We start from the raw sequence: 144,179 nt of genomic DNA, 5'->3' as shown, positions 1-144,179 counted from the left end.
TAACTCTCTGTAGTGCAAAACTATCTGGATTTTCCCGGACAAATGATTAGAAACTGACAAAAGACAAAACTGGACTTTTCCCCCATGTGGTGGCGTGTTCTTCAGTCCCGTTAACGCTAGCGAGCTAACTTAGCCGCCACAGAGGCTGCGGTGATGAAAAAGCATTAATATCGGTCAAAACTGCTGTTTAAGCCTTTTCAGTAAATGGGGTTGAAAGTTTACATATTTATTGTGAATTCACGCGTGTTCTCCCGGTAGCTAACACGTTTATTATATTATAAAAAGACACTCACTTGAGCTTGACGGCGAACGCGTGTTCACTTCGAGGTTAGCACGGACAGAAAGGAAGTTACGTCACAGGAGGAAGGCGGAAGAAACCTCGCTTCTTCTTCGCTTTTAATAAAAGACAGAAAACAGTGACGTCGCTGCCTGCTGTCCCGGAGGGTGTAATGTAAACTCTCTGAAACACCTTGAATTCAACTATCTTCTTAAGTCTCTCAGAAGTGTAAAAGGCAAAAAAATTAACAATTTCTTCAATATTATGACAGCCTAATGAATGCATAACCTTAATTTCTAATAACTATATTATTTTTTTAAATCATTATCAGTGAATGCACAGACTTTATGTACTTTGTATTTTCTGCGTAACCAATGTATGTACCTCTTTATTTTTATTATTATTATTATTATTATTATTATTATTTTACTACTATTTCTCCTTTTATTTCTATTTATTTGTGTCTTGAAATCACTTCTTGTCTGACCTCATGATTGTAATGTTCCTTAATTGTCAATAAAGATTTTTCTTTTTTTAAAAGTAAACTCTCTGCAATAAGTCTTATTTCTCCATTAACCTTTCAGAACTGCAAGTTTTTTCCTCAGTGTGTTTTACTGTAAAGTATATTAACATGAATCAATTCTTCATTGTCTGCTCCGACTGCTGATTTGGCTCCTGATCCAGTTTGGCCTCCTGCTTCGTCCTCGGCCCCTGCTGCTGCTGCTGCTGCTGCTGGGCTCGCTCTCTGGTGTGATTGACGTTGGTTGCCAGAGAAGACGAAGTGAGCCGTCCTCACGTGACTCTCTGCAGTGGATTGGGTCCACGCCATGAGATACCAGCAGCTGTGCTCTGGTTTCAAGCTGTAGTGTGAACAACCAGCTCTAATGAATCGCTGTCACGTGCGCTGTTTGGTTCCAGGCAACCAGCCACTGATCCACAACTGAGCTCCTCTCAGACAGGATGTATGGATGCACCTGGGTGTAACCGCGTTTTATACACAACTATATCCACATTGGGAACGCTTTAAGAACACTAGAACACCAAATGTTACAACCCAGCAAGACCAAAGGCAAAATATAAAATGTATCAAGGTAGCATACAGGTGCATCTCAATAAATTAGAATATCATGAAAAAGTTCAATATTTTTTGTCAATTATTTCAGAAAGTGAAACTCATACATTATATAGATTAATTACACATATAGTGAAATATTTCAAGCCTGTATTTCTTGTAATTTTGATGATTCTGGCTTACAGATAATGAAGACACAAAACTCAGGGTCTCAGAAAATTAGAATATTACATAAGATCAATAAAGTAAAAGGATATTTTAAACACAGATGTCAGGCTTCTGAAAAGTCTGTTCATTTATATACATCAATACTTGGCTGGGCTCCTTTTGCATGAATTAGTGCATTAATACTTGGTGGCATGGAGGAGATCAGCCTACAGCACCATGTTGCTTTTATAGCAGCCTTCAGCTCATCTGGTGTCTCTCACCTTCCTCTTGACAACAGCCCATAGACTCCTATGGGGTTGATGTCAGCCCAGTTTGCTGGCCAGTCCAGCCCAGTAACACCATGGTCACTGAAGCAGCTTTTGGTACCTTTGCCAGTGTGGGCAGGTGCAGGTAAATTTACAGTAGGGCTCCACGCTGCTTTGTTTTTATGTCTGGATGTGATGAAGAAGTCATGCTTTGATGCTTTTGGTGATTCCAGAGGGTTAATCAACAATAAAAACAATCATTAGCTGCAGCCCTACTGGTAAGGCTGCTCTCATTCATATTGGCAGGATTTATTTTGAACACAAAATTGCATGTAAAGTACAAGATTAAGAGATTTATGATGGGCGGAGAATCTAAAATATGAGGAAGGCTATTTGCTCTTCAGTTCATTGTCAATATAACAGGAAAACCTTTGTTCTTTGTAGTGTAAAAACTCTGGCAGTTTGGGTAAAATGTTTCCTGGATGATTCATTTGCAACTAGTGTGAATCATGCAGCACAGCATGACAGAAACAGTAACAAACCTTGTTCCATGCCTGGATATATGTATGTTTGCACTTACTCATCATGTATTATTTTTGATCATGAAAGAGAAACATCCATTATGTTTGAGCTGCTGTCACTAAGTTTCTGTTTCCTTTTTGATGCTTTTCATACAATTAAGGCGAGACAGCGAAAGAGGAGCATTGAAGTGGAAGGGAAAACATTTATTTGTTTGCCTGCTGCAGAGCACGTCAACAAGAGAGTGTCAGAAAATAACAAACTGATTCAATCATTGAGAAATCACATTCATTCTGGGTGTATCTCACAGCAAAAATGTTACATTCCCTCTACATCAAGAAGAGCATTTACTGTGTCGTGTGCAGCTCTTGATGCTGAATTTTCATAAAACATCTACTACGTGCAGTATGTGTCAGGCATGACAATTAATATGAGTGAAGACTCTATTCTGCAGCCTGAAAGCACATGTTCTAAAAGAAGGGACGAGTCTTACATGTTCGGAACAAAATTTGGCCTAAATGATCAGAGAAATGTCAGTAAACATCTTATTAGAGGTCCAAGCTGCAACACTGGCTGCTGGAGTCCTGTTGTTTTTGTTCTCATTATTCTTTCTCATTTTTCTCCACTTAAAGTGTTTGGGAAGCAAAAACAGTAACACAGAAAGTCACCAAAATCGGCAGGTGGGTTGTAAATTCCACCCACTGCTCACAAAATGATACTCATGTTGTAAAGTTTAAGTTTTTGCAGTTATCTCGAAAATATCTTGGCTTAGAGTTAGCTCACCCCGCCATAATATTAGTTTCAGTTCATCTGCATCCTTGCTCCAGTGCTGTTCTGTCCTAAAAATGTCCAACTTTGCAACCTTTTCTCCTTTTTTCCAAAATCCTGGTCTGAAATCTCTATCTTTAGTTATCAATGGCATTAAGATATGTCAATCTATTTTGATTCTATAAGCCACTCGTTAAAAAATTCAAAATAACTCATGAATGCATTGACATATCAACCTGAAATTTGAGACACATGTTCAGGAGTTCTCTCTAAGCTTATCACCTCTAGGAGGTGCTACAAATGCGATAAGTTTATAACTTGTAATTGGCTACATTGTATTTTATTGTAGTTATATACCGGACTACTGTGACAACCGAATTTTCCTTCGGGGATGAATAAAGTAATCTATCTATCTATCTATCTATCTATCTATCTGACCTACCTATCTATTCATTTTTTTCTTTCTTTATATATAAATGCTGCCCTTACTAGGGTTTGTCCTAATTAGTTCTTTTGTAATGTTTGTTATTGTTTTCTCATATAAATATATTTATTTCAGAATAAGATTGGCCTATTTTATTTCACAGGCTATTTTTGTTTAAGATATTTTTTTAATTAAATGTGCACTTTACGGAACTTTGATTTTAAAAAAGGTCCTCCGGTTGTTATACAGTTTTTATGTTCACTTAAATAAACGGTTTCAATAAAACTACTTGTGACATGTCTTTGCGATAAAAATATTGGGATATATATCGTATATCGATATTCAGCCTAAATATATCGGGATATGACTTTTGGTCCATATTGCCCATATCTGTCTGTCTGTCTGTCCATCTATCTATCTAGTATGGTAGTGGAATGGTGTGTTTTAAGTGTTCGTTGAGCTCAATCTGCACAGACTCTGATAATTGTCACTTGTGCCTGTATTTGTTTTGATCATTTAAGGATCTAACATGTCTTCTAACTACTCTTTGAATGCCTTGGGCGGTTGATTCTGATGTTATTGAGCCTAAAACTAAAATAAATCCTGACTGAGTGTAAAAAATATACAAGACAACCATCAAAAGTTACATTTAAGCAGTTTATTTAGCCTCTAATCCAACTATTATTTTGTTCTACATCACAACATTTTACATTCCACATCAATGTAACACATTAAATCAGGTAAGAAACCAGAGAACACAAAAGAACACAACACAGTCTACAGGTAATAATCCTAAACAAGCACCGACTAAAACATTTCAAAACATTATCAAAGTTGTCACAAATGTTGCAAGTTTGGTCTTGGTACTAGAAAGAAAAGAAGAATCAGTTCAGATCTGAGAAAAAGAAGAGCTGACGTAGGACAGCGTGGAGTTTGTACAGTCCTACGTCAGTGCTGCTGCTCAGAGGCGCTGTGCTGATATGGCCCTGGTACACAGTCAAAATGGAAGTACCAATCATTCCTGGTATTTGTTTTTAGGAAAAATCACTTATAAAAATTGAGAAAAATATCAAAAGAAAACTATTATAAAAAATACTCTATTGACCATTCCAATATATAGACAAGGAAAACGGGTAGAAAGTTGAATGGTACTTCACAAAATTTTGCAACTAAGTTTAGACAATGGTCAGTGACATTCAGTGGAGAGTGTGACTGTGCAATATCGATACCAAGTCTCATCACATTTTTTTTCCTGATTTACTATTCGTGTGTGTAAGCAGTGAGTCTAGCAAGCTAATGTGGGATAAAAACACAATCAAGGGACAAACTATACATTATATTAAGACATTTTGACTCTTATGTACACCCCGGCTCTAAATGTTCCGCCTTAAAACAAAAAGTACGCTCAAAGTAGCCTATGGAATGGTCTATTGCTAACCACACGCTCACATAAGCCTGTTCTTCTAAAAGACAATCATTCATTAGATAGCAAGAAAATTTCACTGCATCTACTCGATGGTGATCAGCACGAGGATGTTACAATAACATTGTAAACGTCTCGTAATATTCTGTAACTCCAATGTGTCCGAGTGCAGCGTTCCCAAACTTTTTTGTCCACTCAGCCTTAAAGCAGTAATTTCCAATAACATTCTGCGGTAAAATGACAACAATTTTGCACCATTACAGGACATTTCCAAAGTGTCTAAATGTCCTTGCATAGATAATTGGTTTTGCATTCAGTTTTTGCAGTACTGTGCGTTTTTGTTTTTGTAATTTGTCCCAAAAAAAATCAGCATTTTTCTGAAAGGGGTAATGGTTCACAGGGAGCACACCCACTGAAATACAACTGGGTCATGTGATCGTCACGTATCATGATTTTATTACTATATTCAAAGCATTATTAAAGACTGGAAAAAGATATCTTCCACTGACTTGACTGAATATAACCTGACATTTAAAGGAACAGCAGACGTCAAGTTGACAGTAATAACGGACATTATGTCGAGCTGTTACAAACAAAAGTATGAATCCAAAGATCATTTTATTTGCTCTAAATGTTACTTAAGCAAACGATAATTTCAGTTCCAATTATTTAAACAGGTAACTAATGATAACTCATTTTCTTTTGGAAAAATAATCCAATCTTTCTGCAACTTCTGATGCAATTTCTGAGCACTTTTTGTTCGGTATATTTAGTGATGCGCATCTCAAAGGCATATTTTGGAGAAAATAATACATCTTTTTATGCCAAAAAGTACAAATGGACTTCAATACTTTTGAATTAGCTGTTTATAATTTTCTGGAGCAATTGATGTCATCGGCAGCTGTCCTTATAGAACCGCACTGTATGATAAGAGATGGTGGATAAAATAACGAAATCACCAAATGAAAGAGTAACTGCAGCACAGAGGCAGCTACACAGGGATCTCATTTCAGGTGCTTTGGTCACAAAAACGGTTTAGATATTTGATTAGGCATTATGTCATGTCGGTCATGACTCGACTGGACTTCCATTCAACACTACGCTGCCACAAAAAGAAATTCAGTTCAAAATCAGAGAACAAACACCATTCAAAGAGACTGAAGGCAAAGCTTTCCTGCATTCACACAAGGCCGTGCGTTTCTGTTACTTTATCCACCATCCACCTAACTTTATACCAGTTAAATAAATCTTTTCATCATTACTACCTTCCTCTCTCAATGATGTGAGTTGTTGTTCCTGAGACCGGACAATAGTACGGCTCACATCATTCTATATACATCATACTGCATCTACTGTCTGAAACAAAACACGTTTGTGAATAAGTCTCTGGAATATAATTGATTTTGGGGGACATTTATGTCATTTTTATTGAAATTACTTCATTTTTTCCCCTTGCTGGGAAAGCAAAAAAAAAAAGTATACTCATGTTTAAATGGTTAAATATGCTAAATAAAGTCATGACTTGCAGACTTGTTTGAGTTACATGGTGCATGTAGCATGAGGTTAGGATTCAGGCTTCTAAATCAAGCATTAATATTCCACATCATAAGAAGAAATATCCATTGGTAGCTAAACATGCAGTCTGCAAACACTTTAAAACTATAAAAACATTGTTTAAAAGTGTTGTAATTGTGAGAGAAAAGCCTACATTTACAGTACGTTGCGGGGTTATTGACATGTTTTTTTACATTAACCTGCTTAAAACCGCATATCAGAACAAGCTTGACTGTTTGGCAGTATTTAGTAACAAAATGTTTGTCATCATCATTCTTATTTTAACATATTGTGCAGTTTGTATATTACATACAGTGTACATGGTTGCCAGTAAAATGTTGGCTATAATGGAGGAAAGAAGAGTGTTAAAGATGATAAAAAAGACAAAAAAGGGTATGATTGAAATGAATAGGGGTACTTGTCTTTGAATGGAGTGTAAGCATCATAAAAGTAAACTGTTATTCAAATTTCAAGACATTTTCTGTACATCTTATTGCAGCACTGGTGTCATTTGCTGTATTTCATTCAAAACATTTAAAGATGTAAGTGGAAAAAAAAGTTCAAATGAAGTGATTTTTTCATTGACAAACACTCCACACACAAAGAAAAAACAAAGTTAAAAACTTACAAAAAAAATAAATATGCCAATTAAACAGATTTACAGCATATTCCCCCAAAACACTGTGTAAAGTCTGGATATGGAGTAGCCATAAAACAGCCATGCTACTGAATGTATTTAACAATGATGGAAGCTCACATTAGGCATTTATGTGACCTAAAGAGATTGCTTGATATGAATGTCTTATTTTTCCTCCTTCTGAATTTTCACTGAATGATGCAAACAAGCAGTTTAAAAAAAAAAAAGAAGATCAAAGACAGATTTTAACTGACTTCTCATTAAGTACCGCATCTGGCAAAAAACATGACATACAGTACATTCGTGATTTATGTGAAGATGAATTAATCAGAAGCTGAACAGGTTTCGTCTCATGTCATTCTGACAGCGAGGTCTTTGCTTATTACTTCGATAAAAGTAGAAATGCGAGTCTCTGTGTTGGCAGGAATTTAGTTCAAAAGTTGCTGAGACCCCATTACATCACTTACAGTAGCTGCTGAGCTTTTTATAGTGTGCTATGACGTTAGAAGACTTAAAAAGGTAAGCCCGGAGAAAAATCTGAAAACATAATCCATCATTTTGTTTTGAAGTGTCCTTTCTGTGGTTTCCCTTATTATCCCACATATTACTATTTTTTTTAAATAATTCAAACTGTCATCTACTCCTCCAGACATGCCTGTAGAGTGGCAACAAAAATAAAACTGCATCTTTTTTCACCTTTGCACAGTTAAAGGGTTTTTTAAACATATGTCTACCATGTATTTACATCAAATCAAATGATCTTTTTCAGAAAAACAGATGCAAAGCATGGAGTAGTTCCTGCCACAAGCATTTAATTACCTGTACTTGACTCAAAACTGTTAAAAAGAAAAATATAATGGTGAACAGAGTACATAAGATAAACGTGTTTGCCCTGAGGCACTTGGTAGTGGTTGTGATAAAACAATTAAAAACACTACCTTTCCAGTCAAAGGAATCGTGTAGTTGGTCTCAAAAGCACTCAGAGTCGCATTCAAATTGTCAATTCAAAAATAATGCACACGTGTGAGCGACCGACTACACCGACAATCATGATCATCATAGTGTTTGTCTAGAGTTGTAGTGTCCCGTTTAACAATGGCGAATATTAAAAATGCTACAGAAAAGGGTAGAAGCACAATAAACAGCATGTGTGAGTGGGAACTAAAACTAAAGCTGTGTTTGTTTGTTTTTTTTGGGGGCAGGGAGATAAGAAAGAGACCAGAACATATGGCCAGAAGGCTAGAGGAGGAGAGACATGGGAGCTGGGCATCAATACAGAAAAATCCTACTGGGGGTAGTTGTTCTGTTGCCGGCGCTTCGCCGACCTCATTTTCTCAAAGCGTGACTCCATCTCCTCGAGGACTTTGGGGGTGTACCTTACTACCAGCTTCACTGTGCCCTGAGCTGCTTTGAGGAGCTCCACAGCTTTCTCGTGGTGCTCACCTTCCACACTCTGGAAAAACACACAAAAACATACTGTAAAATTTTATCGCAGAGAGGCAAAACAACTGTAATAAAGTCTACCGTTTTTATAGGTTTATAATCCAAAAACCAATATACTGAGGGCAATTGTTAAGCCACAAGGAATGTCATAACCTATGGAAGAAGCAATAACCTCAGTGCTTTATAGGTATGGGAGAACATAACTCCAGCATAAGGTTTGGCAGCCTGGCTCGACTTATATATAAAAGTTTTAAACTTGGACATTTTAGTGAGAGAACAAACCGAGCAATAAACAAAAATCAATTGGATGATCGTCTTTGGCTGATACTGGAATTTCACAATAACGAAGCACATCTGCTGACTTACACATAAATAAAAATATATTACATACGTTCACTTTTTCTCACCAATGTGTGTGTCCGTAAAGCCTAATAAAAATGTGTTGAATGCATTTTCCTTCCTCATAAAAGGTTATGACAGCCAATTTTCAGAAGAATTTTAAACCTTTATTGTTTACATCCACATTTGTTTACTCGCCGTCTCCTTGCAGCCGCTGTTGGTGCCTTGCTACATTTAATGGCTGCGATTCTTACAACCACCAACAGCCGATCAGTGAAACAGTGTAAAACTATTGGAAGGATTATGTGTTGCATACATGCACGAGGAAATGCTTGAGTGTCCTCACTGTCGAACTGAGGACAAACTACTAAAACATAAAAGTTGACAGGGTTAGTTTAAAACATAGTTCTTCCGATATCCACTTTGTGTTAGGTCAGTTTGAATGGAGGCTCTATAAAATCCTAATAACTGGCTATTGTTTATCAGCTTCTACTACTAATTCAGATGAAAATATTCCTTTGTTGCCTTATTTCTGGAGTCACATGTCTTCCTTGGAGTTGGACATACTAAACATAAAAAGCTACATTTCGCTGTTAACTCAGTTCTCTGCTAAGGAAGTTCAGGTGAGCTTCGGAGAGACAATCACAATAAAAATGTACCATGTGAGTGACAAAATTCATGGTAAAAACAGGCAAAGTGACATAAAAGTAAGTGTGTAAGTGACGCTGTTAAGACGGATGTTGAATTCACTTAAACATCAGCTTTGACTAAATGTATGGAAATGCATTGAGCCTTAAATGTGGACATGTCATCAGACTGAAGTTGGTGTCATGCTAAAGTCATGATGCTGTGAGTTGAACGTACCACCCCATTAACGGAGAGCAGCTGGTCGCCTCTCTTCAGGCCTCCATGTCGGTCAGCGATGCCTCCTGGGATGATCCGTGAGATGTATATAGGCGAGTTTTGTTCCTTTCCACCCATTATATTAAAACCCAGGCCTTCTTCTGTCTTGGGCAGTTCTACGACACGTGGATGTGAGTGTCCCTCACTTGCTGCAAAAGCTGCCACAGTAGCCTACAAATAAACAAAGGGTTTTTGTTCAACCTTTCCAAATGCACTGTGTTTATTTCTCTCAATATGAGGCGTTCAAATAAAGAGAAACAAATGGCCTGAAATTAAGATTAGAAAGAGATTCTCGTGTATTAGATGTTTTTGGACTTGTGTACCTTCGCTGTGGCGTTGGCCCTGACCTCAGGACTGCTGTTGATGTCCACAGTTTCATACACATGTTCATAAACCTGAAGAGAGATTTTGGACAATATTTAGTCACATCGGAGCAGCAGCTCTCCACATTTCCTGAAGATTAACAGAAAGTTGACAAACCAAATTCAGTTTTTAAACACGTTTAAATACACCAGAAGAGAAAAGGGAAAAGAGAAAAGCAAAATGAGTAGATTTTCCAAAAACACAATGAAAAGACTGATAAAAAAAGTAATCCTCAATCATCACTTATGATTAAGTGTATGGCTGTGTCTGTATCTGCAGAGACCCCACCCTCTTGCTGTATTTTCCCTTTTCTTTTCATTTTGATGTGTTCAGGACGTTTCTGGGCGTGGCTCGGCTGACACACTAATCCCGAGATGGAAGCTTCCCTAAACTCTCTTGTGTGGATACTATATCTATTAGCTAGCTGGGCTACAGATTGCTAAACTCACTGGCTAATTAATTGTTGTGAGTGTCGGAGAGGAGGGGCCAACCTTGAATGTTGTGTTTTACAAACCATGACATACAAATCCTACTCATTCTGCGTTTAAGTGTTTTCGGAATAGCACAGACAAAGGGTCTCACCTCTCTGACAGCGTTACAGAATTCACTCTGTAGGACCCTCTGCAGCGCCTGCAGCTTCTGGGGAGGCACTTCTCCTGTCCTCTGGAGCTTATCGAGCAGTTCAACAGCACGGTTAATATCTGTCAACAAGAACACACAAACCACCATCAAAGATATTTTTTACTCATGTCTGAAAATAGAATCCCAAAGGAAATGACAGCTTCCTAATGTCAGTACTCCAGCTGTACTAATGAAACTATAAATAAGTTCAGCAAAAACTCGGTGCTTTTGCCACATAATGAGGATCTAAAATAATGAATTAATAACTTATGTCAATTAACATGTCTTAAATTAGTCTGTGATTGAATTTGCCTTGACTTGCATAACATTTGTTTGATTATAAAAGAAAAACTCCCTGTGGGGAAGCTTGTTTTGGCTTGCAACACTGTTTGTCTACCATAAATAAAATTATCTGCGAAGCTCCATAACTTAAGCAACTTTCACAAATTGCACTCCAGAGCAAGTTGCAGTGCTTATTGATAAATAATGAAATAAACATAATGCACCTTCATTTAGTCCATTCAATGCCAGCAAAACATGAACATTGTGTTATACTACTGAGTAACTACTTCTGCTACCACAGAGGGGATGGGGTCAAACATTATCAGCTGCTCTGTCAAAATAAATCCAATTAGGAGTAAATTACACCAACATACAATGACAAAAACATGTGTGAGCTGTTTTCCTCCAATGTTTTGATAACATGTTTGCAAGTAGTTTATTTGTTCGATTTTAATAGCGAGGAGGAAGTGAATAATTGAAACCAGAAGCTACAACTTCCTACAACAATATATATATATATATATATATAAAATATAAAATAATATATATATATATATATACATTATATATATATATATATATATATAAATTATATATATATATATATATATATATATATATATATATATATATATAATTTTTACTCTCTCTTATCTTAACTTATCTTACCTTATGTGATTTTAATGCACATATCTCACAATTTAATACATCATACATATCAATTACATCACCCATGATGTGTTGTTGTTTATTCTTCCTGTAAGTCGCTTTGGATAAAAGCAACAACGTAGTGATTGTTTCACATATACTCAGTGCTTCTCTTCAGCTTAAGGGCACATTAGTTGGGTGGGGGCTTGTTAAAGTAAACCCACAGTGTCTTAGCAGACACAGCAGGAGCTAATGTCAGCATTTCCACTGAAATGTAAATATTTCTTCGCCCTTTCTGCTATTTATAATCAAGCTGGTGCAACAAAGTGTATACAACCTCACTTATGCTGGCATCCACTGAGCCTATATACTGTAAATACATAAGATTTATAAAAATCGTAATAAACAGGCAATGGTTGCTCCTTTAACACACCTAGGATGTCACTAATATTGGCTAGTTAGCTTGTGTGCTAAGTAAAACAATGTAGCCGTGAAAACTATCGTTACTTTCGCTCAGTGCCCTGAATATGCACAATTAGAGAAAGCCATAAATATTGGCTATCAGCAAGACATCGTTAACGCAAAGTTAGTCAACTAAAACAAGAAAGTATGCTGTCAAAAGCCATCACCACCTATATTCAGCTAATGCTACCTAAGCTAGTTTAAGCTAATGTCTCCCTGGATCACAACAAATATTTCTCAGCTAACGCTAGCTAGCCAATTAACTTTACCTCTTTCCAACCGCACGGGCTCCCCAAGCGATGCCATTCTGGACAATTAGTGTGTATTTGGTGTCAGGCAGATATTACGTTGAACTCCAGATATGGGAAAACTAAATATGGTAATCCTGGCTAACGTTACGTGCGCTTAACCGAGACGATAAATCAGATTAGCCAAGTTAGCCGGCTAGGCTAGCTGCCAGTGTCATGGTGCGTTCAGGTAACCACGGAAAAGTGGAAAACCTACCGAAATAATGCCGTTGTTTTTCATAGTAAGCGAATGTTCATGAGCCAACACTGAATGCCTCTTTCCTGAATAATATGAATGAGTCAGTATTTTATTTTCCAAACAATATATATATATATATATATATATATATATATATATATAAAATATAAAATTATATATATATATATATAAAATATAAAATTATATATATATATATAAATTATATATATATATATATATATATATATATATATATATATCATTTTTACTCTCTCTTATCTTAACTTATCTTGCCTTATGTGATTTTAATGCACATATCTCACAATTTAATACATCATACATATCAATTACATCACCCACGATGTGTTGTTGTTTATTCTTCCTGTAAGTCGCTTTGGATAAAAGCGTCTGCTAAATGACTAAATGTAAATGTTAATGTTGGACAAACAGTAATTTCTACACTCTTCAACTCTATGTTTTCCTTCATTTGTCTTACACCTCTTATGCCTTGGTGCCTATTTCATTACTGAAGTTTAATTCCACTCTAAATGTTGGTTACTAAATAGAGTCAAGTTTAACTTTGAGATGAGGTATTGGGTTAAGTTCTATGTGATGATGACATGAAATGAGGACAAGCACTCTTTTGGTGCCTTGTGTTTAGCCCACTGAAGGTGGTCTCATGTCACTACTGAAGGATCACACAATCAGCAGTGATCTGTGCGTCAATGCATTATTCATCAGCTGTGCTGCACCTTTACATGGATGCTCATAGCTCAAGACAGTGTTACATGACGTCCTGTGTATTATTGGTGACAATCTGAGACCAGCCAGAATCTTCTTTGGCTTTCTGCTGACACCTGGGAGGGAATGCTCTCTCTGCTGCCCTCTGCTGGTTGACTTGCAGCACATGTTGAGACTCCAGCACACTCAAGTCTGCAGAAAACTGCTGCTGCACTGCTCCCTGTGGGCTGTAACTTTCAAGCATGATTCACCTCTGACCACACCCCGGTTGGTGATGACACACAAAGTGCTTTGCCTCTGACAGCTGATGAAATACACCTGCTGTGACATCACTGACTGGGGTGTGGCCAGATGCACAGCACACTTGAATGCAGGACCCTCATTTAGTGGAGCAGCAGCATTTATTGTCCTTTTTTTAATCAATAGGCTCATTGTTTTTGTAATAAAGAAAAAAGGGTGCCACTTTTCTTTCTTCTCTGGGTCAAAATAATACGACATCACACTGCAAGATATATTCCCATGCATGATTTATGCACAACAGACAATACAATCTTTATTCTGACTCAAAGACAAATGGTAATTTCAGAGTCCATTACTTTAATAACTGTGTGATTAGCGAATGGCAGTTTTCTATTACTTAAGCCTTGTTAATTAAGCAAAAAACGCCCGAGGCTCCTACTTATGATAGATGGAGCAGCTCATACCTCGTCTAAAATATCTGGCTTAAGTTGTGATTAACTGTCTTGTATGCTGAGAATGTGTTAGTGCTCAGACAGGTTGTTTAAATGTTATTAAATCATTCTAATTCTGTGTTAAGGTGGATTTTCTGTGAAAAGCAAGGCAGAGAAACTGATTTTCTTCCTGTAGGATAACTGAATAACTTCTTACCTGGTTTGCCATTTTGAGAAACCTTAGTGTCTTTTACTTGGGGATTATTTGAGCGACACTACTGCATGCTTCCTCAGAGATGGCGTACAGACTCTCTATTTGTTCTAAGCTTTTGTATAAGAAAAGTAACTCACAGCATCTTCATCAGCCTCCTCTGGAGGATCCAAGACAAATAGAGAAGAAAGTGGAACATCTTTTCCTTGATTCATGAAAAAAGTTTTCTCTTTTCAGCCATCTGTTTTCCAAATCTCAAAATGCCAGATCCAGTTTCTCCTCAGAGGTCGCACTTACCTTGAGGTGGATGACGAAGAAGTAAAATGAGATGGTTGGGATCACATGTGGCACAAATATAAGACAAAAATAAAGCTTGCGATGAAGCTTTTTTTATGAGTGTCTTCTCTTTCTAAAATATGTCTTATTATTGGTAACTGTGGAAGTGTTTTGTGGTGTTAAGTTGAAAAGTTGAACACATTTTATTGTTATTCCACTACGACCTTAAACTGTGGCGTCTAGACTTGGCAAGCAGCGAGTTCCCACTATGTAATGCTCACTATGAGTTATAATCTGCTGGAGGGAATGTTGATACGAAGCTGCAGCGGTTTCTTTTTTAACCCAGATACCGACACAGGCTTCGTCTTCTGATCACAGTTAATGTACAGCTGCATAAAATCTGTGATGGTGTAAAGATGGGTTTACCATCTACTAATGAGGAACAGTTGGCCGTTTGGTTTTATTGTACACAAATGTTTGGATGAATGCATCACTGTCAAACCCAGAGTACTTGTGGTTGTCTAGACTTCTTGTTTGATTGTGAAATATTACATGTGCAGCTGGAGTAAAAACAATGTAAATCACTGAAAACTTGTGTATAAACACCAAAGTATGAAAGTCAGTTTGTGTTTCAGTAATGTGCTGGTGGGGAACAGGAACTCGTTTTTATGTCACTTTTTCCCTTCTCAAAATAACACGAAAGAGCTGCAAAATATACATTCTTTCCACCCGTAACGCTGCCATCATTGCTGTCACTATATGGATCGACTTCTTGCTGCTGAAAACACCTTATTTTCTCGCAGCCTGTAAAATTTATTGAGCATCCCGGTCATTCAGGGTTTTAATTTAGTCGTTCTTTGGCAGCATTTGTGAGCGTGCGTGTGTGTAAATGTGTGTGCCTGCCTTCCTCCCCGCCTGCCTGTCTGTATAATAAAGTTTATCCTGCCTGGAAATGCACTGTTGAAACTTTATCGACATTGATTTTGTTTTTCAGTTGCCTATAGTCATTTTTATTTCTTCAAATATTTCAGTTTAATATTGCAAACAACTTCACAACATACAAAATGAATAATATTAACCCAGAAACATGTCAATGAATAGATTTTCTATGTGTATATATATACGTATATGTATATATATGTATATATATATATATATATATACACATACATATATATACACACATAAATATATATATATATATAATTTTTTTTAAATATATCTTGTCCTCTGGTGGGGATAAAAAAATAAACAGCAAAGCTTTGACAACAGCACCTTGACATAGTATGTAAGTCCAACATTACCTTGAGAAGTTTAGAACAGTAAACAGATAAATTACTCGAGAGGAAAATTGTTTTCTGCTGAATATGTAAACGGAATGTTTTTTGGTCAGCATCGTATCCTTTTTTGTAAGTGGAGAATTTCTCAATTCACAATTGAAGCAGCATGCAAGCTTTTGAAGATGGAACTGTCCTCTCTCATTCCTTGCCTGTTTTTTTCCTTCATTTTCTAATTCTTGGCAACGTAAACAAATCACAATGTCTTGAGGGATGTGATATAGTAATTTAAACTGGGCGCAAATGACTGATCAGATTTTTTTTAATTGTTTACAAGGTCATGAATATGTTCAATAAATAGACTGTAGTATCACTTTTACTGTATAAACTTCATCTTTTTTTACATGCAGTCCATAAAATTTTCATTTGACGGAATAATTTACCCTGTTATGTATATATACAAATAGATATTTTCTCTGTATTCTCTTTTTTAAACTCTTCAATAAAATCTATACATTTTATACACTATCTCCCTCTTTTAATGGTCAATGTGCATACACATGAAGTGTCTATCCTTATAAACCGCCAGCCAATCTTCTTTTTGCTATCCATGGTAAGCGCTCGCACGTAGGACTGGGTTGTCCTGCATTGGGAATTATAATGCCGCTTGTCTATTCCTCTGCAGCCCTCCTTTGTGTACCCCATGGGGTTGCATTTGGTCTCATAAAAGTATTGCTTCAGTTGGCCATTGGGGACAGGGACCTTTTCCATGACGGTAACTGTCTGCCCAGACATGTCTATTGCCGTCTTTTTATCCACAGCTGTCACCCACTGGCTAATACTGTCACACACACTGAGCTCTCCACGCCGCGAGGGATCGGAGTGTCGCCGCACCCTCATGGACATATTAGCGGCATCCAGATAGTTTTTGTATTCCTCCAGAAGAAAGAGCAACGGCGGCTCCAAAGGCACTTGGTTGCTGATCATCACCCGCGAGTCGTACAGGTCGACATCCTTGGTCTCCGTGGTGACCACAGAGGACGGGCCCCCACCTCCCTGGCTCTTATCAGCCCCCTGTCCCAGCTGCGCCGCCTCTCCCTCCACCTCCAGCAGCTCCTCTATCACCTGCTCAAACGTGTCTGTGAGTGAGGGCAGTTCCCCGCGCTGGCCCGGCCCGCCGCCACTCTGTGGAGTCCCGTGGCCTCGCGCGGCCGTCGCAGCGGCGCCCAAGTAGCCTTCCGTCCGATGGCCCCGCATGCCCGGGGCGTCTCTCAGGGGCGCAGCTCTCATGCAACTGAAGTATGAAATAACCATAGTAAGGAACAGGATGGTCATCACTCTTCTAACCTGGTGGAACTGGAGGGGGAGAGAAAGACAGAAAACAAGAGGGGAGGAGGGGGGGAGAGAAGAAGACGGTTAGTCAAAGAGCATTTTCAATGAAGTTAGCTTATTCTTGATCCATAATGCACCATGGAAGCCTTTCTTATTATTTACACCCTCTACTCTTTCTTTGCAAGCCAAAAAGAGAGCCAGTAGCTTTTGGAATTATCACAAAATGTTTTTATTAAACTGATATTGGCGCCGTGTCATCAGTGTTTTCAAATTGTTTGCAAACTGTAATCACTCTGTTCCTATGTGAGGTCTGGCTTAGATTTTCATTTGTTGGCAGCCGTGCACAAAAGCTGTGCTGAGCATCAAAGAGATTGCTTATTACAAAAGATAAGATCACACAAATAGATGTCACTACATCCTTACAGGCTTGTTATTATTTATAAGGTTGTTGTTGTTGTTTTACTGGTGTGTTAAACTGTGCAGTGTGTGTGCAGTGTGTGTGCAGGGATGTGTAGTTTTATAATGGCCAAGCCTGTCACTCATCCCACACTGCCTGAATCATTGCTGTCAGTTTTGAAAGCTCATACCGTCACCATTTTTTTCAAACTTTATAAAAGACACGGTGGATTTCTACATTGTTAACCTTTATGTTTTTGGATTTTTTGATATGTCAGTAGTATAATGGATGCTTGTTCGGGCTCAAATTTTGATCTGGCACGAAATTTGGAAAAAAGCTGTGCACGTGTTGACATAAGGATACGGTTTTGTTCGCCTTGTTTGCTCATGTATTATCTCTTGACTATGACGTTGTCCCGCTAACATAACAACCATTATCAACTTCCAATATGGACAGCACTTACTGACTGACTGAGTGGGAACTGTTGTGTTTGTGTCAGCTCTGACAAACACCGCTGCTGCTGCAGTATTATTTATCTCTTTTTGAAAAACTGGTCTGCGCTGTAAGACAGGTCTGATACTAAACCTTCCAGTCGTGTACGGGAATCAGGAGTTTGTTGAGGGACACTGTTTGTTTTTGGCAGGTGGATGGCGAGAGCACTGCAGGATGAACTAACAGGATGTCATGAGGAAACTGAATGACAGAAAGATGTGTCATCCTCCCTGCACTGTGAAGTACCGATCCCGAGCAACTCACAAGATAAGCAAAGCGCTGCCAGGGGGAGGAGGAGGAGGAGGAGGGAGGAGGAGAAAAAAAAAGAGCCAGGTGTAGCGGTAATACTGTACATACATCGCCTGAGCACATATGCATCCCTTACCTTTGAGAAGCTCTAAGATTCACAGCAAATCAATGAATGGGTGGACATCCAACAGCCCGAGATATAAAAGCAACCATAATGAAAAGAAAATCTAGATCTTGCTTTCCACAGGGGCTCATTTAAAAATAGCCTGACCGAGGCTTTGACTGCACTCTGCATGTCCCAACTTGATACAGGAAAACACGGCGAGCAAACACACTCCTGAATGCACTCAGGACGGACACGAGGACCTTTACAGTAAGGGAGGAGCAAAAACCCCACCTTAAAAGCATTTGTTTCATTCTTAATTGGTATCAGGGGCCGTGGCTGCAATTAACCAACACCACGGTGACTGCCATAGAGATATCTCGTCTATAAATAGATGTGCTGGGAGTCTCACAGTCTCTATTCAGAATATCACATCCTTCTTCTTAATGAGCCACTCATTCCCCGAGCTCAGTGACGTGCACCTCCAGAGTGTGAGAGTGTGTGTGTTGGGGGGGGGGTGCATGGGGAGGGGCTGGCTTGTATGTGTTTGCAGGGAGATGAGGGTATTTTTCCTCTCACCAATTAAAACAACGAGGACAAAGCCAAGAATAAGAAGCTAATTATCAATTTTTCATTAAATACTGTTCGTAAAAGCCTGTTTGTGAAGCTTTTTTAACCCTCTAATATTGTTAAGCTTTTTGTTCCAGTAACAAGAAATCTCTGCGAGGCTTCCCAGCACAGAAAATCATGTAGGTTTTACGGGATCGAGGCCAGTCACGAGCTTTATGTGTAGGATGCATTTAGGCTGATATTATTATCAGCATCGCGCTCAAATGGTTCCACTTCCACATGACGGAAATGAAGGCAGAGGGCTGATTACTGTTAGGCGTCAAACTTCATGCTGGAAATGGTGCAGACGAAGAGTGCTGCATCTTCCGTAACAGACCACAGGGGTAATATTGCAGTAGCAGGGGGTGGAGAGAGTGCCAGCGTCATTTCGCAGCATAACAACCACAGATGACGTCTCTTCCAGGTCTCCATAGGGGAGAGAATGGAGGGGAGGAGGTTGCTGGGGGTAATGCCACTCAACAGTGTGCAATTGCATGCCGTTCCCCCGGGTATCCTCACACCGGGAACAACAAATGATTTTATTTCTATCTCTGTGATTTCCTGTTTCCATCAGGACAATCAATATGGCTTATGCTCTCAATCAACATCCTGTTAAAATGCGATAAAGCCAATGAATCATTTAATTGCTGTGGGACTGGCGGAGAATCTCTGGCTTATATCTACTAGAGGCTAAATGTGACAACTGATTGGTTTGCTCTTGTTTTATACATCCAGTGAAGGAACATTTTATGTGCACTGCTGGATTTCACAGTTAATGAAAAAGCGGCTTGCGAGTTAACACAATGAGCATGAATAATAAAGCGAGGGAGGGACTACATATGGAGGAATGTTTGGAATAAAATGTACTTTTTTGGAGCCTCTGGACCAGCTTTGTGACGACTGGTTATAAAAATATCTAACACAACGAGGTGGTTGGGCACGGTGCCATTTCTTTTATCTCATATCTTCTGTCTGTTTTGTGTCTTGTGCTATAGTTTCATCACTTTTAAATGAAATCCAGACAGATCACACCAATCCAGCTGTGTCACACAATAAACCAAGTGTCCCGGCTGTCCAAGTATGACACTTCTTTTGCCCAAACATCACTTGACGTGAGATAAGAGGGAGATAAAGCCCGCAAACACGCCTTTATTCAAGACAACACACCTAGAGCATGAAACACCCAGAACAATAGGAGCAGGTGAGTGTGTGGACTCTGTCTACTGTTTGGCTTTGTCGTCTCTAGATGACCACCTGTTCATCTGCTTTGAGAGCGCCGCTGTATGCTGGGGATATGTAACTTACCCTCGCATTTATTCTTTGTGCCAGGTGGGGATTAAAGTGATAAATGACTCCTTTGACAGATGTTGAAAAGTTTCTCTAAAGCATGAAAGGACTAGCACAGCTAGTATTATTACACGTTCTGTAATGCTCCCCAGCCTCCCTGCACATGTCAGCACACTTTATGGCTTCATCTTCACCAACGGCGTGCATGATATCTTAGGAACCGTTAGAAGGGAAAATAAACATCAAACAGGAGAGATGAAAGAGGGAAAATGTGCCCACTACATTTGAATAGAAATGCACGACCTATAGCAACATTTGTTCTCTGGCGCTACCGCTGCTCCCTTGTGGGCATCCGTCTTTGTTCAATTCCTCAACAACGTGCTGGGTTAGAGCCATTTACCTAGCAACATGTTTTGTCACGTTCAACATGTACAAAGCCAAATGTTGAGAAGAAAAAACATGCAGCACACGATATCAACATTTTTTTTTTTTTTACCCGAGGACCCCTTGTGTGCCACAATGCAGCACTTTACAAAAAAGGCAATTAGAGTTGTCTGCAGTAATGGCTGACACATGTGGAAGCTCGCTTCCTTGAGATCTGTTTTCAATCTGACACAGTTTCAGAGCATGTTTAGTAATAGATGAGCATCACTAAGGGATTATACCTGGCCTCCAGGCCAACCCCGGCCACTGCCACAGAAAGCCCGGCATTCAAATAGCTGCTGAGTGATCCGTGCTATCCAAATGAGTCGTTGCTTCCCTCCCACACTGTGTGCAACAGCGGACAATTGAAAGTAGCAACACATACAGTAAAATGGTAAAACCATAATTGAGGATATGTACCCATCCCTGAATGTGCAAAACTCTACTTTACCATGTGTTTATTAGCTCTTGAAATTATAATCTTCTCAGAAATGTGTTAATTTTAAACCCTTAATGAATCACCAATTCTGAAACATAACCACTAAAATAACCAACAGACTTACAGCTCCAAATGAAGTGCTGCAGTTCCACACTTTGTACACTAGAGGGCGTGTGAGACCGTGAAATAATAAGAGCTCCTTCTCTTTCTCCCTCCCATCTCTCTTTCCCTCCCTAATGTGAAACACGATAGATAGATAGATAGATAGATAGATAGATAGATAGATAGATAGATAGATAGATAGATAGATAGAAAAGGCAAAAACAAAGTATTTTTCCAGGACGCACAGCCAGTTTTGCTTGTGCATAATTGAAAATACACCGTAAAGTTCACTTATATGCCATTTAGTCACAAGTCTGACAGTAAATTTGGCCCTAATGTGCATTTTTTGGAAAGCACATCATTAATTCATCATTAAACCATCATCCGTGCAGCTCGTGCGTACTGCTATGATCCAGATATTTTTACACGAAGCTGTCAAAAATGAGCCAGCTTTCCACCACTCTATAAACAGGACTTTATTTTAATCATTCTGGCCAGTATTTTCTTAAGTTATTCAGTACGAGCACACAACACCAAGAAGTAGATCCAACCTTGTATGTTGGCCGCCGTGGAGCTGGGCGTTTAGGTCTCGGGTTTCCTATAAAGTCTTAATGAGTTCATCAAAGTTTTTTTCCCCTCCAAAACAACCGTGCAAAAAAAATGTCTGGAGTTTTGCGTTTGTGTGTGTGTGTTCACCGTGCAGGAGGGTCCGAGATTATAATAATATAGCCTCACACCCTGAACAAAGAGTTTATTGAGTTATTTATGAGCAGAAAGCTGCCGTTAAATGTTCAAACGTGGCTGGTTTCATATGAAGGCGCGCTGCTGGACTGTTTCCACTTTGTAACTTACGAGAAATAGCCTAATAATAACAAGTTGCTCAGGCTGCTCTAATAATGAAACAACAAGTCTTTTTCTTTTTTTTCTTTACTCGAGATTACATCTGCTGAGCTCGTGCTCTCCTCTGGAAACCCAATCAACATAATAACTCCGTTTTTTATTAATGAACGAGAGGATAAGGTTACACATATCCCCTCTCGGGCTGCGGCGCTGTCTGTTCGCAGGAGAACCGGACTTGATCGAGCTACTTTTAGACCCCCCTCCACCTCACCTCCTCCCCCTTCTACCCCCCCCCCCCCCCCCCCCCAACACACACACACACACACACACACGCACATACACACCTCTTGTCTTTTTCTCAAGCAGCATCAAACAAAGCCAAAGTGCTTCAAACAAACTTATCGAAAAACAAGCAGACACATACCTTTTACTGCCCAAGTCGTAAAACAGAGCATTCAACAGGACAGTAGTGTCATCTGTGGGATGTTTTGGACAACTCCCTGAGTAATTTTTTTTAACTTAAGCGATATTTTCCTTCTCTGTACTCTCCCGACACACGCTGCTTCAGGATATCTCTTCAGCTTTGGAGCAAATAGATTAAATTATTGATGGTGGAAATTGCATGGATGAGGTAATGCACTCCCATGGCTGCACGGCTCCTTTGGAGATCGTCTGAAAGTGAAGTTGTCGCATGCTGGAAACGCCGCAGCAGCAGCAGCGGCAGCAGCAGCAGCAGCAGCAGCACGGGATGAGAGACCTCTGGAGCTGAAATGAGGAGCCTCTTTGCAACTACAGTAACTTTACTACACAATGACGCTGCAACATGTGACCTGCCGCTGGCTGACTGGTCGCCGCCAAACTCCTGTTTAAACAGCCCCGAGGCGGAACTATTAATGCGCTTTCAACGTGCATTATGTGCTTTTGTTTGTCCGCATACCGTGCAGCCTGCATCCACACCATAATGTCTGGCAATTTATAAAGCACGAGCCAAGCCTCTCCTCTTCCGTATTTCGCTCACTGAGGCCAAATAGGTGGCTTCTTTTTTTTTTTTTTTTTTATAAAGGTTTTGCGTAACAGCGCGTCTCCACCAAGTCGTGATACACTGCGTGCCATTTAGAGATGGCCTATTTGTGTAAAATTAGATGTTCAGAGAATTAAAAATAAGCATTTCTTGTTCTGGTGTACAGATAGTGCGGAGGCATCGCACTTTATATCAAAACGTGCTTTAGGAGAGAATATATCTGTGCGTAAAGCATGTGTTTGTGACCAATTTTAGCCTTCCTACATCCTTAATATAGCCAAGAACATTCTCACAGTCTTCTCATATATAATGTTCTCTATATGAGGTGTAATCCTGAGTCATATCTATATGATATGTTATAAATAACCCCAGGATATGAGCTTAGAGGAGGCTCCTCATTTTGGTGCTGTAAAAACATTTGGATGGCAACAGGCACTGGAGGCTAACAAAGATGTGAACTTACTGAAAACAATTCTGCTTCTCCTTGCTTTTAAAGTGAGCCATCTCCACAACAGATGGATGACTCCCCTGCAAGTGCTCTGCAGTGTAGTAACCAGCTTTCACAGGTTATTATTACCAAATGTCAGCTAAACAAACGCATTTAAATTATATACACAGAGCTCACTCAGAGAATGCTTCTTGATACTCCGTTTCCCCTCATCAGGAACTAACTGGGAACAATTAATTCCCTTTATAATGCAGAATTCAAATAAAAGTGTCAGTGGAGCCACAACCTTTCAATGGGTGATGAACGTTTGGAAACTCCACCTCTGATGAATACAAGAGTGAGCATAATGGGGAAATAGCAGCTCATTATCCTTGTGACTTGGCCCCGGTCCAGTGCAAAGATTTATTGTGATGTGTTTGCTATATTGCCATCATGATTCTTCCCTGCACGAGCTTATGAGCTGGAGAGCTCTTGTTTGGCATGTAGCAGTATGGGAGTGGATGCTCACACCTGCTTAATGAGTCACTCCCACCTCCAACACACCCGGGGACATGCCAAGATAGATATAGCCCTCCCCGAAGGCTCACAGGAGGTGAGGGCAAACTCTGGATGACAAAGAATTGCATCAGCAATCACTGAGCGACATGACTCCAAAGAGGATAAAAAAAATGCACACTGCACAAGGGGGCTGTTCCAAACAAGTAATTCATAAATAAATCACTTGGCATCTCATTAGAGGAGCAAAAACAACAACATGGTCTCTCTCATTTCTGCTAATACAACACAACTGAAGGTGGCGTATCAAGAGAAGTCTTTTGGCTTGCATGCGGGGACTGGATTTCTGAATGAAATGAATAAAATATCTAATAGCTGGGAGCAAAAAAGGAGTTGTGAGCAGTGTTGAGGATGTTTTTGACTCATTGAGGGTCAAACAGAAGCATGGCAGCCTCTTAGAAGGCAACCAGGAGTCTGCTTAACCAATATTTCATCACAACTAAGGTGGGAGACTTCTTTAGGGTTACGACTTTTCAACCAACGATGATTCAAACTATCTGAGGAGTTGGGAAGATGTCATGTTTTTTGCACAGGTTTTAATCATCCCATTAATGGCCCAAACACACGTGACGTGCAGTAACAGTTGGGTAAGTCTCTCCTCACATCTTTGTGCAGCAGAAAGAAGAAACAACCACCAGGAGCTGACAACACGACACACTTGTATAACCTTTCAAGGCTTCTCTTGCCAAATGCAGCACGATGCTGACAGGTTCCGCACTGCCGAAAAAGCTTCACTTAACAAGTAGAATTATGCCCTCCTCGTGCGAGAGAGGAAAGCGTGTAAACGCGGACGAAATGACATTTTGTGAAATGTCATTTTCACTGGGGATAAAGGAAGGCGATGAGGGTATTTTGATCAAAGTGAAATTGCATTCCTCCTTCGAGAAGCAAACACGTCAGCTGAGAAAACATTTTCTATGAGGTTGGGATGACGTCAAACGAGACGAGGGGCGAGCTGGAGAACAGTTGGAGAAAACTCCAGACTGGTAAACAGGTAAACCCAGCACAGGCCTTTTATAATCACATACTGGAGTGTGGAGTTAATGTCATCCCTCCTGTGATGACAATAACCTTTATTGTAATCATCAGGCAGACACAGAGGACCAGGCTTCACTCCTCCCTCCACATCCTCATACAGCTGATACATTATTTCTATAGTGGCACAGACTGCAAATCACTCCACAGCCTATTAAGCCTCTCTGTCTCTGTCTGTCTGTCTCTTTTCTTGGCTTATGCCTCCCCCCCTCCCTTCCTCCTCCCTTCCTCCTCTTCCTCCCCCCCAATCCAATATCACCACAGCATCAATAACCTTTGCATGGTTCACTGCTGAATGAAAACACACTAATCATGCCACAAAATGACTTGGAAATGCAGAAATATTTGTTATGAGAACTCAGAAAAGCATTTTTCATTAGAGGACTAAATCAATGGCTTGAATATGTCTGTTTTAATGTGACAAATCCTACCACAATATGCAACTTACAGATACATTTTTTTCTTTTTTACAAAAAGGGAAATAAAAATGGACATTTTCTGTTATAAAAATGCAAAAAAATCAATCAAGAAGTTTGTCCAAATCTTACTTTAAGTCTATCTGACATGCAAAAAATACCAATAAACACATTTTAAATTATTCGGGGAAGTTGCTCGAATTCAGTGGTGTGCTGCATGTTCACATGCTGAGAGACACACTTGAATGGTTGATCGAACATTTCCTCACACACATACACATACACACACACACACACACACACACACACACACACACACGGATCCTTGTAGTCCCGCAGTGGTCCGACGTATATAAGATGCCTTTACAGTCAGAATAACTAGTGTATTAATAACTTATCGTGGGCTCCATCACTGTAAAAATCACAATCACGCCACTGTGACGAATAGCTGATAATTAAAGGTTCGGAATTAAAGGCTTCGTCTCCTGCCAGAACTTGTTTAAACAAGCCTGTTAATTGGATGAAGGTGTTGGTGATGAAGATGGTGGTGACTAAAGCATTAGCAGCAGCGGCGGCGGCGGCGGCGGGCGATGTAGCCTACATTTCCATAATGATTAAGATGATTAATTTTTCGCTCTAAATATATCGTGACGCCCGCCATAGCCGTGAGTCGAGATATCCGCCATATATAGCCCGAAATAATCAATAGCCTATTTATAATTTATCTCAGACATCAGCTTGGATAAAAACACAACTTGGTACATTTCATGAATGAAAACGTTTGTGGCCGATATTAAAGAGACACACCTATTATTATTAATAATATCAGATGAAAAATTCCCTTAATTGAAAAGCAGATTTCGCGTTTAGCTCCCAAAGTGCATGAATTGATCGCAACGGAGCAACAAAAAAAAAAAAAAAAAACGGCACACAAAGGCCAACATACATTCTGAAAACAGCAGCAAACACAATCCAGTATCACATTAGTGTTAATCCTTATTAATGCACAATGCATTTATTGATTTTTTCGTTAAATAAACAGGCCTACCGAAAGAATTTCATCTGATTTTTTTGCAATGAAACCTACCATCAGGTTTGTTATTGACGCCCACCCCAACTCTGCAGAGCTGAGAGTGCAGAGAGAGAGAGAGAGAGAGAGAGAGAGAGAGAGAGAGAGAGAGAGAGAGAGAGAGAGAGAGAGAGAGAGAGAGGGGAGATTCTCGGTAAAGATAACACACGCGGAGACGCACGCACACAGTGGCGAGCGCACGCAGGCGCACGCCCGCACACAAACACACGCAGCCCCATTTATGGACTGATCCGCTGACGTACATTGCAGAAAAGTGCTATAAAAAAACCTTCATACATACAAAGTGTGTCGTGCCACCCCACAGACCCCTCCTAACCCGCCTCCGCTCATCCCTCCTCCTCCACCCAACACGCCCACGCCCACACCATAATCCCACGTCTCAGTAGAAAAAAATAATAATATTAAAAATACTGCTACATGGCCAGAAAATAGGCGAAAAAAAAGATTATATTTATAAACAAAATACACCCGAAAAAGACGCTGCAATAAAAAGAACTCTCTCGTGGCTTGAATAAAAAGGCCACATATTTATTTAAAGTACCACAATTTCCCTGCTCTTATATAAACTAAAACGCGCATCGTTTCGTTAGATAAATTAATGACTGATCATAATTTGTGCAATAAACGCTTTTGTGGTCTTGATGAGCCGGAAACGTGGCGACGCAGCCTTTATTAAAGGAGCATCTTTATGAATGTCGGGCAGCCTAATAAGTAATATGATCTATTTTGGTTTCACTGTCATATAAAATGAGGAGTAATAGGCTGTAATGTGCAGAAAGCGATCTGCGCGCATTACTCTGGTGGGTCAGAATGAGCGAAAAGTCTCATAATTCAAATGCAATTATGAATTTACTGGATACATTTCGTTTTGGAGTATTTGTGTGGAAATGCAGCCTGCAAGAGGAGTGTTGATTAAAACAGGACTGCCAGTGGGCGTTGGGGGCTTTTCTCTCCTCTTGCAGTTGTTTTGCCATCATGCAATTGCTTCGTCTTGGATCAGAAATCTTAAATCTTTGACCAGAGGAAAAAAAAAAAGAAGACGAGAGAGAGAGGGAGAGAGGGCGAGAGAGGAAATAGACAATATCCACCGCTTCTGCATCGGTGCGAGACGAATTTTGAGGCTACAAGTCCTTCAGGAGAGCAGAGAAATAAAATCCCAGAGTGATAATCTAAATCTAACACGTGAGAGATTTTACGCGTGCCTTAATTTGGAATAAAAAAATAAAAAAAAGAGGAAGAGGAAGGGAAAAAAATCGATGCCTCCCGAACAATTGCATATCAAGCCATCTTATCTCTCTCCATCACATTCAGCCATAACATCTGTCAGTGGATGCACTCTGACCACGCCCATCTTTATTGTAATTTTACACAGGAAATAAATGGAACAATTTGTATACTGTAAAAAGCAGACTGGAGCAAATCACGCGAGTCGAAGCGATTAAGAATTAATTTTTATTTTTCTATTATTCATTCGGGTACAGCTATAAGGCAGCAGTTTGACAGGTCGACACAGAGCCGTGCACGGACAAAAGAGGGGGGTAGGGTAGCAGGTGAAGTGAAAAGCACCTTATGAATGAAACCGTGGAGCGGTCGTAGTAAAAACACAAGTGATTTGATGGCGATGACGGGAGGGGGGGCGATGGAGGGAGGGAGGGAGGGGGGGAGGAGGGGGGTAAAGAGTAGGGCTATTTTTGGTCGATAACAAAATCCAGAGGGTTTGACATCAAGACAAAACATGAATGCAGCAGACCAAACAAGAAAAATAAGCATAGATAGATAGATAGATAGATAGACAGAGAGATAGATGGATAGATAGACAGAGAAATAGATAGATAGACAGAGAGATAGATAGATAGATTTGATGATATGCACCAGCATCAGTACTCCAGTTCGTGCAGGCTGGAAGGATCACTGCAGCGTCTTAAGTCCCATATTGGGAGCATGATTAGGCACAACGCAACGATTACGCAAATTATGTTGCAGCAGGCAGTGTTCGGAAACTCCAAAAAAAAAAAAAAAAAGCTTCCAAAAGCACTGTTTTAAAAAATCCCAAGCACGAAAACGAGTCCCAGTTTCACCGCTTCACAAAGCCTCTCTGAATGTGCACGCACCAATCTTCTATAAATATAACTTCAATTTTAGAAGAAGAAAAAAAAAAGAAAAGAAAGAAGGAAGATGGGAGATATTGGTCACCTGGATCGGATTTCATTCCGGAGTTATTTCGGTCACTGATGCCCACAATGAACACACAGTGCCCAGGCTGCATGCTGTATAGTTTTAAAGCCGAAGTTGATTTGAGAAAAGCCAGCAGAAGAAGCCCGTAAAGACGACAGGAACAAAAGAGTGACATGAAAACAATGGATTGTGCTCTTACCTTTACAAGGGCTGACAACCACTATGTGCGTGGTTAGATCTCCGCGACCAAGACTTGCATGTCCCAAAGTTTAACGCAGTGTGGGGGGGCTTATAGGTACCGAGAATGTGCTGTGCAAAACACCAGACGACCTAACATTTCAACTTTCACAATGCTCTAGAAAAAAAACACATCTTAAAGCACAAGCTCTTTTAATGGCAAGCGCTTTTTTTCCTCTTTTCCTCCTTTTTTTTTTTTTTTTTTTTTAGCTTTCCCCCCTCTCTCTCCTCTCTCTCTCCTCTCTCTCTCTTTAGAATCCCGTTTAATTTCCGTTTACAGACCACAGGCTCCCTCAGAATAAGCTTACCAAAAGTTGAAAAAACAATCCCAGGTTTGGCAAAGGGGGGGCTGGGGAAAGAGAGAAAGAGAGTTGGCGTCCACTCGGCGGTTTAGTCCATGCACGACTCCGGTGCCTCTGTCCAACGTGCTGAAAGCATAACACAGCCAGGGGAACTATGAGGGGCCAAGAAAATATCTATATACTTTTGTTTGAGTGGCCACTTTAAACTGCTTTTTTTTTTTACTCTGCTGCTTCCCCGCGTTTTGTCACGTGTATTTCACCCCCCCTTTGCCAAACCAGTCCTGTTAATATTTGATCACATGTTGGTCGGACATTTCCTTCCAGATAACAGCACCTATATCACAAACGCCGGTTCAATTCAGTGTACAGTCGCCCTCACACAAAAAAAAAAAAGAAAAGAAAAAAAGACTCCACACTCACGCCAAATGACAACGCTGATACTGAGCCCTATTGTTCTTAATGTCATGCTTATGGGCACAAGTGTCACAGGTAAGTGGCACATGTTGCTTTTTTTAACCGCACAAAAAGAACATACATACATGCATAAAATATAAAGCCCTCACTGCCAACACACACAGCCCTCCAACACTATCCAGCCTACATCACCATCCACACATTGCGCGCAGACACAATGTAATATTTCCTTACCTCTCTCACTGTACCGGCATATCCTGAGCCGAAGAAATGCCACACAATCTTTTCTCACACAAGCTTTGTCAACATCAGCCTCATCAGACATGGGTCTCGATACTGACTTTCTCAAGTAGAGTCCAACCCTTCCAGCAATGCGTTGCCAGACTAAATAGCAAGCACGACTATTTACTGGTAATCATCCTTTATATGCTGTGTGTTTCCATTGCTACTTACCATTTTCCCCTACGCTGTCCTGGAGATAGAAGTGTCTTAATATCCACTCACTCCAAAAGATGCTGGTAGGTAATGTGTCTTGTTTGAAGTCATCATATGAGAACTTCTGCTGTGCTCAGTAGATCGCCCACCACTTCGCTGACTTATGAATCTAATAACCCTTTGCAATGTCGGCGTGCTTAAACTCTCTTAGGCAACACCTTGGTGGCTCTACAGTAAAGACAAATATCAACAAGCCTGGCTTGTCAGAAAAGCTTGTACAGATATACGTAACACCCTCGCCCGGACAACGCCATTAGGGGTCTTACGTGATTGAAATAAGCGACGGCAATCCAAGTTTATGGGGATACCAGTCCCTGACTGATCGCTCGTTCACTGCCTCAAATCTTTAAATCCGCATCGAGCAACAATGAGAAAAACTTCTGAGACATATCCATATTCACGTGTTTGTGTTATACACTGTTAACTCCCTCTTTGGCGAAGGGCCATAGGCCTATTACGCATACGCACAACTGGTCATTTAGATTTTTCTAACGCGGACGAAGCACAGCAGGTCGCTTTTTACAAAACAAATATCACATTAATAGCGCCCCTGTGTCTGCCTGTCAAGTTCTTGAGGAACTTGTTGCTGCTCAAAAAGAAACCCCCCCTCCGCTTTTTTTCTTTGTTGCTGGACCAACCACTCTCACAGATATATATATAGATATATATTTATATATTTATACTTACATTGTCAAATTCTGTTAAAGCGCTGCGTTATTTCCCCCCGGACTGATATAACAGAAAAAAAGTTAATCCACGTCCTGATTACACAGAGAGAAGCGACCAGAGCGTTAAAAGCCAGGAATGATAGCCTACTTTTCGATCAGAAATATCTGGAAGTTCAAAGATGAAATCTGTTTTCAGTAAAATTCCATCAGTTGCACTGCCAACACTCAGCCATCTGATTGTTATGCAGTGACGAAGCGCTGTGCTTGCAAGTGAAGCCCCAAATGTACTAAGTAACATGAGTAATAGGTGATATTTGCCTGACTCTTTGCCAGCATCCCAAACTTTCTCTAGAGTGTTTGTAAGAAAAGTGTCATTCTTGTGGTATAAATTACTTTTTTGTCATAGTTTATGGAAATCACGCCGCATGGGTGGCGCGTTATTGGAACCTGTAGGCGTGCGTCTGCAAGGAGACAATAGCACCAATCTGACACATCCTTGGACTTCTCCCACAAAACAACAGAAAAAAGCTGCTCATCAAAGTCTTCAAGGTAACTCGATGCCATTCAGGCGGCACACAGGGGGTTAAAGAGAGGGGGACACTATACACTTTTTCACCATATATGAGCTGAAAAACGCACAGATTTAACAATGAATCTGCAGCTTTGTGACTTTAAAGGAAAAATCGTGCATGTTTCTGTGTTGTCAGTGTCACTTGTCAATATTGTACTAAACTTCTGACACATTCAAAAGTATTTTCCTGGCAAACACAGTTGATTCTAATTTGGTCTTGACTACGCATGTAATCTGTCATCTTGCTTGTAGAGGCAGTGGCCAAAAAAAACACAAACTTATTTTCTTTTTCCAGTTTGTGTCAATACATTTCTGTCTTAAAGACACAAGATGGCATAATCAGATTAAATTAGAAACCTAATTATTATTTGTCAAGTAAAAAAAAAAGATTTTCATGTACCATACAGGCAACAAGTGCTGGACTTGAGATTCACACATAGCTTATTATCCTTGAACTCCCTCCTTTGTAAATGTAGGCTTTTCACACGGTGGCTACTCATTACAGGCTACTAATAAAAGGGAGTGACGTAAAGAGAGAGGCAACACATATCAGCTCGGCGTGGAAAGCCTGCTGCGGATGAACAATTCGCTTCGTTTCGCTTCACATGATTAAATGATCAGGATGTATGTGTCCCATCACCTCTCGGGCTCCTACCATCATCCTACTCCCAGTCCTTTTTGCTTCCTGACGTGGTAACTTGACTTGCTCCTACTTGTGATGTTGTTAACACTTCCTCTGCTCCCACAGCTTTTCGCAGACTCTGTTACTGACTCATGCTCGTCCCTTTTCCACTATCCATGCCCTCCCCCGCACTCTTCACCACAATATCTTATGGCTGAGTCCGGGGTCACAGATCAATCACTTCATCCCCTGGGCTGCATATGACTGCATGGCATTTTGCTCTATGGTCTGCCAAGATACTTCACCTCTTTTGAGCTTACTCTTGGAACTTTTAAGTGTTTGAGTGGAATATATTTTGGCAGAGGGAGTGTTATTAAAATGTGTAGCCAACGGGCTGCACCGTGGGATAACTATGGAGATGAATGTGCACCATTACAGATCTCTGTGGTCTGTAAAGAAATACTGAGATTGGTATAGATATTGATATTCATTAGGTACAGTAAACACAGTGAAGAAGATGTATGATGGAAGAATAATAGCAGGAATTGTCGCTGTTTAGCTGCTGGCTCATTACCACTTGTTGTTATTACTCTGCGGTTTGTGAAACTGTCTTTACTTTCGAAGCAGCAACACGCCTTTAAGACGCGATCGTATGCGATTTAATCCAACAATCTGTCTATAAAAGCCTGAAAATGAATCCCAGCTCTACCTTCTCAAATGACAACTGTACAAAATTAATCACCAAGAAGAAGAAGAAGAAAAAAAAAACTATTGTTAAAGCCATTTTAACACTGCAGTCATCATACTTCCCTGTTTACGTCTGCTAATTACATTTGGGGCTGTCTGGTCTCAGGAATCATTACTAAAATGTAGAGTGCCAGCCTAAAATTTTGAGTCTATCAGCACTTTCCTTCCCCGTCGCCGTAATGACAACTATTAAGCGAGGATGGATCCAGTCGGTGGCTATGTGTATCATTACTCTGTCTTAATCTTTGTTCCATAAATATTGATAACAAGAGCCCCACGTCATGTGTTACTAGTACCTGCGGTTAAAAATAGAAGGCCTGCTGATGGCAGGTTATCTCTTACTGTCAGATCCCAGTGTATCTCCCCCCCTCCCCTCTACCTCTTGTATCTACAGGATGTTGAGCTCTGGGACAAACAAAGAGCAGACCGAAAACAACAAATACTCTGATTACACACCAGTAAATCAAGCTACTGTACCTCATGTCTCCTGTACTCCGGTCAAACAAAGTGTAGCTTGTAATAAAATAGAAATAAATAAAAAAAAACCTGCCACGTGTGTATATATACAGTATATAAAGTCTTCATTCATATACATAAAAGCATAATTTGTGGCATAATGAAGCAGTCAAAATAGCCTAATCCAGTGTTGACAATGTGCTTCTTGCTGTACATCTGTCATTCTGTCGTGCAGCTTCATAATATTTCTGTGGAGTGAGGAATTAATTATCAGGCTCGGTCGGTGACTCAGAGCTCAGGTCTTCAGAAAGTAATGCAGCCCGTAAATAATCGCCCTACTGCCACCATACTTCACACTGATGGCGGGTGCTGCATTTGTGCTAATTTCGCCGTTCTATGTATAGTGTGACGGACAGTGTCAGGATGGATGATATTTGGGTTGCCCCAGTGGCTTGGCAGGCTGAAATTGGACTGAATGTGCTGGTGTGATATTGAGGGTTTCTATCTGGCTTTGCTGCGCACAGTACCATCCGTCTTCTCCCGACCATCTTTTACCAGTTAAACACCAGGTGACTATGTAAACTCGGTCTTTAGTGCCTGAGGGGAGAAATCTGGAGCTCTGGGTGTGAAATACAAGTGCATTGATCTCCTAACTCTGACTAACCTCCGTCTGCTCGACAGCCTGGAGTGGAGGATGCTGCCTGTCTGCCATTAGCTTTATGACTGCCTGGGTGAGACGGGTAATCTGGGCCTGCCACTGGACTGAGAGGCTGCCAACAACAGGAGGCAACAAGGAGGGAAAAAACAACAAATGGATTTAAATGATCTAGAATATCTTTGATAAGTTGGACAATAAACAATATAACCCAGAAATATGGATCCAAACTTGTCTGAGATCAAATATCGCCCCAGGACTGTGACTTATTCATGATCAACATGAATGCAATGTATTTCAATTCTGCAGCACTGAGACGAGGTTGTGTGCGAGTGTTTGTGTAAGCTCCAATGTGTATGGAGTGGTGCGAATTTGAATAGATGCATTTGCATCTTGTTGCTTAGCCAAAGGCATTATTGGTTCCCAATGGTGGTGACCTGAAATTTTGCATGCACGGCAACTCTGCAAATGGTAGCCCCATTATGATCAGCCAAATATTGCACAGTAGAAGTATGAGGCACTGACCTTCAATGCAGCACACATATGTAACACACGTCGACGGAGATGTTCACATTGCATGATTGTCTCTCCTTCCCAGTTTTTCTGCTGAACTCTACGAAGGAAAAGGAGAAACAATAACATTGAAATCTGTCTGCATTTGGAGTGAGATGGTTCAGATTGATTAGGTGACTCTGGCCATTAATAGTCCCATTTGCATGCCACAAAGCCTTTGAGAAGTCAGACATACCGTAGTGAAACAAAAAACGAGTGAAAAGACGACCACACTTGTAAAATACCAAGACTGTGGTGATTTTTTATAGCTTACAGATGTACAGAAGTCATTCCGCAGCAATACTGCATGCATACCGAGGAGGTAGGTGGTAGATTGGGAGTTCAGATATTCACTTTGTGTGACTCAGTCGGCCACCAGTGAGGTGGACTGAAGCAGCACACGGCTGTTGACCCTGTAATGGATTGCTGAACCGGACATCAAGTCCACAAACATCTTTTACCTCAGATTATGACACACAGGCGTTTTGAGTTTGTCAGACTAGTTAGTTGCTGTATAAGTTTCCAGTATAACCACTAACCGTTGTAAATACCGGGCTGTAAAATCCAGTGTAAGCCAACTTAAAAATACACAGTCAGACAAGGTCAGCAACCCTGCAGAACTCATATCAGCATTACCCAGGCTTTAAAACAAAACAGTTTTTTCAATGTTTTTATGTAAAAGCCCTATTTTCTGACCCCCATACTAAAATGCCTATGTGATGAATATAATCTTTATCTGCTTAAGCACTTGTGGGCGCCCAGGAACGGACGGGTCAAGAGTTTTAGCTCTTCTACTGGTCGTCTGATATAAAAGACAGTAGCAGCAGCCTGCAGAGGAGGTGGAGGCTCGTGACTTGGAGGCTGGCGGTTGAAATCCCTGGACTGACTGACGAAAGCTGCGTAGGGGAGTAACACTGTGCTCTGCCTCAACAGCAACTGTCAAAGTGCTGCTGCACAGAGTCAATGAACTCCCAACTGTTCAGTAACAGTGTAAGGCTGTGGCTGTATACTGGGCAGCTTCCAGGTGTGAGTGTGTGAACTTTCTCTTTCCCTTGTTAAATTACTGGTTTTAATAAAGTGCATGTTTATAGTTACACTCAAACAAAGTGGAAAATCATCATGTAACACCTACTTAAACTTCAAATCTCATTCTCTCGACCGTGGAAACAGCAACAATTTCAGCGCAAGGTCAATTTAGTAGCTGTTCTGGAGCTTTCAATCATATCACACGATCTTCATCAACTGATACAGTGTGCCCCATGGAGTTTGCCTCAGCGCAGCTACTATATATATTTCTGGTGAGACTTTTTTTGTTTTCTCAACTCCCAATTACTTGTTATTTTTAGTTTTACGTAATGTGACATACTTCAGAAATACAGATGAACCTTGCTCGATATTATTTAAGACAAATAAAACAAAATAATCAAAATAATTGTCCAGTTTTCTGACCGCAGTGTATAGTTTACTTTAAAAGGCCTCTGGGTCTGAAAAGTGGACCCAATGCAGCCTTCTCTTAATGGCCAGCAGGGGGCGACTCTATTGGTGACAAAAAGAAGTCTGGTTGTATAGAAGTCTATGAGAAAATGACCCTTCTTCTCACTAGATTTATTACATCAGTAAACACTTTCCTAATGAGTTTATAGCCTCAATTGTTACTTTTAAATCTTCTTCAAAACAGCATGATGTTCATTCTATAAATTATGGTCCCATTTAGAGTAAAATAGATGATAAAGCAGAATACGCTTCAGGGTGTGGCTACCCTGTGATTGACAAGTGAAGTGTAACATTTTCGTCGCCTAAAACCGTCTTGATTGGTGTTGCATATACTTGGCACTGTGTGCATTTAAATAGCCGTGGACTTGTTTTTGGGTGTTATGTGTGTTTGTTGTCACAGAACTTGTAACATTTTTGTTTCTTAAAAATGTCCGTACTTGTTGAGCATTTGATAATTTTCTTCTGGTAAGTACATTTTGTTTTATGCTTGTTTTTCACAAGCTAAATTTATCATCAATTAATATCACAGCTAACGTGAATTACGGATACATCTTGTTAACAAACCTGGCTAGCTAACACTAGCACTAGCTGATAACTTAGCATTTGCTATGCTAACGGTACCTGGTCCTGCTGGGCTGCTAACCGCTAACCTCTCATCTAAACATGTTCACTCTGACTCAAAAAAAACACGCTAGCGACAGCTATAATGCCAAACTCGAGGCTTCTAAACGGTATTCCCCAAACAAATGGGTGGCGTCATGATGACTACATACACTTCTCTTATATAGTCTAACAAACATCATGATGACACTACATTTCCTAAATTTGAGAATTTATAGTTCCTTGAAATTTGAAAGAGGAAAAATTCTGCACCAGTTTGAAATAAAGCTAGATTGATATACAGTAATGGAAAAAAAATATTAGACCACCCTTGTTTTCTTCAATTTGTTGTTAATTTTAATACCTGGTACATTTGTTTGGACAAATATAATGATAACAACAAAAATAGCTCATAAGAGTTTAATTTAAGAGCTGATGGTTTTCCTGATAATGATTTTGGTAATTATATATATAAAAGAAGATAATGAAAACTTTTTTTTTTTCCATGACGGTATTAGCCCGGACGATATAAGCTACTGTATATCAGCCACCAATCAACCAGAAATTGGGGCAAATATGACCATATTTTAAATTTAAATTTACACATTACAACTGTTGGCAAACTCCACCTGCTGAAGATGATTTTGTGATGCGTTTAAAAGCAGCGGTGAGTTGTACTGACTTTTGTTACTTTCATATATTTTCATATCTTTACACCTTCTCACTGTCTATCGTAAACACACAACTTTCTTGATAAACAATAACATATGGTCAGGTGATGTTTTTTCATATCTGAACTGCATGCCCCCAGCTCCCCGTCGACCCCCCTTCCCCCCTGTACAATAAAGCCAAACAAGATTCCCCATTACAGTTGACAGACAGACAGTAGGCACAAAGTTTAAAATAAAGGTCTTAAAGGGAATAAAAGCTTTGCAGTGAATGGTGAGGGAATTGTTAAGGATAATACAAAGGAGTGGGATTTCTCGTGCATTTGTCTGCGAGGGATATCCCAGCCAAAGTTTCTCTATACATCAAAGGGCCGCCGCAAATAAAAGCACACTTGTCAGGGGCGAACAAACTGCCTCCTTTGTGCCTTCTACCAGCCAAATTCAGGCACACAAAGCCTTTGGATGTACAACACTGCAAAGAAGACATACTATTCAGATGACATGCTTTGCTCTCTCTCTGGTGGTTTGCTGTGTGCTTTTGTCTGCCCTGACCAGGACAGATATATAATATCACTGGATCAAAATCCTTTCAGTCCCTTTTACTCCCTGTTAAAGACTCCCGTTACACTCCCTCCCCCATACACTCCACTATTCTTTCTTTTCTTAAACAAAGTAAACTTGATGCAGCCAGATAACACTTGCAGCCCTCAGGCCTAATGCCCAAAAATGAGTCTCAGGTTCATTCAGTTTTTTTAAGCACAGAGGCTTGTACAAACTGTGGTCAGACAGACTGGACACGTTTCACTGTTGCCTCAGGTAATCTTTGTCTGTTTTGGTTAAAACATCTGTTGCCTACATCTTTCACATTCCTGTGAAAAAAAAAATCGCTTCGAAAGTTTTTCCATGCCAAGAAAAAGAAAGAAAGAATAAAATCTTCTTACCACCCGCACACACTCTGACACGACTCGCAATTACGCACACATACACACATACACACACACACACACACACACCGAGAGACACAGGCACAAACCTAAATCATATAAATCTAAAATCTATATACAAACTAAAAACACTGAACAAACGTAAAAAAAATTTGGATTCCCACATAAAATCTTGATCTTGTGTAATTATTTTGTAATTATCATTTTGTAAAAAATATAGAAAATATTAAAAGAAAAAATTATCAAAGTGCAAGTTGCTGTATTCAGATCGCTTGTTTTGTCTAAACAACAGTTCGAAACCCTAATATTTAGTTTACCACGACAGAAAACAACAAAAAAGCAGCAAATCTTCACATTTGAAAGGCAAGAAGCAGTAAATTTTGATCAGTTAGACGGTTAATCAGTGAGGAGTGTTGCTGGTTAATTTTTTTTGTCAATCTAAGACTCATTGTTGAAGCTCTAACTATTATATTTTGATGTATAAATTATTGCAATTGTACAAATGTCTTGATCATGTAGATTTTGGGGGTATCTGCAAAAAAATCAAAATCAAAACCTGATGGCAGTGGTTCCTAACTTGTGGGTTGGATACCTTAAAAGGAATCACAAAGACTCGACAAGATTAACAAGAAGTTACATCTGCCACACAAAACTGTGTGGTCTACCGACTTTCCTCTGACCTCACTCTTAAGTGTAAACATCAACAACATGGTGACATCGTTAAATAGGCAGCTGTGGGGTCATTATTGTAGTAGAACTATTAGAGATATGTGTGGAGAGTTGTGTAACTGTATCCAAATCAATGTGTGTGTGTGTGTGTTTCCAGATTTGTAAATGTGTAAACTAATGTCTAAACGCGTGCTAAGATTTGTAAATGTCAACAGAAATCTGCAAACGCGCGTTTTGAATCCGTGTGTGCATACTGAGATTAAGTGTGTAAAATATGTGTAAATTACCATTTATATAACAGGTACTCACCCTGTGTGACCTTGAATTCTTACAGATAACGCATAACTTGAAGCCTGACAAGATGGATTTTCTTTGTGGTCTTGTGATACTGCGAGAATCCAGCTGCTATGCAAGGTAAGGAAATACAGAAAATCATCAGTTACAGGTCAGACAGGCCTCTCAATTGGCTGACTTTTTACTCTTAATTTTTCTACACTTCTGCTGTGGTAGAAATATGCAAATGTTAGATTAATGTTTACCGCTCTGCCTGACTTGTGCCTCAGTAGCTTTACAGTCACCGGTGGTACCAGGGAAGTTAAGCGTGGCGCTGCTGGGCTGGGTCGTGTTCGGTCAGCAGCTGTTGTAGCCCAGCGGAAATTATATACAAATTAGGAGAAGCATTGTTAGTACAATGTTAATAAGTCACCATCCCTGCAGTGGCATCTTCCTACATGTGTGTCTGAATGTGTGTCCGGATGTTTGGGCTGACTTTGGGTCTGACAGCTAGCCACGTTAGCTTGTAGCAGTAGCTCACACTAGCCTTCTTTTAACTGACAATAAAACTTTATTTCCATTTTTTGAGTGTGCACTCAGCTTAAGAAGTGTATACCTGTCAACTTTTACCTTTTGTTTCTATGTTACGTTACTTTTGACATTGATGTCTGTAATTGTTTCACCGGGTTAGTAGCCTAACACGGCAAAACCCGTAACGTTAGCTTACCTTACACTGCCTACCTAGCTAACGTTAGTGGGCTAACACTTAACTAGCTCTAGTGTTATTGTTAAATATGTATGTATGTAACTTATGAAATATAAGTTTAATTGCTCTAACTAGAGCTACTGACCATCTATCTATAAGCGTCTGAGTGTGTGTGTGTGTGTGTGTGTGTGTCTAGTTCATATCTCTGACCGTTAGTCAGACTGACCTCAGATTTCATATGTGGCTTGTGCATGGTACAAGTTGTGCATCCGCGATTTTGAAGATTTTTTAATTCATTTTTCAAAATATCATCATTACGTAGGAGGTGTTGCAGCATTGCACTGTTTCCGATTGGACACCTTTTAGTGGAGCTCCGCCCCATTGTGTGATAGGCCTACACCTGGTCAGTAACACAATTCACTCTGGATTTCCACCCTGACTCATCTCATCTGTAAGTCTATTTAGCCTACCTACCTTTAGGAGTTTTAAAGTGCACTACAAGGTTAATTTTTTTCCAGTAATATTCGAAAAGTTTCCAGCGAATATCAATGTTCAATGTGTATGTGCTGGATGGTGTGCATACCTTATGTGTAAGTGTTTTATGGAGTTGCAGACGTTGTAGTGGTCTGCATGTAATGTGCAAATTCTGTAATTCGCGATTAGCATGCTAAGCGGAAATTTAGCTTTATTCACTTCTTATGTTGCATTACTATGTAATTCAGGGATGACATTCATGTTTCTTAGTGTAATGCCCATAATCATTTGATATGAGATACTTACATGCAATATACTATACGAAAACATACTTCCTACGGGCACTGCACAAGTTAAATAAACATCAGAAAACATACAGTCGTGTCCGGTGCACATTTATTTAGTTATGAGAAAAAGAATAAATGCAGCACCTTCTTTTCATAATTTAACTAACTGTTCATGCAGTGAAATGCTAATTGAATAAAATACAGCTGCCACTGTTACCATTATTATCATCACAGCAGTTTTTAGTTACTTCACAGAGAACATTTATTATTCCTGCTAGTCTTGATTCTTCTCATTATAACGACACGTGTACCCAAGAAACTAATTTCCGAGGAACACCTAATTATTGATTGGCTGGAAATGTTATATAAAGCCTGGTATGATCGCAGGAGAAGGTGAGCCCTTCTTAATTGCAAGGTATGAGTGTATGTGTGTGTGGCTGGCGAATCATAGTGTGATTTCACAGGATTTTAATGACGTTATAGGCTATTTTTGCTTTACTTTTTTTTTCTTTCTTTTTTTTTTTACATTTGAGAAAAACGCCAAGGCACACCTGAGCTCACTCAGAGGCACAATGGCGAGAACCACTGCTTCACTCTGCCTTAAGAGATTTCAGCATGTTGAATAAAGCAAGTCTCTGAGTGAATGCAATGACTCATCACCAGGGTCATTTGCCTTTCACTGCAAATGAGTGTGGGTGTCTGACTAACTTGCAGTTATAAGCTGGATATTGTTTTTTAATCATTGGAGAGAGAGTGAAAGGGTGAAAAAGAGGGTCCTAGTTTTTGTGTTTGTGTGTAAAGTGCGTATGAAAGAGTGTGTGTGTGGTAGGTGTGTGTGTGTGTGTGTGGCCGTGTACAGTATGTGTGTCAGAGAGACAAAGACTGAGGGCCACATTTAAAGTCTCTGAGACGTATTGTGTGCCCAGAGCCACGCGTGTTATTTATCAAACAGCCGCTTCGGCCGGGAAGTGCAGCTTCCTGTCATCTGACGGAGAAGCCCGCTGTTTGTCAGCCTCCTTCCCTCCCACATTCGTTTGAGGGAGGAACACACAAAAGGTGGGAGGAGATATGGAAAGTGTGGTGGGTTGCGCATCCTGCCTGATTTCTCAAAGTTCACACTGAAGGCTGGTTTTTAAGTGGAACTTTTTTCATCTCCACAAAGCAGGTGCAATTTTTTTGAAGGTTTTTAAAATTAAAGGCTATGGTAGGCAGGAGAAAATTTAATTAAGCTCTATCTGCAGAAATGCAGCCCACATACAGCTACTATAATATCCATGGTAACTCTTAATTTAAAAGGGTGTGCATCAGGCTGGCAGTGTGTGTGTGTGTGTGTCATTATAAAATGACGTAAACCCCCCCCCTCCAAAAAAAAGAAATAGTATGTGATCATTTGATAAACCTTTGTGACATATATTCAATTGAAAACTGTACAAAGACAATATATTTTAGGTTCAAACTGATAAAATTCTGTTTTTGTAAATATACACTAAACTCTGAATTTGATGCATTCTGTTTTTATGAAATTTTATACAGCGTCGCAACTTTTTTGGAATCAGCATTGTTCATCAGAAGTGGTTTTGAGTACTTTAAAAGGTGTTTTGTAGGTCTGTCTTTTCTGCAGACAGATTTTAATCAACAAGATTGCTTCACAACAATGCGAGATGCAGTCACAAATCATTACAGGTGTGTAGTTACCATCAAAACAAAGACTTTGAGTTTGAAAATTGGTAGGGGGGTAGGAAGTAGAGAAGGGATCATTGATTCGGTGTTGTTGCTGGTGTGATCCCATTTCAAGATGGTGTCTAGTTTATTTATAAAACCTATAAACTCTACTACAGTACAAGGAAATGAGCAACAACAAAAACTGCAGTAAAGGAACCCTTTGCATGTTCTACTGACTGTAATGTAAACTCATCTGCAGCAATATCAGAGTAATTGATGTAATATAAAAAGTGCAAAGGAAGGCGAGGTAGATGGTGGTCGTGGGAGTCAATGTTGTGATTTGGACTCAACCTGCGTAACTTTATCAGGTAGTTTTTTTAAAGCCTAAAATGGTTATTTTAAACCTTAGTCAAGTGGTTTTATTTTGTAAAGTTAACCATTCCCTGTCAACACAGAAGTTTACTTTGAAAAGCCTCTATGTATGTAACGAGTGGAAAGTGACACACCAGCTCCAACATGTAAAAAACTGAAGCAAATGTGTTCCGTGTGTGTCGGTTTTCTGACGAGTTGGGATGATAATTCATTGGGGTCAAGTTTCAATCAATATTCATAATCAATGCTCACTCTTTGATTTTGACAAAGATCTGATTCACGTCTCTGACTTGTTTATGCTCCAGACCAGCGGTGTAGAGACATTTAGAACCATCAGTCAAAGTGAACCGACAATTAAAAAACAGGATTTCCCACAAAGACAAATGACATAATTAAGATCGAAGGTGATAACATACACGTATCATTAAATTGTCAAGTAGCCATGCTTCAATGTTGAGAGACAAAGAGAACACTGAAGTTTACAGCGGGGGAGAACACTAATTTTACTTCTTCTCATTACCGGAAGTATTTGGACGTACTAATGAGAATGATAAAGATGTTAACTTGAAGTACCCTAACAGGTGCAACAAACTTAGAGGAAAGTGATGCAGATGTGAATCAAGCACAGCCTGTGCGTGCCCACACAGTCCTGAGAGGAGGTCTAATCAGGCAAAACAAGAGAAACACCTGTGTGGGCGTAACACAGATATGGAGTGGCTCTAACTTTATTTGAAACAGGCCTGAATAAAAAGTTGTTCAATTGGAGAATAACAAGGTTGTCAGGATGGATAAGGGGCCTGAGGTGCTGTGTTGTGGTTACACTTTTCCCTGCAGCTGGACTTCCTCACTGCTGACACTTTAACTTTGCCACACCCCAGCGCACAGGCAGGTAGTCGCCCACACCGCACTGTGTGAGAGATTTACATTTTTTTCTTGGCAGCATGGTCGCATACTTTCTAGCACTGTGGCCCCCACAGAAGGTAAAAAACAAACAAACCTGTGGGTCTGAACCTTGACAGCGGCCGCAAGATAAATCTGAGGGGTCAGGAGATGGCTTACAGGATAGAGAGTAGAAACATTAATATAGCAGTAAACAACTACTTTGTATGAAACAATGGAAAAAAGAACTATCAGAGTGCATCGGATTGGAAAGACCTACTTACATTACCAAAGGAAAGCTGAAGGAATTTGTACAATTGTGGGAACCATATGAACATTATAGCATCTGGAAAATAGTGTCATGAAATTCAAATCATCTTTATTATTATTATGTGTACGTTTATGTGTATATATATAAGTTTGCATATGGGTGTGTTTATAAGAATATATGTACATGTTGTTTAGGTATGCATATGTGTGCATGCATGTGTATGTATGTATGTATATATGTGTGCGTGTATGTATACATATATAATTTCGTGCAAGTCTACCTGCTGTCAATGGGTGTGTGTATGAAGGTTTGGGTTCTGCTCTGCATTCTTTATGTATGTTATCATTTACTTTTGTTTGTTTGAATATTATTGTTAAACTTTAAAATGAGTAAAATATTGTTTAAAAAACAAACAAAAAACAACAACTACTTTGCTCTTTGTTGACAACAAACAACAACAAATTATTTAGTCCATACTGTGAACTGTATAAGCAGTTAGCGCTAGTTAGCTTGTTTAGTTCACAAGTTGCAAAAATTAACCAGCTGACTCCTAGAGTGTCTTTTAGTACAAGGGAACTGGCGACGAAAATGTTACACTTAACAATCACAAGGTAGCCACATCCTAAAGCATACCCTGCTTTGTGGTCTAATTTGCTCTAAATGAGACCATAATTGACCAAATGAACATCATGCTGTATTGAAGAAGACTTGAAACCAGCAGTTGAGACCATAAACTCATGATAAGAATGTTGACTGAGGTAATGATACAATTAAGAAGTAGGGTCATTTTCTCATTGAGTTTCATACAATCTGACTTTCTTTTCGCAGTCAGTGGAGGCTCCCCCTGCTGGCCATTAGACAGAATGCAGGTTTAAGGCACTTTTACATTGGCTTTACTTTCAGGCTTGATGGTCAGAAGCCAAACATGTTAAAAAAAACACAGCTATACTATACTAATAATATAATGTTCCTGAAGACGTGCAAAGTATCAGGGGCAGTATTCCTTAAAATGTGCAGCACTGGCCTCACAAAAAGAGGACGTCCCAACGCCCACTGCCACAGGGATTAATAAAGTCTCATTTAAATCAAATTAATTTAGACATATCACTTAAGCTACACCATCATCGGGCAGAGGATCCCCTATTAGTGACAAACTTTATGATATAAAGGGCACAAGCAAAGACGACAGAACCACAGGGTGCTGCAAACTGAGCGAAGAACAAGGGAGGATTTACGGGATGTTTGAAGGGGATAGAGGTGAAAAGCTGCCGGGAAACAAATATACTTTGAATATCTGCATATATTGTAACCATCCTCAAGAGGTGGAGTCACCCATCCACCCAGTGTGCAGTGTTTCCTGGAAGTTGCGGTAAAGGGTAATGAGCATACACTCATGCACTGTATAATACCAGTAGGTTTGGGACTTAACCCTGTCTCCATGGCAATTGCTGCAATGATGACAAATTTTCTGTTTCAATAAACAAAATGACTAAAAATTCTGGAGCATTAAGTGATGCCTCATTACTGTGTGTTTTAGTCATTACATGTGTAACACAGAAGGGACACATCAACACAGGAGGATGTTTTACACCATGTTTCCTTACAGACAGAATGAAACGGAATTGGTTTGTCAGAGTTTGTATTTGCAGTCTGCGGGTTCAGACTGTAAGTCAGCAAAGTACTTCAGTAGTCTCTGCAAATCGTGAAATGTTTATTTGCAAGGCTACCTGCACCATACAGCTCATTCTCCTGAGGATGAGTCATCCACAGGCTACATACAGTACATTTGAGGTGGGCTTTGGATAAGCTCCTGGAGGAGAATGTAGAGGGGCAAAGAACACTGCTGAGCCATCACAGCTGTACTGATTTTCTGTCACATTGTTGCACAACAGGAGACATTACCTGGTAAAGGAAACTGTAAATCTCACCCATCCCCCCACGATAACCACTGCACAAGGTCCTGTCAACAGTCAGCTGTGTATTGATAAAGGGAGCCAGGTATTTGCTGCCACAATTTGTTTGCTGACGTAGAGGCAGATTTTAACATGAAACATTCCCCAAAACAAACTGCAAGGATGTCAGACAAACACATGACTAAATATACACATTTTCAGATGCATTTTTCTTGCAAAATAATCCGTTTGGTAGCAATCGACTGAGAATTAAAAAACACTGTGTTTCTGCGTCTAGTTTTCTCTGAACTCTCTTCCTTTATGAATGTGACAGACAGTATACACATAATGTCCTTTGAGGATGGATGTTTGTTGTTACCTCAGATCGACAGGATCTAATTTTTTCATTGTCAACCAAACAACTTTCCAAACAACAACTTCTTTGTCATCTTTTTTTATTTTCTTCCACTGACACAAACGGGTACTCATTTTAAAAATGGCATGTTTATGTAAAAAATCTAAGGCTACCAGTCCTTTTAAAAAAAATCTGCTCCTGGACTGTCACAATAATGATTATTATCACTGTCAATCAATATGTTATTATTTGCTTAATTGATTAACTGTTTAGTCCAGAAAATATCAGTTGATGAAAATAGTAAAAATGCCCATCACAATCACCTTGGGCTCTCACAAAAAGCTCAACATGGCCTCTTTAAATGTCCAGTTTTGTTAGCGGATGAACAACTAAAATGATTAATGGATTATGAAAATTGTTGCAGATTAATTTTTTAATGACTGACTAACCTAGTCATCAACTAATCTTTTCCGCAAGAGTTTAAATCTCTGCAAAAGTGTAAATTATCGAGGCTTACCTTCTCCAGATGTCTGACAGCCTGTTGAGTTGAAGTGTCTCCCCAAAATGTGCTCCAATAGATGATTTTATTTTATACTTAAGTTTCTATTCCTTTGCTTCCCGCTGTCAAATGTGCTGGACACAAAATGTTCGTGGTGTAAACAACAATCTTCTCGGAACCTGCTTTACATGCCAAATCCAGGGTGCATACCAGGAATTTCCATAAACCCCATTTAAATATTTGCATCAAGCATCACGGGACGGGACGATGAGCAAAAGCAACTCTTTAGTGTCTCATTGAAGATGCTCAGATTGTTCTTTTAACATTTTTTTTGGTTGTCCTTTTTCTTCTTATTTAATTTCACTATTTCACAAATGCAAAATTGTGCAGAGGAGCATTAAATAAAAAACACCATGGCTGCTTTTTTTTTTTTTTTCAAAGTGCTCTTTGAATTTTTTTGAATGAAATGTTAATCTTCATTACTGAGACACAGTAAGCTGACGATTTATGTTACACATTTATATAAATTTAAGGTTAAAGGGATAAAGCAGAAGCCAACAAGCGACACTGTTAGTGCTAAGAGGACAGAGAGTACTGTTGGTCAGCTCTCCGTGAGTTATTCCACTGCGACATATTGCTTTAAAGATTTCAGGTCATCTAAGTAGACAGGGGACGGAAAGTTCACAGCTGTGACATGCTGCCTTGTGGGAGTCAGGAACATTGTAGGAGGGATCATATGCTTATATTTGTATGTGGTAGTCTCTTTTAATGGCAATGAAGAAAAACTCTCACGTGTTCTTGACTCAGAATCATAATAAGGAACTATAAATACTTGCATTAGTGCTTTGTGTGTGTTAGTGTGGTGGCATTTTGGGGGTGTGTGACAGGATAAATGTTGCAATTGCCGATGCAGAATCTTTGTTTTTAGCAGCCGTGTCTGTTTTGTTTACAACCACTCATCTCCGACTCTGCACGAGGTTCAATTAAGGTTATTATCTCTGTAATCAGGGGTGGAAATAAAATGAAACAATAAAATCTAAATTCACTCGCTTGTGCTCCGGTGACTTGGCAGTGAAAGCTACATGTAGTGACATAACGAGAATCAATCAAAAGTGCTCTGACTGACTTGAGGGCAAAATGCCATTAAAGTCACTGTGATCTTTGTTTAACAACACAAAAATAGAGTTAACAACTTTGTGACGCATTTGCACAGAGGTGTTTTTCACTAACAAATCACAACACATAGCATGTAATGTCTCTCAGGGAGGCAAGATAAAACAATGGGTCCGACATGATCTGAGATTCTACCTGCAGTTGCTAAGCAACACCCACCTCCAACCTCTCAATCTGTCCCATTGGTCAGCAGGAAAAACGCACAAGGAGCCCCATTGGCTAAGAGAAAGTTAATAAACTTTAGCCAAGACCTGCCTCCCTGTGTGCGCACACACACTCTCTCTCTCTCCCCCTCTCTCTCTCTCACACACACACACACACACACACACACAATGAAGAGATTCTTGTGAATGAGAGCATGAGAGGGTGTCAGTGCTTGCGCAGTACAGTGCTGATATATGCATTGAGCTCCTGAGCTAAAAATAAAGATCACACTGAATGCTGTGCCACTGAAAGTTGCAAGACTGAATTCAAAGTGACAAGTCTAGTCCCACCCTCATCACAGATCCAGGAGGTATTTTTTGACGTTCATTTTTAGTATGGAATTTTAATTTTAAAGCTTGCTCCCCGGCGACTCTTTAAATTTTGTCGGGCTAAAAATGAAACAGAGGAAAGCCTAAAATATCTTTCAAATACAATTCAAAAGTGGCATGTAACAGTGGGTTCCCAACCTTGTTTTCCCTTTATCCACAATGAGGAATGGATGTTAAACTGGATGCCATTTACAACCAAACATGGAGGAGCAGGTTTTAGTATCTATGCGCCGTACATCTGGAACAAACTCCCAGAAAACTACATTGTCTGTTGAAAGTGTTACAACTATATAACCATGAACTGGAACTTTTACTCTTAATATAATTATATATAACTTTTGTATTCTATCTTCTGTTTAAGGCGTTTTTCTTTCTTTTCTCTCTTTGATTTTAAGGTTTTGTTTTAATGATCTTTTAATGTGTTTTTCTGCCTGTATTGTGTAAAGAACTTTGAATTGCCTTGTTGCTGAAATGTGCTGTATAAATAAACTTGCCTGGCTTTAGAAGGTTTATCATATCGCCTAAAAGTGGTAACAGAGTTTATATTTTCTTTCATGAATGGCTTTGGTTGGTTTGGCCATGTTTGCATTCATACTTATTTAACTTTGAGTGGCAGAAGCTGGACATTTCAATGTTTTCCTTTTGAGATTAAAAAAAAAAAAAAATCTTTATTTTTTTTTGCCATTTTAACTGTTTATTCAATACTTTTAGCTATTTATTTAAATCGTTCATTCATTACATTTAAAAGTTCACCCTAGACATGTCATATTTGACTTTGACAGAACATTTGCTCTCACTCAGCGATAAAAATATCAGGATATATATCGTTTATCAATATTCAGCCTAAATATATCGGGATATGACTTTTGGTTCATATCGATTCATCACAGGTTTACACTGTTTTCGGATCCATTCACTGTTGTGGCACGTAAGAAAAAAAGTTTTCTTCAAGAATACAAAGTAACATTCAACTGCAGAGTTTTTAAAAAAATCCAAAATGTCAATCTTTACTGAAGCTTTGGACATCATTGTTTGAGTTAGTGGCAACACCTCTTTCAAGACTGAATGTGGAGTCTGTGCTCTGTTGAATGGCGAAATACACTCATCATCCCGGATCCCCACGAGGCATTGGTAGAGACAAATAGCATCCAATCAATCACTGCACACAGGGTTCACCTTTTTTCCTAAAGGCATATGAAACGGTTGCGTTTTTCAATAGGAAGACAATGAGAAAGTTATCTTTGTGAGTTATGCTTTAGGTCACTCTGAGGTCAGTTCAATTTTTCTTGCCATTGTATTTTTTCACTTTCCCTGAGCCCGGGCTATGTCACTTATTTATCGTTGGAACATCTTGTAACCCAAACTTCATTCAGACGCACCATCAATAGCACAAAAGAGCAGATAGTTCGTTGTAGGAAGGCATTCATTTATTAAGAAACAGCCACAGATTCTGCTACAAGCACTTTTAATATGAGATATCTACAACCCCATGTTATTAACTGTACAAGAGAATAAAAAGGCTAAAAAATCAGCTCTGTGAAGAGCAATATTAATTATTTTTTGCCACTCTACTTCCATGTGAGGTCATGTATAATGTCCTCTGACACTAGCTGCCCTGGTTAATGTGATCACGGACGCGGTCAATCATCTAAATAGTTTAAAGTACATAATGTACGTAAAACACAGAACATCCACAGGACATGTTTTATTTCTTGTCGTTAGTGTGTACATGAGTGGTTTAAGTCGTCTTGGAAATGATAACATCTTTCATCCTTAAATGGTCAAAAGAATATTCTAAACATAAAACCAATACCTATACAATATATACAGTCAGAGAGGCTTAATCAAAGACAAATAAAATAGTGCAATTTATATTACATGTCGTCTCATTGAATTTCTGTTGGAGAAACCTAAAACAATGGAACTCAACTTCTGTTTTGAGAAAATATTTTAAAAAGATGAATACGGTTTGAAACTGTGAAAATATTCATAGAGGCAAAATGTCGAGGTTCAAACACGATGTTGCTTTACATCCGTTTGGCCACTCGTTTTAACTGTTGGGTTGTTTTATAGAAAATGGACCTGGATTTCTGAGGTTCATGCAGATTTCCTTCAGAAATGCTCCTCACGACTCGTCGAGGCCTGTTCTCTTCTGAACCTGGGGACAGACACCGACGAGGAATAGCATCAAAAAATGACTACATGATGTAAAAAAAATTAAAAGCATTACTCTGTTACGCACATAGAGCAGGGACAGTTTGTAGTTAAGAAAGACAGAATTATTTTGGCTGCATGGAGCAACTCATCACAGTGACAAAAAGTGAATTGTTATGACTGTAAATGGAGTTTGTCTTTAGTGTCTGGATGTCTTCAACTGTGTTTTTCTGTGTTGACACTTACCAGCGAAACGATGCACTCTGAGTGGTTTGCGGGCCACTGAGGGTTCTTTCTTTATGCGCTTCGGTGCAGAGAAGTCTTCTTGCATGCTGCTGCAGTGAATAAAATGGACAGAGAAAACAGTCAAACGACAGAATCATAACACTCAGAACTGGCCGCTTATTTTTATTCTGACAGTTCGGTACAGCTTCAGTCCGGCCGCACATAATCATAAATATGTCAAAGCAGAGTGTGTTTAAAATAAGATGATTTACATTTATACAAGAGAAAAAGCCAGAGGAACATTACCAGTTAACTTTGCGCTTCCCTTGTGCAGCAGACGTCAGTTGCATGTAGGTCGGGTTGGCTCGTCTCACTTCTTGTAAAGACAGGATCTGTTGTCTGCAGAGCAGAGGTTCATATTACCACCACATCTCCGCTGGACTTCACATAAGGATTATTTCCCTTTGTATTTGAAATCAGCATAGCTCAAAAATAATAATTTCATTCAAGTATGCAAAACTAAAGCTTTGATATTTGATGCTTCGTTTTGATGCACCTGCATTCAGAAATTTGATTATGCAAATCCTCTCAGATAAAGCAGCATTTTGATTTGTCACGGTACAAAACCAGCAGATCAATGTTTTAGGGTTGAGTCTTACTGTTTTTGTGTTAAAGTATCCATAAGTTTCAAATCTGACCAATTCCAACCCAGGCAAGGATAGATTTGGCATTTCAGACATCTTTCAACCAACATTTTTCCTACTGTGATAGAAGTTGGGCACAGCGTCAAAGTGTTCTTTCACAGTGCCTAAACCAAATAAACTGGAGGAAAAAACACATGCTGGGACGTGTTTTGCTGCGATTTCACAGATAGCAGTATATTTCCTTTTAAGGAATGAATGACTCTCTCTGTACCCCTGTGTCAAATGTTCAATATTTATTCAAGGGCAATTTTTGTTAACGGAGCATGCGAGTCCATTTTATTTAATGGTTTTGCTGTGTAATCTTATTGCATTTGTTTTATTTAATTACATATGGTAATTTGTCTGAAATTTTTTGAAAGAATGAAATAATTGTTTTTTGAAAGGTTGTACTTACATTATTATGCTACTTTATTATCGTATAACTGCTACTCCTCCACCTTGTAGTCATGTAGTCCTTGTAGAGGCTGTTAGCTCCATCTACAATGATCTTGCACTAAAAACTTATTATTTTTTTCATATTTTACAAAAGAAATGCTTTCTCCTGCTGTCTAAATGCAATGCTTTTCCTTTGAGATTTGACCTGTTTGTTGCAGCACAACTTGGTAACCAGGTGCTAAGTGCTCTCATAAAGTCTGGATTTGCTCGATCTTTAGTATATAAAAAAAAACCCTCCTCAAAATACAGTATAGCACAAATGCTCCTGAGAAATTGCCATTTCCTTGATTGAGGCGATGCATTTCGACTTTGAAGTTGGTAGGAAACAAATAAACTGAATACACGCTCGCTGTGTTAATGCGAAGGCTCATCTGCTTGAAGCGTCATTCACTGACACAAACCCTGTCTGCTACTATGACTCCAAACATTTCTTATTCTGTTTGCCACTTCTCAGCTCACTTAAGCCTCTTGGCCCAATGTTCCAGTCTGGGAACTTGCTGCTGGTGAGAATACGTATACTGTTTGCACTCCAGTCTCTGTCTTGTTTTGAATAAGGTTTTGGGGATTTACCACTTCTGAATGGTTTAGTCGCCATCCAGACTGAACGTCTTTTACACAGAATCCATCAATTGCTTTAAAACTTTCAGTGGCCAGCCAGAGGGACATGTTTTTGGACATTTTTTAAAAACACTTTATGCAACTGATTCAGGAGATGCTTGTGTTTGATCCCTCTCAACCGATTTTTTTTTTTTTAAAGATGCAATAGATTTTTTAAAAATTAAATGATTTATTTGATGTTGCAGTTTTCTGTTTACTTCACCGATGCTTGCTTAAAAGCTTGATAATTTATGCTTTCTAGGAGTAATGTTTAATTCAAAATGAGTTGTAGAAGAACGTCTGGGTTTAAAAGACATCAATATTGAACAAACTTTGAATCATCGTGATTATTTTTTCTAACAGTGTTTAACAGGCTTTTTGGGAAACACCAAGAAAAATATGTGAGGATGTCCCTCGCGTTTTTTAACTAAACCAGAGAAAGTTAATGACATTAATAATTCATCATTATTCCCTTTAAAAGCTTTAAAACAGCTCATTTAAAGCTTCTGGTGAAGGGGTACATTTTAATTTCAACAGTCATTGCATGTTGCAACAGCTGTGACATAAAAAGTGGGTCAATTTATTTAGTATAATGTCTAAGTACAAGTGCACACAGCTCGTTACAAAATAGAAAGTGTTTTTTGTGCCATGTACATTTACCCACCTTAACTTGAGTCTCTTGTCTGGACAAGAACTCAGTGATCAATAAAATTATCTGCTGCTAGACTGCTGGCTGCTGATTGGCCAATTGCTGGCTTGTCAAGACATTAACAATATTAGATCAAATAAACCTTTGATGCATGAGACATCAGGGTGATTGTGAGTGCAACCCAGAGAAAACAGAGAAATAGAAAGGCATGTGTTTGACATCAGATAGTAGTTAATGATAGAAAAGCAGGACAATAATTGAGGCAAAATTAATGCAATCTGTCCTGTAGAAAATGGGATTTTTTTTTTGCTGCCAGCTTGCCAAGTTCTGAACTTGAGTAATAAAAATGTTTGTCTACAGTTATATTGTGATATTACATCAGTTTTGCTGTGACAACAGTATTTGATTTGTTTTCTTGTCTCAGTTCCCATGAAGAGGAGTGTTTCCTATAGCCTTTCTTACAAGGTTTCCTGTTTATGTGGAGGGAAGTGAGCAGTTTTGTAGCAGTACATTTTGGAGGGACCACAGGAGTGCAGTAGGCGGTACGTGGGTGTATCAATGCATTCGTTTACGACTACTTCAACGTGTTAAAAGGCTGCACCATATGGACTGCCAAGAGAACCAATATACTGCATTTGTGGAGTCAAGAGAACTGTAATATAATCCACATTACAAGCCAGCCTAAAAAATTGAGTTGTAATGTTGTCTTACTGGCTTTCAGAAGGGAGAAAATATCCTCTGAAATCATGTTAAAGTTTGTCCAAATAATTAAAGACATCTTAAAATCTAAAGAAAAAAATAAGTAATAAATATTATCTTACCTTTTGGCAGGAATCTGGTTCCCTGCGTTGGCCTTGGGAGGATGGAGTAGTTGGCTGGGACCTGAGAAGTCCATTGGCCTTGTTGCTTGAGACGAACTGCCACCGCTTATTATTATGGTTGAATTACTTGCAGTTTGATCATCATTGTCCAGAACTTCAAATGTCATGTTTGGATCCATGGTCTGAGAGAGGGCCTGGACAGTTTTTTGAGAAGGTTCTGGTGTGCACTGGAGTGGGAACATGCCCTCCTCAAACACTTGGGCCTTGGCGCCGCTCCGGGGGCTTTGTGGTGGCAGCGATGCAGACAGATTCCTCCTGATTGGCATTTTGGGATGTGCTTCCTGTTTTATATCAGTCTGTTTTCCTCCACCTAAAAAACAAATAAACAATCACTAATAGCTGATAGATTTGCACATTAAGGAAACAGCCTTCGTGCAGACTCTAAAAAAACATTTTAATCAAATTGACGTGATCTCACAACATTTTCTACCACAACAAACTTTTTTTAAATCATTTGTTTATTCCCCAACAACTGTCCATTGCATTTTTAAATTATTCTTGAACAAGACAGGCTACAGAGTGATATTAAGTGTGATATCAGTCATACTGCTTTTGATTTAAAGTATTGAAATTGAAAGCTTATTTTCAATCGATTTTCGATTTACAATTAAAATCGTGACAACCCAAATCATAACACAGCCACACCGTCCCGTTGAAGCAAGTTAATTGACTTTTTGACAATAAGAACTCATTATATAAATACTGATGAATACTCAATTTTATAGAGAAATACTTAAATCCCTTTTAAATCTCAACAATCAACTGTTTAGGCACAAAGTGTGTCATAAATGTTGAACGGAATTATAAGGTTCTTTATCAAAAAGCAAATATTTGAACATTACTGCTTTCTGTATCCTGTATTCACTTTCTTTCATGAAACATTACCTTTGTCTGCAAACTGTGTATCCAGTGTTTACAGGCGATTCGACTCCATCATCAAGTTTGACGACAAAGCTGTGGTGGACCTGATCATGTATTACAATGAAAAGGCCCACCTGACTGAAGTAGAGGACCTGACGGACTGGTGTCAGAACAACAACCTACTTCTGAACACCAAGACTAAGGAGCTGATAGCGGACTTTGGGAAAAAGTAGAGGAGGAACTTTGCCTTTCTTAATGGCAACGCTTCCTTTGTAATTAGAATAATTGGTAAGAGAACGGATCATCTCTCCAGATAACATAGTTTAAGACTTCTATGCAGAGATCAGCATCTGTAATAAGCCCACCTCTGAAGTGGACATATCAATGCATTGTTTACAACTTAGGGCTTTGAAAGTGAAAGCAAATCCAACCACTTTAAAAAGTAAGCAGGGAAACAGTAAACACACCCCTCCCCAAATGATGCCGTCCCCCATACTAAATCAGTAATAAGCGCTGAAGTGCCAGCCTAAGGCTAAACAGTGCAATTTAAAAAATGTCACAACAGAGAAATGAGATGGATCGCTCCCTTAAGTTACATCAAAATGTGATCAGTAGTGTTTGAGATATTATGCATGGCACAAGGCAATTAAACATTATAGTGCCCTCCTTGCACATATAACTTTACAATGTCAGAATGGAGCTGTGACATGCATTATTATCCTAAAAAGCACTGCATTTTATAAATAGACCAGAACTCGAGGATTTTTATCTGCTCGCAGCCTTGGATCTTCTTTTTTTAAACTGAGAAAAACATGGTGCTAAAAAACACGACTCTGAACTCTTTAAACCCTACTTTTGGAAGGAGAAAATGTAGGTGCTGCTGCGGGAGATGTGTTACGTTAAAATAAATAAATACACACATAAAAAAATGTGTTCATATATCATAGGGCACTTAGTTTGCTGCTCTCATGACGTCAAAATGTACCATCCAAGTGAGTACCAGGAAACAATAAAATCATTGGGCGATAAATGTGCCCTAAAGCAGAATGCTAACATTAGCTAGCAGTTCTGTGACAGCTGGCTGCTTAACTGGGACTCAATACAGCAAATATCTCTATAGTTTGTTAATGTTTGTCTTTTATATAAAAAAGAGAGTGTGCTATTGTGAAAATTACCAAAATAAAAATATATATTTTTTAATGTGAATGTTAACTGCGGCTAAATAACAGTTGAGTACTGACCATAGACTGTGGAAGAGAAACTGGTGTAGTCACAGTAAAGTCATCCACTGGTTTGTGCACTATGGTTTTAAAAGCTACAAGTTTGACATTTTGGCCATCCCCACCTTGGAACCATTAGTGACCATATTTGGGCAAGAAGATGCTAGTGTTAGCTAGGTTAGCAGGGTGCATCTGGAATTCAAAATCAACAGCCGACTCCTAAGGTGCATTATTAGTGCAACCTAACGCTGAAAATACTTTTTTAGACAACCAAAATGTTAGGGTTAAGTTGACTGTATATGAAAACACACTGTGGAAAGGGTCAAAGTTCGAAGAAAAAAAAAAAACCCAGTGTGCTGCGGTAGCGACTTCTCAATTACAAGATTCCTACACTGCTTTCTCGTATATTTTACTGTAAATGGGACCATATTTAAAAAATGAACATCATGCTGTATTGAAGAAGACTCGAAACGAGCAATGGAGAACATAAACTCATGAGGAAAATGTTGACTGACGCAATCAATCAAGTCAGATGCATGGCCATTTTCTCATAGATTTTCATACAATCTGCCTTCTTTTTGCAACCAGTGGAGTCGCCCTCTACTGACCATAGGAAATAATGTAGGTTTTAAGGCACTCCTGCATTGGCTATACTTTTAAGACCCAGAAGTTGCTGCCTTGTTATTGACAGACAGCTAATGCTAGTGGAGAGAGATTAATATTTGTAAACCACTTGCAAACAGCATAGGGATTTGTTGAACTTGCATTAATTAGTGGTAATTATTCCAAGATAGCAAATTCCCAACAGAATTAATCGTTGTTATATCTCTATGACAGTTGTAATACAAGCTAAGTTTGTACAGTTAAATGCCTGTATTTAGATACAATGTAGAATTAAAACAATATATTGTGTGTTGCCTGAATGATAATGACCTTCATGTGTATTTAAATACAGATTGTAACAAGGATTGTATCCAGTTATTTCCTGCCACATTGTCTGACTGCATTTAACAACAACAGCAACAAAACCTTGTACAGGTTGCAGAGCAGAATGAGGTTAAATCACAGTGTCTGCATCACATTATGAACACCATGGCATTTCCTGCAGGAGTGTGGTGGGGGTTAGGGATGGGGCTAAAAAGGAAAAATGCCAGCACATAAAGGAAGTGAGAGTGCTAAATGCAAAGGTGAATGACTGATTTAGACATTTCCTTAAATATCAAAATGCAATATTTAGCAAATGTGAGTCAGACCTCAGACAGCACACCCAGTGAGGAGACGATGATAAATAGACCTTTTCTGTGGCAGAGGAGTTGTCCCTAGCAATAAATGGCAGCAGAGTTCCTTCAATCACATATTTTTGGCTTGTAGGGGATTAATACATGCATGAGTTGCTATTTCTGGTGGAGGCTGCACTGAATTAGGGTCGCCTGGTTGCTGCTGCCTGTTTTTTATAGTGCGCCTTTTCTGGTTGGTGGAGCAGGGGAGTTTACGTCTGTTGACGTTTTTTCCTGCCCTGCTGTGGATCTGCATTTTCATGAATGAAGCTCAAGAGGGATTGGGAGGGTTAGATGCTAGACAGACAGAGAAAAACATTTGAGGGTAGGAGGGAAAGAAAGGCAGAATGGAGGAAAAAGCCAGACTAAGAGACGTTTGAAGCAAAAGGGACAGCAAAAACCTAAGGAGGAAAAAATAGATAAGAGAGAGGAGAGAGGTAGAGGATCGAATGGGAATATAAAAAGAACAGTATAAAGGGGGCAGTGGGAGGTAGCTGAATGAAAAATCAGGAAGCTATTAATAAATGCACGTGTGGACACATCTAAAATCATCACCTAACTGTGGAATGCAGAAATGCTCCTTCAAAGTGATCACTTTTGTGTGATTTGCTATTATTAAGCGACCCACAAAGAGTTAACGCTTTTTCAAAACCCCAGCCCTCTCTAAAACTGATGAAATTTGATTGGCTTTGCAAGCTGCAGGGTGGAGCTATTTCTCATAACATGCTGCAGTGACTACCATTAAGAGCTGAGGAAGCAGTAAGGGACTAACAAACAGCGTCAGGATAAGATCAGAGCAGTTTGTCTGAATGCTAAATAAAAGCCTTGTTTATTAAAACATCTGTGTTATTTCAACTAAATAAATTAGAATCTGTCATTAGTTGACTGGTCTTTAAAGCACAGCTGATAATGCTGCACAACATGTAGAAAGCTGAACCTATTGTGTGAGTGTGTGTGCATACTGCATGCATGTATAAATGTTAGCTCTGAAATTAAGATGGACATGGTGCTTTTCGAAGATGCAAGTGTGAGCCATTGAATGCATAATTGAGGAGGATGCACAGTTATGAATTTATTGGAGATGAAACTGTAGCTACATGATTCAAATAATGAGAACATAGTGATGCAAGGCAGTTATTTAAAGGATGAATGAATTACACTGATCGCACTATATGGAAATTCACTATAATAAAGCTATTGTGGAGCCATGAAAAGGCATGCATATCGTTATAAAAATTGGATGCATGTCTGGACAATTAATGATTTCTAAGGTGCTGTTATATGTATGCCTGTAGATATTATTGATGTAATCTTAACACGTCTTTTTGTGTCTGGTACATTTAGTTATAATGCTGTACAGCTGTGTACACTACTGCTGAAGGTACATTGTAAGTTATCTCCTAATTCAAAGCAACTACACATACAACATTGTCACATTATAGTTATTAATCTTGCATAGCAACAAATAAGATGCATTGTTTTATTATTATGCATCCTGCAAACAGCTGTTTTACTTTAAGTTCTATTAAGTTACGTCTTCCTTTCACTCACTTTCAAAACAAATGCAAGTGCTAGTCAGATCAAGATCTTTATGACACCACCAACATGCATGAAAACACTACCTCAGGGGCTGCCAACACATAATATAAATTGCTTTAAAAGGTATACTGTGCAGAAAATGTATGCATGTATGCTATCCCACCTCCCCAGCTCAATGAAAGTGACAGAAAACCGGAGATTATCTCCTGTTTTGGAACACGCTTTGTTCATACACTTCCACGCCGTGTCTGCTATTTTCGTAGCTATGCGCCCAAAGGATGACGCCCAGAAAGAGGGCAGGGCTCTGCAGATACACTAGCACACACTTCTAGCGGATCATAAGTGATGATTGAGAGGGAGTATTTTCGTATTAAGTCTCTCTGTTGTTGTTTTTAGGGACATCTGGAATAGTATTCCTTTAAGGAAGGTTGCAGATTATTTTACGCCCCTTGATTAATTTTGTTGTTAATAACAGGGATTTTTAACACTCTATAAATTTATTTTATTTTTTTGTCATTTACTTTTTATTGGTTTTTGATTTTACATGTAAATGAACAAAAAAAACAAACAATCAACACGAAGACCTATAGACAAATACAGAAAATATCAAGGGAAAAGTAAAAGCGTACAAAAGAGAATTGGAAAACACCCCAAAAAAAGGAAGAGGTACAAAGAAATGAAAGTATTCTGATCGTCCAATCTGAGATTAACTGAAATGCGGTTTTATGGAAGAGACATATGTAATCTATTTTTGCCAATTTTCAATAAATACCTCTTTTTGTGTGCAAATCTATTTTAATTCTTCTTCTTTTTTTTTTAAATGACAAATAGACTCCACATTTTAATGCAGAGTGTGTTAAATGGTAAATTAATTTAAACTATAGCCATTTAAGTATTTTTTCTAAAATATAAAAGCCTGCTGTGGTAATACAATTGAGTGAGTGGAGGTGCTGACATTTGTGGAAAGACAACCATAAATGTATTGGCAAAGAAAAGCTAAATTATGAGCAAATAACAATAAATGACCAAATGGGAAAAAAACAATAAAACAACTGGCTTGACATGTAGAAAGAAGGGTTGTACAGACCATCCGTACATAAAGTTGAGCTTTTTATAATAAGTTTCAGGGAAATTTAATAGCAGTGGCGACAAACTCCCTGGTGCTTTCATCTTTCATTTCCATTCAAGGAACTCTGGTCATCTGGCAGGAGTGCTTTCTTCAAAAGTTAAATTTCCCACAATACGTTTCAATGAAATGTAGACCACCTGCTGTAAATATCATTACAGCCAATTTGAACTGCAATATTTCACAAAGGTTTTTGTGTTACATTTCCCCAAAGGTTCCATGTGTACAGTTTTCCCTCTATAAAACGGGTTGCGAGTATTCACATCATTTCATTATTCATGTTTTGGCCAGAGCAGAATGTCTGCAGCACAACTATAAATCAAATTATATTACATGTCTGACTTTTATTGTTTATTTTACTACTCTGAACAAGTCCTTTTACTTAAACTGCTAAAAACATGCTCGGCAAATAAAAAGCAACACGGCAAAGTGGAAATTTAGGCTTACGCAAAACAATTGAACATTTATATGGCACATTAAAAACAACTTTATGAAGCGTGTGTTCTGCTTCAATAAAAAACACAGCATCATCTCTTAAAGTGTGTTTGGGCAAGTGTGATGGATTGAATGAAAGGTGACAAGAAGTGAAGTGAATGATTGAGGGGGCGGGAGGATTAACAGGCATGCAGGGGTTTTAGATTAATGACTACAGTATGTTAGCATGACGGGGGAGAGAGGAAAGTAGATTTACCTTTTGGTGATGGAGCAGCATTGCACAGTGATGCTCTTCTTGAACGCTTATCTGCACCTATGAATTAAAAAACAAAGCATAAAGAGATTTTAGGAAAGCAACGTCAACACATTATCTGAACAACATAGAAAGCTTGTAAAATATCTGCAACAATCTGACATAAAAATGAAAAGTTACCAAGGGGAAAAGGCTTTCAGACGCTTACAAAAGAGCTGATTCAAGGAGTTCTTATTGTGCAGACTGTATCAAAAATCGAACCAGCTAAACAAATTGTGATTCCATCTTTTCTTTAGAAAAAAGTCAATCTGGCTATTGTACGATGTTCATTCAAAAGCCCAAGCGTGGTGCAAAGTGCAGTGTGCCCTAGTCTTTAAGTCAGAAAAAGTTGTAATTTGTAATGAATTGCCGAAATGTCAAGTGAGGTGGAGTGTTTTGGGTCTTATACAAACATCTAATAATATTTTAAACTTTATTCCATTTGCCACAGAAGGCTGACGCGAATATCTGTACTGAGGGGCTGTCAAATTCTTTGTATTACGGAAGATGAATTTAATTGAAATTCAACAAAAAACGCTTTCAAAGTGCTGAATGTAATATAATTTGAAATGAGCCAGCAATGGAACAGAGGGACAGGTGCAGAGTTTACAGCTTACAAACGATGGACATTATCACAGTAATTGAGTATTGTTAGCCAGCTTTGGTTCCTGCTGCACCGTCTGTCATGTCTTAAATGTCACGAGGGCTCGGATTATATAGTTAAAAAATGATCAAGTGCAATGTCATCAGTCCTACAATACCCACTATACCTGGACTAATGCCAAATATACTGGGCCTCATAGAACTACTTTACATGACACCTGACTAATATGAAACCTGTCACATTACAGAACCATCAGATGAGATTATGGAATTATGGAAAGTAATAATCTAAATCAACAAAATTACACACTCTTTTCAATTGATGTGATGTCTGCAAGGGTGTAGTTTTAATTTGCGCAAAACATTAACTGGGAAATGTTAAAGGCAATACGCTTACTGTGTATAATTACTGGCTTTAAGAAAAGCAGCATGTGCTTAATGGGATACCTTTCATGTGTGCAACACTCTCCACGCGGCTACTATATGTAACCTCTTAGCACTTAACATAATGTCATTACCAAATTAGTGTATTGTGAAAGGGGAATGTTCGCTGTAATTATGATTTAAAGCAACTACAAGGAGCTTTTAACCTGTTATGAAACAGTCTTAATTTAAAACGGATGCCTCTATATGACCTACATAAGGAATTAAAAGCATCTGAAAGAAGCTCGGCCATTTCTACATTGTTAATGTCTGTCCCAAGTCTGTTTCCCAGCAAAAACAGACGAAACGATTTAGCCTATGTATGTTTAAATTTTCTCAGGCATTGTTTTATAGCGAGTACAATCTTAGCCAGTTAAAAGGAAGCAGGAGGAGATCTTTCTTAATGGAACTATATTTTTGACATTACATTTCTTGGTGATGAGTGCTACTGGAGCAAGATCAGCAAAGAGGAAAAGAAAAGCATTAAGAGCAGGAAAAAAAAGAAGAAAAAAGTGCACGGCCATGAACACAATTTAACCGAGGTCAGTCATTCAACAGATGGAAAGAATTGTGGCATTTCAAAGGATTCATAACTGACCCTGAATTGTCCCTCTTCTCTCCTAGACATGTATGTAGTATGTCTAGATTATCCAAATACATTGTGAGATTAGGTTGTATGTCAATATATGAATTTATGTTGTTGGGTATATGTATATTACATGTTATTAATCTCACAAAGCCACAAATAGATATTACAAAATATTAAAAAATAGTGTGAAAAAGCAAGTTGCATCTTTCTTCCACTCACTTCAAAAATAAATGCACACGCTAGCCAGATCAAGATATTAACAACACGAGGCGGTAGTGTTCAAGGAAACACTACTGGTTTTGTCCACAGGAGCCGCCAAAATCAACACAAAATAATCCTTGTGTTTTTAAATAAAAAAAAAATAGAAGTTTTTTTTTTTTTTACAACATTAGCTAGCTTTCAGCTATGCTTTTGAATTTCAGAGGCATTAATAACTGATTTAACTAGATTCAGTCACTGTGAGTCATTCTCAGTCACACGCTCAGTCTCTGGGAGGGGAAGGGGGGGACAAAGTTAACTGAGGGGGACAAATCATTAATATGTAATTGCTGGAGCAACTTTCCTTCCCATAAAATCATGCCATTACTGCATTTCTTCCTACCAGCAGGTGGTGAATGCATGCAAGTTATTGTATTTTTTTATTCACAATTAATTAATTAAGGAGCTGTGGTGCATTATCCCAGTTGCTATTTATAACATAACATTTAATGGGCATTTTCCAACTGTAGATGTCTTCATTATAAGTAATCATCCATTACTGCACCGTCTGATGTTTTAGTTGGTCAACCCTTTTGTGGCCATGTGGTCAGGTCTTCCAGTATTTATCAGCCATCTGACATCTTCCCAGTCAGGCTACATGACAGCACATATAATGACTGAAATTATTAGTGGGATAATTGATTGAGAGGAAATAAATTAAGCAATAAATAAACCAAGGAAAATACAAAACATCCACTAGTTGCAGCTTTTTAACGGTCAATATGAATCTAAAATAGATTTTAAAAGAAAAATCAATATTTTGATCTTCAGACAGAAGATCAGTCAGTTATATAAAACGGGATATTTCATTACATCAGCTGAGGGTGCTGGGCTTTTTTTTACTTTTTCTTCTGTAAATACACAACTCATCGATTAATAAAATAAATAAGTAGATAAATTGATAATGTAAACACTCATAACATGGCCTACTACTTTTCCAACCTTCTTTAATTTTGATTTTTTTTTATCAGAACAAACCATCAAGAATAAAACGGAGGATAAGCGTATGATGACTTACTGCAGGGACTATTCTGGTGGTATAACAGATGTGAGAAAGACAGGACAGGTGCCAGCTCATTTATCTCCCGGGACTCCGCTCCAATCCCTCCACCTTTCAGCTGCTGCCCCACCTCTTCCTGGTCTGCCCAGACCACGCCTCTTTCCCTCAGCACAAGGTTCTCCAGTTCATGGTTCTCCGTCTCGTCCGCAGCTGAGACCTGCCCAGCCACCCGCAACGCAGAGTAGTGACGACTATAAGCTGGCAACAAGATGTTCACCATTCTGAAATGTAATAAGAAAATATTATTGAGACATTTTTGTCCAGGAGAAAAAAAACATGGGTTACAGTGAGGTTAAGTGCAGTTTATTCAGCTGCGCTGAGTAATAGTTAATTAAATAAGAAATGTTTCTAGGTATTGTCAACCTACTTCTGCATACGCTTGTTCTCCTGGTCCTGCAGTGCGGTGAGCTCGACCATCTGCTTGATGTGTTGTTTGAGATCATTAACCTGCAGCTCTAGTCTGTGGCAATGCAGGCCCTTATCTAACACCTGAACAAGAGGAGAAGAGAGTTCAGAGAGCAGAAAGGATAAGGCAATAGCCAATCTAACACGACAGCATATTGAATTAGAACACTGGTGGGCAGAATTAAAACAAAACAAAACAAAAGGAGGTTGGTGGTCAGGATATGAGAGAAAAGATGCAAAGTTCTGTTTTCATCCATGTTTCATCAGAAAAGCTGTCTGCTCAGGGTAAGGGAGGGGAGAAAAAAAAAAAAAAAGAACTCTGACGTAAAGAAACTACGAAACAACAGCAGAGAGAACATTTGACCGGTGAGTGCGTCATAGTTCTGGGTCAGTTCCTGGAAGAAAGGATAAAGAAGAAAAAAATAACATGGGCATGGTTTTAGGTAACTGGCTGCTGTGTGAGGGATGAGTAAAGGGTATTGATTTATTCTCTTCAGTGATCCACGAGTGAGCTGGAGAAATAAAATGAGCACGGTTCTAATTACTGGGAGAACAGATGGGAAGAAAACAAAGACAGTCACGACACCAGTAGAGACACAGCCTACCTTCCAAAATAAACAAACAAAAAAAACACCAAGTGATGAGTTTTGAACGATGTAACCCACATTGTGAAGTTTTTCTCTACATCTAATCATGCTTATTTGTCTTTTTACATTAACTCAAACTATTTCATCCTGTCCACAAGTTATGTAATTAAGTACCTAGTTTTACTCAGTGTTCGTCTCTACTGATCTATTGTACAAAGTCTGACAAGAATTTATGTTTTCCATCACCCATGTCAGCGATAAGCGTTGCTGGAATTTGTATCAACATGACTACAAGCACTGTGGCAATTACAACATAACATGGCATCTTACATACAGCTGTTATAATTATTAAGATAAAGGTTATACTTAACCTTGAAGCAATTCCATTTTTTAATGATGAGAAAAAAAACCATCAAGTTTGGAAAGTCTATCTACTTACTTATCAATTTACAAGATGAGTCACAACAAAACCACAGATCTGCCAGTCAATTACTCGGCTGTTTTTCAGCACCAGTAAATGTGAAAGGGCCAATTAGTTCTATTTACCTCTGAGGTCTGATCATTTGACTTCAGCAGCTTAATCTCATTCTCGACACGATGCAGCCAGCCGTCATTGTCCAGGAACCGTGTTTCTGCCTCCTTCAAACGTTTGCGAATGTGTTGCTGCTGGGTGCGTAAGCTGGCAATCTTCCGCTCATGCTTACAAGTGGCCTATTGAAGCAACAACAACAACAAAAGATATATTTAAGTGATATTATGAATGGCTCGTTTTTTGTGCTAGTATTACAATGACATTCTATTAACTGTGTATATTTTCTAAATGGAATAATTATAGCTGCAAGCAACAATATGGCAAGAAGGAAGCAAGTCAAGCAACAGAGTTTAATGTAAAATTATTTGTATTTGCTGTTCATTTTTGAAGAGGATAATCTGAAATGATTTCTCATTTTTTATGAATGTTGTGAAAGTTTTAAAATGCAGACAGATGATTAAGCACCACTCTCGAGTATTTTTTTCCCCGCAGTTTAGTTTGTTTTTGGATGGCAGTCAACCATTCTGCAAAGTCTGCTACCAAAATGTCTAAAGAATGAACTTTTTTATATTTTAAATGGCATTTACAGCTGGGACTAACACTGGGACTCATATGGCAGAGAGGAGCCAGGAGCTGGGGAGCAGTGACCCTGTCCTGTAGTGGCGTAAATGAGAGGCCAAGACAACTATAGAGAACAGAGAAGTGAAATGATGACTCAGCAGCTGTTTTTCTGCGGGGATGATGGAATCTGTGGATAGCAGCGTAAGCATCAGCTACCTTCTCAGTCTTTTCTTTGGCACAGAAATATTGGACCTGCAGGTTGTCCTCCTCACTGTACCGCTGGCGCAGCTCATTCTCCTTCAGTTGTCTCTCCAGATCCAGCTGTTCTTTCCTGATTTGGGCCCGGCCCGTGAAGATTTGCTGCAGAGTTCCTGACACCCTAGAGAGAGAGAGCGCGAGATAAAAGTGATGTACAAATTTTACATGCTTTGCCTCAAAAGCGCTGCATTAGGAAATTTGAACTTAACAAAAAAGTTAATGTAAAAACTTGCCTAAAAATCACTTTGGCTATTAAATTTAATAATATCAAGAGTGCTTTGAGTCCTATTTTATTTGCAATTAAATGAACATTCTGTGATTCACATGTGTAGTCTAATGTAATAGAAACAAACTGGTACTGACAAAAAGGGTCTCTGGTCATTTATGAGGCTGTATCGGTTTTGTTTTGGACTTCATAATACCAAAGATATTTTTTTGTTTATCCATTCTGATTCACATGCATGGGACAGACTATTAGAAATACCTTCTTGTATAGTACAATCTAACAAAACATCACCATTGTCAGGGATTCAAGACAGATTTGATTTTAAGCTTGTGTGTGAAACAAAAAATAGTTTTTAATTGTGGTGCCAAGAGCTATTATAAACTACTTGTTTGTGTATTTAACACATCTTAAAAAGGCCATAAGATATTATATAGTTTTATCAACTCAATAAACTACAGTAATACAACTAATAGTGAAAATAAAATCTAAAATATTAAAATATACCACATCAAATGTTTGCATGACTAATATTGTTATTCTCCACGGTTAATTAATGGTGCTTTAAGGCTTGAATCAATTAATAAGTTATGTGTTAACCTTTTCATATAATCTAAAAAGCTTCCACAAGATGCCAGTTCTGTTCGTACTGAGCCAGAAAGATATTCTTAGCTATATGATGTATATATGTATTCCTGGAACAGAGCTGAAGTGATATCCAGATTGGATGCAAGTGGCTGTCTGGTTGAGTTAAAGCAGGAGGAGAGACAGGAGAGGCATGCAGGTAAATAAGACTGGAGAGCTGTCGCTGAAATGTGACTGCACTCTTCAATGTAACTCCAGTGACGTAGGAGACGTCGTGGCCTTGCTAGACTGCTGAATTTTTAATAGCGTGAGAAGCGTGCAGCCTCTATTCAGAGCCTCTCACTGTGCGAGTTGTGAATTCTGATGCCAGTGAATGAAATGTGTGGGAGTGAGACTCATTCAGCTTTTCTGTGTGTCCCCCGCCCCCAACCCAAATACCCCGACAGATGCCACTGTGTGCCTTAAAGATGACTAAATGGGATGTGGTTGATCCGATTTATGGAAAAGAAATTAAAGTGTATATATCATTTGAATTAAAACAAAAGGTGCTGCACAGCTGTCCCTATCAAATAAAAAATGGCATATTTAAAGAAAGGATAGTTAAGCTAATGTTGATTATAGCCATTATATCAAAAAATTGCATATTTGTAGCAAAATGAAATAGTCTTTTTTCACCAGTGTTTTTATATTGTGACCCTTAGGCCACAAAGCACACCTGGTTTTAAATCCAAGAAGTAATAGTCTCTGGCCATATAGCTAGATCAAAAACCAGTATATCGCTTGATAGATATGTGCAGTTATGAAAACATTTTTTCACACAATATATAATGCAGAAAATTTAGCTTAGCATGTTTTAGAAATTGTGTCAGCTATTAAATTTTTTTATTCTTTTTTAAAAAATGTCAGCAATTGACTGAAACTGAACAGTAATGATGTTTATTTAGCTATTTATTTTATTCCTGTTTATTCTTTATTTTCCTCAGTTATCATTTATAGAATTGTCTGACAATGTAATATATTGTCATTGGCCTCATAAATCCAATATTGGTTGGGCTACAGAATGTAATATGTGACCTTCGTAATGTTTTTGAACATGTCATCCTGTTTTAATTAAACACAAAAAGCAAAGACTTACCAGGAATTTACATGGTAACAACATTTGTTATAAATTTAAAACTAGAATAACGTTTTCTTTACCTTCAATTTGTCTGAAAGCTCAATTAATTACTGTGACATTGTTTATTAATATCTTTTTTTTTTAGGATATAAATAATGGTATGCTACAGAGCTCAAATTCTTACTTAATGTAGATTCTGGTACGGTGTTGCACTTTTAGTTCTAAAATATACTAACATACAAAATAATAATAATAACAACAACAACAAAAAGCAAACAAATCTTTTTCTCTATCCCTTAAGGTCTCTGCATCAAACAGTATAAGAACTAGTTCCAAGGGACATTAGACTGTTATGAAGATGCATAATTTTCCAAGAAGTAACAGTTTCCAGGAGATTCAAGTTCCCATTTCATAAAAGTAACACAAACATGTTGTTTAAAAAGGAAAAAAATATCAGGTCAAGTAGGCGTGCTGTGAGCTGATCTAGCTAGACAGGGCTATGGGAACTGATCAAGGCCTTTATCAGCAATTTAGCAGAAGTGGCTTTGGATCATAAATTCTGACACTTTTGTTTCTGGTAGGTCAGCTGTCAAAAACACCACTAAAGCATTGTGTTGTGAGTGTGTGAGGGTGGCAGCACAAACAAATAAATAAACAGCAGCTGGCATTTTCAACTAATGATATCCACACTGACACTGCAAGTTACCGATCAAAGCATGTAGAACTGCTTTGGGTTAAAAAAAAAAGTTGCTTTGCTATTTCAGCAACCACATGCTGGTGCACCACACCTTGAAAGTGCTGCTCCGGGTTAAAAACAACATTTGAACTTTGTTTTTGTAAAGGGTGAAGACAGGCTAGTATCCAAACACTACCAAATAATTTCCAGCCACAAAACTTTCTCTCCAGAGTTACAGGTTATCATATAAAACATTATAGGTCACCATAAAAACATTTTCAGTGTGGATATTTATCCAATATAAATAACAGTAGTAAACGGATAAAGAAACAACATTAAATAAAACTCTACAACCTGGACGACACTGCTTAATTACACCTTACACTACCTGATCCACAACCAAACAATTACTATGGATCTGGAGCTACCAGTCCCATGAACTCCTCACCACTGTATAAGACATTGGTAAATGCATGACACATGATCTTTTTGCTTGTAATAAGCCTCTCCAATTACAATGTTTACAATAACATACATTATGACAAATTAAGAAACTACGACTCATATGTTTTAGATGACAATCTAAATGACACAGCTTACCTTTGGAACTCTGCTTGTTTCTGTGAAGAGATCATGTTAGAAGCCCCAGGCGCCATGCTCTTCTCCTCATATTCTTTTAGTTTCTTCTTCAACTGTAGAATCTTTAGAAAAGAAACATTGAAAAAGCATTAAAAAAAATTAAAACCACTGATTATGGCGAATGGAAATTTTAAGCATGAGAACTAATAATATGGAGATTTTCTGACTTTTTTTTTTAATGAGCATGATAGTGTTGGTTGTTTCATATTACCTCTTGCCGTTGCTTCTCACATATCACTGCATACTGGCCAATGTGACTGTCCAGGCTTACAACATTACTCTTCAGCTGATAGGTAAGGGTAGAGAGAAAAATTGAATGATTTAAAATGAATTCATCTATTATTTCAAGAATCACAACTATTAACGATTATAAAACAATACGATGGGTGAAATACTAACCGAGGATTTAATCTCCTTGGCCCTGTTGGCGTACTTCAGTGTGTTGTGAGTGTCGTCATATGACTTGGATGAGGGGCCAACATTGGCAATCATGACAGTCCTGCAGTTACCCCCCAAGGAGTCTTTAAGTAACCGCGTCAGCTTGCTGTCCCTGTACGGTATATGAGTTTTCTTACTCTAAAACAAAGAGAAAATATAATATCAGTCCAGGAAAGAACACCATTTTTAACATTCGGGTGTACACAAACAAGCAGCTCACAAAACAAAAGGCATTTCTTCTGGTGAGACTGTGTTTAGTTGGAAAAAAACATATAATAAAAGTTTGAAACGATTAAATACCAAATCCAGGAATTCAATACGTCCGTCTGACATGACACAAATCACAATTAAAGAATGAAAAAAGTGTATTATTGCTTTGGTATGCAGGAGTTCTAAAAATGTGAGGTGCGCCCTAATATACATTCTCCATCTGGACAAGCTCCACAAGAGAAGCTTAGTCATATTACACTGTTTGGTGGGGACCAATAAACCTAATGGGTAACAAAGTTCAGTATGGAGTGTTTTAGAGTTAAAACTAGGAACAGCCATCCACAACACTGGTCTGGAATCTTTCTGCATCTGGTCTGTGAGCACTGCTCAGTCTGCCATAATGGCACTAGATAGACTACAGCTGCTTAGGTGAGTCACAATCTCCTGGGCATTGGAATTGCAGAAAGTCACATTAAAGTTAAGTAACAAAGGAGTGTAAAATGATCTCTTTTGGGGTTAGCAGCTGTGCATGCATTTCTCCATGGAAAAACCCCTAAGCCTACATCTGGATTCAAATATCTTAGTTATAGTTCATGTCAGGTCCAGGGAGTTTCAGGATAGCCCTGCCAATTTGGAAAAAATATCTACTCTTTAATAAGAGCAGAATTCCTTATAACTTATTCTTTCAGCAAAGTCAGTATCTAAAAGTAAACTGGAAGGTTTGTTTTGACTCCATTATTTTTGGTCAATAATGGAGGATCAGTCCTCTAGTGTAAAATGACCTCCAGTAATTTACAGGTGACTGGAGGGATCTGCTTTGGTGTGAATTTGGGGTGTAAAGCAGCCACGGAGTTGGCATCAAAAGAAACCCATTGACACAGTAGCTGCTTTTACACAGAAATTCCATGTTAGTGCCGTAAATAAGATCTGCCATTACACATTTCATTTTTTTAAATACACTGAACCAAACAACGCTGGCATAATGCCACCCCCGTGTGTGATTTTAGATAGTATGCCGGAATTCAGGAGCAAAATAGGCATGATGTGTAACACAACAGCATCTGCGTCTAGTGTGTGTGTGTGTGTGTGTGTGTGTGTGTGTGTATTACCGCCATATTGGCTGTCTCTTTCACACAGATGTTGATTACTACCTCTGCTGCCGGCTAAACAACTCTGTCACCCCACTTTCAATACAGAACGGCAAGGCACAGTTATGAACTGGTTATGCTGATCGTGTGGTGCTCTGTTCTTACTTGCATTGCTTTTTATTATAGCAGACCAGATAATACAAATTAAATGTGTTCCAATGTCTTTTTCTTGCAGTTGTCAGACAACTGCATGACCATAAAATATTCATTTGAACAGAGGTTGTAAATGCTAAGAGGATGGAATCGGAAGCCAAAATGGGGAGAAAGGATGCCGCGTCAAATACATCCGCATTGGTTTGGACATCGCCTAAGGCAAACAACTTACAACAAAAACCTCTGTGCAGCATAGCATGAAGATGACATACTGAACAGCCCAAACAGAAGTAGCAGACATTCTTCTTCACTCAAACGAATGGCATGTCAGCCCAGACACAAGTGGGGACATTCTTTCCTGTAAACAATGGCCACAACATGAATTCCTTGTCTGCCAACAGTAAACACTGCAGCACCAATAACCATGGGGATAGGGTGGGGATTTGTGGTGGGCGATGCAAGTCTAGGAACGCTCAAGAATCATGAGCAGAGTATAATACTAACTGTACACAGTTCTAACACAAGAATTAAGTAACCTGTTGAAGAAGTATCACATTTCAACATGTCCGTGGTACATTTGCACAGCACTTCCTAAATGCATGTGGCCTGCTTGCGCCTCATCCCTTGAGACTGGTGTGTAAAATGAGAAGACTGCTTGACAGGTTAATGTATGCAACTGGAATGAAATAATACCCAAATACTCAGCTGACTCTCCACTTCCCAGGCTCTCTGTTTCATATGGTGGCTTGTGCTGCACTTCATATACCGAGAGCAACAATATATAGAACAAGCATAAAAATAATACAAAAAAAGAAAAAAAAGTCTGCATGTTCACTGTATTTGGACACTGTCTGGACAAATCTACATGCAATCATTTTTTTTTTTACATACTGTCACTCTTTCAGTTTGTCTGTAAACATTAACATATGTATTTATGTGGTGATAGAGTTAATAGTGAGTAATATCACTGCCAAACAATGTAGCAATACAGACTCTCTTTGCATTTTTTAAAAGCCTGTATATGTATAAACTTTTTTACTTTCATAGGTTAAAACAGTTAAATGTTGCTTGATTTTACTTTATTTGCAAAGCCCTGTAAAATGATTTCAAACATTCCTAAATACATCAGTATTTTAACTTTTATCAAGCAGTGAATAACAAAGTAGCATTAGATTTATTATAAAGCCGCTCAAACTTTCTACAGTCTGGCAGATGTTGCTGTGTACAGCTGTCTTCACTAACAAGGTGTTTTCAGTGCATTCAAAATCGTGCGTTACAACGCCAAGCGCACAATATTGTTTAAATGTCAACCCTTTCATGAACAGATCACTAATCTTAACTTCCAGCTGTCACTGAGACATATGACAGACTGCTCCCTGCAAAATGTGAAACACTGTTAAATATTTAAAGTGAGACCGCATTTTCCAGTTTCTCTTTTTCCCCCTGATTTCTCTATTACTAGAACAAGTCCACATGTTGTTTTCCAGGGTCCCAAAACAATTAAGAATTTCTAGGAACGAGTGGGCACCCTGGTACTGGGGCATAATGATCTTGGAAAATGTGAACAGTGTTTGCAGCATAAGCTGGTCCTGTAAAATGTTGACGTACATCCCTTGACAATTATACGACCAGAGCATTCATTAGACCTAATGCTAAAATTACATGGATATAAACAACATTCATGACAACGTAAGCGGATATTAGTCTGGTCAATTTCATCATGGATCTTTTTCTCTCTCTAGACCTTATTTTGTATTATGGGGTCCCCTAAATACATGGGAAATAAATAAATGTCCACCTTGTCTAAGCAGTGCACCGGAAATCTGAACACCAGCTTTTGGCTGTTTTGAACACTGCTATGTTTAAGTAGTTTGTATCCATGGTGACTGTGATTGAGCTAATAAACGCAAAAGGTGCTTCTTTATGTGTGTGTACAGTATTTTATCTACAGTAACTACATTATACGTAGAGTAATATGAACTCACCTTTGGGTCAGCAAGAGCATTGATGACATTTCCCAGGGCAAGTAGTGAACGATTGATGTTAGCACCTTCCCGCAGACGCGCCCCTTTGGCGTTGGTGGCGCTGGCCCTCTCTGAGCCTGCCAGATCAATCAGGCTCATTTTGGCAACGCAGGCATTAGGATTCAGACTGGCGGTTTTGTCTTGCTGTCTTAAATAGATCTGAAAAACAGAAGACACAACTGTCAATTTGGACCTATCAAAAAGCAAATTATGCTGATATATTGTTGGATCTTTGTAGCCTGGAAACCAGTCAGATCTGCAGAGCTCATGTTTTATTTGCTCTTACAGGTGAGTCTGGTCACTCTCCCATTCTGACAGATTTCCAGCTGACCATTGCCCAAGCAGGCCAATCACAATGGTTCATCTCATATACATGCATTTGATAGGATGACTAACATCCAACGCAACGGATGAAACTCGGATCAAAGTGTCAAACTAGACAGGGCTGATTAAATATAAATCAAGATTCTGTCCTATTATTCATCTCAAACATTTTCAGAAACACATTTTAGTGTACTGTTTAAATGTTGAGTTTGTGACTGTATTGTTCATGCTCGAAAACGGACCAAGCAACGCCCCAACTTCCCTGTGTTGCTCAGCGCAATGTCACTCTTTTCTTTGCTCTGATTGGTTGGGGTAAGATGTTCTTTTAGTGAAGAAAGATGCTTCAAATACGTATCATCTTATAAACTGAAGATCTTAGGAACGTCACACTTGTATTATATTTACGTTTCTTTTGTTAATATTATATTTTTATGTTGCGATTCTATGCTTTGTTGACATTATGCTCGAACCTAATTGTTGCTTTGGGATTTAGATAACACTGGGTTGAAATACCTGAAACACAGCATGGGACCGGGAAGAGGTGGCATTCATGTCAGTAGGGTGCTGCGTCCTGTTGCGATTGCCAGAATCCAAAGCATCAAGAATGTGCTCTGCAGATTTGGGCTGTATAGAAAACAAAAACAGAAAAACCGCATTGATGGTGCGTGACTCAATAAAAGACCGCATTTGGAACAACCACACTGTGCTGTACTTGCAAAGCAACAGAGCAGTGAGAATGCTCAATGGTAAATAATCTGGATATAAAACCCAGTTTAAAAGTACAATATTGTGTCTCTATAAGGGAGTGTGTATAATACATGTTGTTACTAACCTGATGTAGTGTTAGTCCCTGAACAACCACTCCTTTAGAGCTGTCCTCTCTGACTGCAAGAGGCCCTGCATTTGCCAACAAGTCTCTGATCTGTTCATTGTAAACCTGTAAACAAACAACAAATATGACTGCAAACAGCTGCAAATCCATTAAAACCATCCCAAGACCTCAGTAAAGACAAACACGTATGATTGGGCTAAGGCTCTGCAAGGGATAGAAGTCAAAGTCTGAGAATCACTTTAACACAAAAAATGAACAGGTCTGAACTAATACAAACAACAAAACAAACAATGAAGACTCAAATAATCACCTCAAGATATGAGAATGCAACAGCAAACTCTTTTTCCTCCTTGGCGTCATCCATGCGTTTAAACAGCTCTTTCATGGTGCGGTACATGACTCCAGGGTCATTTTGCGACCCTAACATAGTATGCGTCTTGCCTGCTCCAGTAGCACCATAGGCAAACACTGCAAATGAAGCATTTCTTTTTAGTAAAACATGCATATAAAAGAACAAAATATACTGCAACAACAATAGCAAAACTTACTTTGGATAGAGGATAATAACACACAAATGTGAATAATGGAAGCATCAACATATATTTTTTAAAAAGCCCATAAATGCTGTGTTTTTTGTGAAAAGTCTGGCTTTGGTGAGCCTTATTAATACAAATTAAAATGTTTTAAGCACCTATATTTGAAAGTGGGCCTACAGTATTCAATACTCACAACCCAAACCTAAATGAAAAACTTCAAACTCACACAACTGAACCAAATACAATTCATATTTTCTTGGTATCACACTACAATTCAATTAAGATGTAACAGTTGGCATTGATGTAGCATTCTACAACAAGTTTACTAAATAGTGTTCGGCAGGATCAAGATTTCCAGCTGATCCAGGCATCTTTTAATGATGACTCTCTAAAGCCAAATTTGTTTTGGGTCCTGTTTACAGCAGGTACACTAGCTGTCAAAATATCCTATTTGTGCTGATTTAAAACACTGGAACTGCACAGTTGTGAGCTAGTGACCAGCAAGTGAACCCTGGAGCAGACAAAGTAAATTAACAGCAGCCAGCACTTTCAATTAATGATACGCCAGCATGAGTCAGAGAGCCAGGGCGAGAAAAAAAATAAATTAAATTAAAAACATGGCTCTAAAGCGGGACTGGTGTGGCTCATAACAACATTTGAACTTCAGTATTCGGTCATGCAGGGGTTGAAGAGAGGCAGTCAAAAATCCAAATAGTTTACTGCCACAGCAGATTAGGTCACTTTATTCTGGAGCCCCCGAAGGATCATCAAGGGAATTTTTTTCCTGAACTACTTTTGCATGGACCTGACACTGCCAGATGGTTTGTTACATCAAACCATCTTAGAAGCAGTTATTGGAAACTGTTTGGAAAAGGGCAAAAACAGAAATTACCTGGCATGTGATTGGATGAACCATCTGTCTATCACAGTCATACATCATCTGTGGTGTATTATGAAACAGTATTATTTATCACACTGTTGCTGGTTCTAATCACAGGCTCACATCTGTTTCAGTGCAGCTAGATGGATACCTAGTGGAGCTATGGAGTTAGTTAACCTATGTCTCTACACTGAGTTATTATAACTATCTGCCGCCGACTATGCACACTGCATTTATGACCATAGCCATGGGAGGAAATAGCTTTGGCTGTTGTTGATTGTGGCTGGAACCATGGCTGTGACACATTAGGGATGTGACGATGACAATATGCAGTGGTAATGTGTGTGGAGTGAACCAACATGGTTGTTCTGGCAAGTGTTGTAGTAAAGCTACTGTATTCTTGAAATCCTACAACACTGTCATAACTGATAGAAGCACTGCATGTTCAAATCCTGTGTGGCTTAACAATGCTTTCTTGAGCAATGTTAAAATGAGCAGTAAAGAGTTGTCACAATACAACTACCATAGCCATACTCACTTACACTATTGAACCAAATACAATTAAAATGTCTTTGTCACATACTATAATTCAATTAACATGTGCTAGGTGGTAAACATTAGTATTCTACATCAAGTATACTCAAAAGTTTCCAGCAGGATCAAGATACACAACCACAAATGCGCCGTAGTCCAAGAAATAACTGATCCACAGCTTTAATCACCACAGACAGGCAGAGCAGCTGGCCAAATAAAAGCATGTGTTTATCAACATTAACTGTATATTATGTGACGTTTGTGCTATGGAGAGCTTTAACACACAGCTTGTACATTTTTTTTGTTACCTGTGCAGTTGAATCCATTCATCACACCATCCAACACTCCTTTAGTGGTGCTCTCAAAGATGTCAACTTGAGTAGAGTTCTCGCCAAAGACATGGTCAAAAACAAACTTGAGGTCCTTGTTAGCCCTCTTGTTGATGTTTCTGTTTCTGTTTCGCACTCTTTGTGCCCCAAAACACGATGCGTCCTCTTCTTTGGGGTCAAATATGAGCATGTGGTTATCAACAACCTGGACCACATTTCGACAGTTTTCTCGCTTCTCGTTCTCCGTGGTTGGCCTCACCCGAACAACCACCTTCACATGGCTGCACACGTCACTTGCCATTGTGGCCCCTCTGCAGTAACTTAGGTGTTGCTGCAAAACAAAAACAAAGAGTTAACAACATTTTACACTTTTGCAAACAGCAGCGTCATATAAAAAATATTATTCTCAATAAATAACACAAATTGAGAAAATGGACAAAAGACAGTGGGCAAATGAACTTTGCATAACGTCCAGGGTCTAAGGATTAAGGTTGTAATATGCTGTACAGATAATAATTTGTTATGCAAGCTAATCAAAGTAAAATTGTATTGTTAAAAGAAAACATAACCAGGCTGGCAAAATTTGCTTTTGGTACAGGCTATGAGAGCATGGTTTTTAAACAATTTCAATCAGTACAGGCCAACAGTACATTACAATTGCGATAATGTGGATGACCTGCAAGGAGTTGCATTTTAATACAACATCCCTGCAATAGATGATGATCTATTTAAGGTTATACAGTTTCATCTTTGTGAAGATGTTTTAGTGTCTTGATTCAAACTGCTTGACATTTTTAAGGCTGTTGAATTGTTATTGTCCCCCAACATCCAATGTTAACTTAAATTAATATTTAGCTCATTCTCATTTCAAAATAGGGTTGGCACATGAAAAAAAATATTCTAACTCCAGTTGAATAAAGACAGTGGTTTAAACCAGGTGTACCTAATAAACTGGCTACCAAGTGTATGACAATCCCTGACTGGGTGTGCAATGTTTATGTGTACTAGCAATACCTGCAAGCACAGATAACAAAAGATTGCTAACATTACAAAGACACCAATGGACCATCTTGACAGTGGCAAGGTGGCAGTTTCTCTCTTAATAAAATGTAAGACGTAAATTAACGTTAAATCTACCGGTACGTTGTGACAATGAGACCTAATGACAACATAGTAACTTATTTGTTATTGTTATTATTGAAACCTTATTAAAGCAACATGGTGCAATACAAGACAATACACCCACAAAACGCCGTCAGGGGGGTTCAACAATACAGACAAAAACATTGTAAAGTGTACATAAATTTAAAGTTTTTGTGGCTTTCATGTTGGTAGATTTCTTAATAGACTTAATATATTGTTTGGTTTCATTTTCAAAGACGAGAAAGAGAGGTTTTTGATTAACGTAACGACATTTATGGATATGCCATTTGGCTAACTGTATTATGAGACTGATGATATAGTACTGTTTTTCTTTTGCAAAAGGAAAGTCAGTGAAACCAAACAGTATATGTTCAAAGCACAGGGACAAATGAGGTTCAATCGAAAAAGAAATCAGGTTACAAATATCTTTCCATAATTTCGTTGCGAAAAGGGCAAGACCAAAATAAATGAAAAACATCTTCAGGGTGTCCTTCACAGAAAGAGCAGTTTAAGTCTATGTCTTTCTTAAATCGTTGTAAAAAACTTAAGATGGGTAAATTCTGTGAATTATCTTAAAAGATACTTCTTTAACCTTATTATTGATTACATATCTAGCAGGTAAATTCCAGATCTTTTTCCAGATAAAGTTATTAATAAGGTTATTCCAATTGGTTGTTAGATATCGTCACACTGTTAAAATAATCATTTTTGTCAAAATTGGGTTTATTTCCCCAAATCTTCACCTCATGCTGCGACCACCTATGGTAAAAGTGAAAGTGAAACAAAATGTTACTTAGGCAATTTTTTTAACATGCCTTTGTGACTTAAGCAAGATATGGTAACACTTTACTCTAAGGTGTCTACATAAGAGTGACATGAGCATGTCATAAACATGACATGGGATGTGTCATGAACATTAAGGACACTTTGAAGTAACATTAATGCTCATGATACTCGTCATGTCATGTTTCTGACAGGCTTTTGTGACTCTTATGTAGACACCTTCAAAATAAAGTGTTACCATATCTTGCTTAAGTCACAAAGACATGTTCAAAAAATTGCCTAAGTCATTTATTTCTCTTAAGTTACATAATTTACACACAGTGTTATTGCTATGCCAATAGCCATCCTTTGTTACATCCTTTTTGAGTGAAATGATCAATAAATGTCATATGTTACACTTTTGGTGAAGTTGTTTGTGTTTCCTGCAAAACTTGAAAAAATGACTTAGGCAATTATTTTAACAAGGTGACGATATGGAGTTGGTACGACTTCTTTCGTCATAGTATGTTAGCTACTGTGACATCTACACCAGTTAATGACAAATTCTCAAGTGACAGAAAGGTCACGACAAAAGATACGATAGTGTTTTTACTGTTGGTAAAGTGCGGTCTAACATGTTATTATAAATATTTACAATAAAGCACACATTACAATTGGAAACGATTGAGAGCCAACCTGCCAACGTTCACTTAGCAGGGGTTGGCTAACGCCTGCTAGCTAGCTCTCGCACAACTTTCAACGGCAGTTAGCGTTGTTTTGTCGGTTGTTCGAGTATATCTTACCTTTTTGTCAGTAACGGTTATCTCTCATTTCATGTAATAACGGTAACGCTCTCTCATGAGACACAAGTAGCTCGCATTGGGGGAAAATAAAATCGCTAGACAAGCTCAAACATAGCGATAGCCGTTCATAGCTAGCACGACAAGCGCCAATATTTTCAAAAACAAGCCTTCTTCCTCCGCCGCAGCTGAATGGATGCGAGCCGCCGGTCACGTGACGGAGCAGCGTGACGTAGCCGGACATAGTGCTGCTGGAGGCGGAGCTACACTCTGCTCTACTACGGTAAGCTGCTGTTAAACCTCCGGAGGTGTAGAGGCACGTTTCTCTGCCACAGTTCACCTTTTGTTAGACATTTTAAAATGCTACTGAATGTCCTGTTCCTACCTTTAATTGACTTCGTGCGACATGTTCGTGTAGCTAATTGCGCCCTGGGAACCCAACATGGTGGGCATAGCAACAATATCAATGACATCGCTCTATCGTAAGATCAGCCGTTGCTGATCTAATAACGTTACAGCTACTACACACACACGTGATAAAGAGTAACGAATGATGTACTAAACGTTGCATAACACGTATTGTGTCATCCACGGACGTAATGTTTTTTGGGGGGGACACAGGGTACATGTCCTGCACTTTTTCAAAAGGCCGTTTTTGTCCCCTGCAGTTTTTACCGTCCAAAAGAGAAGCGTCAGGGACTAGGACCAAGCGATAAACGGCCGCTCAATCTGAAACCTCGGATTACAAATCTGTTAAAATAATCGCCTAACTCATTTTTTCAAGTTTTGCAGGAAACACAAAAAAACTTAACCGAAAGTGTAACATATGACTTTTATTGATCATTTCACTCAAAAAGGACGTAACAAAGGATGGCTATTGGCATAGTAATAACACTGTGTGTAAATTATGTAATTTAAAAGAAATAAATGACATAGGCAATTTTTTGAACATGCCTTTTTGACTTAAGCAAGATATGGTAACACTTTATTTTGAAGGTGTCTACATAAGAGTGACATGAGCGTGTCATAAACATGACATTGGAAGTGTCATGAACATTAATGACACTTTGAAGTAACATTAATGCTCATGATACTTGTCATGTCATGTTTCTGACAGGCTTGTGTGACTCTTATGTGGACACCTTCAAAATAAAGTGTTACCATATCTTGCTTTAGTCACAAAGGCATGTTCAAAAATTGCGTAAGTCACATTTTATTTTGACTTAGGCATAATAAATCCGCTAAAGTCACACACTTGACATATGCCATTATCTTAAAGGGTTAAAATCACATGATCTGATCAACTGAGGATGTAGGCGATTTTTTATATTTAGCTAATCTGCTTCACACGAACACTGATTTTGTGCCATACAACAAAATGGCAACATGCTCTTGCTAACAAGCGTTTGGTAAACTACATTGCTAACAGCTATTGACAACCCAGGACCTAGAAGTTAGATGACCTTTCAATCACCCCTAGCTTAAAGTAAACCGATCATTTGTATCTCAATCACCTACCCTGTGTTACCTTAGATTCTTGAGGAAAACATAGTTTTTCTTGCACGCCTCATTGGTAAATGAAGAATCAAAACTGAGACATTTTTTTTGATAACTTCAAGTAAATTGGGGCTGTTGTACACAACAGCATTATGTTGGGAAGTAGTAAGCAATCTCATGGTCTTGCTCTGGCCCCCATTTACTTCAGTTTGTCAAGAATTTTGTCCGGTTTTGATTTGTCATTCACCAAGGAGTCCCCAAAGTTTTCCTCAAAAATGTAATGTACTCAGTGTGAGTAATTGGTACAAATAATCATTTTGGGGGTGGAGGATTGCTTTAATGGCAAGCAACTAGCAATTAACCATGACAGTTATAAGAGACAGGCGTAGCTAGAGTCATGGGCTCTCGAAAAAATACCTCTTCCTTAAATTAAGTAATAATGTCTCTGTTATTCTATCCCAAGAATATTTCCAACCATTCACCTAATTATAAGTACTTGGAAGGACACATTATAGAGGACGGGTTGTTTAATAGACATAAATGTCTAATTTAGTTGTCACAATCATAGCGATAGAAATAATCACTAAAGGATTTATAAGTGATAATAAATGCACAGTACTCAAAACAGCCCATCATTCATTCTTTTCTCTGTTCTTCTGGTGAAAGATGGCTGACTTTAACTGAACGATGTAATATATTTGATTTGCATCTAGATGCAGGCAAAGGTAATGTCATAATGTGTATAAAAAGTTGATTTTGATTCCTGTGAGGTACATCAGGTATTGTCCTCAATCTGACAGCAATCATGCTTCGTCACTCAATATTTTATTGCCATCTCTTCAAACACTGTGTAATCCATTGATGCCTTCGAACGTTTGCTTTGCATTCACCAAAACCATATGCAAACTTGTTGAATTCCTTCAGCTCCTGCACATATTTCTATTTCATTAGAATCATGCGTCACTAACTGAGCTCTAATTTTCAATGCATCTTGTTGCCAGGAAACACCTGAATACCTTTTTAACCATGTGGCTCACTGCAGGCAGCATTGTTCATGTAGAATGCCAAAATGTTGAACTAATTAGCCAAAGATGTACTTACTCTTATTGTGGTTGTGGTGGTGATACAGTGTAGGAGCCACAGATGTGTGCTGTTGGAAGAGTTCAACCTTCAGAGTGTTTTCAAACAGCTCGAAATGTTAAAACGGCGATGAACCTATTGTCGTGGTTGGAAAACCCAGGTTGGGGACCAGCTGTTTATGGCAGTTATAAATTTCCATCTTGTCTGGAAATATCAAAACTACTTTGTCAGCCGGCTGCACAATTTATCTGCCAACTTGTGCTTGTGATGTAGGCCTAATATATATTTTTTCCAAATTATTATACTCGAAAACTATCAAAACAATACCATAATAACTATGAAACAGTTATTTTAAATTAGCAGTCACTTGGAGTCCATAACACCATCTTGATTTAATTTTCAAAACACTAATCCAGATTCAACAGTATTATAAACCCTGCTCCTCTTAATTGGCTTAAACTCTTGGTTACACTATATTTCCACTTGAAGACACTAGAGCCTGACCGATACCAATACAGATTAGATTTTTTATTAAAAGAGCAGCTAGTATAGTGAATTGTTGAGCTGCAATGAAAATAGACTTTTTCTGTGTGGATTGTGTGCAGCTTTTGCACTAATATAATAAAAAAAATACTCAAAAGCCTGCTTTATTAAACTGTATTACATATATTACCCTAGTCAACCAATTAAATAAATGAAAACTGAGAAAAGAAAATAAATAAGCTAAATAAAAACCCATACTGTATGTCCAGTATCACTCAATTGCTGACTGTTGACATAAATAATAAATACGATCAAAATAAATAGCTAACACCATTTCTTAATCTTACCAGTCATCATTTTTTCCTCTATATGTTATATAAATTCTCATATCGACGCATTACAGACAACATATACAACGCTCTTTTGATAATAATTGCTCTTGTAAACACAATGTTTCAGCTTATAACATCACATAACTGTGACATAACATGTAATTTTCTCCATAGATCATTTCAAGGATCATGATTTTTTCTGTGCGAGCCAACCCATTGTTACGGAAAAGAAGTCTGGCTGTGTGGAGAGCATGGAGGTCATGGAAGTTCAGCCTGCACTCTTCTACAGTTTGTGCATCTTCTGGTCCTGGTCCTCTTGACGGATCTGAAGAAATACCTTCTGTTTCAGATGAAAACCTTCCTCACACGCCTGTCATGCTGAAAGAGATGCTTCATTACTTGGACGTCCGACCCGGTCAGGTACGTTTCCATCTTACTTGTCCAAGCTATTTTTAAAAGACAGGTAATGCCTGTTTGCCAAAATGTTGTTTTTAATAAGTCAAAGATTAATTCAGACTAAACAAGGGCTGTATAAAAGTATTCAAACAAAAGCAATGGCTAAACTTTTACCTCTTTGTCTACTGCCATTGTTGCCAATAGAAGGTATTCACTTGCTGATGTATTCCCACATTAGAAAGCTGTAAGAATGTGTCCAGACTGTAGGCAAATCTCAAGGACTGACTGCCCTCACGGATATTACCAAGTGATTAGAGTATATTTGTATTTTGAGGCACTGTTATCCGGTCTACCTTAGTTGCTGCGGTAGTGGCGTAGGCATGCAAACTCCTGCTGAGGAGTGTTTCTTTTATTATGTCCCTTTAATGTGTGTCAGAACATTTGAAACACCTATCAGCGTCATACTTTTATAAACAACACCAAGTAACCAGTAATTTGAGTCTCAAAAATTACTTTAGTTGACACCTCACTGACAGCATTCAAATTATTGCAGCTCTGTTGTATGAGTTTTGTAACAAATGCATTATTGGATTGAATCGGGTTAAATATTAAATAACACAAGGGTGATCCTCATGAAGCCAGTGTAGGCTATGTTTGTGAAGATTATTAGGACAAACTAAATATATTTCACTTTTATACGAATGAACAATATTGCCATAAGGAGGCACAATTCATTGTTTTGTGTTAAAATAATATTTTCTATATTTTTGAACATATTTTTGATTAAAAAATTCATTACCGTAATGCGTCCAGATAAAAATGTCATGGTTTCCCCACACTTATATACAACAAATATATAATAATGTTTATAAAAATAATACACATTTGTTTAAAAATGTACAATTTAACAGAATATATTTAAACATAATGGTTCTTAACAATGTATAAATAACAAAATCTGAATGAAAATTGATGAGAAAAAATGGTTAGATGTTACGGTAATGATAGAATTGTTTGCATTAAAATATGTGTATATTTTAATAAAATACATTTTGGTGATACCAGCTAACCTTGAGCACATTTAAGTAGAGAAAGGAGAAAAAAAACCTTTTAGTTTTTTTTTGTAATGTAATGTAAATGTAAAAATGTGTTACGGTAATGAATTTTGTTGCTCACAGTGTCTCTAAAAATGGCAAAAAATACCTTACATTTTTAAAAATAGATCATAAATTCATATTAAACAGTGACTTTAGATTGTATATGTTATAAAGGGTCAAAGAAAATATGTATTCAATGCTCTTGGATTTTTGCTATGAGAATGACCCACAAGTGTTTCGAAATATTTTTACAAACGCGTGCATCATAACAGTATTTCATTACAATTTGACAGTAACTATTTGATATGACCTGTTACTGCTGATATTCGTTGCTAAGGTAAAAAATTCTGTTCACACTCTATATAACAACTTGTTGTTATAAAGGCACACATGAATTGGACAGGGTGTCAGCAGCTTGGCTTTCACTTAATGTATGTACTACCAGGACAGATGGGCATGAGTCAAAAGCCTTCTGGTGTGGTAAGCAGCATAGGAGGGGAAGTGATGCCTCCCCATATAATGCATGGTCAAGACAGGTGGGGGCCATGGGTCAACAACTTAGTCAGGAACTGCGCCACTGTAAGGCTGTTGGCAGGACACAGGGTGCTGCGTCGCTCCTGCCTGAACTTTAGCACCTCTAAACTCCTCCGCTGCCCGCCCATTTGCCAACTGTCCCAAGACAGCTTGCCAATCAGATGCTACTAAAAACAGTTTGATAGATTTAGTTTTTTTGTCCAGTACATGCTGCAAACCTCACTTAGTGTGACGCTGTGTGGAAATGCTGCATGGTTACATTCAGAATTTGTGTGTTTAAATGTCGCTTCACTGCACATGTCTGTCGATTCATTTATTTATCTGATGACACACATGTAACGGTGCAGTTTTGTTAACGTGTGGATCTAAAACCACACATTCATATAGCTAAATTACTCTGTAGAGACAGCTGCATGCTCTGTCAGTCTCAGTCAGACAATCACAAATCTGTATTCTGACATGCCTCCGTGACAGAGCTGTCATTTAAGGAGTCAAATCTGTGGTGGTTAAGTGATGGTGTCACTAACAGATCAGTTGCTGTGAGGAAAACCTGATATCACACAAATGTCCAGTGAAATCACTGAGGGTAGTGGGATTTATAATTTGAATGGCTATTGTAAAATAATCAACAAAATGTAATTGCTCTTGTCAGCTGAAGCAGAGTATGAATGAATGGAGCACTTAAGCGATGATGGGTGTCACAGCAAATACTGCAGTTAAACCAAAGTGTGTAAATGGAGCCTTTTATTGCCCTGCTGCCTCCCACACAGGACGTCTCACTGTAAATGTGTATACAGGTGGCTAATTTGCACTGATAGCCTGCACTATATTTTCAGAGATTTGCAAATAACCATCATGCTTATTGGATTATTGTTGGATCTGGGTGATATTTCGTCATATTTGTTCACTAAAGGCACACATTCACTCAACTAAGAAGTGCACAGTGGTTCTGAGTTTTCTTTATTGGGTTGATGTGTCTCTGTATGAATCATCCATGCATACTGGAAAGCGATTTAAAACGTAAGGTGAAAATGATTTTTTTTAAGCCACGCTTGCCACGCCCTGTGGCTCTGAGGAGGATAATGTCAGTCAACTGGTTCTTTGGCACAGACTGAAATATCTGCCATAACATTTGATGGACTGACAAGAAATTTTGCACAGACATTCATGTTCCCCTCAGGATGAACCCTAATGACGTTGGTCATCCATAACCTTTTAATCTAGTTCCACCAGCAGTGAAAAGTTTTTCTTATCCTACAGAATACTTCAACATCTACCAGACTGATTTTACACTAAATTTAATTCGGTAATAGTGGTCGATCGATATGGGTTTTTTGAGGGCGATCCCGATTATTTTCACATCAGTCTTTACCGATACCAGATATGTGCTGCCGATTTTTTTGGGCCGATTTTTGAAGCCGTTACTGCCTTTTTCTCCCTCCATTTACATGATAAAAATGACACAATGATAACAAATGTTACACAAGTCTCACTTTAAACAAAAAAAGAAACATTTATTAACAAAACATATTAACAGTTGGATATCAAACAATGTGTATGTTGTTATAGGCCTTCAGGTGGTGGCGCCTCAGATAAGTCCACATATTTGATGTGTTTTTCTTTTTTCCGGTATCAGCAGCAGCTCACCAGAGAATGGCAGATGTTGCACTGATCCTTGCCTGGTGTTGGCTCAGTGAAATGGGCTAATTGATCGGTGAACGCACGCACATATCGGCCAATGCCGATACAAGAAAAAAAAACAAATATCGGCCGATATATATCGGCCGGCCGATATATCGGTCTACCTCTATTCGGTAATGACTTACGATCCTCTGACTTTTATTCTGGTGCTTTCATGAGGCAATATTTGGGATTTTAAGGAAAATATGACCTTTAAATTTGGTGCAAGCCCTCATCTCCACCACAGGATCATCATTGTGACTGATATTGTGAATACGTTAGCATGAAGACGTTAGCATTTAGCACAACTGAAGTACCTTAGTACAGCCTCACAGAGCTACCGATTGGCTATCCTGGCTCCTAGCTTTTCTCTCATCTACACAAAGAGGATGAACATGTTTTTATCCCATGTTTGTTTGAGTTTTTGACACCCGAGAAAGAGTTACTGACATCAAAATACAAAGCATACATATTAGTGCTGCTAGTTCTAGTTAGCCAATAGATTTAATGTGATCGTTGGGGATGGCTGGGACAATTTAGAATCTAAAACCAAAATCAATTTTTTAATTTAGATGTCATTTTGATGTACTCCATTGTGAAAAATATGCTTTCAAAAAGGAAATGAGAAAGGCAGGATTTCTGATTCACTGGTAAATTCATTCTTTGACACATATTGAGCACACAGAACGAGAGAGTGAAACATCACGAACACAATGTTACAAAATGAGGGCGGAAAAGCCTTTTTTCATCTCAGGATATTTGACATTTGTTGGTTTTGACGAGTTCTTGGGCTGGCGTAGGATTTCATTTTTGTATGTCTTCTAAGCACTTTGAAGCTACAGCTGTCGCCATCTTTGTTGTGCACAGTTACCATGGTTACAGGTGTCGTTCCTGTCTATAGCGAGGTTAGTTGTAAAGGCACTGTTTACTCGTTCACGCACACAGTGTCCATGTCACTCCGCTCTGCAGTAATACAACAGACCGACTCTCCTCAATACAGCCAGCTGTCATTTCCAAACTGGCAGAACTGCTCTCTCTTTCATTTCCACTAGCCTAGCATTACCACAGCTACCTGAGCTCTCCACTGTACAGCAGTGAATCATTTACAAGCTGGATTCACTCCCTTGTTCACTAAAATATGGTTAATTGTCTGGGCTTAGCTCGACGTTAAACAGAGGAAGATTTAGATGGTTGACCAAACTATACATTTCTTCATGTTCTCATTTTCACAGATTTCTTGCTATTTAGTTTTAGTCTGGTTTTTCGATGTGAAATAAGTGTTGGCTGCAAATATTAATACCGTTTTTTTGACAGAATCTACACTGGTAAATACAGGCACACATTAGCTGAACTTAATTGTAAGCAAACTTAAAATAAATACCCAAAATGTCCATTGCAAACATTCATCAGCATTTGACTGACTTCTCGGCTCAACTTTGACCTACTTGTCACATTTTTTACAACATTATGAGAGAAGAAGCCCTCACCTCTGGTTTTACCTTGAAATAAAGTGGTAGCTGATCTGGGTACATCACTTGTTCGTTTACAATGTCAGAACTTATTGGGTATTGGTCTATGTCTCTAAGGCTTATTCTTCTGGGGTCCTGATGTAGCCTGTGGATATCTGGATTGGTGGTCAACCGATACAGGTTTTTTAATGCAAATGCTGATCCCGATTATTTTGACACTAGTCTTAACCGATCCCCGATATGTGCTGCCGATTTTTTTTGGGCTGATTTTTGAAGCCGATATTGCCTTTTCTCCCTCATTTACATGATAAAAATGACACAACGATAACAAATGTAAAAAAAGTCTCAATTTAAACAAAAAAAGAAACAATTATTAACAAAACAAACAAAACATATTAACAGTTGGATAGCAAACAATGTGTATGTTGTTCTAGGCCTCGAGGTGGTGGCGCCTCAGATGATCCACATGTTTGATGTGTTTTTCTTTTTTCCGGTATCAGCAGCAGCTCACCAGAGAATGGCAGATGTTGCACCGAGCCTTGCCTGCTGTTGGCTCAGTGAAATGGGCTAATTGATCGGCGAACGTATGCACGTATCGGCCGATAAAAGTAAAAAACTATATATATATAGATATATATATAGGCTGGCCGATATATCGGTCTATCTCTAATCTGGATACTGAGAAATCTGGGCCAAGACTTCCTCTTCTGTGCACCTGTGAATGTTTGCAGTCTTATTACCTGCATGCAAACAAAGCCCACTCAAACGTGATTGATCAGTAGTATTTGAGAGTGCTTCTGATATTAAAATATAATGCTGTTTCCTAAAGATTACTCATTCTTATTTTTCATAGAGATTTGCTCGTTTACAACCGTGATAATGATCTGATCCCTCATGGTTCTTCCCCTGTTGGAACTATCCTTAACTCTGTTGCCAAATTCAGAAATCTTAAGAATCACTTTGGTGGTACAATATTATCATTTAGCTACAAAAATACAGCCCATGTTGTAATAAACCATAAAATATTGTCCTCGTCACCAACTACCGATGTTCAGTTGAGACTTGAGACTACCCAGTTTTATCTGGGGAGGTCAGTGAGAGCTGAAGGGACTCAACTGTGCTGTCTGCCAAGAGAACGAGCTGAAAGGTGCCCAGAGACTTTGGTGTTGATCCTCAGTGGAACTGGCAGAACCTGCAACCCCAGTAAACAACAGCCAGACATTTAATTCAATAGAGTTTTAAATAGAGTTCAAACTTTCCAAGTAACAATCATTTTTAGGTTAAGGTTTCCTTTGGTATAATGCTTTCAGGAAACCTTCTCTTCAGCTGGCTAATACATGTGCTTAAGTAAAAGAATTGTGCTGAAAAGGACGAAGCATGAGGAGTCCTCCACTGGCGCAGGCTGCTTGCGTAGGGGACCTCCTCTAGAATAGATTAATGAGCCATCAGCTGAGAGTCCAGGGGAAAAACCCTGTGCTGCTGTAGAAGGAGAAACGAGCTGCCTACTCTTACATTTCAGTCTCAACACACTCCCCCTTGTGGAATTAATGAGGCCATAAGTGTTAAACCTACTTTTTTGGATCAATATCAGAGTCTTCCAACAATCAACTAATTTTTGAGCAGGATTAGGCAAATAATGACTGCAGGCTAGACAGGTGCATGTGATAATGATGTGGCAGTAGATTTATTATTCCTAACAATTAGAGGCTTGTTTGCATTTGTACAATTATGTGACTTAAGTTTAGGTCTTGTTGAGTCTTATTGTTCATTTATAAGTGTATAATAATAAGTGTATGGGTGATTCTCATGACCATGGTACAGCTCATAGCAAACATCCAAGAGCATCCAATACATATTTTCTTTGACCCTTTATAACATATACAATCTGAAGTCACTGTTTAATATGAATTTATAATCTATTTAAAATGTTATGGTGTTTTCTGGCATTTTTAGACACTGTGAGCAAAATTCTTTACCATAACACATTTTTAATTAAAAAACAACAACAAAAGGTTTTGGTTTTTTTTTTCTTTGGCAAGCACATATGCTCAAGGGTAGCTGGTATCACCAACATGTATTTTATAAAAATATATACATATTTTAGTGCAAACAATTCTATCATTGCCGTAACATTTAACTATTTTTCCTCAATTTTCATTCAGATTTTGTACTTTATACATTGTTAAAAAACATTATGTTTGATTATATTCTGTTAAATTATACATTTTTAAACAAATGTGTATTTATTTTTATAAAGTTTATTAAATATTTATTGTATATAAGTGTGGGGAAGCCATGACATTTTTATCTGAATGCATTACAGTAATGAATTTGTGAATCAAAAATATGTTTAAAAATCTAGAAAATATTATTTTAATGCAAAACAATGAATTGTGCCTCATTATGGCTATATTGTTCATTCATATAAAAGTGAAACATATTTAGTTTAATAAAGTATGTCCTTATAATCTTCACAGCCTCAGACTGCCTTCATGAGAATCACCTGTATATGTTTTAATTTAGGTCAACTATATGTCTTATTTTTATGCTAAGGGAATCCAAAGGCAACATACAGTAAACTCCTGAATGGGTAAACTTTTCTTAGGACCACCAAAGCACTGCAATTTCGAAGCTTAGGGTCACCATGAAAGTAACAGAAGCAATAATGCCAGCTTATGTAGAAAGCAGGTGGTCGCTGATGTGGAGCTTGCACACCATAAATAGAATAAACCAGGCTAGACTCATGATGACAATGGAAATCTAGCACAAAAATACAGCAAAACAGGCAAACCACAAATCACAGGTGTTGTAGCTTGTTAAGGCCCTGAACCACAGCAGACTGAGTTGAGTGCTACATTTTTCACTTCCCCTGTTATTTGGGTTATTTGGCTGGCTGTAATTCGGACACATGAAGAGGCACTCTGTTCTATGGATAGATGACCACAAAACACTCCACCAGCTGCTACTTCTCAATGATTTTTTTTTTCTTTTTGCATTTTAGATGCAAGACAGAACACAGTCTAGGAAAGAAGCATACAGTTGTGTAACATGAAAAAGTAGTAACCATCTGTTTTATCTGTCATTTCCGTCATTTTTATATAAAATGTGTTTTTTTTTGTGTGGAATTTATAGCTCATGGAGGTTGTCATCAATGTTTGATGCAAGATAATCCAGCATATCTTTAAATGTGTCCCCTATCAGAGTGCTAGTGATGTCAGCAGAGGATAATCTTCTTCCGGGGACTGAGTGTACCAGCTTGTAAAGAGGGGCATAGATAGGGTTAATATGATCTTGTCTCTTTAAATTAGTCTTACAGCTGAATTTTGGGCCAGCTGAGGTGAGAAATGACTCTCTTAAGTTGTCAGCACAGGGAGCACTGTGAACCTTTGTGCAAGACAATTCAGAAACTTAATATACAGTCTATAAAACCTCTATTGTAAAACTGACAAGCAGCAATTGAAAGGACATTTAAATATGTCGATATATTCTTTCTCTCTGATTGTCATTTTATGGGCTTCAGCATTTGAAACGTACACTATTTCAGATAAAAGTTCCTTTTATTGTGAGCAACATTTGTGTTATAGCTTATATTGCCAGCACCAGCCAGGTGAAGCGCTGTTGTGAATACAAGCAAAGGGGTAATATGATCTTGTCTCTTCAAATTAGTTAAAAGCCTTGCAGTTGCTGTTTGGGCCTTGCAGCTGATGTCAAGAAATGGCTTTAGAAGTGAAAAAAAAAAAAAAGTACAGGGAGGCACAGTATTTCAGCAACCCTGAACATTTGCATGTTTTGTTTTTGCAAATAAATGTGTGAAACTGTGAAACTTTTTAAATTAAGATTTGTTTATTCATATAAAACATTTTTACACAGTTTCTTAGTCAGTGTTTCCTACAACATGTGTTGTAGTTCTGTTGCTGTTGTAAATGAACATGTGCATTTTATGAATGTCCCATAAGTTATTCTAATTTTTAATTTCAGTTGTAGGTATTATATTAGGTATTGCAACAGTAGATATTCAGTTGTGTTTTTGTAGGTACTAAATGTGATTTTTTTTTTAATTGTAGAAAGTTATACATGCTTAAGAAGGCCATTTTATTTACATTATTTTGACAGCACACGTAGAAGTTGTTTTACAGTAATCCTTTAAAAAGGTGCAGATAAACTCATCCGTCATATATAATGCACAGAATAAACATCCCTATCATCTGGACAAGCAACTTATTATTTTCAGTATACTACATATGCCTCCACAACTTCTTCTGGGTCTTTAATGTTTTTTCTTTTTTCTTTTTTTTTCTTTACACTCCTTTTTTGGGAGCACTGAGTAGTGAAAGAGGAGGCTGGTAAATAATTGATCCTTGTAATTAAACACTCCAGCCAGGGATGCTGGGGCTGATTGACGGCCAGATATTAGGCCCTTGTCTCGTAAGGTTGCAAGTTTAGTCTGAGGTTATCAGTGGCCAGAAGAGTCTTTCTCCCTCCCTGCCTCATTACTTTCATGAGTAGAACATTTCATAGTGGAGCGGTGGGTGGGGGTGTGGTGTGAAGACAGTCTGGGACTTCATTAGCCAAATGGGGTGCCTCAGTCTACAGAGCGCCAAATCGTTCAGCCTTGCTGAGCAGACAACCCCTTTGTGGGTGCTTCACCGCGCCGTCTTGTAGAGTTGTTTTAGCCCTTTCGTCTTACACATTCTTCAGCTTCGGGTTCACTTGAACAACAACTTAAACAAATAAAGCAAACCGTCTTGCGCTGACCTGAGCATATTGTGTCTATCATAGCAAGTAAAACTCCCTCCAACCCTCCAAACTATATCTTCTCACACTGAAAAAAAGATTATTTTGGCCCTGTAATTAATATTTCAATCATCTATATAAATTCTACAAAGAAATACAAATTCAGTGCTTTTACTTTAAAATAGCAGTTTCTCATGTAGTGCATTACTTAGTGATTGTTTGTTATTATGTGTCCTCAGTTTTGTATGTAAACCAGTTCATTGGCTTAATTATTTGATATTTCCAAGTAAAATGTAATTAAGGGACATAAGTGAACCTGCAGTTTACTTGTGTATTTTCATTTAAAAAAGTGGTTCTATTAAATAAATATTACTTAGAAACAGCCTGAGTAAAGATTACAATCACTTTCTATGAGGAAAAACTTGCCTAGCTTTTTTTTAAGTAAATGTTACTCCAATTTTTTCAGTGCACCTTTCCAATGTTGCTACATTGCATACAAAGCTCTATATCTCAGAGCGAACAGTACAGTATATTGTCCAATAAAGCTTAAATACTCCCCTAAAAGTAAATACTTTGTGGTGCTTTATTAATGTTTGATTGAATTTGCAATAGCAACATTGTGTGTGTGTGTGTGTGTGTGTGTGTGTGTGTGTGTGTGTGTGTGTGTGTGTGTGTGTGTGCAATCTCTTTACAACTGATGCATGCACATAACATCAAATAACAGTGGGGTAAACTGGAGGAGAGAACATCAATTACTGCAAGTTATATTTGCATGTAGCTTTAATAACAATTATTAAAATTGTATAACTCCATACTCACATGCATCCAATATTGCTGAACTTAGTAAAAATAAACTGGAACCCATCCTCGATGCTGAATTGATACTATTACAGCAGGTTTTATTGCAATATTTACATTTGTTCCTGGTGTGTGAGTGTGGGTATGCTAATCAGATACATGCCCTGTGGACAGCTGGATTTAGATGACTCATTCCTGCAACACATCTTCAATCGTCGTTTGTGTGAGGTCCAACTGCATTATCTCAGTGGTCTTTCTTTTAAATATGTTCAGGATAATTATATAACAAAGCATTTGTCATTAAGTCTATTTACAGTTTATCACTGTTCCTGTTGTTGTGACATTCATTTATATTTTTCTGGTTGATTTTTTTTTTTTTTTTAACAAATTGTTCCAGTTCTTCTATTAGACTATGGAAATGTGCTGAAAGCAAAAGATATCTTTATTTTCTGCTGAATTAGACCAGAAGAAGGGGTGACCTATCACAAATATGTGGACATTTTATAAAACAGCTAAAAAGAAGATTAAAGAACAAATGTATATCACCATGCACCAGACAAATATTTCACACTTTGCACTCAATTAAGGTTCATCGACCTGCTTCATCTCTTACATGACATTTTGCACTATCACTGAACACTAAATGTAGTGCAGGGTTCCCATGGTCATGGAAAAACCTGGAAAACTATTGGAAGTTCAAAATCTCATTTTCTAGGCCTGGAAAAGTCTTGGGATGAATTAAATCCTTGACATTTTTGGAAAAGTCATGGAATTTGTCCAATTATTTAAGTTATTTGTTATCGGCATGCATAACCTTCAACGTAATGTAACATAAGGCCAAATTTATGATCTGTAGCTGTTAAACATAATATGATGCACGACAACATTAGGCTTACGATCACATACGTTTCTTAATTTTCTCTGCACATTCTGGCTCAGTATGCAAGCTGGCTAGAAGAAATTATGTTTAAATGTGATATATTTGAATAATGCCGGGCAAGTGAACATTTAATATTTCATGGCTCTCTTATGACCATTTTTTCGGTCATTCGAGTGCCATGAAATAATATGTAGTATGTCGGTTACATATTTATTTTTTCGGACTTGCATCCAGAAATGACTTTATTATCAAATGCACTATTACAATTGGTTTGTTTTCCATCATGTTTGAAAGTCTATGCCAGACTTGTATAACTATAAAAAGCTGTTTCATTTTCATTATGTACTCATAGGTTGTGGACGGTCATGGGAATTTGATTATTGGTCCTTCAGAAGCCATGGAAAAGTTTTTAAATTTTGTCCATGAAATGTGAAGGAACAGTGAATGTGAAGCCCAGCCAAACTTCTGAGCGCTACAACCAGGCTGCTATATTGTAAACACTAGAAATATGTGGTGATGTATGTGGAAGCAGTGATGTAAATGAAACTATCCTGATCTGAAAACAGCAGCCAACACAGACTGGCTTTTTTGTGCAATGTCATCAAAGGTGTGGCTCATAGCACAAAAAGGAATGATTGTTGATCTCAAATTGCAGACACATTTGCGAGTCCTGCAGGACTCTCACCTGCTCGTGAACTGCATGTATGGCATTTGTTTCCAAGATTGAGACAGGTCAAAATTAGCAAAAGGAAATGATCTCATGTTGTAAATTGTAGCTTGCACATGTGGTGAAATGGGCCCCTGGTTCAACTTTTGACACAATGCAATGCAATGTCATCAGGCGAGGTGCTGCATTGTCCAGTCGAATACAAGCAAACGGGGTGATTCTACTCTTTACCCGATTGTCGACACAAAGGAGAAAATGATTGACGTTGACTTTACAGTTGTAAAAAAATGTTATAAACCTGTTGGTGTTCTGGCCAATTTAAAGCAAATGCAATTTGAAACAGGTGTGATTTCTCTTACTGGTCTTTCCCAGCATGTGTTCCTGAATCCTAATGATCTTTATTAAACTGCTGTTGCACCTTTTCTGATAAAAGTCAGTTGCAGTGACCTTATCTGTGTAACCAACATTATCTACATTCCCAGCAGCATCCAGATGAAGTGCTGTTGTTCTCAGCTGGAGTGCTCCCACTCCTTGCCTGCTCTGTTTCCTGACTAATTTGGCAGGGAAGAGCATGTCCGCTCGACACTACATGACACTACTGACCTAAACCACTTGCAGAAATTTCCTTGCTTCCTTCTCACTGTTCCTACACGATGTCTACCTCCACAGTTTAACCGGAGTGTCCTTGCTTGGGTTAGCGGATTTTGTATTGCTTAAAATAAATCTCCTCAAAATCTGATTCACTATTCTCGAAAACAAAAATGCCACAATACTCCTCTTTCTCAAGCATTTGAGGGACAAACTTTCTAAGGACCATTGCATTTATTCTAACATGAAGTCTCATGTGTCTGGCCTTATCTTCTGCTGCTCAGTACACCACTCTTGAACTTCATGCTTTATTAACCAGATGTGGTTCACAGCGCCTTCACCTCTTGCTGATGAGTACCTGAAAAAAAATAGGCATAGAAAAGTATTTTTTACTTCATCGTACTCCCTTTTTTTTGGACCAAAATGATATAGGGAAATGTGTATTGAATATTAAGTGAACTGGTTCTTATATCTATCTTATTACTTAGATGGGGCAGATGCATGTATATGTATAGGGCTATATATATTGTACTGTATGTGTGTATAATGGTGTCTCTGTGAGTATGTGTATATACGTATATATATATATATATGCATACTGGCAGCATCCCCAGATGTAGTAAATTTCAGCCTCACTGTATCAGCAGCATCCTGCAGAGAGGCAGCCCTCACACACAAGCTTATGCACCCTCCAGGCAGCCTCAGGCTCCTGAGACTGACCACTACCCCCCAAAGGCTAAAAAGACTGATGCCAGGGATCGAAAGCTCGGGGCCGGCTGATGGTCGTTTGTTCGTGTGGCAGCTCAAAGTCTTTCCGTTGGTCATTTCCAACTTTGAAAACTGCAGTTAGCTCAGGGATCGACAATACGATTGATGGACTATGGGATGATTTCAATTTGTTGGAGGTTAATAATGTGATAGCCTATGAATTGCTGCCCAAATCATGTGATTTGTTGAAGGCTTTGTAGGGGTGAACGGGAGCATTATTGACATGGAGGCAATCAGTAAAGACAACACGAACCCAAACTAGAAATGCACTTGGAGAGCGCAGCCCTCCACCAAGGCCAATGCTGCATTAACATGCTCCTCAAATGCTCCAATTTCTTGAGTTTGGAAGTTGTTTTTTTGACTTGGACATGGACCATACAAAAAAAGATGTTTTATTTTAATGCTCAGAGCATTTAACTAATAGGTGTTTCCGGTATTTGCATGACAAAGAAGAAAATGCATCAGGCGAGCCATGAAATACGATCAGAAACACATTTTTCCAATTGTTCCCACACCACATGAATGCAGCACGAATGACCATCTCTTTACAAAGTGAAAAATAATTCGTGTAGGCGCCTCCACCTCTTTTTAACAGGTACTGTAAGTACAAAACATGGTGTACTGATGATAATACCAGTCATGGAAAGGCCCAGGGCAACTTTATCAAAAAATCAGTGCATATCGCTGCACTACGAAGCTTCCCTCAGAGCCCACACCCTCCCCCAAGCCACCTCCACTGCCCCCGCCCCATTCCCTACTTCCTTTCATTTCATATTGTATTGTCAACCCAGCTTGTAAACTACTGGAAGCATCTTCTTAAACGCCTCTAGAAGTCTTCTCCCTATTACCACGAAGCCTTCATTTAGCTTGACTCTTCTTTGCACTCCCTAATGGACTTGGCCCTGTTCTTCTTTTGTCTTCCTTTAGTACCATGAAATTCACCTTCAGGAGAGGAAGCCATTTCTTTCCTGATGCTTCTTTACATTTTGTGAATATAGTTAGATGATTCCACCCCCTCCTTTCAGTTTCACTTCTGCTTTCTCTCCGGCTTTATATAGTTTGCATTGTTTCCTTGGCAGACTGTATTGACAGTAGTGTCACACTGAAGAGAAATCTTTCAGCGCAGTGAGGAAGAGCAATGAAGCATGTAATCATTTTGAATAGATCCACTGCATCATATTTGACCTTAATTCTTATTTCCTGTTAAAACAAAGAAATAGCCTTTTGGCATTTCTGTCACAGTTTGTGGCGTTTCCTGTCCACTGGAAGTTAGCAGTCTATATTTTGTATTTTAGCGACAACACATTTGTAGGCATGTCAGAATATCCTCATATGAGGTAAGAAAAAAAACTGGAAACAAGACCTTTCTAATTCCAGTTGAGATGGGCCTCTTGATACAGAATTGGTACTTCGACCTGCTTAAAACAGCCTATGTTAACACTTAGTTCCAAAGCTAGAGGTAGTGTGATGTACAGGGCGGCAAAATGTTGCACCTCCTCTTATTTTTGTCCACTTGCATAGTGCGAGCAACTTCCTGGCCAGCGTCAGACCATCATCAAGAGTATATATTTGTAATGTGTGGGAGTGGAATGGTCTTTTTAAAGATCCCCTCCAGGCATGTTTTAAGATAATACTAATTAATATATTGTATCTGGTATATTTTTCAGCAAAAAAAGTTAAAAATTCTTAAAATGACTTACTTGCTGAATCTATGAATGTGCTTATATCCGGACAAAAGATGTCTCCTACTTATAGGATACATATTTCTACATCACACTTGTGTTAGTTGATTATTGGACAATTGGCAAGTGGCTTCCACACTGCTTGTGATTTCACATTATCATGTTCATATGCTCTCCTGTTCAACGTCTCTGCTCTCTCTTCAGCAGACGAACAGCCTTCACCAGTCAAACTGCACAGCGTACGTCATTCTGCACAGTAAAGCTCAAACATCCACGAGAGGAAACAATAAGCAAAGCAGCTTTTTGAGTGGAGGAGGACTTTAATACTGCAGCAGTGTGTTCACCAGTGCTTCTCTTTGGCTTATAACTAATAGAATTAAGTAATAATGTCTGAGTTTGTTAAAGAAAATGTTAAATGCTTTAATATGTTCCCCTTGGATATTTAAACATGAGCTCAAATGTGACAATTGTGATTTGACTGGACTAATCACGGTAATGAGGAGGATTTCACACACCGTAACCCTCTTGCCCCGATTTTCAACCCCAAACTAACCTGCTAGACTGTGGGAAACATTAATTTGATTATCACGGAGACCGTCTCCCGCAGCTACGGAGCACAGAAGTGAGGCAGTAGTCTGTGCTGATGTTGTGTATCCTGGAGCCAGGATGCTGAGTATACAGAAGAAGTGTTTTGTGGAATAAATAGTTGTAATTTTTCATAAAGTTTAAGGTATTAAATCCTTATAGTTTAGGCCAAACAAGCTGATATGGGAACATGTTGAAAATGTATCTTAGCATTTAAGCAGACTCAGCACCTCCTTAATGCTGTTATAATAAACATTAATATTAAACACCGACATTGTTATAATTAAACACATATATTTATATTTAGGGTTTCTTTTTAACAGTCACTGGGTGTTTGCTGTAATGCCCCTGTTAATTTGACTCATGATGTTACTCACAGTAATTTGCTTGTTAAAGTCTGCATTCAGTTTTATGCGGAAATGAATCTTTCCAGCAGGGAAAATGTAGCTCAGTAAATCTCCAACCTGCAAGACAAAAACAGACAGTTTGGCTGGGGGGGTGGGGGTGGAGAGTGATGACTCATGCACACAGTAGAGGTCCCTCCCTTTCCATTTCTTTCAGTGTCCAATCAGTTCTTTCCCAGCTGTCACTCATTGCCTCCAAATCAGATCCCCACATTGCTTCACCATCCCCTGTAAATCACTTTATTTGCAAAGGTTTAGAACTTGCAAGGTAAATAAAAATGCCATATTCACATCATTTTGACACATAGATTGTTGCTCGATAATGTCATTACCTTAGAGTGCACATGATAATCCTCTGCAACTAGGATGTTTCGGTCTTGCAGTGGCCCCAAATTAAACCGAAAAACACATGGAGATATTTTCTAATGCTCCATAATACGTTTTAAAGTCACTACTTTATGCACATTGAACTATATTTTAATTTTTAACAGAAACAAGTCTTATAATGAATCAAAATAGTTCTCACAGGAGCTAGATGAATTCATCATTTTTTAAATGTAATTACTTTCAGATTACTTTTTCAAAATGCAAGCAGCCTATAAAGCGGCAGAAAGACTAATCGTTGCCTTGGATTGCCCACGTACAGTAAATATTGAGTTATTGGCTCATAGTTTCAGAGAAGAAACAAGTGCCTGCTATCCCCGTTTCTCCAGGGATCTCCTCAGCACCACCGCGGTGTAAGAGCCAGTCTCAGGACTCCTCGAAGTGGGCGGATGCCTGACATGGGCTTTATGAGCTTTATGTAGAGGAGGACAGGGACCGGGGTTCTCCTCTTTGCAGTCAGATTTTTATTGAGAAATATAACAAATGTAAGCATAGAACAAAGACAGAGCTGATATGAATTATCTGAAAGTGGGGGTTGAGGATGTTGTGGTGTTTGACTTGAGGTGAATAGAGCGAGGGGAAGTTATATTGCAGTGTTCACAATATATCAGCAGACTCGTCGTTTCAAAACCATTCAGTTCCATAGTCCATAAAGTTCAGGCTTCAAAGAAACATGAAATCCGAAAAAGAATTGTGGAGTAGACAGTAGACACATTTTTAAGATCCTTTCAGTTAAAGATTATTTATAATTTTTTATCTACTAGGAAAATGCTTAAAATTTGGGGTATTGTTGAGTCGGATGGGTGTCGTTTTTGTTCAATGGAACCTGAATCAACAATACATCTTTTCTGGTATTGTCGTGTTGTCTCTGTCTTTTGGAAGGAGGTTCAGAGGATGTGTACTGCAGAACCTGGTCTCACAGGAATCCGTGAAATAGCCACGGATTTCCTTAACTCAAAATCTGTGGAATAGCCACGGAATCACTCAAATTTCCGTGAAACTGACATGGATTTCTCTACAATGCAAGTTAATGACAGTTATATCCTGTGGCTATTCCATGGATATTTTTTCCTATTGGTTTGTTCCAAGTCACGTGACTTTTAAGGTCCCGGCGGTCAGAACAAAAAACATGGCGGACAGTTATCTCATTTTTAGTGGAAAAAATCAATATTTTGACTTAGTTTCTGCAGAAAAATGGATTTTGATTACATTTGTAGTGAGAAATATGTTTTATTTTCTAAATATTCACTCAGTGAATGTACATTTGACAAATTTGAGTGATTCTGTGGAATAGCCAAGGTATCACTCAAATTTGGCAAATTTTGAGTTAAGCAAATCCGTGGCTATTTCACGGATTGCTGTGAGACCATGTTGGTACTGCAATGAAGTTGAGTTTTGAATGTGATTTATTTCCTGTTATACTAGGTGATGTTACAGAGACAAGCAGTTATATTATTAATTTAATTATCTTGTGGGGGAAAAGATTTATTTTTAAAGCTGTCAATGCAGATTCTTTGAACATTAATCAATTTAAGATGCTTATTAAACGCTATTTTGTTTGGAAGGATATATTGCTAATAGGAATGGTGATGATGGACGGTATTTGGAAAGGTGGGAAAGGTTTATTGAAGTGGAAGGCTGCCATTTAACTTTATTATTTTCTCTTAGGTTATCAAGTTTACTGTTATACTGTATGTTTTATGTGGTAATTATGTTCGATGTTTGTGTCTAGTTTAATTTTAATGTTATTTAATGTGTTAAAGTTCTTATTTATTATTGTTGTATTTATTTAGGTTGGTTTTGTGATTTTGTTGTTCTTTTTCTTTTCTTTTCTTTTTTTACTGTGTTTGTCCATTGGTGATAGAATAGTCTTGTGGTAGAAGAGCGAGATCGTTTTCACTGGATAACAGTAATTTTTTCCAGTTATCGTCAGCTACAGTGCACATTTTGTGTTTTGATGGCGCCGAGCACGAGTAGATCATTCCAGATTAAACTCTGCACGGTTGTCGTCACCGTCACTGATGTCAGTACAAATTCTTTTGATGCGAGATCACTCCAAAATTGAGTAACACATTATGGAAAATATTGTGCTAGGAAGGCTCTGGTGTTTTTCATGGCACTGATAACATCTAGGAAGAACTCCAGGGGCTTGGATAACATTGTCTATCTTCACGTCCACCTACATGCTACAGGGTGATATTCACACTCAAACTACACAATCTAGAGCCTGCAAGGGAGTTAAAGCAATAGTTTTAAATGCAATCATTCTGGTAAGATAAATAACCAACCAACAATCCATTAAATTAGGAGTCATTAGGGCTTCTAGCTTGGCATCCTACTTCAGCGACTCTGACCCTAAATAGTGATAAAGTGATACATTATCGAGGCTCTAAACCCTTGACTGATTCCACTAACATTTTAGTTGGTAACACCAGCATGTACTTTTGGTGTGGCAGTGCTGCTTTTGTGGACTGATTCCAAACCAGAAATCTAGACAAAGTTTCAATACCGATGACAGATCTCTGTCCATTTATAACAAATGGACAGACGATGACAGATGTGTACAAATTGACAATATTTTCCTGTTGGCATGCACCTTTATACAATGAACTGAATTTGTCTGGATGCAGACCTTTGCATCCACCACCTCCATGGTATTGACTGATTGGTCTCAGTTAAAACAGCATTTGATCCAATGACTGCTGTGGGCGGGACTAACGCTATTATCAAGCTATGTGTTTACATACTGGCATCTCAATATCGTCCAACATCCTAGTTTGTGTTTCCTCTGCTCCAAGGTAGCAGAGTACACACGCTGAATGTTAATTTTAAATGTCTGTTAAATGTCTAAACTACTAAAAAGCCCAGAAGAACGTTTGTAAAGGGCTCGACTTTACAGAGAATGACTAGGACAGCGGGAGAAACAATGATATTTACCTACAGTACTAACTCATGTGGCGAAATTCAGGTGCTGTGTTGAAATCTGTTACCCCGTCAAATAATGTTTCCTGAATGGTGTTCTCCGTAGCATCACCTCTGGGTTGGAGTTAGGATTTAAGTTTAAGGTTAAGCCTTGTAGAGAGAACTGTTTGGGGTTAAGGTAAACTTGGGGTCATGTTAAGCAACTTAAAGGAGGACTGGTTGGGGTCAGGGGTCAGGTTGGTGCAGGTTAAGGTAAGGGGGACACATATCGACGGGGGAACAGACTTTGACATAACACTGGTAAGACACCCGGCTTGTAAAAGAGGCCGGCTTTTATTTACTAAAAATTGTTTTCACACCCGGTTACTAAATGAGGCCGGTCATTAATAGGGGCCCGGCTTTAAATTGAGGAAATACGGTAATTAATTTAATTTGTCTTGTTGTGTTGTTTGGGAATGATTAAGTTCACCCACAAAATGACAAAACATATAGCTCCTCCTCTGGCGGTATCTATGGTAACAAACCATAGTTTGATGTAATGTTTTCTTGACATGTTTCTGTGAGATTCCTTCCGCCACCCCAGTACGTTCAAGGTGAGCGGTATTTCTGTTGCGGTGCTCTTTCCCACAATGCAAAGTGATACATTCACACCTACAGGCAAAACCTTTTTTAGTCACCAGTTTAGCTAACCTCAGGGGCAATGTTGAGTATCCTCTGACAGCTCCTACATCCCTGGCTGTCCCAGGATCAGCACCTTGGACAGCGATCATGGCACAGTTATGTACAAAATGTTAAAAATCATCCACCTGATTCATTTATGGTCTTGAACCTTTTTCAGTGCTCACCATAATATTATTTTTTTAAATTAATTAAGTTTTCAGTTCACTGTAGTCTACTCTCATCCTGGGGCCTCCACGCAGATACCGCCTCATTAACCAGAGTCTCTGTACATGCCCTTATTGGTCAAATACAAGCACAAGAGAAAAAACCTTGTTAATACAGCTTAAAAATATATACATATAGCTATAACAGTTTCAAATGGGCTACCTTTGCTTGCATCCAATTAAAATGTATCTTTTCTCTTGTTTTTCCACATGTGCAAGGTGTTTAAATTGGTTATTTATTCAAGTGTTCTGCTGCTTCTTTTTTTTCCAAATTAAATTCGGTTTATTTCAGTTGCATCCCCTGGTTATTTATCCTTTCATACTGTAGTAATGTAATGCATTCATACTCACAAGCAGGATGCTTGATTTAACTGACTGTTGACATATTTCACATCCCAGAGTTACTTTGTGCAGCTTACATAGACCTAAATGATATTTTACTGCGACAACTGTCATATGTTTGAACACTTTTGATTTACCCAAACAATCCACAAATTCAGTAAATAAGCCGCTCTATGTCCATGGCTTTATGACCGTTTATTAATTTTTCTTGAGCTTAACCCTTTGATGCACAACATATAAACACCTTCTAATGCACATCATGGGTCAAAAATGACCCACATTTATTTCCCATGTTATTTCATGCTGGCTGTGTGTTTGAATATACACACATACATACAACAGATCATTATATCTATTTTTCCTTTCATACTTTATGAAGAAAAAAAGGTTTTGTATTATTACATCAAGTTTACACACAATTACCTTGTGCATTAGAAGCATAGTGATACAAAAAGTGATACACTAAATTAACAATTTGAGTACATGTGTAGATATGTTTGTCTTATTTTTAAGGTTTAACTTTAAAAGTGTTTTTAGAACCACCAGATTACATTGGAAAATCACATATTTTAACATTTGAGACTTATTAGAGCCACCAAATAATAATTTCCATTGGAAAAAAACCCCACCAATTTAACAAAATAGTATAGTTAATATTTGTGTCTTCTTTGTGAGATTTTGGTGAATGGTGAATTGGTGACCCTTTGATGAACAACATGGGTCAAAAATGACCTTGTGTATTGAAGCGTAGTAATAAAAAAAGGCTTTTTATTCAAAAAGTAAGAAATGAAAACAAAAAATTAGGATGTATGACAATCAAAAACAAGTTATTTGAGGGAAAACCTGCAATACTGAATGATGAAATTAATTTATTGCAAAGATATAGAATATAAAAACTTAGTCGGGTCACTTTAGACCCATGTTGTGCATCAAAGAGTTAAAGCAAGGTGACACCAGAAGGGACATAAAGAAACTTAACCCTGCCTATGTGTTTCATAACAGCCCAGATTGTGCCTGAAATTTGCTATATATGGTGTTGGGAGACACAGTGACAAACGGAGTAGACAGCTTCCTGAAATTGTTTAGATAGTTTTCCAGTATGTCCTCTGCCTTGCGCTTCACTGAGAGCACACACTTCTGTAGACCAATAGCCTATGTCCTGTTGAAGCCAATCCAAAAAAGGGATGTCTCCAGTAAATAGACAAAACACGGAATAGTAGACTCAAGAATGCCCAGTGTTACTTTGTCAACAGTTTCCCCCTTTAATCCTCTGGAGTCCATCTATTTATTGAAAATGCACATGTTTTATTTACAGTAGTAACTTTATTTATATATCATATGTAGACAAGCTGAGAAAACCAGTTGAAAGTGCAATCATAGGAGCTTTCAGTGTGACATTGATGTTTCTAGACCGTTTTTAAAATGTGAATTTTATTTCTACAATGAAAACTATTACTATTTTTAATTTACATGCAAATACACTGTTTTGTAGTTTTATTCTTTATTATTTTTTCTGCTGTTTTTGTGTGTATAAATGGTAAAAAATAAAATAAAAAAGGTACATTTCCATAGAAACCTTAGTAGTTTGGGTTCCTGGCAGCTTTATACTTTGTTAATTAAAATAAAATTAAAAATCTGACTGATGCTAAATCTAAGATGCTAAACAGAGACAGAAACGAATGCATAGGAAGTTGAAAAATTTGAACCAAAATCTCCTGGACTTCAGAGGTTTAAATGACAGCCGGTGAAGAAAGTCCAACACTTAAAAACTGGAGATATTTTTCTTAGAAGTTATGATCACTAAAAGTTTAATGTTGGGTTTTACTCAGTGGTCTTCACTTTGAGTGTCCATGGCTGCCACTGAAAGCTACACTGTCCCATTTTTTCTGTGAATATGATACACATTTACTACCAGTCTGTGTTAGTCTACAGCTCTTGAGTCACTTCTTCTTCCTCAGGGGGAAGATGCTCTTCTTGCGGTTGCAAATCACCGTTGCTTTCTTTACAAAATGATGTCAGCAGTGTTTTATGATCAATCGGATAAAAATTGGTGCTGACTAATCACCAACGATGACGGATGTGATCATTTAATAATCACAATGATCTCACGTGGCTTTTAATAGTCGCATTTAATTTTAAGTGGGATACATTTATTTTAATTGGCAGGACAAAATAAGCAATTGAAAACATCCCTTTGGGTCTGGTGTCATCTTGGGAGCATGAATCGTTCAATGAGTCATTAGCTGCAAATTGTGGATGTCTCAGAAATGTGTGTGAACATGTCGGCAGGATTTACATAGTAGCCCTGTTTGCAGCATCATGCCTTCATTAGATTTCGTTTGATCCCCAGCAGTGTTAACTTTTGTCAGTCTATACATGTGCATACATGTTGGCAGCTGGGGGAGCATCTCCAGCAAGACAAACAGTGTGACCCAGCCTGCTTGTTTAAAAAAGGCGAACAGAAACAGTGCAGTGACTGACACTGACAAACAACATATGTAAAGAAATATCAATTGTTTACTCTCTGATCTCATTAAAAATGCAATAGGCTCCAATGCTGTGCATTTGGACACAGGCCAATGGGTGCAGCTAACTGGATTCTGCAACTGGGGTGACCAAAGAAACGGCACAGTGCATCTTAAAAATAAATAAATGAAAAGACAAAAAGTTGAATAAACACATTATTTGTAGGTGGATGTGTCTGGCTTCAATAACATTTCATCAGATCATCTCCCTTCAGCCCCTTTAAAAGCAGCAGATAGTTTCCAGTCCAGATGCAACAAGTGTGAAAAAAACTTTTATTTTACTCTCAATTTCCCCCATTTGCTCACAGCACACAGTTAATCATATGTAACTTACAATTAGCAAGATAACGTTCACCAAATTAGAGCTTTTCTTTTGGGGACCATGAATATCTGCACCACATTTTACGGCAATAATCTGCTCATTAGTGTTCATGACATGGCTAATACCACACATTGCCGTCCTTATAGTGGAATCTTTGTTCCAACACACACAGACACTCGGTCAGCCTCAGATACAGATGCTCTAGTTACCCATGTTACCCATGTAGTTCTGGACGTGTCAGAGACGGCATGCAAGTTTCTGCTCACATGCATAGAGGCTCAAAATGAACCGTTAAGTGTAGGAAGCAAAGGATTTAGTTAGGAAAAACCTACTTCTTTACATGACTACTGAGCGTAGTTACATTGGCGAATAAGTTGACGTAGAATATTAGTTTATATACGGGTAATATAACAACATAAAGGCTGCCTTGTCCATTTTTTATCTGACAATGAAGGGTACTGGCCAAGCATCAGTATTGGGTGAGTTTAGAGTGAGAACTGGTTGCTTATCACAGACCTTTTTATCTAAAATTTTCAATATTAGACATTAGTAAATCTATTGTTTGATCACTTTTTTCACTCTCACAACTAAACAACCTCACCCCCTTACAGGAGGCAGGCACGGAGCCATCAGAGAGCTTTCCCCTAGTGCTGGAATTTTTGTCATTTTGCAGTTTTTACTTCTTAAGGCCACACACAAAAACTGTCCCTTTTTTTTAACTTTTTGCAAAAAAAACTGAAGCTCTTACCACTGGAAAAACATCACGACTTAATGATCCTTATTTGAGCTCCGACAAAGTTCTGCAACAGCTGGGTCCTTCACAAAATTCCCATAATTAATTTCTGTTTCTCATTAGCATACACAGCAGGGGACACTTGAAAAAAGTATTAGTAAAATATTTTTTAAGTCTCACCCATATGTGGTGACACATTTTGAAAAAGTCTGGCCTTTTTCCTTGCGGCCTCTAAGTGCCTCCAATAGGAGTTGTTGATTCTCACTTATTCATTTGACCTACAAACTTCATATGGCTGTTTTGGGAAGCAAATGAGCTAATGCATTTTTTTTCCTGCGTGTGTCCTGTCTTAACTAGCTCAAATACCTCCTTCGAGTGCCTTTTATTTAAACTCATGCCGAAAGAGTGCAAACAGCCCTGAATAGATGAGGAATGAAAGTATTTGTTGTAATTCTGCAGCATTCCTTTGACAAAAGAGAGATTATCTTAACATACAGAGAGGCATTTGGAAGCAGCCCTCTGGCAAAGAGTTTTGTCAACATTTTTGTGCTCCTGTATCACTCGTTCACTCACTGCTTACCCTCAGACACACAGGTAGTATGTTTAGTAAACTTTAAATTTAGATAGGCGAGTCAAAAGGCCGCGTGCATCTCAGACATCACTGATCACCATCAACATAATCTCCTGACAGAGTAATTGCGGGAAGCTTTCATGCCTTTTGAGTTTGTCTGCTCTCACTGGCCATCTGTTTTGTGCACCCCACCCCCACCCCCACCCCCACCCCCACCTCCACCTCCACCTCCACCTCCTACCTGCCAGACTAATATACAAAACCTATCACAATCGTTTAAATAAAACAGAGAGAGGAAAAACTCATTTACAGCCTTTCAAAAGAAAAGTTTAAATCAGACAAATGCGGAAGCTGTCACATGGGGGTTTAACACTAATTTTATTTTATTTTTTTATTGTAGTTTGAGGCCAGCAGCAGTTTTAAGCGTGAGATTTATGTCCAGAGTCAAGTGCACAAAAGCAACGGCTCGTTATGTAGCCACTTCACTACTCTCTGCAGTCGATAAAACCATCATTATTCCCATAATCATAACCGCCCACCGGCATCTATTCATACCGTGCTCTCATGCCGCAAACCGGCTAAAAAATTTGTGCGCACTTGTATCTCACCATGAACTTTGTGTGACAGAGAAAGAAATGCAAACCGGTTACCTCCACTCTTGCCATGGCAACGGACGCGACAAGAAAAGCGATCCTGTACCTGTGTATCTGTCTCCCTAATGGTCTGTGTGTTAGTGTAACAAGATCTGTAAAAACTCCCCTCAATGACATTTTAGATCCCCCACTGTAACTGACCTGGGCTGGGGAGTCACAAGTAGGATTTAGGTGAGTACTCAGCCTTCTCTCAGGTTCCTGTTCCCCTTTTCCTAATGAATTCAACCATAAGAAGACTTGAGATGAGGCCCCTTTTTCCACATGGTCAGGATATTATTTACTGCTATATGAGCTGTATTCTGTGTGCAAATTCTCATTAATGCAAGTATCAGACTTTCCCCGCATCATATATGTTCATAAAATCTCTCCAAATTGACGCTCTTACCTGTGAGTTTGATTTATCACACTAAATGAGGGTGTTTAATGTGTTTACCTTTTTCTTTTTGGGAAGAAAAGCTCTCATTAAGAATGCTGTGGGGTGACTGCTGAAGTGTCCTGCATTATAGCACCTTGCAGCTTCAATGTTGGACTGCACCACTCGGACCACTCCTAACTCTCCTATTCCCTCTGCTGGGAAAGGCAGATATTACACACCCTAAACTGAGTGCAAAACACAGACTACAGTAATTACTTTTAGTTTCATCTCTGCGTGTAGAGACTTAGATGACCCGCGTTGTGTTTTGGCTCAATTCCAATCTGCTGCTTTTTCGAGCGGGGCCTAGTCTAGGTGAGAGCCTCGCTGACACTCCTCTGTATGAAATATCAATGTGAATGACTCACTCCCAAGTTTGGTGTCAATCATCATCGCAAATGCCAAACCCATTATCACCAAATCCTTTCAAGAAGTTGTTTTGTCCATCTGGTGGCAGAAGCAGCAGGCTTTTTGAAAAAGAGGAAAGATTTTCACAACAGCATTCAGAGCTTTTGAAGGAGCTTATTTCCCCTCAGGGTGAGGGAACTACATTTTCATATTACCTTATAAATGACCTTGTAAACATCCAATTCTCCATTTTCGGTTGCATGCACTTAATTTTCAGCTCAGTTTATTGGGTGTGTGCATGTGTGTGCAAGTGAGTAAAAGGGATAAAACTTGTATTAAAGCTCATAAAGACGGATGGCGTCTGTGCTCAGTGCAGCAGTGATAGATATGTGAATGATACTACAGTATTTATATTTCCAACCAACCTTTCTCAAAGAGCATCAGTCCTGCTCTGTCATTTGCACCGGTGAAACAAACAAGCTTTACCTTTGTTCTTTTGGCCACAGCTTCCTCAAGATGTGACAGAACATTGTTGTGACAAGTGCTGCACACTCCAGCAGAGGACTAGTTTGTCTCCTGGTTGCATGTGTCGACTGTTTCGATAAAAGCCAGCCTACTTTGCTGTTTGTGTTTCTGTTTTCCTTTTCCTTTTTTGTATTGAATAGCACAACAGGCAAGTTCATTATGCGTGTGACTCATCCCACTAGCCCACACCCCCTCCCCATCTGCTGCTGTGCGCTGGAAAGGAGAGGGAACCGCCATTGATCACTTCTTCCCTCACACATGCACGCACACACCCCACCTTCAACGTCACTATCGATCGACATGTTTAATGTTTTTGTGGGGAATAGCTGGCATTTCCTTTTCTGTCATTTTACATCTGTTCCCCACCATTTGCTGACATTATAATAAATCACAGAGCAGGAATTTAAAAAAATAAAAAAGTAAAGCATAATCCAACCAATTATTCAAACAAATTCAGACTGTTCAGTCAGTGCAGGGCAGCCGTGGCAGGCAGGAGAAATGGATGGAAATACGCCCGGATAGATGTTTTCTGCTTTGCAAGTGTTAATCCATGGATACAGCTGAGTTTACAGCTATCTGATGAACAGCAAAGCTGCTGTGGCAGAGTGGTTGGCAGGTTATTGGACATTTTTTCAATCCCCCTCTCTCATAATCTGATTTTTTTAATGGTGTTTAACAGTTAACAAAGGCTTAAAAACACACTGACATCAAATACAAGAATATTCTGAAGTAGTTATTCCCACAACATGTATGTGAATGCAGTAGACAAGTTATTTGCTTTAAGTCATCATTATGAAGTAAATGTTGATTGCACAATGTAATGGCTGTAGAATGACACCATCAGAGTTTAGATTAGTTTTCTATAAGCCTTGCGCATCACTGCTTATCAGAAGTAGAGAAATGACGGACAGTGGAACAATTCTGTCTGGGGTGCAAAGTGCAAAAGTTCCAGGTGAAGTGACACTCAGCCAGTCGTATCTACTGGTTGGAGAGTGATTAATTAACCCACTGAATTGGGTATTTGGGTATTTCAATCATCTATATAAATTCTACAAAGAAATATGAATTCAGTGCTTTTACTTTAAAATATCAGGTTTTCATGTAGTGCATTACTTAGTGATTATTTGTTATTATTTGTCCTCAGTTTTGTATGTAAATCGAGTCATTCATTCCAAGTTATATTCACTGAATCAGTTCATTGGCTTAATAAGTTGATATTTCCAAGTAAAATGTAATTAAGGGACATCAGTGAATCTGCAATTTACTTGTGTATTTTCATTTTCTAAAAAAGTGGTTCTATTAAATAAATATTACTTAGAAACATTTAAAAACAATTAAAAATTACAAACACTGACTTCGTGGAAAAACTTGCCTAGCTTTTTTTAAGTAAATGTCACTCCAATTTTTTTCAGTGTATGGTACGGTGTTGTCCTCAGGCAAGATACCCATTTTTGGCCTGTCAAAATTCTACAATACATCTTTTTGAGTGATGCGATACTTTAAAAAAGAGGGAAGAGTATAGGGAACCAATAGAAATGCTTAAATTTGTCATATGACCTCCAGGAGGCCATATTGAAACTCTATTTTGCAGACTGTTTCAAAGGAAACAGCTTTGCCATTTTGTGCCAATTTTTTTTTTTTTTTTCATTTCAAGGGTCATTTCCTGGCCCTTTTCCATCTGGAAAAAAATTATTTCCTACTGATAGGCGAATAAACCTTCATTTTTGATTGTTTCATGCACTTACACTGTTCAAGACATTCATTTCAATGGGTCATTGGTTCAATGGTACAATGTTGCCTACAGGCAACATTCAGACAAGAAACCGGTTAAAAAAGTTATTTTTATAATGTTATCAAATTTATAATGTTATGTAGTGCACCCTGATGAAGCTACTGAATCTTTTACACTTGTTTATTAAATAACTGATGTTAAAATTAATTTAAAAAACTTTCTTTTTCACTTGTGCACCATTATGGTACAAAGTTTTCTATGAGCAACAAACCCCAGAAACAAAAACAAACAAAAAAAGAATTATAAAATGTATTCAGATTATGGTTATTTAGTTTATTTTAAGACAAAAAAACACTCCAAACATTTTTTTCCCTAACTGGCAGCATAATGCGTACCATAGAGGGTTAAAATAGTTTTCTTATATTGTAGGCATTATGCCGTGATTGTTGGGTTTAGTTTATTTATTCTATAGTTTTATATAATTTTAAACTGGATATCTTTGGTTTTGGAGTGACCAAACAAGACATTTTTAGAGGCCACCTTGGATTTCAAGGAACTGGGATAGACTTTTCTCACTACTGTCTGGCATTTTATAGACCCAAAAAATAGTCGGCAGATTCATTGATAATGAAAACTGTTAGTTACAGCCTTGTTTTGTTGGGAAATCTTCAGACTGACAGCAAAGTGACCTCACAGCAGGAACAGATGTGGTTTCCGAAAGTGTAGGGACACTAAAACACCAACAACTCGCTTTGTGCTCGTGTGGATACCATGAGAACTAAAATAAAACACACACACACACACACACACACACACACACACACAGGGAAGCAAATTTTAGGATCAGGTCTTTTCGTTTAGAGTTGTCTTTTACAAAACTATGTTCGGAGAACTTTTTAATGGAAAAAAAAGTGATTAGAGGTGTTTTTATACATTGCTTGTCCAAAGTGCATTAACCCATTTAAGCCGGGAAAACATTACCGCATTTCTACCATTAAAACCAGGGGCGCTGTTGCGTTTTTCTACCATTTAAGCCGGGAAATCGTATACGTCGTTTTGTAGTATTTGTAGTTTTTTCCACCTATTTTCGATCTCTTGGCCAATGAAATGCATCAGAATACATGTGGGAGTGTCACAATGCAACACGTTGATTTAAAAAAACAAAACACTTTATTGAAAGTTTTGACAGATAAACTCAACTTCTCATGAAAGCCACAGGTATAAGCTCTCAAATACTTTTTGAATTTCTTTTCTATCTGCTACAGAGGCTGAATCTATTATTTAGTAGGAAGTGTTGACACTTCTGTTGAATTTCCAGAAAAACTTCAGGTTTTAGGGGGTTATTTTACAATCGCCCAGAGGTTTTCCAGGTATTTTTTCCTGGCGTTTTAGGCCTAAATGGGTTAAGATGGAATTAGACAATAGTATTGCATGTTGATAAACAACCAATCAGAGCGGAGTAGTCTCAAATGCACACTGTAAAAAATGTTTGTAGAAATTGCAGTAAAACATTGTCAAATTGCATCAGAAATAGGTTGTAAAATTAATTGTACATCACTGTAGTAGATACTGTTAATGACTGTAAATCAAAGAATAGCCTAAAACCTTAGATTTACTGTCATAAACTGTAGAAAACACACAGTTTTGCTGTAAAAATATAACATTTTCATGTAAAATGAATGGAGAAATACCATGATGACACAATTATCCTAAAAGTAATGGAATTATTCGGTATAAATTAGTTTTTGCTGATAGTACAGTGAAGTTCTGGCAACCACAGCTGCCGATATTTTACCGTAAATTAAACAGATTTTTTCTTTAATTTTTATTACAGTGCAGCTGTTTATCATGTTAGCTTGTGAGCTGCAGTTAAACTAGGCAGCGCTGACCAAATATGAATCAAGATTCTGTTAATGCGTTACAAATTCCTCGCCTCAAATGTTTTAGAAAGCATATCTTAGTGTGCTGTTTAGCTATAAAACAAGAAGGTTCGTGACCGGGACACATTTTGAAAACAGTCAAGCAAACGTTCCCAGCAGAGAGGGGAGGAGGAGAGCTGCAGAAGGAGCAGAAGGAGGTCTGATTCTACTACAAGTTCAGGTGTTTTCTTGCCTTTTCCAGTTTCAGCGCGTCTTGCAGCATAAAGGTGGTTCCCCGCTACACTTGAAATAAAAAACACCTTCACTAACGAGCGAGTGAGCTAACGAGATCACAAGATAAGATCTATCCGGCTCTGTCTAACTGACCAGTCACATTGTGTGTTTGCTTTCCTGTAATGAGCCAGAACAGCACATTGCAAGATTGGGAACAAAGAAAGTTTTCATAAGTAAGAAAAGTTGAGCCAAACGTTGTCACAGTCAGGAAGGGATGTGAAAGGAAAACTCAACAATGATTTGTTTGTTTTTTTTGGTTCCTGAAGGGCAGAATAAATAATGGTTCAGTTGGCGGACAGAAACAAACTTCAAAATAAAACAAGGGAGTAGTCAATATTTCCCACAACTTGCAAGACGTTCTAGATAATTTAAATAATGATGAAACAGGTGCTGGTTCTGTCATGTTCATTTTGTGCCACTTCTTCTTTTCTTTTGGATGAACTTTTCTCACGATAAATCTGTCACAGGGCAGAATAAAATAACAACATAAAAATAACTTTAACCTTTCTCTTTGCTTCTCATACAAGATGTATAGCTATTGGGCAGAATAATGTAAAAACACATGTGAACTCAAAATGTTATATTGCAACTTCCAAAAACAAACGTCTTTATCAATTTGTATATATATTAAGGAATTCTATCCAGTGTTTCACCGAGGTTAAAAGCTTGTTTTGGTTACTCATTCTACCTACCACCACACCAAAGTTCATTCCTAAATTTAACTATGTTATAAGTCAGGGATGGGCAACTTAAATGCTGGAGGGGGCCACAATTTTTCATCAACACTACCACAGAGCCACATATAGGACAGTGCACTTTTAAATATGTTTACAGTGCAGTAACCTAACTTATTTCATGCTCAAATGCATGTACACTGCAAAAAAGAGGTGTCTAAAAACAGATAAAAACACTTAATCTGAAGGAAATGATCTTGCTGCATGGACAGATATTTTCACTTGACAAGATTTCTTCTTTTTTTTTTTTTATCTTGGTAAGAACCAAGTAATTTGCAGTGTATAACAGTATAAATAGGAATACAAATGGATTGAAGCAAATAAAAAAATAACCACTTACTGTGATTTCTTTTTTTTTTTAACACTGTAGCGTTATGTCAAATAACGGTGGTCTCTCTTCCACCAGCGCCACCAGCTGCTCCTCCAGCGCTTCAGTCCACGTAGCCATGGCTTGCAGTGTATTTTTAAAAACGATGCAAAAAACAAAGCAAAATGTAGTTGTCTCTCCCGCTGCATGTGTTTATGTTTACTCTTGTCACTTCCGCCCCTCCCGCACACCGCGCTGATTCGCTAGAGCACCGCCAATCAGATCCGCCCATAGCTAGCACACAGCCAATCAGAGGATCCGACGAGTCCACTCGCTCCCAGATTGAGCGTGTCAAATCTGGCCTGACGAGGCCCGACAGCTTCCGCGCTTCCCCGACGCAGATGAACACACCAAACAGACGCGTACCCGACGTCGTCCGACTGTCCCCGACGCCCGACAGTCGGACCGGTGTGTTCCTGCTTAATAAAATAGGACATTTTGTTCAGCATACAAAGTTTCCCCCCACAGGTTGACACGGCTTCAGTTGATTATCATGGACGTGTTCAGCTGTGGGCTTTTGGCTATTCATACTACCCTAAACTAAGAGTCAGAAAACTCTTCTGATGATCAAATGATGGTGATTAATTGTGTATATGGACTCCTGGTGTGAGCAGAATGTGTTGTTTTCTTGCTTTCTCGCATGTAGGTGGTCCTGGACATGACATTTGGAGGTGGTGGTCATACCAGAGCAATACTGAATATGGTTCCTGAAGTGACAGTCCTGGCCTTGGACCGAGATCCTACAGCCATTTCTCTGGCCCAGCAGTTAGCCAAGGAACACTCGTAAGTGATTTATTGAAAAGCATCAACAAGACCAAAACACTAGTCAAAGCTTATGTTATAAGCCGTCCAGGCAAATGTTTATACCATAAATTTACCATACATTTTTATTGTCGCAGCTGACAGCTTGACCATTTTGAGCAGTGTTTGGTTTGTGGTCATTATTTCTTAAAACATACTGTAGGTGTGATATAGTATCGCAGCTCTCCCTGCGTTTCTCACTTCTCGTCTGAGCCCGATCAAATGCTGCTCGCCAAGATACAGCCCCTGAGTTTCACCATCCAATCAAATCCATTCCTCCTTCTTAACTTAAAGCTTTTCTCCCCCCACGCAAAGCTGGTGGGCCCGGCATGTCATTTGTCAGAGTAAGGGCCCACGCCTGCAGTGTGAAGGAGATGCTGCCTCCCACGGAGGATCTATAAGATATGAGGGGGGGGGGGAGTAGAGAGAAGCCCAGAGAAGTTAAAAAGTGGAGAGAGAAAAAAAAGAAAAAGAAAATGAAAACATGAGAGTGAGAGAACAGGGAGACACGAGGACACAATGCCAGGGTGAGAGGGAGTGTGTGTGTGCATGAGCAAGGCGCGGGAGGATGAAAATGAGATGTTCCTAAGACCATGGCGTGGGAAGGAATCCTTTTACGTAGATTCTGGGGAAACCTCTCTCAAGGGAATCTGCCAGAGAAATGTGCCTGTGAGCAGGGAATGACAATTAAGAGAGAGAGAGAGAATGAGAACACTGTATTCTGTCAGCAGCAATATACCCCTGCTGTAAACTCTTCCACGCCTACTCGTGATGCAAGTTGAGAGAAGCTAGAGAAATCTAGCAATTAACCAATATTATTGGAAGCCTGAGTAAAAGACCCTGGCAGCCTACGCAGTGCAGCCGCACAACAGGGTTAGAGGATTTTCTCTCTCCTCTGCACTCCCATGTCTTGAGGAAAGTAGAACCTCAATGCAAACTGTTGAGTGTCGATGTGGATTTGAACTCAGTTTTACAGTACCAAAAGAATAATTTCACCTCTTAACGTTTATTTAAAAGCATAAGCTTGTGAAAGTAACCCTCTGAAAGATATTCACCAGTGTCTTTAATGGGATTTGTCTCCTGCATGTTGAGCCTCGCTATTCTCTGCTTTTCACCATTCTTGTTGTTGCTATGACTTCCCTGCACTTGAAGCTACGCAGGAGTTGTGCCCACAATGAATGTTATGAATCTATAAAGGCACCAAGCATTATTGAAAAGCCAAGTCAGGCAAACATTGGATCTACATGTGTGCTCGGCAATCAAATCCGGATTGTAGAATCTGAAAACTTTGCTCTCTGTCTTCTTATTTAAAAATCTTTTGTCCTCCCAACAAATTTCATGTGTGGTAATGCTATAGGGTTGGGCAATATATCCACCGTGAAAACATCACAATGGACGATCATCACGAGTCATCCAAACTTTTCAAATCATATGGCCATGAAACCCACTACAGGGGCTATTTCTACCATTAAGAATCATGTTTTGTCATGTTTTTAATAGGGCTGGGACTTCAATGCGTTTTTTTTACAAGTGATTGAGACCATAGTGTTGTCCTAAAAAAAAATTCTGAGGTAATGAATCAAGTGAGAAGTTTTGTCATTTTGCATCGAAATGAATGGACAGGAATCTTTCTGCAGCCAAACTTAGCGCCCCCTGCTGGAATTTTTGGTAGAATGCAGCTTAAGGCACTTCCTTGTTTGCCTCCCTGCTCAGACCCGGAGGTTGCCGCCTGGTCAGGTACTGACTTTTTGTCACAGCCCTCATGAAAGGATTAGCAAATGGTCGCATTCTGTTTTATTTTACCTTTTGGACAGTGTTCTTACTTTTTTGGAAACCGGGTTACATATCATGATATATATTGTTTTCAAGATATTAAATTATCTATGTCGGGAGAGAAGATATTGGCCACATCTCCCAGTCGTAGAGGAAAGCACTAGGGACGCACGATATTGGTGGATATCGACGTGTTGGCTGATGTCCGATTGTTCATTTTAGAGCCAGTATCAACCATTACCGTTGTCATGCCGATAATGTCGTACATCCCTAGAAAGTACCAATGGAAACCAACGTTACCAGCACCAACACAACCACGCAATGAAAGGATAATCAAGGTCTGTGTTTTTCCTGAATGTGTGTAGAAAGGTACGTTATTTTAGCGATGTCAACAAGCTATTTAATGTAACACATCTGCCCAAAGCAACAGCTCTAATAGTTAAAAAAATATGTTGCTAATAAATATATCAATGCAAAGCTCACACATTCTGAGCTCACTAGCCCGGTTATTTTTGTGTTGAGTCTTTGATAAATTGCACACCGTGTAAAAATGTCCAGGCTCTTTGTCAAGAATTCGTTGGCTTGGTTTTTTCACCTGAATAAACATCCAGCTAAGTGTCTCTGCATTCATCACCACTGTACATAAGTCAGCCATTCTCTCAATAATAACTCTCAAACATTCAATCACACATGATGGACAACATCCAAAAAGTGTAGATTTGTAAACTTTCATCATCTGTAACACAACATCTCCTATCGTTCAGAAACAAGGTTTTGAAACAGGAAATAAAGATGATAAAATTAAAGTGGAGAAACGTAAGGGAAGCATTTAACGGTTACTGATGGCGATGTCAAGGCCATCTGCAAGTCAACAGCCATTTCATTACTAAATTCACAATTTGTATAACCTTCCTCAGGTCATCTGAGGTAGCACAAATTGAATTTTTTATGAAACACATATTTAAAGACTGTGTGTTTGTCTTGTGTAGCCTCTTTCTTTTTTTTTCTTCTTCTTCTCTGACTGTAGATATTTTCATCACTGCTCCCCTGCTGAAAGCAATCAATCAGCATCTTGTCTTAGCTTTACGCAGGTAAAGGAACTGAGCGGGTCAACACAGGGGAATATTTCAGGCTTGATTTGTGAAGAGGCAGCATCGTGTTGAACGAGCATGCGCTCAGACTGAGCCTGCTGTGAAGGTTCCTGATGTCCTCACTCAGTGTACTCTTTTTCCAGATGGACAAGAACAAGTGAATGCAAGGAAATATCTAGTGAAGGGAGCAAATACTAAAGTGGAGCCAAATATTACACTTTATACAACGTAAATAATGTCTTAATTGATGGTTTATTATCGACCTTGGAAATAAATTTGACAATAAGGAAACTAGAACCTATAATTGGCAGATTACATTTGTTTAGATACACTTTAAAGCTGGTTTGTTAGATAATCCTGAGGGATTCTACCGAATGAGTGCCATTTGCTAGTTGTAACTCTCCAAAATTAAACTTAATTTGTTAGCTTTTTTAAACAGTTAATCTAAGAACAAACATTTGTGCTCAAAATGTGTATTGGTCCATCTCAAACTATTTAAAAAAATTTTTTTAGAACACTTTTAAGTGAGAAATGCTTAAAAAATTTTCAGTCCTGTCACCAGAACTCATGTGTCATTTAAAAGGCATTGGTAAAAGCATTTCAACTAATTCCTTTGCTTTCCCCTCAATTAATTGTTTATTTTGAAGAATAGGTTTGTTGCACATTCAAATAATTTATTTTAATCACTAAAAATGACTATACACACACACAAGTTGTACTTTTTAGAGAAACGCAATAACATTTTCTGTTTTAATGCAGAGCTGAACCTCAAGGTTTATCCATTTTTTCACTGTGCAATGTATAAAGACTTAGATAAATGATGGACCAAATATAATTGATAAACAGTGGTTTATGTATACATTCAGTAACAGGAATGAACATTGGGTAACAGGAATGAGTGTCTATATGTGAATGCGTGTTTATATATATATATATATATATATATATATATATATATATATATATATATATATATATATTAGTCATATCACATTTTTTCTTTCTTTCTATTAGTTCATGGAAGCTTTTTAACCTTACGGTATCTGTAAAGTGGTTTGGCAGCTCCAGAGTCTCTAAGACTTTTGGAAATACTGTACACCATTTGATTCTGCATAATTGAATAGCCATGATTTAACAATTGTTAGATATCCTTCAAAAGGCAGGAACATGAAAATATCTTGATCGTGATTTAAAAGTGTTCAGAAAGCAGGCAAAGGGAAATTTTCGTAGGCGGTGGGATTGTGAGTGGAATAAAAAGACACGATTCGACTCACATTCATCCGCGGAAGTTGAAAATTTTTAAAGTTGAAAATGTTTCAACTTGAGCGAAAGCTTATGCCGAGGCTTTATGAATCTACCATAAATGTACAGAGACAAGAGAAAAAAATCAGAGACTGGATGAAAATAACTGCCACAAGCTGAGCTGAACACAGACACACTTAAAGTTAACGTCTGTGTTGTCGCTATTTTAACTGTTTGGGCCAAATCCTTAAGGCACAAACTGTCAAGCATTCAAAATTAAGTTGGGCGATATCTCCCAAATTAGCATAACGACAGCAAAACATCATGATGGACGATTATATCAGTATTTGCGTGAAATAACAATATGATCGTCGGTTTGTCTTATAGACTATCTATCTATAAAAGCAAGAAGCGTGTGTGTGTGTGTGTGTGTGTGTGTGTGTGTGTGTGTCTAGGGCATATCTCTCTGACCGTTAGTCAGTGCTGGATGCTGTGCGTACCTTATGAAAAGTAAGTGTTTTATGGAGTTGCAGATGACACAAAATGACCCAAAAAGACATAAAATGAGAAGACAAAATGACCAAAAAAACCACAGAAGGCACAAAATTACTTTCAGCGACACAAAATGTCCAAAAACAGACACAAAATAACTAAAAAAGACACAAAATGACCAAAAAGAACACAAAAAAGACACAAAATGACCAAAAAAGACACAAAATGACTTTTCAAATACACAAAATGACTAAAAAATACATAAAATTACCAAAATTGTTATGCTAAACACACAAGACACAAATAAAAATACAGCCACACTACAAGAAAAAACAGAGTTGGATGACAGGATCACACACAATCACAAGATCACATTTATGTTGGTTTTTCTTTGTTTCTTTTTGGTTCAAAATGTTGATCCATTAAGTCAGAATGCAGAGGTGTGTATACAGGCAGGATGAAAAGGATTAAAAAATGGACAAAATAGCGAAAGACTCCATAGAGTTAAGAGACAACGAACATCATTCATCTCGCCGGTCTTGGATTTAAAACCAAAGCATTGAAGTTTTTAAAAATATACACTGAGAAGTCAAATATCATTTGGACTTATAACTTTTATTTTTTTTTCTGGCATGTGGTTTTTTAACTAAAGGGGGATGTTTCAGCACAAATGGGAATCTACCAAATTTATTTGTGTGGCTCACTTTACCATTGACTTCCACTAGTGTCATCAGCACTGGCTCTTAATCTTTGTCACATATCCCATGATTGAACGTGCAAAGCTTCAGACTGTCTCTTTGAGTTTTGGGAAAACCACATTCAGTGTGAGGGTGATCCAGTGAGATGCCAGTATAACAAAAAATTTGCATGATGTCAATGTTGTGGGGTGCTACAACTATAAATAGCTCAGATCTCTTAAGCAATTATGAGCCCACACTTGGACCTCAGCACATACACCACTGAAACTTGTCCTCTTTAATAATATAAGACCTTACATAAGGCATTTATATCTCCAACTCTGTGTCTAAGCCACATAAAGAAGTTAATAATTTAGAAATGTTATGTAACTGTTTTGCATATTTTTAAATCCTTCAGTGGCTTACAAAAACGTGCTGGTGTAGAAGTCGCAGTGTCTCGTGGAAGGTATGTACATCACCTGTGTGTGGGCGGACACTCAGACTACAGAATTTCCAATAATTAAAAAGTAAAAGTAATTTGTTTAAAAAACACTGCATGATTACAAGGCTTTAATTAGCATTATAGAGCCTTCAGTGTTGTAAAGTAGGTAGCTTTTACAACACTTAACATAGTTATTTGACTATAAGATGATTTATACAGACATAAAAGAGGTCTTTTTTGTATAAGTATGTTGAGTTGCATCAGTCTACTCATTTTCACCTTTTCCCGTTCATGCATATGAACTGGGCAGGGTTAAGAACACTAAACTCCTCCCATAGCTGCCTTCAGACCAGGCGGCAACCTCCGGGTCTGAGCAGGGAGGCAAACCAGGAAGTGCCTTAAGCTGCATTCTACCAAAAATTCCAGCAGGGGGCGCTAAGTTTGGCTGCAGAAAGATTTCTGTCAATAAATTTCAATGCAAAATGAGAAAACTTCTCACTTGATTTATTACCTCAGAAAATTTTTTTAGGACAACACTATGGTCTCAATCGCTAGTAAAAAAAATCTTCTTCAAGACAATTTGATGTTAATAGTGTAAATAATGGCCCCATTTAGAAGAAAATAGAAGATAAAGAATTGTATGATTTGGGGCGGGGCTACCTTTGATTGACAGCCTTGTTAAGGCAAGCCGTCATCAGGAGAGAAGCAGAACAATGCGTATCCACGGCAACGTGTCAATAAAGTTATATATAACGTTATATAGATATAAAAAAGGACGTTTACCGGTTTGGTCTCATAACTTTGACCCTTTCACTGTATTTTCACTTAATGAGTTTATTTGAACGTTTTGTTCAGTAAAAATGTCTTGTTCAGCGTTTGGTTGGACTAACAGACACTCCAAGGAGTCGCTGTTCATTTTTCTAAGGTAAGTAACATACATTTTGTTTTTTGCTAGCCAAAACTAACATCCCAGTTAATGCTCCAGTTAATGCTAACATTAATGAGCAGCGGCTTCTCTCAGTCAGGGTGGGGGTGTAGAGAGGCTGTAGTCAGTGATCAGATCCCTCTCCTCCTCCACAGTCCAAATATGGTCTGCTCCCCGTATCGGAAACAAGATGGCAATGAGTGTAACTCTGAACTCGATGCTTCCAACGGGCCACATACCAATATGTGACCTCACGGTCACTACGTCCATTATTTTTACAGTCTATGCCTCAGATAGAGCTGTGAGGTCTTTCTCAGTCTGAAGCTGCACTCTTGCCTAACTTGCTGCTCTGAACCCTCTTTAGTCAGTCAGTATGCTGGCTGGCGCTGACAGCACCACAAGAATGTGTCCGCCATCACACAGAGAAGGTACTCTACTTAAACCAGCTTGCATTCTTTCTTCTTCCCAACATTAATAAAATGAGGAATTCAGCATTCGTTTTATACAGCCCTGACTTGTGTAACACTGGGAAGCTCGTGGCTTCACCAGTGGGCGCTGCCCAGCAGTCAGTGGAGCTGTGTCCCCTTCATAAAGATGAGCCACTCATTCACTGTAGGTGGATAACTGTTAGCTGCTCGCCAACAATGCCATCAGTTTTTGAACTGTATTGTATCATAAGCGGTCATGATGATTTAAAATAACTGCACTGTAAAAAATGTTTGTAGAAATTACAGTAAAACACTGTCAAATTGCATCAGAAATGAGGTGTAAAATTTAAAATTATATATTACCGTAGTAGACACTTAATTAACCGTAAATCAAGGAATAGTACACAACTTAAAATATTTTAAAAATTTGTGTAAAATTAATGGAGGAATACCATAATGACACAAAGACACAATTACCCTGAAAAAAACAGGATTATTCAGTCTAAATAACATTTTTTTCTGATATTTACATTTAAATTTACAGTAGAAAATCCACTTACTGTATTTTTTACGGTGAAGTTCTGGCAACCACAGCTGCCGGTATTTTACCGTAAATTAAACTGATTTTTTTTTTTTTTCACAGTGTATCAACATCCCCACATCTCTGCCCGTTCTGTATCAATGCATCTTTCTGCAATCACTAGTTGTGTTTTAATTCAATTGTTTAGCACATTTTAAGCCAAGTTTTGCAGAGCTGCAAAAATGAAAGCCAACTAAGGTTTTCAGAGAGAGTAAACTGAGCGACAGTGTAGATTCTTCAGAAATGGCGCTAAATTGCCTAGTGGCTGTAATCCTCCAGTAAACAGTAGAAGAAGTACAGAGAGGCTGCAAACTGGAAACAAACACAGTGGCCTTGGCCTTCTTACTAACCCATGTATGAGAGAAACCTAGAGAAAGGTCTGCAGGAATCTGCAATTGGGTTTTTCATTAGTAGGAAGACTTTTTTGCACAGGAAGGTTTTTTAAATGATGCTGTTTACATTCCGCTTTTCCAATTCAAACTTTCAAACAAAATGTGCATAAAAATAGGTGAATGGAAACGTGGATACAGAAAATGTCATGTAATAAACTTTGCAGTATATAGAATCATTCAGACTGATGGAGATGATTATAATTAGAGTCTTCATCTGGTGAGTCAGAATAACTCCTGTCGGACAAAACAAAACGTTATACAAGTTTTCTGTAGAATAATTGTTATCTATTCTCATTGCAACTCATTGCTGCACATTTGCAATTTAGTTAGTTACACCATTTGAAGCAGTGGAAAGAAGCAGTTTTCATTTTCTAAAAAAAGCTCAGATAACCTTGCTGTATGCCAGCAGTTGGTGTATGTTAGCCATGCGCGCAGATGGCACTAGGGACGGGGGGATATGTCCCCCCAGATTCATAGTTATCCTGATCCGTCCCCCCCTACTTTCAGCGACAAACATCGCCGGTAAAACAGAGGATTAATGTTCTGTTAGTTAGATTATTTACATTGCAGGACATAGAGAGTCTGGAGGCTAATGGTGTGTTCAAGGTCTACACGAATGTCAGAATTTTCAACGTTGTTCCGAGCTCCAAGTTCCTACTTTCAGTGTTAATATAACACACCATAAGGCGTTACGGTAAGAACGTGTTAGACCCGCCGTCAAAATAAAAGCAAACACATGTAGCTTTCAAAATAAGAGCATGTGGATGTGTTAGCAGAGTCCAGCACAGAATTTGCAATTGGACTGTCAAAATATGACGCCTTAAATAAAACAGAACCCTTATTCTCCTTTACAATAATTCATAATAAAAATATGCAATGATTAAGATGGAATAGTGACATTAGAATGTGCAAGAGGCACCAAATTTAGGCTTTTAGGGCAAAAATGTTCATCCAGGGGAGCATGCCCCTGGACACCTGGCCTTTGTCTGAGTCCCCCCATCATAGTTTCAGAAAATCTTGACAGACAAGTAATTGCCCAGCAGTATGTTCAGGGTGATGAAAGGAGGAGAGATGTTTTTGGGTCCTTCATTGAGTCAGCTTCAAGTCAGTAAATTTGTTTGGCTGCACTGGGAATTTCATGTACAAACTTATTTTATGTAAATATGTTGGTTGTTGTTTACACTACAGTTCATTTAAAAATGCTTAAATAAAACATATTTTGGTTAAGGCATGGAGTGGAAAAATAATGAATTGAGTTGAAATCATTTGGTGAGCTTCGTCCCCACCAGTTCAAAAACCCCATCTGCGCCCCTGATGTTAGCCGTTAGCTTTGAGGCAACACCATCGCTATCCGCACAACAACTGCTTGACCTCCGATAAATCTGCTTCAATAAGAATCCAGAATGATTAAAACTTTAAAAGTTTGTAAACTCTCACCAAAAAGACTTCATACTTTGAATAATCAAAAAAAAATTGGAAAATTGGAGAAGGTGGTAGAGTGCTACTGAGGAGGCAGTAACACAAAGGAATTGCGCAAGTGATGGGAGAGAACAACAAAGCCTTTACTATAGATTTTTCAACAAATCAATCACTGCAGGATAGTGAATAACAACAGCAAAGCAAAGGAAGACCCTGGCAGCGTGGGTGAGATGCTCCCTTGCCATTTTGTCTTCAGTGGGTTTTGAAATAGAGGACCTGCCAATTTGTGTTCTCTCCTTGCATGCCCCTAGTTAATCCTGAGAAAAGTAGAGTCATTGTTGTGTAGATAAAAGGGCTCAAATTTAATAAAATGTCTGCTAAGGGAAGCTTATTGATACGTTAATTATACCTATACTCAAAGATTTCCCCTTACCGTTACAGAGCTTATGTACAGCACCCTAGCTGTTTTGAGCACCACTTGTGTAAATGATGATGTGAATATCATATTTTTAATTAACATTTTTTCAAACCTTCTTGAGGGAGTACTCCCAAATTCTTGCCAAATATGTGTCATCCACAAACGTACGGTAAACCCTACAGCCTATTTTGTCACTAATGCTGCTTATTGGAATTGAAACAGTACTTAAAGCAACAGTTAAAGTTAATTTCTGTTACTGCAAATATCCAACAGTATAGAGGAGAAATAGATCAACAGCTAATGTACAGGACATGGACAGGTACTCTCTCACTAGTCCACCTTACAGCCTCTGGTTGGGTATTTCTGTGCTCTTGCAAACTTATAGATTGATTCTGGATTAGGTTAAAAAACCAAGTTCTCCAACATCTAATGGCAGATGAGCTGAAGTTTCCCTCATTTACAGTGACGACGAGTACATTTACAGACCGTACAGAAATACACATTAAAAATACAGATAACAGACAAGATAAATTAATAAGTAAAATGCTTTTTAAAATGACCAAAGCTTAAAACAGTTGCAGGAAAGTCTGCAATCAAGCTACAAAATGGAGTAAATGTTATTGTCGTATTGATCCTCAATGCGAGTTGAAGATCATTCCAGGTCTCGAGGGCATTAAAACAAAAGGCTGACTTCCCAAGTTCAGTCTGCACATGGGCAACTGTGAGAGTAAACCAGTCATTTGATTGTGTCATATGGTGTCCATGGTTCCAATCAAGAAGTCTTGTTGTTAAGTATTGGGTAACTTTTCCGGTATTCGGAGCTAATGGCAATAGATGCCTTTCAGGGCTCCTGACTGCAGCCATTATGTCACATTTTGCAACTAGTTTTATAGGCACTGGTTAAAATTCATTCATTAAGCTGAACTAATGGTCCTAAAAAATGTACCCTTTGTTCCACAATAGGAGCAACAGAGAATCAACAGTTTTATGGTGAGCGATTGCTGTGGTCTAACTTTGCACATTGAATGCGTGCACTAAAACCAACAAGCCTTCTTGTGAGGAGGATGCGGTCAGCTTCTTAGCTTTTTGTCAGGCCTGGCTCAAATTAGGACTCAGATGCAGAGCAGGAGAACTGATAGTCTCTTTATTTTCAAAGAAGGCAGCAAGAGTAATCCACACAAGGTGAAAACAAACAGGCTATGAAACTCCTGAAGCTGAGCTAGAAAATAAAAACGAAGAAAAACCACTCCGAGGGAGGAAATACACTATGAACAATCTACGCTAATAAGTAAAACTAAAAGGTCCTAATTAGAGTTACGGGGCTTGATATCTAATCTAGGAAGGGGATGAACTAGTAAATAAAAGGTTAAACAAACAAGAGGCGCTCCAAAAGGGAGGAAACAAATGAATCTACAAAACTCTACAATGAACTGGGAAATAGACTAAAGAGGGGAAATAAAAATGAACACAAAATCACTCCAAAAGGGAGAGAAACAAAACGGCTGACAAGAGAAACGATGAAACTAAATCCTAGCGCTAATCTGACAATAAACTACAAAGAAAAATCACTCTTGTGAGGAATACGCAAAAAAGCGAAGCTAGGAAATCTGAGGCTGTGGCATGAACGAGAGAAACGTGCTGGTATGGTGCCGAGGTCAAACACACTGGACCAGGAAAAGGGAAAACTCAGACTATTTAAGCACAAGGAGGAGCACCAGGTGAACACAGACTATTGGAACACATGGAGGGAAGGGAGCACCAGGTGAACACAATCGGTAATTAGGCGAGACAATAGCTGTATCCCAAAGTCAAGGATCCTTCCTTGGTAGGATCCTTCCTTTGGAGTCGGGTCCTCCGGAGGAGAGACCAGGGTCCTTCCTTTCACTGGTGTAACACACAAATGGAACATCCTTTGGAGTGTGCAGCTGTGTGTCATTGTGTAATTGGACGTCCTGCTTAAATTCAACGCCGCAATTTCAAAATCAGTTCATAACATGATGTGTCTTTGGCACCAGCACTCTGCCACATATTTGTGACAATGGAAGAAGATGCTTTAAGGTTGAATCTCCATGATTTAGCAAGTAAAAGCCACAAAGTGGATTAAGCCTGAATATTTCATTGATCCTTGCTGAATTTGACCAAGTTTAGTTTCATAAAAGCAGCGGCGCATAACTCACCATGGAGATGTGTTCTGTGATTTTTTTATTTTATTTTACAGTACAGTACAATAACAGTTATTTATAAATAACAATAACGAATAATAGCGGACTTTCGGTCCCTGTAAACACAATAAAGAAATGTATAACTGAATGGCAAAGCTATATATACTTTGCACATAGTTCATCATCATCTGACGCATATAAATGAATTAACAATAACTTTAGCGCCTGAGATTAATTAACTTAACTGGCAATGTATCAAGATGACGTTTATTATCTTTAGCTAAATATTCTGGCATTTGTTTATGTATATGTTTTTGCTTGACTTTGGACACACGTTTTGGAAGTTATGTGATAACATTCAGTGTAAACTGAAAATACTTATATATTTAAATGCATATTGCACCGCCGGGGTCGCTGTTTCTACGCTCGCCATTTTTAAATCTCCCGGTAGACCGGTGTGCGCAAGGCATTATGGGTAGTCGGAGCACACAGAGGATACACACATGCATCCTTGGAATTTGGGCAAAGAAGGACTCTGTCCTCTGGAGGATCCTCGACATTGGGACAGTCCTTCGGCGAATGACGATGACGTAGTATCCTTCAAAACCAGCCGTTTGAGCATCCTTCCTTGACATCGGGACACAGCTTATTTCAACAGAAGGAGGGAGGGAGCACCAGGTGAACACAATCGGTAATTAGGGGAGACAATCAGACAGATGACACACGGGGAAGGGCAAGTGACCTGAAACGAGAGGAGAGTTACTATTTCAAAGTAAAATAGGAAATGAGAAGACCAAAAAAACAAAATAAAACACCGCCACACTGCGGTGTGACACTTTTGAACTTTGTTCTGTGATGTATGAAATGAGTTGTTTCTTATTTGAATACAATAATCCAATATTTTTTGCTTTTGTTTAGAGTAAAAACTTCACAATGGGTGGAGAAGGCTGCCGAAGACCTTCTGCTCCTAATGTGTAGTTGCTAGCTCCTGTTGCTCTCTTCTGCCATCATCTTTGTTCACACAATGTTAAAAGGTCACATGAAAAATGCATGAATGTGGCTGGAGGATCTCACCACTCGTGCATGAGGAAGTGACTGTGTACACAGGGTCTTGCTCTGTCAGTGACAACGAAGGATCTCAATTAGCTAGCTAAGATAGATAGTGGGCTTCCAAGGAAACACCTGATTCAGTTTTACAAGGTTGATTGGAAAGCTTCTCAAGCTGTTGTGGGTTTCCACCGAATCGTATATCTGATGTGGTCTTCCCACGAACACTTCTGCTCAATTTGCATAAAATGACCTTGACTTGTTGGATGTTGAGTGTGGGTGTTTTTTCTCTACAGTGTATTCATGATGCAGTGGGAATAGGGTTGCAGCAGTATAGAGACAGAGCGCCATGCGTCATACTCTGAAGACCATGCCCACCGGAGGGGAAAACTATTGGTGCTGCAATACACAACCTTGGGCTGAATCGCTAACAAAATGTCTGCTTCTATCTTAAACTTTTAGATTTAAGCATATCATATGATCATTTTAGCTATCTATGTCTACCAGAAAGGACTGTTAGCAAGCTAATGATAGCTATATGTTCCCAAGCTAAACTTAATACTGCAGAGCTTTCTGCACATTCACATTCTACAACAGGGGTCTCAAACTCGCGGCCCCCGGGCCAATTGCGGCCCTCGTGACGATATTTTGTGGCCCCCACCTTGATATGAAAGTTTAATGTGAGTTTTAAATGAATGGCACTTTACCGTGTTGTGTGTGGAAGGTCCCTTTAATTAAGTTTTTTGGTAATTTTGTGTCTTTTTTAAAATAATTTTGTGTCTTTTTTAAAATAATTTTGTGCCTTTTTTTTTTAGGTCATTTTAGTTTTTTCCCTGTCATTTTGTGTCTTTTTTGGTCATTTTGTGTCTTTTTAATAATTTTGTGTCTTTTTTTGGTAATTCTGTGTCTTTTTTTGTCATTTTGTGTCTTTTTTTAGTAATTCTGTGTCTATTTTTGGTCATTTTGATTCTGCCTCCAGCGGCCCCCAGGACATTTTTCTGCTAACAAACAGAATTGTTATTTGTCTCCTTCTTCCAACAAAGTCAATGGAGAGCAATGGATTGTTTTCATTTGAGTTAGTTTTACGATCGACAGGAAGTCTCTTTCCATCCTTTCAAAATAAAAGCGTCCATTATCAAAACAGTCTTTTGCATAGTACTGTATATATATCTTGTGTTTTTACACAAACATAACGATTAATTGATTCTTCTAAACGCCCATCCCTGGTCCACACATAGGGTCACCTGTAGGTGCACATCTTCTTTCCACAATAATATGCAGAGATAATTGATTATTCATTTGTAAAGGGTTGCTGCCCAGCTGAATGTGCACGTATTTTGTGTCAAACTTCTGGTAACTGCCCTGTGGCTGGAATTGCTTTTACAAACACTTTTTTGGGATTGTTGTTGCTGGGAGGTTGTTGTCAGGGTGTTTGTGAAAGCAGCTGTTAGAGTGGACTTTACTCATGGTTTCCATTCAGTAGCAGTTGTATGTAACTGAGAGTAAAACCACAGAACATGGCATGCTTGGCGAAGCCACCGGCTCCCATTCATTTTCTGTGAAAACCAGGCATTTCCTTTCCTGGATTTATCCTCTTTTGACCTTAAACTCTCTTTAGTATCACACAGAGCATTGTTGACATGGCGTCAGACATCAGGCGCTGGAGATTTCAGGTTTCTTTTCTGGCTTTTGCATATTGAACAGGCTTTTGAAATTGTGACGTACCTTATCTAGCTCGCCTGGCGTACGTTTGAATCTGAAATTGTAGGGAAATGCTCAGACATCTCGGTCTTCACCTCTCTAGGGACAAACTTCACACAGACACAAGGCCATACATTCAGGGTTAGACATGTTAGGGGACATAAACATAAGAAACACATTTTTAAGTGGAGGTGATCTTTAAACATTTATAAAGGACATTTCTACTACAGATTCAACATTGTAACTATCAACATTAGGGATGCACAATATTGGATTTTTTGCCGATATCCGATATGCTCATTTTTTACAACTCATTTAGCCGATTACTGATACCGATATTTTTTTCCTGCACAACTAATACCCACAATCAGTGCAAATTTGGCCAATTTCCCAATTGACATAATCAGTAAACATAACCTGTGTTCACTGGGAACATGTGAAAAGTGCAACTGTACAGCAATTAAACCCAAATTGAATAAAACTACATATAGACTGCTGCTTAAATTCAAATTTAATTTAAAACAGGAGCCCAATATGTGACGGCTAAATCTGCACAAACAAAATCACAAAAAGTACAAAAAATATAAGCAGCTTCAGTCCCTAATCAGAACATAAATAAATAGATGGGCTCAGACTACACTGCACAATTCTATGAGCTACAAACAAGGTGCAACAGAGAGGTGATGTGCACCGCATTATTTAATCACTTTATTATATTGGCAGATATCAGCGTGTTGGCCGATGTCCGATAGTTCATTTTCAAGCCAATATCGGCCGATACCGATAACGTGCCGATAAAATCGTGCATCTCTAATTAACATGTCTGTGATTGTAACAAAAATCTAATCTCTTTAATGTTAACCAACCAGTTTGTTGTAATAAAAAGGTTTTACTCAGCTGAGACAGTGATTAACTAAAAACAAACAAAGATAAAGGCATCCAGCCCATATTTTTTATTAAGCTTTGAGCTTTTTAAAACACTGGATGTCACTTGAATAATATAGCATTTGTTTTCAAATTCCATTTAAACAAGGCCAGTATTTTGACAGCAGCCATATGCAATATTATAGCAATGACTAATTGTGCTTTTCCTTTCCCTAATCCTTTCGCCAGTGGTCGTGTGAAACCATTGCTTGGCCGATTCAGTGAGCTTGACGCCCTGCTGTCTAACATGAACATGAAGCCAGGCAGCATTGATGCTGTCCTGTTGGATGCTGGCTGCTCCTCCATGCAGATGGATCAGGCGGAGAGAGGCTTCGCCCTCAGCAAGGATGGACCCTTGGATATGAGAATGGATGGAGAGAGGTAAGACATTTGCAACATACAGTCATGGAAAAAATCATTAGACCACCCTTTTTCTTCCATTGTTTGTTTTAATGCCTGGTACAGCTAAAGGTTCATTTGTTTGGACAAATATAATGATAACAACAAAAATAACTCATAAGGGTTTAATTTAAGAGCTGATATCTAGACATTTTCCATGGTTTTCTTGATAATGATTTTGGTTATTATCAAGAAAAGGTGCATATTTGCTAATGCTCATGTTGACTTGAAAAACTAAAATTAAAATAAAAGATTTAATTAATGTTTGAATTAACGGTGGAGTAGGTAAAATGTTACACAACAAACAGTTATAATTTTTCTTTTCACCATGGGTTGTGGAATATAAAGTGATAACATGCTCTTTCAGAATTTTATTCTTTTGAGAATTTTAGACATTATTGTGTTTGTGTCATTGTGTGTAAAAATTATAGTTTACCAGACAGACTGGTAAATCATCTATATCAGGGATGGGCAACTTAAATGCTGGAGGGGGCCACAGTTTTTCATGGACACTACCACAGGGCCACATATAGGACCGTGCACTTAACCAGATGTGATAAAACTGCAATTTTAAATATGTTTACAGTGCAGTAACTTAACATATTTCATGCTCAATTGCATGTTCGACAGTATAAATAGGAATACAAAAGGTTTGAAGCAAATCAAAAATAACCACTTACTGTGGTAAGTCAGTGCAAGAACAGCAGACCAACATTAATTGCAAGAAGTAATTTTGTGCATTTTTACACTGCACTTTTAAGATTTCATGCTCGAATGCATGTAGTTGTACTGAGTGCCACTTCAAGTGAGGGTGCGGGCCGTATGTGGCCCCCAGGCCTCCAGTTGCCCATCTCTGATCTAGCTGATCCAAGCATATTTCTCATTTATTTGTATTGGTGTATCTACTCGACTTAACTCTCTTTTTACAGCACGTCTATTAGTAAAATTCAATGTCCCCCCTCTAGACACACCCCTGTTAAAAAAAACCCCAGTATCAGTTAAAATGCAATCCTTGAAATTTACATTTGTGTACAAAATTACAAAAGTGTGTTTACAGTTTAATTTAAATATTACTATTGTTTTAGAAGCCAAAAAAAAGAGAACAAATGCATTTTTATTTGAATTATGGCAGCATTTAACTAGTCTATGTGTGATTCTACTGAAGTGTGACTGTGTAATCAAAACTGCATTGCAGACATATTGAGCAGAGTCGTGCATGCTTCTCTTTAGATAAATAGATAGATAGATAGATAGATAGATAGATAGATAGATAGATAGATAGATAGATAGATAGATAGATAACCAGTATGAGTCACTTTACAAGGTCAACATAATGTGCAAAGCTATCAGCTAAGATAACACATTGTAAGCCATCGCAGAAGCTGCATTTCTCTTTTCATCCCCTCACAATCATCCTATTCATAACTGTCAGCCGTAAAGGTTTTGAGCTGTATCTCAGAGTTGTCAGGATTCGCCACTGTCAGCAAGGACGTGACGTCAAGCAGCTTAATTGGGCTTCTCTTTGTGCGTAGGTACCCCGACATGCCCTGCGCTGCTGACGTTGTGAATACCTTAGATCAACAGGCTCTCGCATCCATCCTCACTGCATATGGGGAAGAAAGACACGCCAGGAAAATAGCTTCAGCCATTGTGGAGGCACGCCGTGTCAGCCCCATCACCCGGACACAGCAGCTGGCCAGCGTGGTGGCAGGTAGCTAGACACTATCCTGATTAATTCCCCGCAGCATTCTGGAGGCTGCGAGGGAAAATAAAACACGAGTGGAGTTATTAAGGCTGTCTCCCGGTGGGACGTATTTGTCTCAGAAAATTACACGGACTGTGACCTCAGTCACCGTCCCCTCTCCCGCCTCTGTTTTGGGTGCTTTTCTTTCACATCTTCCTTTGAGAGAGTTGAGGCAAAGACAGAGCTGGAGGTGGCTGCAACAGAATGTGGCTAATGCCTTGAAAACAAACACACAGTATCTCTGTCTCTGTCTTTCTCTCCTTCCATGTTGCTTTTTTGATTGATTTTTTCCCCCTCTTATCCCCCGTTTCTCTGCTCACAAATATGCACACACACCTGACACAAATGCAAACACCCACATATGCTCACACACACACACACACGACACATTTGTGCATAAAGCCGGGATTACATTGTTTGTCTTCACTGATGTTTTTTTAGTTTTTTTTAGCCGTATGCCTCCACATTTGAGCTGCTGAACGAGTGAGATGTCGTTTCAATAGTTATTGCACAGAGCAGTATGTGCGTCAGTGTCACCCTGGGAGAACAGGTGTGAGTAAGAGCAGCTGTTTGATCTTTTTTGAAGAGCAAAGCGAGTCACCACCGATGTTTATTTGGAACAATCCAAGAGGTTTTGATTTAAGAAAGTTCCAGGGGGGCTCTATGAACAATTGTGACAACGATGCTGACAGGAAAAAAATTCACAGGAGAAATGACGAGGGTGGGAAGGAGCCACTTTGGGGACCTGGTGGCATTGAGACATCATATAAGAGAGGTCTTTTGGTCATGTTTTCTCTCTGTCCTCTTCTTATCTTACTCATCAGTAAATGTACATTTTCAAGAATAGTGCTGCAAAAAAACGTTTTAGTAATGTGTTAGGTTTTTTTGCACCAGCATCCACGCAGTTATGGCGTCATTTGAGTCATTATTTTAATTAAATTATACAGGACTATGAAAAATACTGGATTTATATGTATATAGAAGTATGGCTGTGGGAATGAGCAGGACTTTGGAGTCAAATACAAAGCCTTGGGCCAGATTTATACGTACGCAAGAAAACCATCCATTTCCCACCATAGACTGTTTATAAGTAATGGATGTAGTGACCCATTGGTTTGTGGCCGGTTAGAAGCATTAAGTTCATCGTTACACTCGTCGCCATCTTGTTTCCGATACGGGGAGCAGACCATGAACAAGACATTTTTAATGAACAAAAGGTTCAAATAAACTGTCATTAAGTGAAAATACAGTGAAAAGGGTCAAAGCTATGAAACCAAAATGGTAAACGTCCTTTTTTATATCTATATAACGTTATATATAACTTTATTGACACGTTGCCGTGGATACGCATTGTTCTGCTTCTCTCCTGATGACGGCTCGCCTTGTTAGTGACCTGTCAATCAAAGGTAGCCACGCCCCAAATCATACGATTCTTTATCTTCTATTATCAAAGTGTTGTCCTAAAAAAAATTCTGAGGTAATAAATGATTTGAGAAGTTTTCTCATTTTGCATTGAAATTAATGGACAGAAATCTTTCTGCAGCCACACTTAGCGCCCCCTGCTGGAATTTTCGGTAGAATGCAGCTTAAGGCACTTCCTGGTTTGCCTCCCTGCTCAGACCCGGAGGTGTTTCCCACACATGAACTGGTAAAAACCACGACTTCTATATAAATGGACGATATGACAGCTCCCCTGGTGGCCGGCTGCGGTATAAGTTATATTACCGTCTTGTTAGCGGATGTGACGGGCCAAACGAAAAACTCAGTAGTTTAAGTTCTGTCATTTGAGGTAGTTCTTATGACACTGATTATGTTCAAGTGTTCATATTTCTGATAAGTTTGGTTTTAGTTAGTTATTAATTCATCACTTTATGGCGTTGTTTGAAAAAAACCTCACAGACGTAACACAATCCATGAAGTTTTACATCATGTTCGCTGTTCTTTTCATTGACAAGACTTAAAAGAACCAAGTTCATGCACAACATTATATCTATATCGATGATGAAAATGAGGCATATTTCTATATTTCAAAACAAGGTCAGTTTTCAGACAGCTGAATGATGCCCATTTCTGGCATAAGACCGGCCTCAGAGGTCAGGTAGTTCAGGCGGATTTTTCCCAGAAATATTTTTTCTCTCTCTCAGCATCATAAACGTAAAATAATCCATTCATTTTGTATATTAATTCCAAACTTTCTTTCAACAACTCCTATGTTGTATGTTGTAAACACCAGCCCAGGTCCGTTTATATGTGACGATTCTGTAGGAAACGATTTGCGGACATCACTAATGTTCATTGCAGCGTGAATCCACGTCAAGGAAAGGGTGTGAAGGTGTGTGTATCATTATTTTTCATGTATGAAGCACATTCTAGTTAACGACTTTTGTGTACTTAGTTATTATCTATTTTTGGCGTTTTCATGTTGTTGTTTACTGTGAGAAACTTTATAAAGTCTGTTTCAGAGTGGGCTTTATAAATCATTGATAATTTTTCTGACATTTAGCGGTAATGAGTGAGATATCACTGCCTAATGCATTACACATAGATGTGATAATAACGTTTCTACAAATAGCCACAGCTGTCCATAGAAGCCTCGTTGCACAAGTGCGGCCTGTTTCCTGATTGATTTGTGAACCGTGGCGTTGCTTTAGAGGCAAGTTGTAGTCGAGAACCCGCAGAGTTTTATGTGTCAAGACAGCCTCAAAAATATGCATTAAAAATTTGCATAAAAACACATTCACGTGAATCATGGAAACACATCACAGCCAGAAACAGTTTTGTTTTGTTTTTAGTTAAAGGTGCTTTAAGAGCGTGAAATGGAAATACAGGAGATTTCTACCCAGCATGTACCTGAAAGGAACGTTTGTTTACTTTACTGGGCGCCGACAGCAGCAGTCACATGGGCTAATTTAGCTACATTTCCACACAACAACCCTATAAATGGCATAATCACCCTCTATTTAACTGTGGGTGTGTGTGTGTTCGAGTAGCCAGAGGGGAGGACATGGATGCATTGATTTAAAGGTGCCAACAAGCTGTTTAACGTTAATTCTGACCCAGAGCAACAACAGTAAAACACGTGTCGTGATCTACTTAATTCACCATTAGCACATCAGCTTTCACTTCACATTTAAAATGCATTTAGACAAAGTGTCAACCTGTTGCAGAGTTCCACAAAATGGCAACAAAAACACCCTGGTTTTCATTTTCAAACAGAGTCCAGTCTAAAATGTTTGATGAATACAAATGTTGTCACTTGGACTTAGTTTCATATTATACAAGTACATTTTTGCTAATATGGGCTGATAGCTGATTTGTAGTTTTGGACATTCATCTTGTCCACTTGGTTTTTAAATGTTCGTAAATTTGCAAATGGAATTGTGGTTTGCAGTTAGTCATGAGCCAATAGTACACTGTAAAACCCAACTTGTTGTTTCAATTTAAATATTTGAGTGTCCATGCTGCGAAACAATTTTATGTCAAGACAACAAAGACAATGGATCTCAAATGAATCTTGCAATTTGACTCAATATTTTCGGTTAAAATGACTTTTTGCACAAATCTTTGTTGTATTGAAAAAGGAAAAATTAGTTATAATGTAAACAAGCAGCTTTGGGTTTTACAGTGTACCAATATTTTGTAAAATATTGCATGATTAACTACTAATTACTAACTCGCTAACTAGCAGCTAACTAGCTAGGCCACTGTGGCTGGTTAGCGATACCATATTCCCAGTTACGTGGCATGTTATTGATTCACGATGATGCCACTTCTTTATTCTCAACAGTCCAACAGTGTTTTAGTCAATATCCGGCTCAAATTGAAAAATGTCAACTTGAGCAAACACATCATCTCATCTGTTGTTTTATCTCAAACACACTTGTGGCAGTGTTCTCCTTTTCCACTTATTTTCTTGTCATGAACAAACTCCTATTTTTTGTTCGCCCGGTAACCCTGAAACATCAAACTCTGTTGTCCAAATGGATTTCCAAATTATTGCGAAATATAGCTGTCCTCCGGCTTTTGTTGGTGCACGCTACTAACATCAAACACAACAAATTATGGTGAGAAATAACAAAGGTAGAGTACAGCAAGAGCTGAATTCTGTATTCTGTCCTTTCTAATAAATCCACAGTGTTGTGTGTTCTTCTTAAATACCTGATTTCCTCTTTATGTACACATCTTAATCTCTTCTTTTCTCCATGGATCTGTCTGCAGGACCTTTGAAAGATGAATTAGAGAGAGAGCACATGGCTTGGTGAGGCTAGACCAGGGCTGGTCCTTGCTGTGCAGGCATTGTATTGATTGCAGTGTGAGTCACACCTTGGGCTGTTTAGTGCAGGAGGAGAGAAATGCCACATCACTCACTTCTCTATTTATTGCAGTTTCTCTTTAGGTCTATATAAGTGTCTAATTGTTCTTTTGTCTTCTGTGCGGGGGTTATCAGTTAGTCGAGTTGGAATCAACTCTTCACATGTATTGACATTAGGGCTGCACAATTAATCAAATTTAAATCGTGACCACGATTTTGGCCGCCACGATTGGCCGCGATTTTTCCATTTCAAAATGCGGGCTCTCCTGCATATCTAATCAAGCACTTTCTACACCAGTAGTCCACCAACCACCAGGGGGCGGGGCCGTTTTTCTCCCCTGAAAAAAGCCTGGTTGCTGATTGGATAGAACGCTAATCAGTGATGTGACGTAGTACTCGACGCCACAAAAATTCGCCATTTGTAAAAGCCGGCGAAGCAGTGTTGCCAATTTAGCAACTTTGTTGCTATATTTAGCGACTTTTCCGACCCCCTTAGCAACTATTTTTCAAAAAAGCGACTGGCGACAAATCCAGCAACTTTTTCTAGTGTTATTGGAGACTCCTCTTACTCTTCTTAACGAGCTGTGGGGGCCGGCGGCTCGTTAAGAAGAGTAAAAAGGAGTCGAAGTGGCCAGTCCTCCTGCAGCAGTCTCTCCCAGCTGCAGAGCCAGAGGGGATGTTTACCCCTTCCGTCCAGTCCGCAAATTGCCAAGAGACTAACAGTTAGCTCTGTAGCAGTACAGTGTGTATGTGCTGCTGCTGCTGCAGTAGGTGTTTACTTAGTGATCTCTGTTTGTTTACAAGAAGCACCGGACACTCTGTGCACAGACTTAAAACTGTTCCTATTGTTTGTTTAAAAGCGGTGCAATAAAAAGAAAATATAGATGTTTTCCCCAACATGATATATAATCGTGATTAATAATCGTGATTACAATATTGATCAAAATAATCGTTATTATCATTTTGGCCATAATCGTGCAGCCCTAACTGACATACAGCTAATGTTTTCCCAACTTTAATGTGCAGAAAATGTTAATACGTTATTCAAAAACTTTGCCCTAATATCCACATTTATTGACCTTTTTGTGTCTGATGCATTCTGCAGCTGACATGCTATTTATCTAACAGGTGCACAATCCTATAAGTGCAGTTTTTTTCTCTCTGCATGTAATTGCAATAAGCAATGCTTCTCTTAACTGCACATGCATGTTGAGGATCACTCGAATAACCGGATGACATGGAAGCTTTTGCATCTAAAAGGCAGGTGCAAAGCGTTCAGGATTATTAAAGAGGAAAGTTGTGGTAGGGAGAAAAACGCAAATCTCTTTTTATTTTACACCAACAGCAAGACAGCAAACACAATATTTTGGTATTTAGATGTGACGGCATTGTCATGTAGTTGTTTTTTCATTTAAGATTTAACTTGAACTTGAGCGTCAGTGAACTGAGAGATCATAAGAGGCAATTGGCTGCGTTTACCTCAGTATTTTCATGACACATCAGCCACATCAACACCATCTCCACCCTCCATCTGCTCCTCACTGAGCCTGATGGACCTGCCGCTCAGTCCTGCTGCAGCTCTCTCTGCACTGCTTTCACTGGCTTCCATGTATTTTTCAATAAGCTACATCTTGCTTTGTTAACTCACCTCTTCTTTTTTTTGTCTCAATCTATTGACTCCTCTTGCATTAATAACAAGTACTAAGTGGTTGTTGATGTTTTCACTCGAGAGGCGTCTTTTATTCTCCTGACTGGTGGAGATCTCCGACATCTCCACCTCTTTTGTGTTATTCTCACACTGATAACACCTGTGGGTTGCTGAGTTCTTATGTGAGTCACTAGGGGACAAACGTCTTCAGATTCCAGGTATAGATTAGTGGTGTGATAGCTGATAAGTGGTGTGGTAGTCCCCCACTGTGTTCATTGACAGTTGTTAAAGTTTGGCACAGATGACCTTCTTCACCCCTCCTTCAGATCATCTCTCGCCTTTCCAAAATATGTCTATTGCTGAACTCACAGTCACGTCTCTAATCCGTTGGATGGATGTAGACTGAGTAGTCGTGACCTCTTGAGTTGAACCTCTTGAGTTTGTTCAGTGGTTGTTTTGTGTCTGTGCATCCCTCACTGTCTGCTGTCTATATACAGTCATGGAAAAAAAATATTAGACCGCCCTTGTTTTCTTCATTGCATTTGTTAATTTTAATGCCTGGTACAACTAAAGGTACATTTGTTTGGACACATATAATCATAACAACAAAAATAGCTCATACGGGTTTGATTTAAGAGCTGATATCTAGACATTTTCCATGGTTTTCTTGATAATGATTTTGGTTATTATTAAGAAAACCATGGAAAATGTCTAGATATCAGCTCTTAAATTAAACTCTTATGAGCTGTTGGTGTTGTTCTTCGTCCAAACAAATGTACCTTTAGCTGTACCAACCATTAAAATGAACAAGAAATTGAAGGAAAAAAAGGTCTGATATTTTTTTCCATGACTGTATATTACATTTCTCTTATGATGTTTTAGAGAATTGACAGCTAAGGTTGAGAAAGTTCAAGGTTATAGACGGGAAAAGTACAGTGCACATGAGCATGATTCAAAACAGCCAAAATTGATCGTTGGTATGAAACTTGTGGAAAACATGACAGCTGCACTGATATATAAACACTGTAAATAAGATTAAATTCACTGATGGCAGTGGCTGATGTTGATCTGATGTGTCGCTTCAATTTTATGCTGATTGTGTTGGTTATTTGTGGTTGTAAACAGACAAAACTGCCCTTTAACAGTTCAGTTATTTTTTTTTAAATGAAGGCAACAACAAAACATCAGTATTGACATCTTGGCTATCGGCAAAATTGTTATTTTAATCATGAATATAGGCACATTATTTTTCCAATCATCTCTCACAATGCTACAACCATGTCGATTGGATTGTCCAGGACTCTCTCGACCAGTCCTTGTCCGGCCCCTTGAGGTTACTCAGAAATTAGAAATCAATACAGCCGCAGTGCTTTTATTTTGAAGGTGGTTTACGTATATCTGCCTGCATGCATACCAACCTGCAAAGAAACGCGTTCCACTAAATTCACTGAGTTACCTCGGTACCTTGTCAAAAACACGTATTGCTTTTTCCATAAAGTTAATAAATTACTGGTTTATTGCATAACATACATGCTCTATATTGTTTTTGTGGTTTGAATTTATGTTTAGTAGCATTCCTGGCTGAATGACGGTCGCCTCTTTAACTGATAGTTCATAAGATTTATTTAAAATAAAAATAAGACATTCCTTGGTCACCTTGTGAATCCACCGTAAGAGCTACGAGGTTGGAAAACAGTAACAAACATTAGCATTAGCACTTGAGCTAACAAGCACTTTTACTATTAGTTAAGAAACTTTAACAAACCTTGTGTCCTGTCAGCCGGCCACTATAGAAGCCTTTTTGATACTTTATATCAACTTTATATGAATTACGACGCACTCGTTATTATTTACCGTTTGTTTTTCATTTAACCGTTCCACCTGTTATTTCCTGTCACTACCTTTCAAAATTAAAGCACCCGATGGACGGCACCTTTTCAAAATAAAAGCATCACAACATTGTAAAACACCTCGAAAATTTACACACTTAAAAAATAAGATATATCACACAAAAAAACAATAGGAACCTTGCTAAAGGTCATTTACAGTTGTGTTTAAAATAAATGGAAAAGTGATGTAGTGATTGGAGTATTTACTACTTTTTACTGCTATATTTGATTTATTCCACATTAACAGTCTTATCATAACATGTATTCTCATCAGTAGCAGCTCAAAACCAGATAATTTACTCTAATTTATAAAGCGATCAAATTAATATTGAGCAGAATTTAGTTCAGAGTTTTGGTCCGACCCCTCCAACCTTTGTGGCATTGGTCATGTGGCCCCTTGGGAAAATGAATTGCCCCATCCCTGCTCTAGAGGAAGAGATCTTGAATCTCAATGGGACCTTCCTGGTTAAATAAAGGATGAATAAAAAATAGAATGACATTCTGTATTTCCAAGATGAATGTCCAATACCAATGGATACAATGGGTCAAGATGTTTTCAAGGTGGATTAATTAAAAAAATAGCATTGGTAGGGTTGTTAGCATACGGAATTGGATTTAGTTTTGCGATTTAATGTGTGAAAGTTTAATCAGATTGAACTGTGTGAAATGAAAAGGTGAGTAAATTTGGCTCTGTGACGTCTATTAGTAACCTAATCAGACCTCCACTCCTTGGATTGTGCCAAAAAAAAAAAAAAGTAATTTCTCTACAATTTAATCCACATCATTGTAGTGATTCTTACATGTTCCAATTGTAAAAATATGTACCCTATAGACAGGGGGGGAAAATTTTTTATTTTAGTCGACTGAAATGTACATCATAGCCTATGACCATCTGGCTCTTCGCCATTTATATTCTTCTATACATTTTTGCCAAAACTAGCTACAACAGAAAAGACAGATTCATTTACATGAATGGCCAGTGCTTCACGCCGAGTGATTTGCTTGATTTGCAGCGAGAAATTGGCAAATTACTTTCATTATAAGGCTCAAAGATGCAGCTCCAGAGGGATTTTTCTTTCAGTTTTTTTGCCCAAAAATGGCTCTTTTCTTGGAAAAGGTTGCCGACCCCTGCCCCAGACACACACACGCATGCATGCATGCACACACACACGCATGCACATACACACACACACACACACACACACATAGATGCTTCGTGTTTATAGAAAGATAAATCATATTTTAGCCTTGTAGAGCCTGATAATGTAATAACCCGGATGATGTAATAAAGATCTGCACTTGAGTCCATTGAAAATGTAATAAAACCTGATAATGTAATAACTTCCCAAGTAGTAATAAAGTGCATTTCCCAATAATGTAATACACTTTTTAATAATAATGTTTAATAATGTAATAAAGAATAACATTAATGGAAGGTTTTTGATCAAATCAAAGATGGCGGAAAATCCACTATGGCCGAAAAACCCCATTGAGGATGCATTGACCCCGGATTGGCCCAAGGGTTCCAGTCATACATCCTTTGTGAAAAACGGATGGGCAGGTCAAAAGTTAATAAACATTCAACTTTGACCTGTTGGTGGCGCTAGAGCTCTTGAGCTAGTGTTGCCTACACAGTATCACCACTTGAACCCAAGTAATGGGTGGTCTGCTGTTAAATTATTACAATATTGGGGAATTATTACATTATAGGCCTTCGAAAATGAAAATGAAGGCTAACCTGATAATGTAATAACCTCCCATTAATGTTATACTTTATTACATTATTGGTAAAAAGTGTATTACATTATTGGGAAATGCACTTTATTACATTATCGGGAAGTTATTACATTATCAGGTTTTATTACATTTTCAATGGACTCAAGTGCAGATTTTTATTACATTATCTGGAATTTATTACATTATCAGGTTCTACAAGCCTCTTCTGCACATTTCCATTCTTTTTTGTTTACATTGAGCATTTTTCAAAGCCTTTTTTTGTATAATTCTTTGAACGATCCATTCACTCTGACCATCTCTTTGTCTCCAGGATCGTTCCCTCCAGCTGTCCTCTACGCACGTAAAGACCGACTCCACCGACCTGCACACGTGGCAACGAAGACTTTCCAAGCTCTGCGTATCTTTGTGAATGACGAGCTGAACGAACTACTCGCGGGGCTGCGTGCTGCTCGCTCGGCACTGGCAGCTGACGGACGTCTCTGCGTGCTCACCTTTCATTCACTGGAAGACAGACTGGTCAAACGTTTCCTCAAGGGAGAGGACTTGTCTAATCTAGATCACTTCAGCCCGAGGACGCAAAGCAAAAGGAAGGAAAAGGTGACGGGTGAAAATGTTGACTGGCTTCTTCTGCGAAGGAAAGTGATCACCCCAGAAAAAGACGATGTGAAAGAAAATCCACGAGGACGATCCGCTAAACTCAGGGCGGCACTCAGACTTTAATTATGTGAAGCATACAGGTACATCTCAAAAGAATTGAATATTGTGAAAAAGTTCAATATTTTTTGTCAATTATTTCAGAAAGTGAAACTCTTATATCATATAGATTCATCAGCATAGAGTGAAATATTTCAAGCCTGTATTTCTTGTAATTTTGATGATTCTGGCTTAGAGATAATGAAAACACAAAACTCAGTGTCTCAGAAAATTCGATTATTACATAAGATCAATTAAAAAAAGGATATTTTAAACACAAATGTCAGGCTTCTGAAAAATCTGTTCATTTCTATACATCAATACTTGGTTGGGCTCCTTTTGCATGAATTACTGCATTAATACTTGGAGGCATGGAGGAGATCAGCCTACAACACCACTTCCTCTTGACAACAGCCCATAGACTCCTATGGGGTTGAGGTCAGCTCAGTTTGCTGGCCAGTCCAGCCCAGTAACACCATGGTCATTGAAGCAGCGTTTGGTACCTTTGCCAGTGTGGGCAGGTGCCAAGTCCTGCTGGAAAATGAAAGCAGCATCTCCAAAGAGCTTGTGGAAGCATGAAGACTCTAACATGTCCTGCTAGATGGCTGCTATGTTGACTGTGGACTTCAGAAAACACAGTGGAGCAACAGCAGCAGAGGACATGGCCCCAAACCACCACTGACCCAGGACCAGCAGATTACACTT

At 38.5% G+C, this 144,179-nt stretch overlaps 5 protein-coding genes across 12 annotated transcripts in view; 1 reads left to right on the top strand and 4 right to left on the bottom strand.

The window, feature by feature from the left end:
• Nucleotides 1-418, bottom strand: part of LOC131988822 (large ribosomal subunit protein P2-like) — a 2,472-nt gene extending 2,054 nt beyond the window's left edge. Inside the window, exon 1 of the mRNA XM_059354090.1 lies at nt 294-418. The gene's annotated coding sequence lies outside the window, so the exon portion shown is untranslated. The remainder of the gene's footprint in view (nt 1-293) is intronic.
• Nucleotides 419-7,879: 7,461 nt separating this feature from the next.
• lin7c (lin-7 homolog C (C. elegans)) lies at nt 7,880-12,636 on the bottom strand. Its single transcript, XM_059352323.1, has 5 exons — nt 12,418-12,636; nt 10,718-10,836; nt 10,096-10,167; nt 9,734-9,943; nt 7,880-8,540 (listed from the first exon to the last, which is right to left on the bottom strand). Exons 1-5 carry the CDS (start codon nt 12,452-12,454, stop codon nt 8,373-8,375), a joined length of 606 nt encoding a protein of 201 aa, XP_059208306.1. The 5' UTR covers nt 12,455-12,636; the 3' UTR covers nt 7,880-8,372.
• Nucleotides 12,637-16,114: 3,478 nt separating this feature from the next.
• Nucleotides 16,115-31,200, bottom strand: bdnf (brain-derived neurotrophic factor). 7 transcript variants are annotated; one of them, XM_059346191.1, is made up of 2 exons: nt 30,959-31,200; nt 16,115-17,166 (listed from the first exon to the last, which is right to left on the bottom strand). In XM_059346191.1, exon 2 carries the CDS (start codon nt 17,143-17,145, stop codon nt 16,336-16,338), a length of 810 nt encoding a protein of 269 aa, XP_059202174.1. In that variant the 5' UTR covers nt 17,146-17,166; nt 30,959-31,200; the 3' UTR covers nt 16,115-16,335. The 7 variants fall into 7 exon arrangements, with proteins under 7 accessions (XP_059202174.1, XP_059202209.1, XP_059202158.1 ...); XM_059346226.1 differs by lacking the exon at nt 30,959-31,200 and adding an exon at nt 30,538-30,633; XM_059346175.1 differs by lacking the exon at nt 30,959-31,200 and adding an exon at nt 30,230-30,530.
• An 18,498-nt stretch (nt 31,201-49,698) lies between these two features.
• Nucleotides 49,699-79,446, bottom strand: kif18a (kinesin family member 18A). The gene is made up of 18 exons (XM_059359801.1): nt 79,261-79,446; nt 76,532-76,883; nt 74,584-74,741; nt 74,274-74,378; nt 73,955-74,065; nt 73,079-73,276; nt 69,604-69,780; nt 69,416-69,490; nt 69,166-69,266; nt 65,923-66,085; nt 65,160-65,324; nt 63,989-64,110; nt 63,580-63,842; nt 60,653-60,709; nt 53,879-54,248; nt 50,979-51,071; nt 50,694-50,782; nt 49,699-50,451 (listed from the first exon to the last, which is right to left on the bottom strand). The coding sequence occupies exons 2-18, from the start codon at nt 76,851-76,853 to the stop codon at nt 50,321-50,323; spliced, it is 2,700 nt and encodes an 899-aa protein (XP_059215784.1). The 5' UTR covers nt 76,854-76,883; nt 79,261-79,446; the 3' UTR covers nt 49,699-50,320.
• A 50-nt stretch (nt 79,447-79,496) lies between these two features.
• mettl15 (methyltransferase 15, mitochondrial 12S rRNA N4-cytidine) lies at nt 79,497-143,864 on the top strand. 2 transcript variants are annotated; one of them, XM_059359936.1, is made up of 6 exons: nt 79,497-79,540; nt 82,824-83,069; nt 115,185-115,321; nt 131,242-131,433; nt 132,984-133,162; nt 143,092-143,864. In XM_059359936.1, exons 2-6 carry the CDS (start codon nt 82,839-82,841, stop codon nt 143,499-143,501), a joined length of 1,149 nt encoding a protein of 382 aa, XP_059215919.1. In that variant the 5' UTR covers nt 79,497-79,540; nt 82,824-82,838; the 3' UTR covers nt 143,502-143,864. The 2 variants fall into 2 exon arrangements, with proteins under 2 accessions (XP_059215919.1, XP_059215909.1); XM_059359926.1 differs by lacking the exon at nt 79,497-79,540 and adding an exon at nt 79,614-79,702.
• The last annotated feature ends 315 nt before the right edge of the window (nt 143,865-144,179 follow it).

This window comes from Centropristis striata, chromosome 2, assembly GCF_030273125.1.
Source record: "Centropristis striata isolate RG_2023a ecotype Rhode Island chromosome 2, C.striata_1.0, whole genome shotgun sequence".
NCBI classification, from domain to species: Eukaryota; Metazoa; Chordata; class Actinopteri; order Perciformes; family Serranidae; genus Centropristis; species Centropristis striata.
Note: the sequence above shows the minus strand (reverse complement) of the source record. Positions and strands in the feature narration are given on the sequence as shown.

Excerpts from the sequence above, each read along its gene's own strand:
- lin7c (XM_059352323.1), bottom strand. The coding sequence starts at position 12,454 with ATGGCATCGCTTGGGGAGCCCGTGCGGTTGGAAAGAG. Across the intron at positions 9,944-10,095 it reads GGGCCAACGCCACAGCGAAG|GCTACTGTGGCAGCTTTTGC; the intron begins GTACACAAGTCC and ends GTTTATTTGTAG. Across the intron at positions 8,541-9,733 it reads TGCTCTCCGTTAATGGGGTG|AGTGTGGAAGGTGAGCACCA; the intron begins GTACGTTCAACT and ends GTGTTTTTCCAG.
- kif18a (XM_059359801.1), bottom strand. The coding sequence starts at position 76,853 with ATGGCAAGTGACGTGTGCAGCCATGTGAAGGTGGTTGTTCGGGTGAGG. Across the intron at positions 74,742-76,531 it reads GAATGGATTCAACTGCACAG|TGTTTGCCTATGGTGCTACT; the intron begins GTAACAAAAAAA and ends CTTCATTTGCAG. Across the intron at positions 64,111-65,159 it reads CAAATGATCAGACCTCAGAG|GTGTTAGATAAGGGCCTGCA; the intron begins GTAAATAGAACT and ends CCTCTTGTTCAG.
- mettl15 (XM_059359926.1), top strand. Across the intron at positions 83,070-115,184 it reads TGGACGTCCGACCCGGTCAG|GTGGTCCTGGACATGACATT; the intron begins GTACGTTTCCAT and ends TCTCGCATGTAG. Across the intron at positions 115,322-131,241 it reads CAGTTAGCCAAGGAACACTC|TGGTCGTGTGAAACCATTGC; the intron begins GTAAGTGATTTA and ends TCCTTTCGCCAG.